Source organism: Natator depressus, chromosome 8 (assembly GCF_965152275.1).
Source record: "Natator depressus isolate rNatDep1 chromosome 8, rNatDep2.hap1, whole genome shotgun sequence".
NCBI lineage: Eukaryota > Metazoa > Chordata > Testudines > Cheloniidae > Natator > Natator depressus.
In genome coordinates, this window is record NC_134241.1 from 25,441,813 (window position 1) to 25,585,991 (window position 144,179).

At 43.0% G+C, this 144,179-nt stretch overlaps 1 protein-coding gene across 1 annotated transcript in view; it reads left to right on the forward strand.

The window, feature by feature from the left end:
* The window catches only part of MAT2B (methionine adenosyltransferase 2 non-catalytic beta subunit), a 14,831-nt gene extending 14,462 nt beyond the window's left edge, over positions 1-369 (forward strand). The window contains exon 7 of the mRNA XM_074960651.1: positions 1-369. This exon is cut by the window's left edge and continues 2,017 nt beyond it. The gene's annotated coding sequence lies outside the window, so the exon portion shown is untranslated.
* Positions 370-144,179: the final 143,810 nt, after the last annotated feature.

Below are 144,179 nucleotides of genomic sequence, written 5' to 3' on the forward strand. Positions count from 1 at the left end.
GGCTGAGAGAGGTGGAGGGAGTTCGTTCTCTCCTCCCCCCCCATAGCCCTGGAGCACCCTCCTGCATCCCAAACTGCTCATCCCTGGCCTCACCCCCTTCACCCTTGTGGTCTAGCAAGAGCACCCACTTTAAGTCCTAGTTCCTCAGTCATCACCTCTTGGGCTGAGACCCACACCTGCATCTACACTTTGTTTTCTCTTCAGAGGTTATAAATAGCATAATTGCCCACAGTGATAAGCTACCACATAGCTTTTTCTAAGCAAGCATATTTACTATTAAGGTGAAAGCCTTAAATAGAAAATATTTAAACAATAAAAGAACCTACAGAGATCACACCTCCAGCAAGGGCTTTGGGAGGTGATGAGTCCTTCAACCTGATAGAGGCATTTTTCTGTGGTTATGAGTTCATAACATTTTGTAGCATGTAGAATAAAATCACTTATCACAGTAAAGTAAAATATGAAACATGTATGTTGGCCTAAACTTTCCTTCTTTCACATGAAAGCAGCTAGTTTATTTTTTAAAATCCCTTTGAGAATGAAAGTCTGAAAGCTGCACCTCTAGATGTTGGGAGCATCATGAAAATAGCATGAAAACCCAAAGTAGGAGCAGGTGTGGCGAGTTACATGGGCCTGTGGTGCCCAGGCTCCAGCAATATTCAGGGCTGGGGGCCCAGGTCCACCAATGTTTGGAGACGGGTCTGCTGCCCCCCAACATACCTACCCCAGGCTCTGGTGCATTTTCCCCCCACCCCCGTGTCCCTGCCTGATTAAAAGTGGGTGCTGCCCTGCTGCTCCATGCTGCTGTCCTTTGCTTGCGCTGCTGCCTAAGGCTAGGCTACAGCACAAGAGCAGGCTGAGGCAGCTGGCAGCTGCTGCACCGGAGTAGGGGAGGAGGTGCGCACATGATTGGCAGCCCTCCCCTCCCCCAGCACCCACAGGGAGGAGACTCTGGAAGAGCCTCTGGACCTCACTCACCTGAGCAACTGCTGGGCCTTCCTTGAGTGTCTGATCCTGAGATCCAGCAGGCTGCAGCAGGGGAGGAAGCCACATGTGATGGCAGCCCCCTCCTCTCCAGCACTCACCACCACAGGGGAGGTGAGGGGGCTTCCTAGACCTGAGCAGCTGGGGCTTGGGTGAGTGTAGTGACACCCTGCACCCCATCCCCACAGTCACTGCTTCTACCCCATGCTGGGCAAAGGGCAGCCCCATCCCCCACCCCCAGTGAGGCTCTGGTAAGGGGCAGCAGCAGTGGGGGAGAGGGATGGGGGGAGTCCGCCCTGGCCCTGGCCCTGGCCCTGGCCCTGGCCCTGGCCATCTCCACCCCAAGCTTCTCATCTCTGCCCCACCCCAGAGCCTGTGCCCCCAGCCAGAGCCCTCACCCCCTGCACCTCAGCCCCAGCCCTGAGCCGCCTCCTACACTCCTGCCCCAGCCCAGACCCCTCACCCAAACTCCCTCCCAGAGCACATCCCTTACACCCACTCCTCCTGCCCCAGCCCAGACCCCACACCCCAGCTCCCTCCCAGAGCCTATACCCTGCACCCAAATGCCTTCCCAGAGCCCCCTCCCTGCCCCAGCCTAGAGCCCGCACCCAAACTTCCTCCCAGACCCTTAAGGAGGTGGGGGGCACAACTTAGACCCATTCTGGGCACCACCAAAAATTATACAAACCTGCTGCCCCTGAGTAGGAGCAGGAGATGGGGGGGACCAACAAGGGAGAGTGCTGGGGTGGAAGTGTAAAGTGACAAGAGCTGTAACAGGGTGATAGCCTCCCTTAGCTGCATGTGCTAGGAACCTAGTGGAAAATCCCTGACAAAATCAACTGTTCTGTCACAGATCTGATTGAGTTCTACCTGCTGGACACTGTCACATCAGTCTCCGTCAGGAGCTTTCTTCAGCTTGAGCTAGTGGAAAAGGCTGAAAACCATAGCAGAGCAGCTCCTTCCCTTTTATAACCTTCCAGTCTCCTATCTTGTGACCTGTAGCCTTACCAGGTGAGCATAGACCTATCAGATGACTTTGTTCCGAGACCACCTTTCCCCTAATAAATCAGTTCTCGTGGGTCGGAGCCAGCTTTTTGTCTAGGGTGAGGACCATGAACGTTTAACAACTCTCTATTATTAGTTCTGTGGCACTACCTCTTGGACTTCCAGTCCAACACCGAGGGACAACTGAAGACAAATAAGCCCCACATTCAAAATGTAATCAGCAGTCTGACACAGATGCATGTAAAAGGACCCAATATCAAACAGAATTTATAAACTGCTCAGAGACAGATTCCCCAAATCATCACCCATTTTCTGTAGAACTTCTTTCAAAGGTTCATAAAACAACTTTCTCAGGAACATTCAAAGACATTCTTCAAAAGAACTACTTCCCCAGCTGAACTTGAGCTTTAAATCTGGGTTCTTGGGTACTGAAAAACTCTAGCAAGATCATAAAAAATATTTTTTTATAACTGGAAAAATGAGTGAAAAAAACCCCCAACTATTAAGACAGAACAGGCTTTGCTCAACTATTTAGCAAAATAATAATTGCATTCAGGCAAGGCCTAACCATTCAAAATTGCAGCCTAAAAAGAAAATGAGAAATGACTGAAAACAAGTTAGATGGGGAGTGCTTATGCCAGAGTTACTTTTTTAATTTTGCATTACAATAGAGCATGAGACTGCAACCAAGACTGGGGCCTTGAACTGGCAGGTTTTTAATGCTTTAAAGGGGAAATCCATAACTTCTGTCTGTTTTTCTACACTAAATAAATCAGTAACATTCTTTACGTATTTATACAATATATAGGAACACCAGTCCCTCTTTTCTTTCTATGCCAAGTGTAGATCGAGTTCAGGAATCTGTGGTATCCACAAGTGGAGGAGAAAAACAGCTGAAATAGTGCAAGGAATGTGGAAAAATGGGTTGTCCCCTTCACTTCTGTGAATGGAGGGGATGTTGCTCAGGCAAATCATGTCAGAGGGGAGCTTCTACCTCTTCAGCATTTTCTACCGCACTCTTTGGAACCCTGTAATAACTCATCTGTGGGCTTGTTCTCCCCAAGGTTTTGGAGGGGAGCCATTCTCTATAGCATTCTTCCCCTCCTGAAGCCATTGATACCCAAGTGAATATCTGCATCTACAGTAATGCTGCTTGAAGCAGCACTAACTCACACTCCATGCCTGCACTATCCTTTCAGTGACAGACATTTTTGAATCCAGTCAGCTAGGGCAAAAAAGGCAGAGGTCAAAACTATTTTTCAGGCTGCAGATTCCAAGGAAGCACATTGCAGTGGGGCCTTACACCTTACCTCCTCTGTGGCCTCTAAACCCAAGGTGAAGATATGCAGGAATAGGAGAGTACCTCCTCACAGTTTCCTGGCTCCCGTGTGCCCTTTCCATGGGAGGGTAGGTTTAGGCTCATAGACATTTGGCTGTCAGCAAGAAAGATCTGATTCTCAAATAATTTCTTTTAAAATGCAAGTTCTTAATTCTGCCCATGTATTCTGGTAAGGAGGTGGAATCTAATTTATTGTTGTATACAACCCATTTTCACAACACATGCATATTCAGCTACTCACAGAATTCTACCCCTTGCCAAGCAGGCACTCCAGAATTTTCATGAAAAAGGCAGTTTTTTGATGTGCTGCTGAATCCTTATAACTTTCAGAAGTACTTTCAGCTCCTGGGCTTCAAGACCATTACCTTCATGCATTACTTTTGCTAGCAAAGAGGATCAAGGTGTGATGTTGAGAGCATAACAAGGCTTTGATTTGTCTCTCCAACCCCTTCCACATGCCCTTTGTGGTTCATTGCTGGTCAATGTAAACCTTCACAAAGTTGTTACCTCCTCACCTGAGTCCATTTTGCAATTAAAGTTTGTCATATATAACTTAAGAAATATGGATCAGTTCCAGTAATGACACAGTTCACTGCCTGTAGCTGATAAACTCAAAGACCATCAAGCAAAGGTACAGGCTCCTTATTAGACTAGCAGACTCCAAGCAATGAAGCAATATCTACTACCAATTTCCCAGAAAGTTGGGCACCTGTGAGTTCAATAAAAATATGACATTTTTCAGATGTGAGTCATTTGAGGAAATTTCTTGACCATTTTGGAAAGCACTGAAGCATTAAAAGCATTTTGCTTTCCAATAGAAGTTTTGTAGCATTTCACTGCCAGTGATGTCATCTCTATGGGCCTTTGTGCAGTGCTGAACTTCATGGCCAACAGATTTGTAAGAGAGGTAAAATGTTGCTAGTTTTCTAAATCTGAAACTTAAAGTTTGAAGAAGACTCCTAGCAGTGTCAGCCCCCAACTTCCATATCGACTGAGAGCTTTGCTGGCAAACTCCAAAAATAAAACTTACTTGGATGCAGTTCCCTGCCCTGTTCCAATTTAATAAATACTCCTCAGGATATTGAAAGTGAAATTAAATTGATTTCATGGCTCTAATCTCTCTACTCCACTGTAGAACAATGGGATTCATGGTTTATGGGAAGATGGGGTTTGAAATGAAACAGGAAAATCTGGCCCCAGGTTCAAAATTCATTTCAGTGCTTTATTAAGAACCACCTTTCAAAAACGTATTTGAAAGTTGCTAGACACCATACAGCTACAGATCAAAGCCAGCTCTTGGCTTATCTTGAGTCTCGTGTGTTATGGGGGAGATTTCTAAAAAAAATGGGATTCTCAAAAGGTGATGATGACACTTAGCTTCACACTGAAGAGACTTTAAGTCTGTGAAATGGCAGACTGGCAGATATGCCCTCTTCCACTTTCAGTTTGGTTCAGTCCTCTTGGAAAAGGATCTAAGAACAATGATCCATGCAGTCAACACCCCTAGGCAGATTGGTGAAGCTGACTGTATGTGAGGACAAGGGGGCTACCAGCTTGTGCACAATGCGGCAACCCCCTCCTCAACAGGCGGGGACACTGAGTACACCATTCCAAGGTATGGACTCCTCCACTGGCTCTTGATCTGCTCTCTGGCCCATTCAAAGCTTTGGTCCTGATTTTCAAAGTAATGAATGGTTAGGCTCCAGCTGTGGCAGGGACAACTCCAGCCATGACCACCACGGCAGCTGTGTTCATCTGAGACAATGTGGCTATAACAAAGCCCAGGATGAAACATGAGCGCGAGCGCTAAAGCATTCTTAGCTGATGGGGTTTAGCTATGTAATGAACTCGCAGAGAAGATTAGACTAAAACAATGTCAGACTGCTTTTAGAAAATGCTGCAAAGGTCTCCTTTTAGACAAAGATCTGCATCTGTAACTTGAAGGATTTAGTGATGTGTGTTTACATAGACAAAGCCTCAGACAGAAAGCTCCCTAGATTCTGGTAAGGGCAAGGAGCATAATCCTCCATAAAGTCCACAGTAGGCTTTGCTATGCAGCTTTTGATTACCTGTGTCATGCTTGGGTTCTCGGGAGATGGGCCCAAAGAGAAACTCCTGTCTTAGGGTTTTGTAAGCGATGGCTGTCATGTTAGAGTTGCCACCTTTCTGGTTGCAGAAAACCAAACACCTTTGTCCCACCCCTTCCCTGAGGTTATGCCCTTGCCCTGCCCCTTCTCTGAGGCCCTTCCCCCACTCACTTCATCCGCCCTCCCTCCATCGCTCGCTCTTCCCCACTTTTGCTCACTTGCTCATTTACACTGGGCTGGGGTATGGGAGGGGGTGAGGGCTCCGACTGCAGGTGCAGGCTCTGAGGTGGGGCTGGGAACCAAGGGATTCAGGGTGTGGGAGGGGGCTCCGGGCTAGGGCAGTGGGTTGGGGTGTGGGAGGGAGTGTGGGCTGTGGGAGGGAGTTTGGGTGTGGAAGGGGGCTCAGGGCTGAGACAGAGGATTGGGGTGTGGGAGGCAGTTCAGGGTGTGGTCTCTGGGTGGCGCTGACCTCAGGTGGCTCCCAGAAGCAGCTGGCATGTCCGTCCTGCTCCTAGGTGCAGGGGCGGCCAGGGGGCTCAGCATGCTGCCCGCGCCCACAGGCGCTGCCCCCACAGCTCCCATTGGCCGTGGTTCCTGGCCAATGGGAGCTGAGTAGCCAGCACTTGGGGCGGGGGCAGCGTGCGGAGCCCCCTTGGCCACCCCTGTGCCTAGGAGCCGGAAGGACATGCCAGTTGCTTCCAGGAGCCGCGCGGAGCCGGTCACTACGGCCAACTGGACTTTTAGCGGCCCAGTCAGCTACGCTGACCAGAGCCACCAGGTTCCCTTTTCAACCAGGCATTCCAGTCAAAAACCAGACACCTGGCAACCCTAGTCATGTATGCTGTATGCAGAGGTTTTTTTTTTTTTTTTTTACATAAATTCATACAAAATGTCATTAAAAATACTTCGCATTAACGATGAGATGTTCCTGGCCATACTTTCCAAAGGCATCATTACACTTCACAGAGGGTTGAATTCACTCAGCCAGCTGTGCATAACACCTCTCAGCTGTGCTGTGATCACCCCAAACATGCACTGCCTTTTTGTGTTTTACTGTGTAGGTCCAAGAACAGGTATTTAAATCTTTTGTACTTACTGAGTGAAAACAGAACACACGTCAGATAAGTATACGATGGCAGGTCTGTGCCTGACCGTCAGGTGTACTTAGTTTCAAGCTCCGTCACTCAGTTCTGGCCTAGATTTACATAAGGATGGCTTACATTAACTCTCTGTTATAAATGATCAAAATTCATGCATCTGAGATTGTGAAAAATGTTATATGCAGAAAAGCAATGAATCCAGCATTATTTCACTCCTCCTTCTATGTTTCCAATATTTTTATTATTTGGGGTGTGACAGAGAGTTCGGTATCTGTCTATATTTAATAGCAAAAGAAAATTAGTAAATGATTTATAATGAGAAAATACCTTCTTACCTCTTTGGTCTGGTGTACACACAGTTTTTATACCTAGTATAACTATTTTGCTTATGGTATATGATTTTTTTTTAACTGAAAGTTATACCAGTGCAAACCTGACTGTGAATGTAGTTATATCAGTAGAAGAGTGCCAGTGTAGCTGTACGGGAACAGCAATACCAGCATACGCACTTTTATACCAATACCACTGCAGACTGGTGGGGTGGGGAGTTGTTCTACTCTAACTATACCAGTGTTTTTAATACAATGTAGCGTGGTAGCAGTACAGGTAAAACAGTATAACTTCTCTGCATGTGGGCAAGGCCTGAGAACCATTTTGTGTATCGGCACCTCAGAGGGAAATCATGTGCTGTAACATCCATAGCCAAAGACAATGGACATGCAAATGAGAATTCCATCACTTTGACTTTTGAAAAACAAAGTGACTTTGGAAATGCTGGATTTGGAATCAGGAACCAGATACTATTTCATTTCCTGTGAAGAATGTGCCTGATCAGTACTTCGAGGAAATGCTTATGTGACCTCAGCCTGACATAAAACCTTTTGAGATAAACAGAATCACTGAATAGGGTCTTGAGAAACAGGGCCAGGCTCAGACACACAGAAAGAAAATGGTGTCTTCATGCTGTTTTAGCAAGCGAGTTGAAGGCAAGTGGATGATGCTTTTTAGCAATGTGATGTATTTTCCTTCCAATATTCAGTAAGAGAGTGCCTTATCTACTTTATTGTAGGAGGGGTTTCATCTAAATACCTCCTCCTGATTGTTTCTTGATTTAGTATAGTTCTCCTTCTGTTTTAAGAAGCGGATGGGAGTCTTAGGATCATTTTTTTTTTAAAGCATCTAAGTAATTTAGGGTATTCTGCACTAGAGCTGGAAGTGTAATTTCCAGCTGGTAGAGGTACCCAGGCTAGCTCTAACTTAGCTAATATGCTAAAAGTAGAAGAGTAACTGCCACCATGAGCAGAGGGAAGGACTAGACCCTCTAAGTGCGATCCAGCCTGGGACCTTAGGTACATACTCAGGTCGCTAGCCCCTCCCCCCACTCAAGAACTTCTTTTTATAGCTCTCTAGCATGGGCATGTCTACCTGAGTTGGGCATTATACCTCCAGCTCCAGTGCAGACATACTCTTAGGAGCTTAAATCCCATTTTCAAGTGACATAAGGACTTAGGAGCCTAAGTGTTACTCAAAGTCAATGGGATTTAGGCTTCTAAGTCACTCAGATGCTTTTAAAATCTTTACCCTTACACTGAATCTTCTAAGTCACTCAGATGCTTTTAAAATCTTTACCCTTACACTGGGAACTGTGATCGGCCGAACCTGTGGACGCGGCAGGTAAACAAACCAGCCCAGCCCGCCAGGGGGCTTACCTGGCAGGCTGCAGGCCAAATGTTGCCGATCCCTGGCCTAGAAGAAGCAAATAGGATTCTTGCTAACTTGCCCATTGTCAGCTAAAGATCAAGTTGGAGAAAATACCCACTATTCTGTTTTACAATTTGCTATAATTGTCTCAAGTCCAGATGTTTATATTATTATTTATTTGTATTATCATAGCTCCTAGGAGCCCTCAGTCACGGACCAGCTCCTGCTGTTAGGTGCTGTACAAACAGAATGAAATGGCTGTCCCTGCCCAAACAGCTTACAATCTAAGTATAAGACAAGAGACAGTAGATGGATACAGATAGACATATAGGAGAGTAGAAGGAAACAATGAGACAATATTAGTCAGTATGATCAGCTCTGTTATTAGCATACCAGCTGCCTAACAATTTTTGAGTTTTTGTAGGCATTACAGCAAAGGCTGTGATTTTTTTTTTACTGGGTGTATTTTTTATTTAGGTCCTGTCTTGGATGAACGTGTTCAGTTGACAATCAACCACTACAACATACACATGCATTTGAACCACTAGGAATTTGAATGTAACAGGAGTTGAGATCAGAGCCATAACAGGATGGCACTATGCAGCCTGGTACTATGTCTACTGTTTTTGATGAGATTTTGGAGTTGAAAGATAGAGGAAATGATAGGTTTAACACTCTTGAGGGACACTGAATTGTAGCCTTGGGCTGAGGAACTTGTGGCTTTTCAGCGTTGTGTTTACTTTGCAACTTACATTTGCCTAAATTTGCTTTTAATGAAAACCTTGGAGAAAAGAAATCTGCCTGAGTTGGCTTCTTTATAACCCAAGGAAGGGCTCTGGAGGAGTATTTGGTGGTCTTATGACAATAAATCCCAAAATAATTACTGCTGTATAAGGCTTCAGGTGATTTGTCAGAAATTGTACTCAGGAACTGTGAAAAGAGAAAGCATGTAGTTCCAGGACTTAGGTTTTATATTTCAATGATGTGTTATGCCCCAATCCTGCAAAGATTTATGCACGTGCTTAATCTTACATTGATTTCAGTGAGATTACTCACTGTGCATACAGTTAAACATGTGCATACATTTTTGTCTCATCAGAACATGAGAGTTTCTTGAGTGGAGCAAAACCATCAGTATTAGTCCTGATTCTCCTCTCAGATTGGTGTTAATAGGGCAGTTCTATGGGACTAAGTAGGGTTTATCCCGGTTTACATTGGTATAAAAGAGGAGGAGGAGTTTCCGTATCTTTGCACTGTAGTGTAAGGGAAGCTGATAGCAACCTCACCTGATATAACAAAGGTAAGTGAGTCTGTTAAGAGAATCTAGGCTGTGGGCTGATCAATTCTGCAATAGGAGCTCTAAGAGCAGCCTGTTGAGAAGGCTTGAGCTGCACTTCACATTACAGTTAATTTCTTTGTTAATGAAACCAGTCGTGGGAAGGGGTGAGTTCTTGACTGTACTTAGTGTGTGGGCTTTGTTATAGAGCAGCCTGGGAAAGGCCGGTGCTCACACAGGCTTTAAAAAAACCACTGGGGTGAGGAAGCAGGGGATACAGTGAGGGGGAAATGATCTACCAATCTCCAAAGCACAGACCTTTACCATTTCAGATAAGAAGTAACTCATTTAACCAGTTGGTGGTAATAGTAGACACTTATCCCTTCATGTGTGTCAGTCACTACAGGAGAACAAAGACACCCTGGGTCTTGGTGCTACACATTTCCTCTGTCTGGAGGAGCTCATCCTGATTCTCTGAGGTCTGCAGCAGTTTAAACCCCTGTACAGATCACCATTAGAAAGCCTCTCCCAACCCCCTCATTTAGCTCATCAAAGAGAATTTGAATTGCTGTGGACCTGATGTGTCACGCTGTCTGGAGTGACTCACAACTGTGAGTGCCTACCTCAGGGCAGACTGTCCAAACAAGGCAGACACCCCAAACTGCTGGTGTGTTCTATAGTTAGATGTTATGAAGCCAGTAACATTATGAACTCCTGCATCACTATATCAGTCTTACCATGGAGTTACAGACAGTCCCCATAGACTCTCCAGTCTATCTCACCACCCAGACAAACTGGACTTCATGACAAATGGTCACTTACACCAAGAATCACACCATATTCAGGTTACTGTCCCAAGAGACCAGTCACTCTCCCAGATCATTTGGTATCCTAGATCTTACACCAAAGACAATGCCAGTAGCTAGTCTTATAATAAACTATCTAAAGATTTATTAGCTGGGAAAAAGGAATAAGAGAATTATTTATAGGTTAAAACAAGTAAACATTTACAAACAAATCAGTTACCACCCAAAGCCTATGAGGGACAGGGTTGTAGTTATAGATAATCTTGATGGTCCCTCCTGAGTCTGAGTCAATTCGGAGTGTCTCTCAGTGTAACCCCTGGGAATCTCTGGATTCAGTTTGGTGTCTCTAGCCCTCTCAAGTTCAAACAGCTCAGAGATGGAAAACTTTCCTGTGACTTTGTTTGATTTCCTTAATTCAGCTTCCAAGTCTACAGGACGAGCTTCTTTGCACATAGCATTTCCCAGGTGCAATAGGGCCATTAACCAACCCTTTGTATTGCTATGTTCCTTGATGGCCCATCTGATTTTGATAGTCCTTCTGGATGGGTGAAGGGGGATGATTCCCATGTCTGGACTCATAAGTTCAGAACAAATGTTTCCAAATATTTCCAAAGTTATAAAGCAAAACTTACATATTTTCTTACAGCATGGAATACAGACATTACAAGTGAGATTAATGCATGCAGCAACTTACAAGCATTTCACAGAGTCTAAACTCTAAATACATTATAAGACTAATACCTATTTTGAGCAAAACTAACATACTGGTCTGGTCTCCAGCTTTGAGTCGGTCAGTTCTTAGCTGCTACCTGCAGCCTGGGTAAGAGCTGGCATCAGTGTCACACGCAGAAGCTGGCTAAGTAGGTTTTTCTTTCCTTCTTGTGGCTGATCCCTGTAAAAAGATAAGCTTCTACTACTGCTATCAGTACAGGGGATTTCTCTTTCAGCCAAACAAATGAGACCTGTACTTTGAAGCTGGAGGTCCCAAGTTCAGTTTCTGCTGTTGACTCAACCACGTGATTGTTTTGTACTCTGTTGTTGTTTTTGGAGCCAACTGATATATGGCCTCATTTTCAGAGGTGCTGAATATAATCTAACAGGGACTTTACTGGATGTTGAGAACGGTCAGCACCTCTGAAACCCAGGCCAGTAGTTTTCAAAAGTCCTGAATTAGGGAGTTCAGTCAGAAAAGGAAAAAAGCCTATTAGAAACCAAGGAAAAGCAGAAGCTAAAAAGGAGAGTTGGGTTCTGTTATCAGTGGTAGCCACTTAGTACTGCGGAGGTACGAGTGCCGCAAAAGTGGTGCAACTCACTCTCAAGGGAATGGAGGTTGACTCATTAGTATTGGGCTTGCATTGGTCAGCTCAGCAGCAAGACCCCAACACTTTCTCTTTAGCTGGGCAGATAATGACCATGACACTGGTCTACTGAGGTGGTGATGGGGAAAGGGGAAAATGGGATCTTTCTTAGAGATATGGACATGCTCAGTGGAGAGGGGAGAGTGAAAAGAGCCAAGGAAATCAAGAAAGAAGTGAGAGGTAATTTAAATCTATAAGCAGCAAACAGCCAGGGAGAAGTCATTGGGGAAAGATGAAGATGGATGATGCTGATGTTGCCAAAAGCCGGAATGAATGAATGTGTTTGGCCCATTATTCATGAGACAGGCTGAAGAAAGTCAAAGTCTGGGAACCAAATTGAGTGAGATGTTAAAAGGTTTTATGATTATGCTGGGGCAGACAGGCAATTAGAACTATTAAAAGCTGAAAAGGTACAAAGTTGAGATGAATGACAAATTTCACTGTTCTAATGGGAATAGAAAAGGAAATGTTCTGGGTAGCACATGCTCTGCGAAGCCAGAGGTAGGCAAGACAGAGATAGGGTTGGTGGAGCAAGGACAGAAAAAAAAAATTGAAAAGGGGTCCCAATATGGAGGCGTCTTTTATTTTGTCCATGCTCAATTTCATGGATAGAGAAGAAGTGGGGGATCTATCTACATAAGAGCAAAAAGAGCTCTCTTGCCTTTGATCAAAGTTAAGGAATGAAAGTCCTATCAATAATTCATATAAATAGTAAATTAACAGTCCTACAATTGCCACAAGCAAAGAATAGGCAATATTTGCACAGTCAAAGGTGGCAGTAGAAGCAAGAGCTGGAGCTTCCCTTAGGCAGCTAAATTCTCAAATTGTAGTCAACAGGTATTGTGCAGAGCTGCCTGTGCCACAGGGGTGGAACAGTGGCTTCAGGCAGTGATGCTTCCTGCTAATTGTAACCCAGTCCAACTCTTTCTGAGCTACAGGTTGGTTTTTATTTTTTGACCAACTAAACTAAAAAGCAAAAAGGAACCACTTCCCTGCATGGCTGGTCTGCGTCTTTCAACCACAATCAAATATTTGAACAACAATGACACATGAGTACAAGAGACTCAAAGGAGAAGAAAACCAAATGGACTAGATATACGCAACCCTGCCTCAGCACGGAGGATGGACTAGTTGACCTCTTTCAGGTCCCTTGTAGGCCTACATTTCAATGATTCTAAAGTGACCTGGTGAGATTAGAGGAAATATTTGGCACCAATAAACAAAGTCCTACCCCGTGGAAGAAGAAATAAACAGCATAGGCACAGAAGAGGCTGCACAAAACCAAGCACCCATCACATGAAGATGCATAATATTCATTTTATCTCCTTAATGTTATCCCAGTGTTGCTTTTCTTGCAACTAAGCACTACAAGATGGAGGAAAACTCTACCTTAAGGAGATCTTTGATAATACCAAGACATAAGGCAACATTCAATAAATTGTATATCTTCCTTTTAGAATGGAATTTCAAGGGCGTTGGGAGCCAGGCATTGAGCAGAAGAGGCATACACTTCCTATGTGCCTGTAACCACTAACTGTCTAGGTGGAACTTATTTAGAGGGGTCTGTGTACTTCATGAGGGGTGGGATTACCTGAGAGATGGCTTTCCAAGACATGAAGGAAAGTTTCAAAAGCATGAATCTTGAAGGAGATTTTCAAAGCTGCAAAGGAGAGTTATGCACCCAACACCCAGATGTCAATGGGAGCTGTAAGCCTAATACCTCTTTGTACCTTTGAAAATCTCCCCTCTTGTTAATGGCTTCATCTGTTCATTAGAAACAGGATAATCAATTAGTGGTGGGTTTTTACATGGTGCCCCCATTCTCTGGGGATTTGGGGGGCTGTCAGGGGACAAGGAGCAAGGGAGGTTGGATGGATCGGAGGTTCTGAGGGGGGCAGCTGGGGTGGGAAGTGGGGGGGGCGGATAGGGGGCGGGGATCAGGCTGTTTGGGGAGGCACAGCCTTCCCTACGCGGCCCTCCATACAGTTTCGGAACCTGTTGTGGCCCTCAGGCCAAAAAGTTTGCCCACCCCTGGACTACCGTACTCAAAAGTCCACCCTCCTTGCTGGTCCCCAAATGGACTCGGAGAGAAACTGGTAGGCCTGGTGCCCTGTGTGGATCCCTCTGAGTCCAGTGGGGGCAGTGAATTTGGAAGGTTTTACTGCCTGAGCCCTCTGCTGTAGTTGGGGCAGGCTGCTTTCAGTTTTTAGTAATTTATTTTTGATTTTTACTGACAATTTACTAAGGGACAAAGAAAAGCACCAGGCACTGGAGGGCATCTAATAGCAGAATGACTAAGGAAGATTGAGAACACTGCACACTCATAAATCTGATCTCAGCTGTGGAAAATACCTGGAGAGCAATTATGCACACACAACATTTAAATATATGTAATTGCTTAAGGGGGAGTCAGTGCGGAAAGGAAGATTAGGCCAGATAAATGTGCTTAGTTTCTTGAAGTAGACAGGACAGAGAGAGTAGATATAATTTATCTGGATTACCAGGGGAAGGGGGGAATATCTCTTAAAACAGGCCACCCAAAATATGACTAATTTTCAAAGTCCATAAATATGGGTTACAAAGAGATTAATGGAAGTAGAGACAAGAGAACACAATATAACAATAGCATTACCAACATGCCTGATATGAATTGTGGAAAATGTTTAAAGGGACCTGGACCAAACCCACCAACAAACAAAACCACGTTTGGGCCAAAGGAGTTATGCTGATTTACATCAGCTGAGCATCTGTTTCCATATGCCTTACTAACACCACCGTGAAGTCATGTTCTCCTTTTCACAGGATATAAGTAACTTCAGTATTGTCCTGGGATTACTCCAGTCTCTAGCCAAACCACACACACACACATACATACACACATGCATATGAGTAGTCCCATTTAAGTAAATGGCCTACACAAATGCATAAGGTTAAGCATATGCATAAGTGGTTCTGGGTCATACCCTACTTATCATTGTTATTAATTTTTATTATTATGCTATTTATTGGTAGCATGGTAGCATGTAGGACCCCAGTCGTGGACCACGACCCCATTGTGCTAGGAATTGTACAAACACAAAACACGGTCCCCACCTTAAAGAGTTTACTGATCTAAGCGCAAGCAATGCTGTCTCCATCATAAAGCAAACTAATTTGGCTTCAGTGGGAACTACTGTGGAGGGAGAGAATGATGACTAGACTGACATACTTCTGCAAACTTGATTTCCTTTTGCACTACATGGTTTGTTTCCTACCTGAATATCTCCCAGCTGAGATAGGGAAATTAAACTGGTTTGATTAACTTCTTGAATATAGACAGTCTCATTTTCTAGTTCTCACGCACTAACAGTGCTGTTTGATTTGGGCTTCCAGCATTGCAAGGGAATGTTTAAATAACACAAACACCACCTGCTTTTTTTATACGTAATTTCAATTTAATAAACTAAATTTCTATTTGAACTGGATTTTAGAGCTCTGTCCCCACATGTATCTGCCTTTCTTTTTTCTATAGATTAGTCCCTGCATTTGTGGCCTAATCTGCTAGACAATATCCCCTTAAATTCCTGTGACATTTCAATGCGGCAGATAGTACTTGAAGTGTAGTGGGTTAAGGTAATCAGAATGCTGCAAACTTACCATGTTTTTTCTTTATACCAATGACTTTTATTTCCCCATTATAAACACTATGCTCCCTTAGCCATCAGGGGGCACCAGCATCTTCCACAAGCAAAAAAAAAGCAAAACAACAAAGCACGAAACTAAAGATAGTAGGGTTGTCAGGCATCCAGCTTTCGACCAGAACACCCGGTCAAAAAGGGACCTGGGGGCTCTGGTTGGCACCGCTGACCGGGATGTTAAAAGTCCCATCGGTGGTGCAGCGGGGCCCGGGGCTCTCCCAGAAGCGGCCACCAGGTCCCTGCAGCCCCAGGGACTGGGAGACTCCGCACGCTGCCCCCGCCCCAAGTACTGGCTCTGTAGCTCTCATTGGCCGGAAACTGCAACCTATGGGAACTGCGGGGGTGGCACCTGCGGGCGTGAAGGCACCGCACAGAGCCACCTGGCCACCCATGTACCTAGAGGCCAGAGAGACCTGGCGGCCACTTTCTCAGAGCTGCAGTAAGCACCACTGGGACCCCACACACCCCCCTGCAGCCAAACCCTGGCCAAGCCCAGAGCTCCCTCCGGCACCCCAAAGACCTCATCTCCGGCCCCACCTCCAGCCAGAGCCCTCATACCCCCCGCACCCCAACACTATGCCCCAGCCCAGAGCCCTCTCATGCATCTCAAACCCCTCATCCTCAGCCCGACCCCAGAGCCCACACCCCCAGCTGGAACCCTCAACCCCCCCCCGACTGTTCCAGCCCAGTGAAAGTGAGAGAGGGTGTGGAAGAGTGAGCGACAGAGGGAGAGGGGTGGAACGAGTGGGGGTGCAGACTCAGAGTAGGGGCAGGGCATAGGCAGGGCATCGAGAAGGGGCGGGGCATGGGATGGGGCAAGGGTGTTTAGTTTTGTGGGATTAGAAAGTTGGTAACCCTAAAAGAGCAAAAAAACCTTGGATTTGCACCTTCTGTTCTGTTCTGATGGAAGGCAGCAGTGCAGCACTTCTGCCACCAGGTGGGGCTGTGTGTATTTCTAAATGAGCTGCACTCCTCACCCTCCCAGACTCAGTCACAGGATTCAAAATGGCAGCAGAGAGCAGTGGGGAGGTTCTGCCAGGTGTTCAGTGCCTCTTCACCCAGGAGGATACTGGAGTGTTAACTGAGCCTGCAGGAACCGGCTTTTCATTCCTTTGCACTGTGCATGGAGTAGTGCAGTGCTGCAGGAACCAGGAACTCAGCAACAGGTTTTTCCCCTTTACTTCTTTATGCAGCTGGGGTCACATACAGTTGCAGTCCCTTCCTGGGTTAACCTTTCCAAGGGTTTTCTCTCCCCTTCCCCACCCCTATGACTTCTCCTCCTCCATGGTAAATTGCTTTAGCATGGGGAAAGAGGGCTCCAAACATTGAAATGGAAGGTAGTTTAAAAACCCTATACTTACAACTAAAAGCCATGAGGGCTCTTATTAATCCTTTTCTTACCCATGACTATTCCTGATTTCCAGTGGCACCTCAGATTTAATGACCATTTGACTTTGGAGGAGTAAAGTTTAAAATCTAGACATACGCTCACTTTTGTCCTGGGTTCACTTCCATGACTCCCAGGCCACGGGAATTCCTGCCATGCTCTACTTATGTGTTTCTAAGTGCCTGTAATGCCCTCTTCATGATAAAAATGTGAATCTTTTAGTCAGTCTCAAACACTATGACCTTTTCTGTACCCGGTCAGCCACCACTCCAGGGATCCATGGGCCAGAGTCACTATTCCCCTAGCGTCTCTTTGCCATGGGGGCTGAGCTGGCACCGCAGGTGCAAAGGCATTTGGGAGTGGGCTGGGAGTAGCTTGGAGGAGTGTGGGTAGGAGGGGAATGTAGCTAGGGAGAACCTGAACCCTGTGGTTTGCTGTAGAGGTGCTAGTGTTACAGGCGCACAAGTCAGACCAGCCTCAACAGCCGCTCTAGTCTGCACTGGACTCCTGCAGTCTCTGAGTCTGGAGACACATCAACCTCCCATCTCTCTCTGTCTCTGCACTGGGATGAATCTGGGCTCAAGCATTACAGTACCCATACAATACACGTGCCATGCTCCAATTCACCCTTGTCGGATGTATAAATAGAAGGAAGGCATAAAGAATGAACAAACCGACAAGCTGTGTCTGTCCCAATTTCACTTTTACAGCAACTCACATGACATTTGCTTAAAGTTAAGTTTTCTTATAGTAAATAAGGCATTTGTTTGGTGTTTATACAGTGTCAGGTATGGTGGGGCTATGGTCTGTGATGGGGATCATAGGCACCATGAACATCCAAATAAATTATAATAATATTTATGGAAATGTCTCAGTTTTCAAAATCAAAATTTTGCTGCTTCCTATCAATTCTAGGGTGTTACTCTTTATTTGTGCCACCAGGGGCCAGTGTTGCCTCATGACAAGCTGTTCTGTTTTCTCAGCTACTCCAGAACAGATGGCACATTTGTTAGATTTCATTTAGTGTATTTTTTGTTTATGGAAGCGCAAGAGAATGTCATGTTTGCAGGTAGAACCAGACAGATAGTTAAAAATGTATATTGTATATTATTTCTTTGTGTATTTATATTGTTGGAAGTGGCAGAGTAGCCAATTTATCTTCATTTCCTGGCTTGATAGACACATGCTAACAATCTGAGTAGAACGTTCATCTCCCCTTTGATACGATGCTTATGGAATAGGTAGTAGTTAGTGGGAAATGTCACCAAGATAATATATATAAGCTTGATACCATTTAATAAGTCCTGTCATTCATATCTCAGGTTCTTGCAGCATTGAATCTGGATATGCATTATTTAGCTGTGAAGCAGAAATCCAGGAGACTTATAATAATCCATATGCCTTTTACAAAAACTATACTCTGGCCTTGGGAGCTAGCATGGCCCAGTAGGTGGGCACTGGACTGGGAGTCAGAAGACCTGGGTTCTATTCTTGGCACTGCCATATTCAGTGACCTTGGGCAAGTCACTTCATGTCTCTGTTTTGCCATCATTAAAAGGGGAAGAGTGATATTTAGCTTTCTTTGTAAAGTGCTTTGAGATCAGTGGCTGGAAAGTACTACATCAGAAATAGGGTTTATCATATATTTGAACTATTAAGACACATTACTAATCTGTCTCAATTTACTCAGCTGTAAATTGGATGTAAGCATCTACCTCATTTGGGAAGTGGCAATTTAACAGGTCACAGAATGAATCAATATACAAGCTAGGAAGAGAGCCCAGGAGTTCTACCATTCTGCCTCTTTTACATATTAGCAAAATGTTAGTGTTACATTTTAACTTGCTACTTCAGATTGCATGAAGCTTAAGAAGCAATGCACCTAATCATAAAATGCCCTTTTGACCCTGTGTCTTTGACCCTGACATATCTGCTTGCATCTGGAATCAAATCCCAGCAGTTTTGCTTGGTTCAGTAAAAGGAGAGTTTGCAGGGACCGACAGGAAATCCATTCCTTCTCGTCAGATTTATCACAAAAATGCCTAAAGCAAACAGCAAAGTAAGTTTGCTTTAGTGGAGGCAAACTCACACCTTTGCTCTTTCAAAGACCCTGTTTACAAGTAAAGCCATGGCTCACTTTGGCTTTTTTCTCAAGCTACCGATCTATAGGTGTTGCCCGAAGGCCCTTGCAAAGGAAAAGTCAGGAGATATCCTGCTGCTGTCTTGGTCTAACAGAAGCACTTGATGTTCTGAGTATAGAATTGTTGTGTTTAAACAATCTCAGAGCCTGGCAAGCTGAAACTGAAATGATGGCACATGTGCACTAGTGCTAACAAACTCTGATTTATGCACACAGGATAACGCCCAACTATAGTTATCAAGTGCAATACGAATCTTGCCAGTGTAAAATGCATCCCCAATAAGTCTATTATTGGGTTATATAGTAAAAAAGACTTCAGAAAGGTTGGTTGAACTGACTCTACCTTGCCTTATCTTATTCTAAGGCTCCATATACACTTGGAATAGAGTTGCATGTGAAAACTGTTAAGCAGGCGTTAAACTGAGCTCCCAAGTAGTTCTGCAGGCTAACAATTAGGGTTGCTAACTGTATAATTGCACAAATCCAAACACCCTTGCGTCGCCCCTTTTCCGAGGCCCTGCCCCCCGCTCACTCCATCACTCGCTCTCCCCCCCCCCCCCGCTCACTCACTTTCACCAGCCTGGGGCAGCATGTTGGGGTGCAAGAGGGAGTGCAGGCTCTGGGAGGGAGTTTGGGTGTGGCCTGCCTCAGGTGGCTCCTAAAAGCAACCAGCACATCCCTGTGGCAGCGGCTTCTAGGCTGGGGGTGGGGACCAGGGCGTCTCTGTGCACTGCCCCGGCTGCAGGCATGGCGTTTGCAGCTCCCATTGCCCACAGTTCCTGGCCAATGGAAGCTGCAGAGTTGGCGCTCAGGGCAGGGGCAGCGTGTGGAGACCTTCTGCTCCACCCCAGGGGCCGCAGGGACGTGCCGGTTGCTTCTGGGAGCGGTGCGGAGCCAGGGCAGGTAGGGAGCCTGCCTTAGCCCTGCTGAGCCACTGGACTTTTAGCACCTAAAATCTCCAGATTTGGCTTCATTAGCCACCAAAAGATAGAGCTAGAGAACCAGGAGATTCTGGGAGACTCCTGGCGGAACCAGAAGGGTTGGCAACCCTATCAATAACCATTTAGAAGCTGTTTAACTTCCCCTCCACCCATCAAAACAACCCTACAGAGCCAAGGTTGGCCCTTATTTTTTGAAGGTTTTCCTGACACAGTTTGGTGCTGTGCTTACCTGCTGAGTAACATGTATTACAGGTCATGGATAAATAGGAGCCATGCTTGGACTGCTTTTTAACACAGCACCATAGCCCTGTTCTTGATGTAGCTGAGGTGTAAGGATTTAAATTTCAAAGTGCCAGGGTCCATTGAAATGAGTATCTATTAGAAAGTATGTGAAATATCTAGAGAGCAGCAAACGGTGGACTTGCTGAGATGCAGCTAAGCTTTTCCAAAACCCAGTGATCTTGTACATTTAAAATAATCTTCCGTGCCTTTTTGTTTTTTTAAGAATAAATTTTTAGGTATGTTCTGAGACTACACATTATCTATACACACAACTTTTCCTGCATCATTTTCTGCAGCGCTGAGACACTTCTCTTATACTTTGCAAGATTATGTGCAATTTCTGAGACTGCTGCTGGGTCTCAGACGCACAACTCATTGGCAAGTGTTTGGCTGACGCCTCAAGGAGCAACTAATACAAACTCAGGTGAGCATAGCATCTATTGGTTAATTCTCTCATTCAACTTAAAGAAACTAATTCTCTCATTCAACTCATTCAAGTTCTTTCTACCTTTAAGTTAGATCTAACTCCACTCCTCACCCCCATCAACCCACATTCTAGGGTTGTTCTTGGATTATATATCTAAGGCCTGCTTCACCCATGCATTACTTCAATTGTAATTCAGTGTAATTTACACCTGTGTAATTCTGTTGAAATTAGTGAAGTTACACAGATGTAAAACTGGAGTGAAGTAGGGGTGAATGAAGCCCCTAATTTTTTTGAACATCCTAAAATGCCTACTTAAATTCTTGAAGAACTGTGCTATCGTATGAAAGCCCTTTACAAACAGAAGTAACAGACTCTTGCAAATCAGAGATTTTTTTTCAATAATGATGATACATGGAGCCCAGTTTTCACAGTTAAAAGTCGCTGTTAGATGACCAAATCTTGCAGTTGGGTGCTTTATTTGACACGTAAGTGTTAAATAATAGTTATTTGGTTGCCCAAATGGGCATTTAGGGCCAGTACACATATTTATTATCTAGATGCCTCAGCCAAGATCAGGGCCCTGTCATCCTAGGTCCTCTACAACCAAATAGTAAGGAACAGTCTAAATAGACAAAGGGCAGGAGGGGAAACAGTCTCAGATATATGAAGTGACTAGCTCAAGGTTACACAGCAGGTCAGTGGTACAGCTGGGAAGAAAACTTCGGTCTCTTGAATCCCAGTACAGTGCCCAGTCCGCTTCACTTGTTAGATTTGAACGTAGGCAATTGATTGAAAATTGGGACTAGCATACATTAGTTAAACAAATATATAATCTGACAGTTTTCACGGGGCACTGTTGATGGCATCACTCCTTTTATGAAAACACATTTTAAATATAACAGATTGTTTGTTTGTTTTAAATTCAGTCAATTTTCTTGATATTTGGGCAGATACATTCAAAATGCTCATCAAACTGTTCCCGTTCTCTAGCCACCTTCAGAAATTATTGTTACATGATTGTAAATTTAGACATGATGGCATAGCATGAACTACAGAAAAGAAAAATGGCTCTGAAATACATGTCACTGGGATCTGCTGATAGCTGCTTCTCTCTCTGTATAGAACATCTATGAGTGGTTGTGCATCCCCATGTTGGCATGCAGATGTTAAATTTTCAATTGTCATAGGATTTTTCCTTGGGCTGAAAAGAGCAACTAAAAATATAATGGAAGAGAAAAAAGTATCATTAGAGGGACACTGGTAAATCTAAAATTTGCTCAGTGAATCAATGCTCTGTTTTGAAAATCCACTTGATGGCAGTGGAGTCTTAGATATGTTCAGAAGTCCCATCTTTCGGGTACCAAATCCTATTATCTAGGTTAGCTCATCTGTATTCAAAAGATCAATGTTGCATTATTACAAAGATCCTTTCAAGTGTAAAAAGGATGGCACTTCATTACAGAAAGTAAAAGAAACTAATCAAACTTTCTTGGTGAAATCATTGACTTTTTTAAGTAAAGGGCAAATGTAAGAATTTGAAAGTCCGAGATGTGAGAGAGCCTCACTATTCAGGCTCTATCTTTTTCTGACTTAAATCTCATTTCTTGGGTTTTCATGTACTCTGAAGAAGAAGATGGCACGATGCAGCTCTTGATGGATTCCAATTACACAAAGTTGCCATTTGCCTCCTTGAATCTAAGGTACTGTATATCTGTGGAAAGTTGTCCACTTTGCAAGAAGTTCATTGAATAGAAAGAACAGAAGAGGTAAACTGTCCGAAACAAACACCATACATGCTGTGCATAATGAATGTAAAACCGTGTGACACTTGCCTTGAAACTAAAACCAGGTTGTCATCTAGGGCTATGTAAATTGTTCACAGCCAATAATTTATTTATCTTTCCTCCCTCTACTGCTGCTTGTGAATTGTCTGCAAACAATTATGAAATTCCCAGATTCATTAATAATACCTAGTTCTTAGATAGCACTTTTCTTCCCTAGATCTCAAAGTACTTTGCTAAGGAATTTTACCAAATGTTTTCCCCAAGTTGCAGATGGGGAAACCGAGGCCTAGAAAGATGATGTGAAGTGTCAAAGGTCACCCAGAAAGTCAGTGACAGAGTTGGGAACAGAACCCAGGTTTCTTCAGTCCCAGTCCAATACTCTAGCCACTAGGCCATACTCTTCAATGAATAAGTGCTTGCTTTGCAGATCATTTGTAAACACTTTCTTGTGTATATATCCACAGATTGTGTTGCATTGAGAGGTACATAAGTTACTGTTCTTTGTGTTTTCTTCCCTGATTAGGTGACTTATGTAGCTCACCAAGGCAGGCACAAACTGCAATTGAATATGCTACTCAAAATTCCCTTTTAGTAACTATTTGAGCTTCAGATTCATTTTCATGAATAAAACTCCAGCACCTGATTGTCCACAGAAAATGAACACAAATGAGTTTTGAACACAGCCAAATTGAAATTCACTTTTGAATTCAAATGAATATTCATGGATAGTTTTTCTGCCATAGTTTGCTCAGCTCTATCACTGACAAATTATTGGTGTGAATTTATCTCAGCCGCATGGTTTTGCACTGAAGTCGGGCAGCATACTCAGTTTAAAACCAGGTGAATCTTGGATCTTGGCAAGTTTTACAGAATTTTAGTTTGGGTTTGTGGGGAGTTGATTTGAACTCAAAACATCAAGAGGCTTGGGGAAGTGGGAGAAGGTGGCAACAATCCATCCATATACTTGAGTCAGAGAGGGAGTTTGCATGAATCTTGGCAAAGCAAAATCACAGAGTTTTGCACTTCCAAAAAATAGTTCTTGTCTTCCAAAAAGCATGTTGAAATTTTGCAGAAATTTGGATGTATGAACTGAACTCCTAACAAGGGTGGGCTGAATGAATTCATCCAATTGTAATCAGCTAACAGGTTTTGGGTGTCATCACATTCACAAAGATCCACTGCCAAATTTATATTGGGACATATGCATGTGCATCCTTCTGCGCTGCTCAGGTATTTCACGTGGTCTAATAGCTAGATGTTCTGCACACTCTTCTGACATTGGGACACTGGGGATGAATTTTGTGAATGCTTCAATAAAAAAAAAATAGTGATCTTCCAATAAGATCATACGGACTCATTGTTTTATGAAGGAGCATAGTCTTGTGTCGAGGCCATAAAACTGACTTTAAATTTCCTTATGTCCAGTCGTATTTCTCAGACTTAGCTTCTGTGAGGCAGGTAAGGTGGAATAGAATATCTACCTATCTGCTGTTACAGATGAAATTCAGCCCTGTGTAGAGGGCCAGCACAAGTAAAGCTGGTCAAAAAAGGGGAAATATTTTGTGACATTTTTTTCCAGATCTTTTTTTAATTGAAATTCAAATTTTTTTTGATCTGCTGTAGGTGCAAAGCCAACACTATGTTAGTTGCTCCCTCAGAATAGTCTTGAATGTGGCTTAGCAATGTGTGGGCCTTAAGCTGATCTTCATAGTGGTGAATTTCACCAGAAGTGAACTAGTGAGGTACACTGCTCTAACCACAATTTTACACTGTACAAAAATATGAGCTAATGGGCCTAAAGCAGCTGCCAGTGCAGTGCCTGGATCTAGTTAGTGCTGAATTGACTTGCTTTCGTGCTCATGTAATTCAGCTCTTCCAAAAAGAAAATTCAAGTTGTGACCCCCTGGAATTGACTGTGATGTTTGCAGTGTGCCAGTGGCATTTCTAGGAGTTAGCATCTGAAGTGGCGGGGATGTGGTGGGAGGTGGCAAAGCAGTTACATGGAGCACTGTCCCTAAATGTTCTCTGGTGTGCCGCTGACCTTGTTAGTTCAAAACAATAATGGCGATACAGTCTGGTCTTAATAGAGATGTATTTTATCAATCCCTCAATTAGTGTGTAAATATTGATAATTCATAACACTTTTGAAGAGCTGCTCTTCTTGCTATGTTTTACAGCTGGAGTGACAGACCTTTCCTATGGGATGGCAGATACTACTCAAGCAGACACATCCTTTCACTGCTCCCTTATATAGTATGAGCAAAAGAGCAACTCCATATGTCTATATTTAACATCCACATAGGCAGATTCTGAGTCTACTGCCTGCTTACATATAGGTCCAGATCCACTGCCCACTGAAGTAAATGGAAAATGTCCCGCAAAATTCACTAGATTCTGGATCAGGCCCGTACTTATGATGTCTTTAGGAAATATACAATGCAGAAAACACATTCACCCTCTAATGCAGAGAAAACATATATTAGAATATTGGGGGTAGTTTTTATTGAGCTTTTATTAAAAGAAAATATCAGTCCTAATTATTTAGTGTCACCTTTTTATTAACACAAATTGAAGTCCTGCACTGGCAGCTGGATGACATGGACAGCCCAATAGGTTTTCTCTCAGTTCTGTGTTCACTGAGTAAACTTAGATCTCCAGAGTAGGGTTATATGGATGGATGGATGTAAGGGAGTTTACAGTTTGGATTTAAGCCCCAGATCCATAGCCCCTTGAAGTCAATGGAAAGTTTCCCATCGACTCCAAGGAGTCTTGCATAAGGCCTAATAAATAACAAAATATAAAGTCTTCACATGTATCTATATAAAATATTTTTTAAAATACTTTGAGCCTTCTGTGTACTAATGAGCCAGGAGATGCCCCATCAGTATGTCACTTTATCATGTTCTGCTGTCACTATTTAGTTATCAGCTACTAATGCTTTTCCATATTTTTTAGTGCACTGGAGTTCCTTCTCTATTATTAAATCTTGTTCATAGGAACGAAAATGATTCAGAGTATTAAACACAGCTGTTATCTCACCCTGTCTAAAGTTCTTGTAATAGGAATATATTCCACTTCTCTAGCACTGAAGGATACTTACTTACTTTCTCTGGTATCAGAAACAGGCACTTTTGATCCACTTCACTCAATTTGTGTTCATTCAGAGGGATTTCGTCTACAGAATAATCTCTCTTCACTAGTTATTTAGTGACTATGTAAAACTAGTTATAAGTATCATGAGTGAGATGAATTAAACTTCTGTTGTCCTGAGGGCACACGGTCAAGTTGAAATTAATCAGCTGATTTCAAATCCTGGGAAAGAGGCGTTTTCCATTTGGCTTCATGATCTCTGCATGTAAATTGCTGTTTATAGGATCACCTGTAAAACTAATTCAGCCTTCACTGATTTGAAATACAAAGTAACATATCTTTTCTAATTGTGGAAATAGGGACTCTGTTTAACATTCCACACACTGGACCTAATATTTAAAACAGCAGAATATTGCCCAGACTTTCTAAAGTGCATGTTCAACAATATGTGTGCACCCAGGCCCCAGTCCTGCAAACACTTACACATAAGCAACTTTACTCACATGAGTAGTGCCATTTATTGGAGCCATGATTTTCACATTCATTTGTGGACACCTACAGTATCTTTCCCTATGGGCAGGTTATTCTATAACTACCCCACTGTCGGTTTTTTTGCATCTTCCTCTGAAATGTGTGGTACTAGCCACCATCAGAGATCGGATACTGGATTAGATGTACCACTGATCTGATCTCATGTGCCAATTCCTATAACGTTCATATGTTTCTCATAGTGTGTGTGATCAAACTTATTGTGCAACATACACAAATATTTCCAGTATTGTAAAACTGGATACCTTTTATATTACAAATAGGGCTCCGTGTCTGTCATGGAGGTTGCAGAAGTCACGGATTCCATGACTTTCCGTGACCTCTGTGACTTCTGCAGCAGCCAGTGTGACTGACCCCAGGGCTGCCCAAGCAGCAGGCTCAGGGCAGCTGGAGCGGCCCAGGGCCAGCTGCATGGGCTGCTGCTCAGGCAGCTCCAGGCATATGGTCCTCGGGACCGCCCAAGCAGTGACTGAAGCCACTGGCCCCAAGGACTGCCCAACCAGCAGTCCCTGGGGTGGCCAGAGCAGCTGCTGCTCCAGAGGCCACAGCGGCTAGTGCCGCTGGCCCCCCCACAGCAGTGGCCCCTACAGCTGTGGGGCATGACCCCCCCGCAACAGCAGCCGCCCCAAGATTTAGTCACAGGTATTTTTAGTATAAGTCATGGACAGGTCACAGGCCATGAATTTTTGTTTATTGCCTGTGGCCTGTCCATGACTTATACTAAAAATACCTGTGACTAAATTGTAGCCTTAATTATAAGCAATATCTGATTGAAAGAAGATATTTTGTAATAACTAAACTTGTATTTAGTATATGTAGAATAATCAGTGGGCAGATTTGAAACAATTGAAATACTATAAGACTTGGATTTGTACCTTTGACAGATGATATATCTACAGTATGTATAACACAGTATTTGGCAAATGTGTTGGATATGTGTGGGGTTTTTTTTTTGAGTATTTACGTTTTATTTAGTTTTCTCAGTTTATGTAACAATTCCATTACAAGTGTCCTTGGCATTTCTACCCTGGAACAAAATGTGCTCAGGAAAATAAATAGTAGTGTCCTGAATTTTGCGATGGTTTCTGTTTGCCATTTCTGTCACTGATATATTGCAGCGTAAGAGGATGCAGGACTGAAATCCTCTGCCATTTTATTGTGACTTATGGAGGCAAAAGTGGAGTGCACTAAGCTATTAAGTTAGATTGCAAGTTCCTTTATAGGGTTATTTCTGTACATGTTAAAATTTTATTTGCTCAAGCAGTGTTTGGACTGATTCATCCTTTTCAGGTGTTGATTTCAAGGGAACAACTATCTGGTGTAAGAGAAGGATACAAGCAAATATGGAGCTTTGCCAAAAGTTTGATTTTTATGTTCGTGTTCTCAATTTTTTTATATAAAAGAACAGAAAAAAGGAACTGAAGGAAAGCAAATCTCAGAGCATAAATACCTGGTGTTGTTGGTATCCTTCCTTGGCAATATACAAACAAATTTGTGTGTGTTGTGGTAAAATCTTCTTTCTATATGTGTAGCCCTTGCTTTTTATCTCTCTGACAGGCCTGTCTGAATTATATAAATAACAAGCTAGAAGATCCAGTTACAGCCTGATTAAAAATTGTGCAGATTGGACTTAACTGTGACCCAATAATAACTAAGCTATATCCTTTGTCTTTTTAGAGTTTTTACCTGGTTATAAGGATACAGACAAATCCCATTTTTGCTTCAACTTTTAACTGTGCTGTCACTGGATATGGGGACAATCCTTCTGTCACCTGGTTATACACACATATGTGTGTATATATATATATAGAGAGAGAGAGATGATCGTTCCCTGTGCCAATTGTGACTCCCTTATTCTATTGTCTGATGAGTGCCTGTCTGGTCCTGTCTGCCACATGACTTAGAGCAGCTCTAACTTACATTTCTGGTATATACTAGCTGAAGATTTCATTGGGCAACCTGACACACACAGTATCCCAGGATGCTTCTCTGTCAGTGGGGTACAAACCTTCAGGACCCTGTGCCCAACACCCATTTGTGCTGTCTCCTAAAAAGCAGCCTGAAACTTGAATTTACCCCCTCTGCATGCCAGCTTTTTTATGCATGGAGTCCTTATCCTTTTAACCAGGCCTTCATTTTGTATAGCCACGCTCACCTTTCCAGGAGGATGTTAGCTTTTGGTGCATCAGGCAAGTTTCAGAGAGCGTGCTGAGATAATGGCAAAAACAGCATGGCTGAGCTCCTTATTAACTGTACTTTGTGCTTGTGTGAATAAAAAGTCATCTGTTCACTGGTCATCTGTTCACCACTCATCAGAGAGGGAGTTTGGAAAATGGTGCTGAAATGTTTGGGGTCTGGCCAAAAATTAATCAAGAAGCTTTGTCTGATGAAGAGTTAATTTTTCTCATTGTGCTTTTGACTCTTGTGGCCTTGACTACCTCTGGGTTTTCTGTTTTGTAAGGATTAACATACAATGCAACCACATATGCTATTAAGCCTGTCTCCCTATCACTTTATCTCATTAACTGCTTGATCATTGTGAATAAAAATAATCTTCCATTAACTCAACTTCAAAAGAGTCAGATTTTAGATCAAACAGTTCTTCAACAGCTCTTTAAAATTCTCTTTAAATCCAAGAGGTTAACTTCAAAGAATATCTTATTGGTGTTTGGAGCCCAGTTGACAGGTAAACAGTAATTTGTGACCACAGATATGCAGCTAATAAAGTGCTTTTTAACCAAGGGGAGTCTTTCTCCTCCCCCCCCTTTATGGATTTAATGCTAGTGTAGGGGTTCTGGACTGACAGCAGTGGAAAAGGATATGCTAATTAGCCACAGAACAGTCAGCAGCAATCCAGACTCAACGACCACACAGACCTACCAATGTGCTTCAAACAACTTTTGGAAGAGGTGGAAGGGAGTAGTTTGTCTCCATTTTCATTCAATCTTTGGCTACTCTTCTGAGATCGACAATTGTGATGGAGACTCCTGTCCATTAGGAACTGGATTAAGGTGACAAAGCCTTTCACACTGAGCAAATAACCACCAAGTGGTAACCCCGTCCTCCCTAGTTTTGTAGAAGTGGCAAAAAGATATCTCTGTTCTGCTAATTCAGTGTAATTTCTAGTAATTGAAATATAGTGCCCAAAGGTTGGCATTTTGTGTGGGGTCCAATCTTCTAGGCAGCATCTGAGCACACCTACAGGATTGGGTCCCACAGGCAAACTAGATGAGGGGATGCCTCATTTGCGGATCTTGCTGGAGCTTAGGCGTGAGGTAGGTGCAGGACTGAGGCAGTTGTGCACATTCCTAGTGGCAGATTTTTAGGAGCCTAAGAGACTTTATTGGTGGAAATTTAGGCACCTAGGGAATTTAGATGCCTGCGGGGTTAGGCGGCAGCTGAGTGGGGGGTTTTAGGATCTAAATTTTGGATTTAGACACCTAAATCCCTTTGTGGATCTAGTCCCAAGTTTTCCCACCTCTTATCTATTAAATGACATTTCTGATAATACTGCCTCAGGGTGAGTGTATCTCCAAAAAGGACATTTCAGTGCTAGCAAATAACATAATAGAAACATCATATCTTGGATGTACTATAGCTCTTCATGTACAAGTGTTGCAAGACAAGTGGGAATAATATGTAGTGCAGCAAGCCTCTTTGGTAGTGCTATCAAAGAGTGGTGGTTGTTCCATGGGTAACAAAAAGGAGGCAGAGCATTATACCCTGCAGCCAGGCCATTTTGTGCTATGACCCCATCAGCTGTTACAAGGCAAACAGGATCAGGCTAAATTAGTATTATCATCATATATGGTAGTACCTAGTCTGACCAAAATTGGAACCCCATTGTGCTAGGCACTGTGAAATCGTACATAAGACTTGGTGCTTATCCCAAAATGCTCATCAGCTAACTAGATGAGACAGACAAAGGGTGGAGCGAAAATGGGTGTGGTGACTTGCCCACAATCACACAGGAGGTCATTGGTAGATCCAGGAATAGAATCCAGGCCTATTGATTCCTGTCCAGTAGATCCCACTGCTTCTTAGCACTTGTGTGAACAGTATCCAAGGAACATGGTGTTTATGGCTCGATGAGTTTTCTCTTCCATCTGAATTAAGCCAATACCTCAGCACAATGTTAGGGATTTTGAATGTTCTTTCAGTGAGGTGAAAAGCTGATATTATGAGTATGGAGGACTTTATTGCATAGTTTCATAAGAGGAAGAAAGTTAATGCAGGTGAAGCGGCCAAATTTGAACTTGGGCAATTATAGTCTGTTGTCTAAACCCTTAAAGGTTCCACAATATCTGGATCATCCTAGGGCTACCTTTTGATCACTTTGCTCCTGGGGTCATTCATAAAATGGAGACTCATAAGAAGTTTGATCATGCAGCATATTCTGGAATGGTGTAGAGCATCACAATAGATAGAAAACTATTTAGTAAGGGGGCAATAACAATGACCAGGAGCCTGGAAAGCGTGAGATATTGAAATATGAGCTTTGGGTAAATAATGATCAAGGACCAGTTTCTTTCAACGTTAACTGAAGTTGAGTAGTATCTTACTCTTTAAATGGTTCCATTCGTTCAAAAGGGACCACTCGACATTAGTAAGGGTAAGAGAATGGAACTAGCTACAGCTATCTGAAGGGCTAGATTATGATACATGCCTTAGCAGCAGAGTAAGAATCCTGCATACACACTTGAGTGGTGTACCGGGACATCAGGTCTGGTCTGGATGTGATTGTTTGGGTGTAGTTGTAAGTTTGTATCATGCTAATGCCTAGAAGCCCCAATCCAGGATCAGTACCCCACTGTGTACACATAACAAAAAGTTCCCAACATAAAGAGGTTACAGCCTAAGTAATTTGCTTGCTCACTAGTTCTCTGCCTCTCCTCCTATAGCAGATGGACAGAGAGGTTTGGGGTTCTCCACCCCCACAGTATGCCAGCCAGAAGAGCTGCACTGGCTTGAGGGTGACCTAATTTCCTACTGATATAGGCCAGCAGCAAATTATTACCACCCTCCCCTCTCAGAGAGGGGTCTCTGAGGAACAGTGCCTTCCATTGCCTACTCCTGGGATAGGGCCCCTTGCTCAGGGCTGTTCCTAAAGGCTCAATCTTAGCCCAAAGGATGTAAGTACCATCATGGAAGAGGAATTGTTTAGGTGCCACATGGGGGTATAATTAGGAATAATGGGATGACACTAGCAGTAGAAACTTACTTAAATTTGGGCAAGAACCATCTGTGTGTTCTGTGTTTGTACTGTGCCTAGCAGTGGGGTCATGGTCCAAGACTGGGGCTCCCAGACACTGCAGAAATACAAATAATAATAATAGACTGATTATCAAGAGGAAATTCCTGTCTCTTAGGAAGTTGCTAGGTTGTGGGATAGTCTCCCAAGGGAGGATATGAAAAACCCTTTGCTTAGGACATCTAAAATTATTCTGGGTCAAACACTTGAAAATGTCATGGTGGGAACAACCCTGACTTGACAAGGAGATAGAAGCAGAGGAGATGCATTAGGATATTTTTTTTGGACTCTGTGACTTTGTGATCCCAGTAGTAAATAGGTCACTTAGCCCTGGTCTACACAGGCCGGGGGCGGAGGGGGGGTAATCGAACTAAGTTATGCAACTTCAGCTACGTGAACAACGTAGCTGAAGTCGACGTACTTAGATCGACTTACTGTGGTGTCTTCACCGTGGTGAGTTGACTGCTGCTGCTCCCTTGTCGACTCTGCCTGTGCCTCTCGCGGCTCTGGAGTACAGGAGTCGACGGGAGAGTGCTCGGGGGTCGATTTATTGCGTCTAGACTAGACACAATAAATCGATCCCCGCTGGATCGATCGCCGCCCGCTGATCCAGCGGGTATTGAAGACATACCCTTACTTTCTTCTTGAAGATTTGGGGCGGGGGAGGACTAGGGGTGGAGTGGGTGTTATTTTTAATTAGCAGTAATTATTAACGGCATCCTTTTACTGCTGTGACCTGTGAAGTTTCTACAAATATTTCTCCTCATGCCTCAGTAGTTTCTGCAACTCGCTATGGGATTTTAATTCTTTGGGCTTTGATGTCTTTGCATAACAGCTCAATCTCATGTATCAGTGAAGGGGAGAAAAAATTCTTCCATGATCACTGCAAGTGCAAATGGGATTGTAAAGTGAGATATGGTGTAACATCAGCTTATCAGAATCGTAATGATGCCAGTGCTGGAACAGAGTGAACAGAGAAGAGATTTAATCAGAAAAAAGTTCTGTCCAAGAAAACCTTAAGCAGTTTTACCCACAAGAATACCCTTGAGCTAAGGATGATCGGAAAACATTTGGAAATCTTGTTAGTCCTTCAGCTTCTAACATTTTAGAGGATAGACTAAGTAAAAGTAACCCTTTCTATTCCAGAGAACATTCTCAATATTAATTATTTGTATTGCGGTAGGGCTTAATGGCCCCAATCAAGGATGAGGGACCCAGTGTGCCAGGCTCTGTACACAAATGGAACAAAAAGATGGTCCCTGCCTAAAAAATCTGACAATTTAATGCCTTATTTATACACAAGCTGACACCAGTTTTAAAAGGGTTTATGTAGCTCCTGTGTAGACACACTTGGGTTTAAGAGTGTTTAGATTAGGGTTGCCAACTTTGTAATATTTAAAAGCTGGACACTCCAGCAGGAGTGCTGGGACCTCCCCTTCTCCGCCCCTGTCCTACCCCTTCCCCCCAGGCCCTGCTCCTGCCCCTTCTCCCTGAGGCCCTGCCCTCCATTCGCTCCTCTTTCCCCCTCCCTCTGTCACTCACTGCTTTTCCCCTTCCCTTTCCTCCCCTCCCCGCATGGGTTGGGAGAGACTCGCCTGCTTTGCTGGGGCTGGGAGCTGCAGCTACCCAATGCAGGTATTAGGGGCCCTGGCTGTTGCGGGTGTTGGCTTGGTGCCTCCCACGCCTGCAGTAACTGGACTTTAGGTGTCCGGTCAGTAGAGCTGACTGGACACTGTCAGGTCCCCTTTTCGACCGGACACCTAGCCACCCTAGTTTAGGTGTAGATGAAACTGGTTAATAAATTTAATCAAAAGCTTTAAAACTGAACTAAGTGTGTCTGCATGGGTTTAAATTCACACCTTTAGTGAAACTGGTATAACTCTCTGTATAGGCAAGTCCTAAGTGTGAGACAACAAGGGGATGAACCTCCCCATTTTGGTCTCTTCATGAGTATCGTACAGATCAGTTGAGTACAGGCATTCTCCGTTTTCGCCAGAAGTGCTCTCCACTGTTAGACATTTCAGTCATCCACTCAAAGAGTGGTTGCAATTTCATATGACATTGGGGACCAGTTATATACCATGCATAACGAAGAGCAAATAGTCAAAGGCACAGTTGAAGTAACTCAAAGAATCCAAAGCCAGAAATGTGTTCCCACCAAGCGTTTGAATGTATGAGCATTTTTTTGTTGTTAGTATGGCTGTAAGAAAGTGGTGATTTTTGTGTGTGTGTGTGTGTGTGTGGGAGGTTCAAAAGTTATGGCCTCAGCTTGTTAAAGTTGCAGTTTTAGTGCAAGGCATGCAGCCTGCCTTCCAAAGCAGGGCAGCAGTAAAAAAAGAGACCCACTTGGCTCTTGAAGGCAAGCGTAACAGAGCGGCAGCTGGGCCAAATTGTAATGGCATTGCGACCTTGTGCACTAGGTTGCAACACCATTTTCTGACAGGATCACAACACTGCTGACTCAAATTTGGCCTGCAGCTCCTTTGGCGTGATGTAGGGGTGGTTGGGCCAGATTTGAGTGAGTGGCGTTATGACCTGGTGCATGGTTGCAATGCTACTCAAATGTGTGGCTACTATAAAAAGTTGTGGTGTGTATAAAAAGTGGTGGTTTCCACAATAAAATTGAGACCCATAATTTTCTTACATCCTTATCAGTAACTGTTGTGACAAAGTCAGGCAGGACTGTTGTGACAAAGTCAGGCTGCAGGAGGGTCTGGGAAAACAAGTATGTTAGCCCTAGAATGCTAAAGGCCCTTTTTCCTACAAGCTGGGAAGGGGTTACTTCAGGTCAATTAGGGACACCTGAGTCCAATTAAGGGCAGCTTGAAACCTGTTAAATCTCTCACTGTTGCAAGGTTGAAGGCAGCAGGGAGATAGGCTTCTCCAGTGTGAGAGACTGCGGCCCTCCCTATAGGGGAGACACCCCAAACCCAGTGCCTGTTTAGGGGAAGGACTGACACCCCGGGGTGAGCAACAGGACAACATCTGCCCCAGTGAGGGGGGCCAGAGAAAGGTATTCTCTTTTGTTTTGGTGTGTTATAGCAGGGATTGGCAACCTTTGGCATGCGGCCTGCCAGGGTAAGCCCCTGAGGGATGTGTTGGCCACTGCTTCCCGCGGCTCCCATTGGCCTGGAGCGGCAAACCGCGGCCAGTAGGAGCCCCGATCGGCCGAACCTGCAGACACGGCAGGTAAACGAACTGCCCCGGCCCACCAGGGGGCTTTCCCTGGTGGGCCGCGGGCCAAAGGTTGCCAATCCCTGCGTTATAGACTTGTTTCCCTTTGTTTGGCAGAGTAGCACTCCTCAGGCCAGCCCCGAGGCCTACTGGGAAGGCTCTGAGAAACAAACCCCGAAGAGGGAAGACAGACACTCCAGAGTGGGGGGGCTGATTTTCCCCAGGCTGATTTTCCTGCCAGAGGAGGAAGTGCTAAGTCCGGTGAGGCAGAAGGGGTGCCTTGCCACACTGCTCAAAGTCTGTGTGTGCAATATTTTCTAAATGATGAAGGGGCTAAAGGTAGGATTTTTGAAAGTGCTAAGTTACTGAGGAGCACAAGTCCCATTGAAAGTTAATGGAATTTGTGCTCCTAAATTACTTAGATATTTTGAAATTTCCCCCTAAATTCCTCTGATAAGTGATTTGCTATGAATGTCTCTAAATGTAACGATGCAGTAAAATATTCAGACAAAAAGGAAGCAAAGGGAATGATTAACATAAGGGAAGACATTTAAAATCAAATAATGGAAAATGGGTACAAACACATCATGAACTTATTAAAATGTAACATGACACTTCAAAAGGCAAAAGGAGCAAAATGTGAATTATGAAGTGTCGCTGATGACTTCAGCTCACAGCAAGAGCTTCTTCTCCAGCATCAGAAAACCTTAACATAAAATGAATTTCAGGAGCTGAATCAATTCACCTTGTTTTATGCTTTACAGGGGGGTTACTCGACTGATGATGCTGACAGAGTGGCCCATTGGCATGTGAAGAAGGAAGAACCAGGAAAGGGCATTGGAATAACGGCTTGATTCAGCTCAGGGTACAACTCAGACCTGAAAGGTGACATTTGATTATTTATGTAAATTAAAGAATGAAATCATATGTGGAGGAGAGATACAGGAGGCCAAATTCAGCCTGGATACTGAGAGTGCAACTCCATTGACCTGAATTTGGCCCAAGAAGTTTATGATGGTAAAACACTGCTCTGAGTCATGTTCACTGATTGGTAATTGATGAGTAGAGTCCTCTGGACCAGTGTACTGAGATGACAATTGACTATGGACCAGAATTAAGGAGCCTGCCCTTCACTTTCTGCTATAGTGTTTTGCCTGTGTTAGTCCATGCTCCTGGTGCCTTTGTCTTAAGCACAATATTCCACAGCTATTTTCCCTTTTCCTCCTTTTAATTTGTTCAGCTCCTCTCTGCCCATCTGTGTGTTCATCTTCTGTCTCTCCCTGAGAATGGGAGGTGCTTCTCTTTCCTCTCCTGGGAGAAATAGGCCTGTTAACTCTCAAAATGGTGAACCCAGTGTAGCAGAGGAGGAAGGAACCACTTCATAGCCAGTGTTGTGTTTCTCTCCCTCTGTGTGCTGAGGGGAAAGTCTTTCTGATGGGAGATCTTCAGAGATCCTGGCTGAAGATAGGTCTTCCCTAATTTGGTCAGCAGTGATTCATTGGACTGCACAGATGGCTGCTCAGGTGACCCTCCCCCTTGCCACTTTTCTCACGGCAATACACAAGAGGCTCTAGGGACAGAAGCCTGAGCTAAGTAGCCTATTCAGCAGCCTGTTCTCTTTCTCAGATTCACCCAATCCTCAAGGCTGCAGTAGTGGTAGCAGCAATGCAGTGTTCCGTTGCTAGAAAGACCCCAACAGCAATAACCTCTGGCTCCTGGCCATATGTCCCTCCTGAAGTGTTGAAGTAGGTGATTCAAGTGGGTTTTATTCTCCATTTCCTCCCCTTTCCCCCCAGCATAAACTGTAACAATTTCTGGGCCAGAGTCTCAAATCACTTACTTCAGTGCAAATTCAGAGGTTTCCCACTACATCCCAGGAAGGTCTAGGTTAGGGGGGAAAGCCTACCTACTTCTTTCAAAAAGGCTTTGGCCTGGAGTTGTGCCAGAGCACTTGGATACTTCTCATGGCAAATCAAAGGTGGAGAAGAAACTCCAAAAGGCTAGTGAACATAGCAAGAGCCCAGGTGCATTTATGTCTAAGGAGCCAACTCCTCCACCTGTGAAGAAGGGGAACTTTGAGCTTGTTGAGGTTGGATTCCAGTAGAGACTATTCCCACTGGAGTATATTGAAGGTATGAACAAGAGGGCTATTATGCTCCTAGACACTCAACGAGCAGAAGGAGAGAATGTACATGTAGCATTTAAGTGCTTCCCTACCAGTAAGGAAAAGGAACCCCGTGTACCACTGAGCTCAGCTGTTCTGGAAGTGATAAAATCAAGAGGCGAAAGCAGCTAAAATCAGATGCCTAAGTGGGCAAATGAGTTTTGGAGGAAAACAAAATTACTCACTTATGTCCCTAATTTCAGTGCAGTAGTTGCTGCAGACATAGGATTCAGTAACCACCATAGAAGCAGTGGTGCAACAATAGAAAAATTGTCTGTGTATTGTGGGCAGAGGGCTGCTGCGTTAGTTCTGAAGCCACACTGAGATGGACAACAGGGGACAATAAAAACTTGGGTGCAAGGAGTGGGGATACAGCCCTTAATATCTCCTTGATGGTTGCACCTAATCACAGATCAAGAAAAAGAGAGGTTACTAAGCACTCAGCATATAGCAGGGATCAGCAACCTTTGGCCTGCGGCCTGCCAAGGTAAGCCCCATGGTGGGCCGGGCCAGTTTGTTTACCTGCCGCGTCTGCTGGTTTGGCTGATCGCAGCTCCCACTGACCGTGGTTTGCCACTTGAGGCCAATGGGGGCTGCGGGAAGTGGCGCGGGCTGAGGGATATGCTGGCTGCCGCTTCCTGCAGCCCCCATTGGCCTGGAGCGACAAACCGCAGCCAGTGGGAGCTGCGATTGGCCGAACATGTGGACGTGGCAGTAAACAAACCAGCCCGGCCCACCAAGGGGCTTACCTGCCGTGCAGTGTGCCAAAGGTTGCCGATCCCTGGTATATAGTAACATTTGGTCACTGCTGGTGGGATCTGGATTCATAGTTCATAGACTCAGCAGTGTCTGCAGAGGTCCTAACTGGTGCCCTGAGCCATTCAGCTCTCCCAACTAGCTTTTAATTTTTCCAAGGTTCTTTGTTATATTTCTTTATAGTCATGTGTGTGTCTATTGTTGTATGGGAGCATATTAGAATCTACACTTTGCTATAAAAACATCCCAGTCACCCCCATGATCTCAAATTTAGAAGTGACTCTAAAGATAAGTACCTGTAATAAAAGACAGAAAATCAACATGGCTGCTGATAGAGCTTTGGGACTTGAAAACATTTTTGAAAATAAAATTGCTCTAATCCATGTTTGGGTATTAAAATATGCTGCAAGTGTGGCACCTGCATGAGGACCCAAACTTAATCAAGCTAACTGAATGGACAAAATGGTGTGAGACATAATTAGCAATTCACTTCAGTGCTTTCAGCTGAGCTGTCTCCTGGAAAAGAAAACAAACCCTTAAAATACCAACAATGCCTCATGCATATTCAGTATTTCATTTGCTATTGTTTTTATGAAATAGGTTGGACTTTGAGAAATTTGAAACCGCTGCAATAGGTCAAATCAGAGGCTATACTTACAAAAAACAAAATACTTCCCCTGTATTAGAGGAACCTTTTGTCAGTCTTTTTACTTGCTTACAATAATTAGTCAGATATTTCCACATATCCACTTGATTTCGGTGGTCCTGCCTCTTTGGGCACTTCTGTCTAGTTCTTGAATTCTTTTCCATCTAAAATTCACTGGCCCACACGAGGGTTTGAACTCAACCCTCAGATGATTCATTACCCCAGCCATTTACTGTTGTGTTTACCCTACCTTGTAAAGTGCTTACTACCGTGAGCAGTTCCAGTGTGGTCAGTGCTTAATTTGTGCCAGGGCTGAGCCCCGGCACCTGTAGGCTTGGCAGTTCATAGCCCTGGCATCTCTCTGGGCTCGCCACCGTCAGTTATGAAAGTAAAAAAAATTGCTTGACCCCTGGCACCTAATTGCTTGACCCCTTGTGCCTCTTTCATTACAAATTAAGCACTGGGGAGAATGTACCATGAGCAGTCCCACTGTGGTCTGGGGGACTGAATATCCATTTTGCTGCACACTGGCAACATAAAGGGTCAAAAAGGCCATGGGGGCAATGCCTCCAGAGTAAGGAGGCTCCTCTGACGGCACAGAGGTGCTGGAACAGCCCTACGCTGGCCTTGCTACCAGCCGTTACTGTAGCAGGGGGCCATGCCTGGGGCATGCTGCACTCTGTTTTTTCTCTTTTTCCCGTAAGGGACTGAGGGAAGTAGTATGTAAGTTAAGAGCAAACTGAATGGCCCCAGAATATGGGTAGCACAAAGGTTTCTTTAAGTCACTTTTTTGCTTCTCTTTGTACTGAGTACATGGATACACTAACTGAAAATCAGAGCCTGAGTCTTCCTGGCAATAAGCATTATGCCCAGTGGTAGTAAAGTGTTTGCAAAACAACAACCTAAGTGCTTAATAGTCAAGAGTGTGAATGTAAACAGTTGGATAGTATGGTATCCCAAAATGCATTAAAAATGCAGTTCCATTTGAGGTTTTCTCATGGTGCATACAGTAGTTTTGACTGGATAGAACCATCTTTCTTCTTGATCAAAACTTTTCAGTTTTGTTTCGAACAAATTACTCTGGCTCTTTGAGACTTTAATCCTAGCAGCAGCTTGCAACCTGCGAAAGCTTCACAAAATGCATTTATTTTCTGTCGATAATAGATATTGTAGAGAGCACAACCTCTAGCAAAAACAGTCTGCCTGACTCTGCCATAACAATGAATGTGAATGATACTAGATCAAAGTTGTGAGTGAACTTACTTGCACTATCACCTCTAATTTTTTTAGCTTCTCTCTTTCTAACTGAAAAGTGTCTATTGAGAAATCTTATTAAAAATCACAAACTGAACAGCAGATATTTTTTCTGAGTCCCAGAAACAAGTTTTAAATGACAAAAAACCCCTTTAATCTTTTTGTACCATCTTGACAGTTGTGCTACAAAACGTCTGCTTCCGTCTTCGCAATATAATTGCTTTTAGTTTGAAATAATTCATTTTCTCTCCATTTTTTTTCCTTCCTCTTCTGGAAATTGTCCTTTCAGTTTGATTTTTGCCTTAATTAATTTATTTTGTACTGTGTGAGTGCTATAATACATGTCATTGGTGGTGGTGTGTAAATGTGTAGATTCCATTCCACCCATATGTTTGCTGCTAACAAATTAGATTCACTCCTATGGTTTCAAAATATCTGCTAGCATCAAAAATACCTGACCTTTTAAAAATTGCCAGTGCATTTTTATCTGTTCCTGCCAGGTGGCCATTTCAATATCTGAAGTACTAGTATCACAGTGGAAAACCCTTTTATAAGATTTGTGTATTTTTAAAAAGGCAAAACTCCCCTTTGTTGTTGGTGTTTTATTTTTAAATGGTTGCTCTCCAGCCATGGAAAGAAATTAAAACTGTACTGACTGAAGTATAACAAAATCCAAGTGTCTGAACGTGCTATTCCCCTGCTCAAAAATCACTCTCAGAACTACGGTTGCAGCTGTTTCAGAGATGTATTATGTAAGGCCGGCTGCAGAGCAAAGCTGGGAAGCTTGGGAATGTTTTAGCTGATAACCACAAGAAGTTTGCTAAATATTGCTTAAAAAATAATCTCTCCTTTTGAAACACCAAACAACAAGGAACCAGATTAAAAACAAAAACAGAAAAACAATCAGAAAAACCCCTGCCAAAGACAGGAAACAAAAGAGTGAGATTGAGAATGGAGCACCAATCATCAGGAAGTAGGACTAATTAGTCTTTCTGCAACAAAATTCTTGCTATTCTTCAACTACTGAATACATTTTTAACTTGTTTGTTTGTGTGACGTGAAACACATCAGCTGAGAGTTTTAAAGAAGCCTAAAGGAATTAGCTGCATAGCTCCCATTGATTTCAGTAGGATTTGGCTGTCTAAATTAACTTGAAAATCTCAGCCATAACTATCCAGGTGGATGTGTGGATAAGTTTTTGTTTTTTGTTTTTTAAACGTGGATGTGATTTCCCCCCCCCCCCCCTTCTTTTCACTTGCAGAGCACATCGAGCCTTACAGTGACCATGTGAATGAGAAACAGTGTAGGGTTTAGTCCTCTGCTGCCTCAGCAATCCCATAGGGCATGTCTACATTGCAATAAAAAAATCCCATGGCACTGAGTCTCAGAGCCCAGGTCATCTGACTTGGGCTTGTGGGGCTCAGATTGCGGGGCTAAAAAATAGCAGTGTAGATTTGAGGACCTGGACTCTGAGACCCTCCCACATTGCAGGGTCTCACAGCCCGGGCTCCAGCCCACATCCAAATGCCTACACTGCCTCACAGCCCGAGCCCTGCAAGTCCAAGTTAGCTGACCCAGGCTGATCGTGGCCATGGCTGGGTCTTTTATTGCAATACATACATACCTATAGGGTTGCGTGCATTGTAGTTTCCCCTGTTTGACCTGTCAACCTCAGCCCCATTCATAGCATTACCAAAAGGAGCACGCCCTTGTTCTAGTGCTCCAGTCACTCCTCCCTGTCTCTCCTCCCCATGTGGATCAGCAGCACGAGCAAATGAATATCTGTCTGCACTCTTTGTTGGCACCTAGGGTTTCTCATGCTCTGGGCCACAGGCCCGCATGCTCCACAACCGTTTGCACTAAGTATAATATCTGAGCAGATGTTGGAGCAGATGCGTTTACAACAAACTCCCTTCTTCCTCCACAGCCCATCTAGCCCTTTCCTTCTTCAGACAGTTCTGTTAAAAAGACGCAGCCAACTCTGTGTGTCCATCTGAAGGTCTCACTTTGCTTGACAAAAATATTTTTGCACTGAGCCTCCCTAAAGCCCCTGTGAGGTTAGTACTTACCTGATTTTACCGATGAGGGAACAGAGAGAGAGAGGTTGTGACTTGCTCTCTTACAGGAAATCTGTGGCAGAGGCAGGCAGAAAACTCACATCTACTGACTCGCAAGCCTGTAGCTTAGCTACTAGACTATCCTTTTATCTGTTGGAATGTGGGGGCCACATCCGTGAGACTCCACTCTCTAGCCACACTTCAATAACTAGTAATGGATGCTACTTCTCCTAAAAATGTTGTCTGTAACCTAGAAAAGAGAGAAAATATTGCCTTTGTCAGAGCTCTACAGAGAGCTTCTGTTCTAGATTAATGACCACCCTTTATTTGTGTGTTATGCAAGTCCCTTACCAAGTGAAAGGGAGGCCGAGAGTGAGGAAACTATATTGACCCTTCAGGTCTCAAGCTTCTGACTCCGTGTGGGCCATTAAATGTCCGGGTGACTGTCGCTGGCAACATTATGCAATGTAAAAAAATGACTCTGCTAAGAGAGGGAGGTGTGGGAGACAGAGTATCTGATGTAATTAATGAGTACCAGTGACTATGCTAATTATATGTGATGTGAGACTCTGGCATGGAGTGCCCTGTCTGATGGAAACAAACATTTTCTCATCATTGAGTTATGCTGTGAGTCCCTTTTTTTCCTAACCCCCAAACCAAAGGTTCCCTCCTCTCCTAGGGGGAATCGTCACTCTCCTTCCCATCTACTGTGCAGAATGAGGAGTAGGGGTGAAGAAGGCAGCATTGTCCAGAGGCAGAACTGTTGTGTGTGCAGAAGGGAACATGGGGCCTTGAACTGGGAAGGTGATGGAGGTCACTTTCCCAGAGGTCAGGTGTAAATGTCATTAAAACCACAGACACAACTTGTACAGTGTGGGAATCATTCCAAATAAAATGGCCTCTCCTTCCCCTCTCCACCCACATAGCAAAGTGCTCTCAACTGAATCCCAACACTGGATGAGCACCAAATCGCACTGTTGCTAGCAGCCTCAACAGAGAGCCTAAAGGCTCCATGGGGACTTCACTAATTGCTCGTCCCCTGGAGTAGTTGCATTGAGGTGTGCTGCCAGAGGAGTATTTGGACGTTTACGCAGTCATTGCCTATATTGTTTGTCTCCTTTGGATTACTATAGAACTTCAGTCTCTATTGCTGTCAATCTGTCAAGTTTCTCCAGCACTTAAAATAAAAACCCTTTAAAAGTGCACTCAGAATGTTCTGAGGCTCACTAAGAGTGATCGATAACATTATAGAAATGATTGTTTAATGTGGACATATCAGTACTGTGCTGGTTCAGTGAAAGACTAGGCCATTTTGAGGGAGAGGAGGGAATTTTGCAAAAGCGTGGGAACATCAATAGAGGAAGTGGATGTTGGGGGTGAGCCAGGTTTGAGTTGATGGGAAAGAAGGGCAAAGGAGTCAAAGATGGTGGAATGATTGGGATGAATTAACAACTGCATCAATGGAATTTTGTTTTCAGAGGTACAGCTGACAGCAGAATATTTACAAATAATTGTTCATATTCTGCTTGGTGGAAGTTTTGCCTGAGTGAGAAGCTTGGATTGAGCCTATATTATTGCATTTCTATTAAAACTGAGATTTGCAATCTGAGAACTGGGCGTGAAAAATCCTTAGGCCTCTAAGTCTGTGTGCAATAGATGTAACCTACGTTACTTTAGTCTGGGCTTTGTTTCCCTCTAGTATCTGGACCACATAAAGAGTCTGCTGAATCTGTTCCTGCCTTCAAGCTAACATTCGTGGTCTCTTAGCTCATGCAGTAGAGGCTCATGCATCTGTATCCAGCGGTCCCAGAATTAGGCCTCGCAAATAACTCAGTCAGGGTGGTGTTACATAAAGGACAAGTCAATGAAGTTTGTTAATTACTGTGACGGTGTCTAATTAAAATATGACCATATAGATCATTGTTGCAACCACTGTTATATATTTGCAACAAATCTTGTAAAAAATGTGGCATGTAAGATGTCTATGAAAAAGTTATGATTTGCTGGTTATGATTATGCTACCTGTATGCATGTATCATTTTTGCATTTGAAGTTATGCATATTGGCTCTATACCTGGATTTCAAATATTTGCTCCTGGGGTAACGCCCACAAGGTATTTAGCCTGCACACCTTGGAGGGACTATTCAAATTAAGTGACTCATTAAGAAACATTTAATTGACAAGGGACCCTGGGAGACGCCCATCTACACTGAATGGACTGTCCTGCAAACCTACTGTCTGGAGTATAGGTAATGGCTTCCTGCAATGACTAAGTGAAATCGGGCATGCAGAGGTGACTTGCCCATGTGACTCCAAACTCCCACCTTGTCATCTGTAATTTTCTGCTAGCTGTGCTGAGGGTTTTGTTTGAAACAATAGGTTTCCCTCTACATGGCAGAAGATATAAAAGGCCCTGGAAACCCCTCTATTTTGCCTCTGTCCTGCCCAAACTTCTGGACTATGGACTATACTAATGGGAGCATTCTAACCAAGGGACTGAGGTCCTTCCAGTGATTTGGAAGCAACCAGAGATTTATCAAGCCAGCAGTTTTTCATCACTTCTACAAGTCTGAACCAAGAACTTTGCAAGTACTGTGTGTATTTGATTCCTTTAAACAATTTTAACTCTCACCTTTCTTTCTATGAATAAACCTTTAGATGTTAAATACTAAAGAATTGGCATCAGCGTGATTTTTGATCTGGGTGGGTGGCTGGTCCTTTGGGATCAGAAGAACCTTTTATTTGAAGAGATTGGTGTTAAAGAATCACGCATCTCTAAGTCTAGTGTTTTCAGTGGTAATGCAAGGACTGGAAAGCCTAAGGAAACTGCTTTTATGACTTCTTGTTAGCCAGGGTGGTGAAACAGAAGTTTACTTTTGTTGCTGGTTTGGTATATCCTATGGGGGATTAGCCACCAATCTTGGGGTTTATCTGCCCTATTTCTCAGCGGTTTGTCCTGAATTTGGCATTCTCAGTTGTGGCCCAGGAAGGCACAGTTACAAGACATATGCATAATACTCTTGTGGTATGGGGGAAATTGCTCATGGAGCACCCAACTACATTATCTCTATGAAGAACTGAGAGTCCTTTTACTCACTTTTTACTTACCCAATTCACTGAAATAAAAAATAAGTCTGAAATAAGTTAATGAGCAAACCTCAAAAGGCTCAAAGTTTGGGCTCGGTTGATATAAAAAAATCAACATCTGGGAGTTTATCCGAGGTTTATTCAAAGTATCTAAACTTCTTGAGCCTGTAAAAATTGGGGAATTGTTCCCACAGAATTTTAATATCAACATTCCCATCAGGAATATTAGAAGGACAGCCTCTCCCATGTCGCTGCTGCTTCTTGTTGGAATCAGTAAGTCCAATAGTGCATGGCAACAATTAATAATGTTGGTGAAAAATGTTAATCATATAATCATATAAACCTCTAAAAATGCCTGGTGTGGCTCCAGTCTCGGACGACATTTGGATTCTAGAAGGCACAGACTCTAAACTCAGCAAAGCTTGGTTTTATTCCTCTTTTTTTATTTCACCTTCATCTTCGTTTTCTTTCAGTTTACTGACCTTTTTATATTATTTCTAGTACAAGGAGCATAACTAAGGGACAACTGAAACAACTGTAGGATTTACACAGAACACTCTTAAGCACTAAAGGTTTTGAAAGGTTGATTTTTATATGTCCCCACTTTGATCTGAGTTTCTTGGCTCACTGTCTAATTAGCTTGATCTCTGGCACTAGCAACTGCAAAGAACAGATCAGAAAATAAGTTTTAAAACTTACTTTCCTCCACAGAGTCCTCCAATTAAACCTTAGGTGTTTCATTCATTTCAGAGTAAAGTGTAAAGCCAGTTCCTCAGCTGCATAAATTGGTGCAGCTCCATTTACTTCAGTGGAGATCTGCTGATTTTAAAAAGCCAAGGATTGGGCTCATGCCGAATGATAAAACGAGGGGATGAAGAGAGGTTGGGAGGGAAGTGGAGGGAAAAAAAATATTAACTCTTGATTTCCCCCTGCAAATTGCTACACCAGCAATCCTGGGATTCCCCCCTTGCTATGCCAGCACTTTGATGCTCAAATATTTAACTGAAAACTGTTTTTGTAAATAATTTTTTTTAAAGTGTTGTGTGGGATTGATAGCTACATAGTGTAATTTTTTTTTACTTACTGAACAAGAAGGTTATGTATACTAAACGAACGCTGGTGCTGTACAGTACATATTTTAAACATCAGATTATTAGCAAATATACAGTAAAAATTTCAAATTGTTATAACATTTGTTGTGGTGGTGCCTAGAGGCCATCAAGGTTGAAGCCCCATTTTGCTAGGTGCTGTACAAACATATAATAACTGACAGTTTCATGTCTAAAGAGCTTACAAGGGACAAATTTTTAAATGGTTGCATATGCCTGACATAGGTTTTTAAGTGTCAGAGGGGTAGCCGTGTTAGTCTGTATCCACAAAAACAATGAGGAGTCCGGTAAAGACTAACGGATTTATTTGGGCATAAGGTTTCGTGGGTAAAACCCCCCCCCTTCTTCAGATGTCCTGGCCAGGGACAACAGGCTCTTTAGAACTCAACCACTGCCTTTTCAGGTGGAAGCAGCTTGGGACAATGGATTAGCTGAAGCAAGGAGAACCAGTTTTCTCCCACCTGTCTGCAGTGGCTGATGTTGCAGTGTGCAAAAGTGCCAGCACCAGGACAAAGAAAAGGGCATTGATGCTCACCTTTGAAAACCACAACGGCTGGGTGAGTTGGGAAGACCAATCGTAGAGGAGGCTTTGAAGAGTGGGGAAGAACATGTGAGGCATGGTGTAACTCCATGGAGTTACAGGACCAACCATTGTCAAAGCAAGCTGACGGAGAAGGAAAGAGAGGTTTCAAGGTTCAGAAATCAAGCTGCAGCAGAAGGGTTCTGGCCACCTCCAGAGCACTCGGAATGCACCTCAAAGAAAACTCCAGAGTGGTGGGGAAAATGAGGCGGGAAAATGAGGCAGGAAAATGCATGTGGGGTTTATTATTTTTGTTTAGCTCTGCACTTCTACTATTAAAGAAAGAGCAATGGTGTTTCAGAATCCAGTGCAAAGTCCGTCTGGGGTATTTTATATGTTACATATACCTTGTGTCCTTGAAGAGTTAACCTGTGGACCCAGAACACTGGAGGTCTGGGGGACGGTGTGTTTAAGCTATGCGGGAGAATGGAGAATCACTACTGATTTCAGGGGCTGGGCAGTTGCATTGTGACGTCTCAGCTCTCGTGAGGGGATACTAGACAGAGAGGGAGCCTAGAGACCCTCAAGCCAGGGGTAATGCATGGACTCTGTTCAGACTCGGGAGTTGCAACAGATCCAGCAGCTGGATTTCTCTCAGCAGTCTGGTGGGTGCTCAAGAGAGACGCTGTGACAGGCTGTGCATAGAGAACCGTATTAGATATTGGAACCCCATTGTGCTAGGCCAGGGGTGGGCAAACTTTTTGGCCCGAGGGCCACATCTGGATATGGAAATTGTATGGTGAGCTATGAATGCTCACGAAATTGGGGGTTGGGGTCTCCAGCTAGGGGGATCAGGTTCTGGGGTGGGGCCAGAAATGAGGAGTTCAGGGTGAAGGAGGGGGCTGGGGCAGGGTTGTGGGGGGCTCCAGGTGGGGGTGCGGGCTCTGGGATGGGGTTGGGGGTGCAGGAGGGTGTTCTGGGCTGGGATTGAGGGGTTCGAAGGGTGGGAGGGGAGTCAGGGCTGGGTATTGGGGAGTGGGAGGGGGTCAGGGGTGCAGGCTCCAGGCAGCGTTTACCTCAAGCAGTTCCTAGAAGCAGTGGCATGTTCTCCCTCCAGCACCTACATGGAGGCACGGCCAGGCAGCTCTGCATGCTCCCACATCCACAGGCATCACCCCTGCAGCTCCCATTGGCTGCGGTTGCAGGCCAATGGGACCTGCAGGGGCAGCGCTTGTGGCGGGGCCAATGTGCGGAGCCCCCCTGGCTTCCCCTGTGCATAGGAGCCAGAGTGGGGACATGCTGCTGCCTCCGGGAGCTGTGCAGAGCCACGGCACACGTGGAGCAGGGCAAGCCCCGGTCCCCATCAGGACCTTGAGGGCCAATTAAAACGTCTGAAGGGCCGGATGTGGCCCCCGGGCCATAATTTGCCCACCCTGTGCTAGGCACTCTACAAACATGTAGTAAGAGAGAGTTCCTGCCCCAAAGAACAGACAGTCTGAGACGAGACAGACCAAGAATGGGAGAGTAAATGGAGGCACAGAGAGGTGAAATGACTTGTCCCAGGTCAGTGACGGTGGGTTTTCTGAGTAGTCAGAAGTGCTAGAGATATTTTTAACAAAACCCAAGATGGCAAGCACCAAGAAGATGCTGGTTTGTAAGTTGGTCCATTCCTTCCTTGCATTCACATCCCCTGGAGTACATATGTGCATGTCTGTCACTCTTTCTCCTTGTTTTTCTCTTTATGCTGCCCTTCTATTCCATACTCACATCTCTAGACTATTGAGAATCAGGAGGAGAGACAGGGATGCCATGAGGTACTGGTTTGTGTACTGCGTGCTTTGCCCCTTCGGACTGCAGGAATGGATCCTGCACTGTTGACCAATATGCTGCTTGCTCTCACTAACGTGTCATGAGTGGCAGTGGAATTATTCCTTAAACTACAAAGGCAAGAGCAGTTTGACATTGAATCATAGAATCATAGAATATCAGGGTTGGAAGGGACCCCAGAAGGTCATCTAGTCCAACCCCCTGCTCGAAGCAGGACCAATTCCCAGTTAAATCATCCCAGCCAGGGCTTTGTCAAGCCTGACCTTAAAAACCTCTAAGGAAGGAGATTCTACCACCTCCCTAGGTAACGCATTCCAGTGTTTCACCACCCTCTTAGTGAAAAAGTTTTTCCTAATATCCAATCTAAACCTCCCCCATTGCAACTTGAGACCATTACTCCTCGTTCTGTCATCTGCTACCATTGAGAACAGTCTAGAGCCATCCTCTTTGGAACCCCCTTTCAGGTAGTTGAAAGCAGCTATCAAATCCCCCCTCATTCTTCTCTTCTGCAGACTAAACAATTCCAGCTCCCTCAGCCTCTCTTCATAAGTCATGTGCTCTAGACCCCTAATCATTTTTGTTGCCCTTCGCTGGACTCTCTCCAATTTATCCACATCCTTCTTGTAGTGTGGGGCCCAAAACTGGACACAGTACTCCAGATGAGGCCTCACCAGTGTCGAATAGAGGGGAACGATCACGTCCCTCGATCTGCTCGCTATGCCCCTACTTATACATCCCAAAATGCCATTGGCCTTCTTGGCAACAAGGGCACACTGTTGACTCATATCCAGCTTCTCGTCCACCGTCACCCCTAGGTCCTTTTCCGCAGAACTGCTGCCTAGCCATTCGGTCCCTAGTCTGTAGCGGTACATTGGATTCTTCCATCCTAAGTGCAGGACCCTGCACTTATCCTTATTGAACCTCATCAGATTTCTTTTGGCCCAATCCTCCAATTTGTCTAGGTCCTTCTGTATCCTATCCCTCCCCTCCAGCGTATCTACCACTCCTCCCAGTTTAGTATCATCTGCAAATTTGCTGAGAGTGCAATCCACACCATCCTCCATTGATCTCGCCAAGCGTAGTAGCTATGACATGAGATTGCTTGTGGCATTCATGGAGGTGCTGACCACAGTGGAACGCCGCTTTTGGGCTTGGGAGATAAGCACTGAGTGGTGGGATCACATCGTCATGCACGTCAGGGATGACGAGCAGGGGCTGCAGAACTTTCAGATGAGGAAAGCCACATTCATTGCACTGTGTGATGAGCTCGCCCCAGCCCTGCGGCACAAGGACACAAGAATGAGAGCTGCCCTGTCGGTGGAAAAGTGCGTGGCAATTGCTCTGAGGAAGATGGCTACTCCAGTTTGCTACCGATTGGTCGCTAATCAGTTTGGAGTGGGAAAGTCGACTGTTGGGCTCGTGTTGACGGAAGTGTGCAGGGCAGTTAATCGCATCCTGCTCCAAAAGACTGTGACTCTGGGCGACGTGCATGACATTGTGGTTGGCTTTGCACAAATGGGCTTCCCTAACTTGGAAGGGTGATAGATGGCAGGCATATTCCACTTTTGGCACCAGACCACCTAGCCACAGAGTACATTAATCGGCAGAGGTATTTCTCAATGGTTCTCCAGGTGCTTGTGGATCACCGTGGGCATTTCATGGACATTAACACAGGCTGGTCTGGAAAGATGCATGATGCACACATCTTTCATTACACTGGCCTGTTCAGGAAGCTGCAAGCAGGGACTTTCTTCCCGGATTAAAAGATCACCGTAGGGGAAGTCGAAATGCTGATTGTGATCTTGGGAGACCCTACCTACCCCTTAATGCCATGGCTTATGAAGCCATACACAGGGCACCGTGACAGCAGCAGGGAGTGGTTCAACAACAGGCTGAGCAAGTGCAAAATGACCGTGGAGTGTGCTTTTGGCCGTTTAAAGGCCCGCTGGCACTGCCTATATGGAAGGCTGGACCTGGCTGATGACAATATTCCTATGCTTATAGCCATGTGCTGTACGCTCCATAATATTTTGTGAAGGAAAGGGTGAAAGCTTCACTCACTGCTGGACTGAGGCTCAGTGCTTGGAGGTTGAATTTGAACAGCCAGAGACCAGGGCTATTAGAGGGGCGCAGCGTGGGGCCATAAGGATCAGGGATGCTTTGAGGCAGCAATTTGAAGCTGAAAACCACGAATATTTGTTGCTATGCTCAGGAGTGCAGTGCTTGTAATGCTAGGAGGTGATTGTGATTGGTGCAGATGATGCACTATGAAGATTTAAGAAAATTGCCTGTTGCTTTGCAGGGCTCTGTTTTTGGTTTCAATTAATTGAATAAAGATTGCTTTCAAACCAAAACAGTTCTTTTATTAAAAAACAACTGGAGGAGAGAGACAAACAAAAAAACACATTAGCACTGAGGGGGATGGAAGAAGGGAAGGTCCCAAGAGGAGGTGGGGTCCCAGGATGACTAAAGATTTGTGTATGTCCAGGTATCATATCCAACCTTCTCCTTTGGAGTACAGTGCAGCGGGTACTGTACTTCAGCAGGGCTAAACTGCAGAGGGACAGGTGTTGAGTGTGGTGGGTACTGGGAGTCCGCAGTGTTGGACTGTGACGGGGGAGGAGTGGAATGCAGTGGGTACAGACTGGAGCCAGGAGGTCGATAAGAGTGTGTTGGTGGTGTCTGGGGGCCGCATGGGAAAGAGCTTTTGTGACAGCAGCTACAGAGGAGGGCGGGCACGGAGCTGCTTGGTTTGCAGCGCTAGTAGTGCCTGGAGCGTGTCTGCTTGGCGCTCCATAACCTTTAAGAGCCGCTCCGTGGCTTCATTCTGGCACACCGTGTTCTCCTTTCAGTTCCTCTTCTCACTGTCCCGCCACTCCTTCAATTCCTGTTTTTTGGCCGCGGAATGCATCAGGACATCACTCAAAAAGTCCTCTTTAGTTCTTTGTGGCTGCTTTCTAATTCAGCGCAGCCATTCAGCTGGTGATAAGAAAGAGAGAGGCTGGGCTCCCAAGGTCGTATCTGTGAAGCCAAAATGCAACATTTTACAGAAGCAGTATTGTTTGCAACACACAGACCACTGATTCAGTGATTTAAAAAACAGCTACTATTCACATACCTGTCACTAACTGGATGACCCCAACCAAGCACACATGAGCCCCAAAATAGTGAGTAACCACAGGGACAGTGTTCCAGGACCATACTGTACACTGGACATGTGACTCTTGGGGAGAGCCAGCACTGTAGGGTGGGGCCTTATAATCATTACTGTCCCCACATTTTTCACAAGCTGTGTTCATTATGGAAGCTATCTCACTGCTGAGGGTGAGCAGGGAATCAAGGAGGGTGTTCTTGAAGACTGCGGCTTCTGCCCTGGCCCTATGCAGCTTGCCTGTGTGTAGCAATGGTTCCCCCACTCCCCTGTGACAGCACAGTGGTGTGGGAAAGTTACCCTTAATGGGGCAAGAAACAAAGCAGCTCTGCCAAAGAACCTGTAGCAGCGGATTGCCCAGTATCTCCATGAGAGTTTCATGGAGATTTCTGAGGCAGGTTCCCGGTAAGTGAGGGAGTCAATCAACACCCTGTTGTGCTGCTCGGACTAGGCATGTGGTGGTACACACATCATACAGACACAAGCCTGCTTTCTGCAACCCTCCTGCCCCCAACAACTCACTTCAGCAATTCCCAAAATTAAAGATTCTCACCAGGGTCGTCCTCTCCTGTTTGCGCTTTGCCAAGCTCCGACAGCTGTGACTGGCTAGCCTCCTCCGGGGTAGAGAAGATCTGGCTGACCTTTGAGTCGTCCTCTGCCTCTGGTTCCCCCTCCCTCTCCATATCCTCGTCCAAGATCTCCTCCTCCTGGCTTGGTCCACTCTTGACTGGCATGCGAGCCACCAAAGTATCCACAGTGGCCTTTGCAGTGGAGGTGGGGTCACCACCGAGTATTGCGTCCAGCTCTTTGTAGAACCGGCAGCTCGTGGGTGCAGCGCCTTGTGGTAGGCGTTCCGCAGCTCCTTCACTTTGACCCTGCACTGCAGTGTGTCCCGGTGATGGCCCCTTTCTGACATGCATCGTGAAATCTGTCCTTAGGTATAATTCCTATGGCTAGAGCGCAGCTGGGACTACACAGCCTCCTCTCCCCAAATGCTGATGAGGTCCAGCAGCTCGGCATTGCTCCCTACTGGGGATCGCGTGGAGCAGGCATGGTCACCTGGAAGATGCGCTGAGACCCCTGCACATATCACCGAGCAAACAGGAGAGGGACTTCCAAAATTCTCAAGGCTCATGGTTGTTCACCTGAGGGCAGGGCAGTAGAGTTCAAACTGATGACCAGAGAGGCGAGAACAGGCATTTTGGGGAACCTCCTGGAGGTCAGTCGCAGTGCTGTAATCGACCAGGGTATCTACACTGGCACCGCTGCGCTGTAGCCCCTCTCGTTGGGGTGGTTTTTTTTACAGTGCTGCAACTGCGCAGTTTCTGCGCACTGAGTGGCTTGGCAGTGTGTACACCTCGGGAGTTACAGCGCAGAAAGCTGCTTTACTGCGCAGAAACTTGCCTGTGTAGACAAGGCCTTAGTATGTTTTCCTCACTGGGCTTCTAGTTCAAGCTCTGCTTAGAACATTTTCAATATTTTAAGTTTGCACCACATGTTTTAAATGGGGAGAATGAGGCCTTGCGTTAACGGAGCCCCTCCCCTCACAATAATATCAAACCGTGATCATGTAGGCAAAAAAAGTGTCGCTTTCTTGCTGATTGCTGCAGCACTCTATAATCAAGTTCACAGCTATTGTGAGCATACTTCAGTTTTTGTAATTGCCCTTTGTTTCAGTCAAGAGACTGGTAATTACTCCTGTGGGCCTTGCCTTTCGTTTTAGCAGCGTTTGATTGAAACCAATCATTTATTGTGGTAAAAATCTTAGGGCTTGCTGCAGTGTTTACAGATAAATCTTCTGTGCGACAGTCATTTAGTCTACCCAGCCATCCATATATTAAAGATATTACACACTTTCCCTTTCTCTGTTGAAGACAAATCAACTGCTGTTTTTTAGTTTGATTACATTTCAGTATGTAGAATTCATCTCATAATTCTCATCTCCTAACTTGTACTAGAAACAAGGTTGCATTTCTCTGGACCTAAGAAGGGTGTATTTTTGTTCTTTTAAAATAATCTCCATGCTGCAACTTCCAATTGCATATCTCTGCAGAGATTTCCTTTATTTCTTCCGGCTTCTCTGTTAGGACCATGTACAAGAATCAAGCACAGCCTATGGTGCCGCATAGCCTGTGCTGCTGCGTGAAGTGACTTGGAACTCGCTGTAGTTGCTCCAAGTTTGCCAGCTGGTGGCAAAATCCGATCTACTATCTGGATTTGCTGGTCAGCTGAAGAAGTTTTCTTTATTTTAAGTCTGAAGTGATTTTAGTATCTGTGAAAGGTGCCAGAGGAACTGGTAGAATAGAGCCCCTGGGACTGAATTCCTCTGACTGTAAAGTGCACCAAGTAGCAGGGCTAACCTCCCTTTCAGTGCTCTTTAACGGGCCACCCACTTCTAGGAGGGAGAGGTGGTTCAGTCGGCATTCTTGTTCAGTCCTTGGTGTTTGTGCTCAAGCAGCCAACTTGCATGGTAACGTGTGCAGAGTGTTTTTTTGTTTTGTTTTTTGTATCACTAGGTGCTAGATGGATTTGAAACAACAGACATATTTCTCACAGGCCATATGGAGAGCTGACAGAAAGTAGTAATTTTCAGTCATAGAGGACCCAGTAATGCAGGATCTAGAGGTGACTGGGTTTTGATCCAGTGACCAATGGGAATTTTTTCTATTGATTTCTATGGGCTTTGGATCGGACCCTTTCTCATTACAAATACCTTGACCCATCTAGTGCCCTTGCTCCTTTTAAAAAGAGAGCAATCAAATAAAATATGCTACTTTTTTTATACAACAGGGGCTTCCTTTTGTTTACACTTAATAATTTAAGAGAACACTTAGATCTTTTAAGGTCCTCAGATACCAGACTTATAATTCAGAGACTTGTAAATGATATATAGATTTACCATTTACGGGTCTTTCTTCTACACTAGCAACCAGCCCATGTATAGATATGAGTCTTCTGTCCCTAAGCTAATGGGCTAGTTCCTTTAGTTCAAGATGTATAGACGCATGCTTTTAGATAATTTGTAACAATAACTCCATGGTTTTTTGGCTGGGATTGAATCTGGGATCTTTGGATTTCAAAGTATGGCCCTGTACTGTTTGATTTCTGCTTGTCTAGAGGCTGTAAAAGACTCATAAAACTTCACTACATCCCCATTATAAATAAGAAGTAATCTTTTCACTGTAGATTTTACCTTGGGACAATAAGGTTTGGATTGACTGACTGACTAATCCCAATTAGCTCAGGTTGAGTTTCATCTTCAGATTTGGTTGATTCCTTGCTTCTGTTGGATTGTGTCACAACCTTAATGTTTTCTTACCTAGTTTTGCTTTTCCAAAGAAGTGAGATCTAGAAATAAAACTATAAACAGATCTATTAGTATGTATTGTGAGAGTCTGGACCAATCTGAGAACAAATGCAGAGTTAATTCTGTGGTTGAGCACCTGAATGACTTTGCTTGGTAAAGGGAGACAGTGTTTACAATTGTGTTTGCATTACTGTTGTCATAAAAATAAAGGGAAGGGTAACCACCTTTCTGTATACAGTGCTATAAAATCCCTCCTGGCCAGAGGCAAAACCCTTTCACCTGTAAAGGGTTAAGAAGCTAACTTCACTGGCACCTGACCAAAATGACCAATGAGGAGACTAGATACTTTCAAAGCTGGAGGGGGGAAAACAAAGGGTCTGTCTGTCTGTGTGATGCTTTTGCTGGGAACAGATCAGGAATGCAATCTCAGAACATGTTAGTAAGTAATCTAGCTAGAAATGCGTTAGATTTCCTTTTGTTTAATGGCTGGTCAAATAAGCTGTGCTGAATGGAATGTATATTCCTGTTTTTGTGTCTTTTTGTAACTTACGGTTTTGCCTAGAGGGGTTCTCTATGTTTTGAATCTGATTACCCTGTAAGGTATTTACCATCCTGATTTTACAGAAGTGACTCTTTTACCTTTTCTTTAATTAAAATTCTTCTTTTAAGAACCTGATTGATTTTTCATTGTTCTTAAGATCCAAGGGTTTGGGTCTGTGTTCACCTGTACAAATTGGTGAGGATTTTTATCAAGCCTTCCCCAGGAAAGGGGGTGTAGGGCTTGGGGGGATATTTTGGGGGGGGAAGACATCTCCAAGTGGACTCTTTCCCTGTTCTTTGTTTAACACGCTTGGTGGTGGCAGCACAGGGTTCAAAGACAAGGCAAAGTTTGTACCTTGGGGAAGTTTTTAACCTAACCTGGTAAGAATGAGCTTAGGGGGTCTTTCATGCAGGTCCCCACATCTGTACCCTAAAGTTCAGAGTCGGGAAGGAACCTTGACAACTGTTCCTTCCAAATGATGATCTAAACCAAAGAATAAATGCCAGACAACATGGTGACTGATTATTTCATTAAGTGGATGTGGTTAATACTAAAAATCTAGAGATCATCCTAAATGCTGATTTAGCAACAATTTTTCAAAGCAAGTTTAAATGTAAGATTGGATAAGTTTAGTCAAAGGTTAGTATTTAATTTGGAAGCCTGATTAAGAGTGTGTGTGTATGTGTGTGTGCGCGTGCATGAATGCCTGAAGCTATAGCAGTATTTCGTTTAGCTGAGCTGCCTCTGACACGGGACAAAACGGCATAAGCATGGATGTCGTGTCTAATAAGACTGTCCTTCAGAAATCAACCCTGCCAACGTGACTTCCTTCAAACTACAAGAATTGGAACAATTTAGTCTCATTTTTAAAAATATCATTACTGAAGGCCAAGTTTTTCAAAATTGGCAACCTAAAATTAGACTCCTAATTCCATGAGCTAGCTTTCAGAAGGTCTAGCATTGAGTATCTAGCACTTCCTTTTGGCTTCGGTGGGGTTTAGCCAGAGGGTACCTGGAGAACTAGGAATCTTGGGGGCTCAGGAGAACTTGAGCAGAAAATGGCACCCATTTGTGCCAGAGACCTGGTTCTTGATCTTTGCTGTAGCTGAAATTTTTTTAAAAGTAAGGATCTGATTTCCAGAGGCATTGAGCAGACATGGTTCCTATGGACTTCAGATGGTATTGTAGGTGCTCAGCACTTCTGAAAATTAGGAACTAAAATTCTTCCTGCTTTCTGACCCCTTTATTATTAGTAGTATTACTTATTATTATAAATGTTAATTTCCATTGATCTCTCTTTCTCACCCATCACCACATATCTGAGCGCCACTCAACACTGTGTAAACCTATGTGAGTTATCTACACAAAAGCCTGAGTTTCGTCTCTTCCCAGAAGCAGATTGGATTTTCTACTTTATAACTGCAGGATCAAATTTACTCTAGAATGAAGCTGAGCTGCCCAAGAGAAATCAGAATGAGATGATGGGATAACTTTGTCATATATTGGGTGGGCCAAATTAGTATTTTATGACTAATGTGAATGTCTACATTGGTGAGTGGGCCAATATAAATGTGTCTGACGAGATACATTTTACTTTAGATACATTTTAGTGCAGAAAATTTCTTATGCACTCTGCCTAGAATATTTCATTTGCAAAGTAGATTTCTCTAAAGCTGTCTAAGGTGGTGCACCCTGCTTAATTTGTGCTGGTTTGCCTGCTAGGAATGGAGAATTAATCTGCATGATGTCTTCTTTAACCCTTCTGACACTGTTCCTCTAATGCCGGTGCTCTGCTGCCATTGTCTATTGACTTCTCACTGAAATCAGTGATGTCTTAAGTTGGACCTAGTACTTTGAACAATGCAGTAGGTGAATTCTATCTGGATATATAGCAAAGGAAAGCTAAAAGTGGCCTTTTCATGCAGAATCCTGCAGGGCGGGTTGCAAGTCTTGCACAATACTCAGGAGAAAGCAAGTGGTTAACTTTGAATTTCTTTCCTTTTGTGGTTTAAAGTAAAACCTTTGAATGTGTTACAGTATATGAGAGTCACAAGTCAGAGTAACTGCAATGCTCCATAAACCAGTCAGGGTTGGCAGGTTTCCGTTAAGGTTGAGGAGAGAGCAACTAGTCCCTGGCTCATAGTGCCACTATTGCAAATTCCCACTTTAAATTACACTCTGGATACTTTATTAGCAAAACTTCTTTTGTGACTCCCAAAATAGACATGTCTGTGTCTTCCAAGTACTATACTGCATAGAAATAAAAGAACACAGATTATATCCAGCAGTTTGAGTTGTGTTGCCAGTCCCAAAGCAAAACTGGAGACAGAAACCATTAGGATGTATTACTTACAGAAGGCTATTTCAAACAGTCAGTCAGTCCTTTCTTGTAGCAAAAGAATAAGCCTTGGAATGCTTAATACAAAAGTAGAAGAGTATGATCAGCATAGCAAAGCTGCCATACTCTAACATACAACATGAGTAAATTAAATGAATATTCTAGTTCATGCTGCTTGAATAGGACATTCAAGGCATGAGTGGTGGCCTGTTTGCTCTAAATGAAACAATGCCTAGAAACAAACAAGAGGAAAATCGGAACTAAGATGGGGGAAGAGTGTTCAATAGACTTTTTTGGCAGAACATCTTGCTAAAAGGCTTCATCTAAAGTTGTTTACTCTCATGCTTTTCTCAAATTCTCTCACCATGACTCTTGCACTATTGCTGGCAATCGTGGGATGGGAGCACTAGTGTAGACCAGCTTTCTGCTTTTATCATTGAGTTATCTAACCCTGCTCAGGATAACTCTATTTAACACAGTTCTTAAGACCATTTTAACACATCTACATCAGGGCTCCCTGCATTGCTAACACTGGTGGAGCTCGACTGGGGCTATCAATGATGGGAAATTTGCAAAAAAAACCCAACAAACAAACAAACCAAAACCCAACAACAAAAAACCCCCAAACCCCTTGCTGATGTAGACAGGGACTGAAAGACAAACTGCAAAAATTTAAACACACACATGCACACGTACCCAAACGTACATATGTACATATATGTGTGTGTACGTATAAAAGTTAGATTCTGGAGCACAATTCTGAATCAAAGGGTGGATTTTGCAGCAGATTTTACAGCCAAAGAATTGTGGCTCTCACATGGCTTTAAACAATCCTTTACTGGCAGAGGGAAGACTAGCTGACCCAGTTAGTCTTTTCTTTCTCTAATTTTTTTTTTACTATAATTATTATTTAGGAGAGACCATACATGCATATGGTACTTTACAAACCAATGAAAGGTGCAAAGATCTTATCGCTGTACTGATAACAAGTCCACATTTTGTTTTGTTCACAAATGTATGTTTATATTTACAACATGTTTTTCTACCTAAATGTATTAGTTTAATTTGTATAATGACATTACAGGCTTGCCAGCAGTCCCATATAAACCAGAACAGATGGCTTATGAGTTTTGATGTTCTTGCTGGGAGACCAGAAAGGGACTATTTCCAGGATTCACTCACAAGAGGAACCCCCTCCCCTCCCATCATACCATTCTGGAGGCAATCATCCTGAATTTTCATGAGGGCATATGTGGTCTATATACACTTGGAGACAAAGAGAAACCCAACTCCATGTGCTGAAATTAAAGGGGGTTAGAATGAGCAACATCTGGTTCTTGAGAAAAGATGGAATAAAACGAATAGGGCAACATGATCCTTAAATTATTTAAGCTCCTCCAGTGGTAGTGCACTGTAATTGTTTTCTCTTCCTGTAAATGTTTAGCAGCTGTGAAGCTTACAAGTGAGGAGCTAAAGTAGTGACTGTTGTACAAAACTTAAGGCCAATCTCTACTTGTCTTGCTTGCTCCTTAAAATCTTTTTGGGCCTGATTCTCCACTGCCTTGCTCCTTCCTTAGTTAATTACATCCGTGCAAAGTGGTTATTAAATGCTATTTTATGAGCTGATAGATCTATACAACCACTTTTCACTGAGTTTGCAAAGATCTCAATGACAATACAAGCTGCAATGCAGTGCAGAATGAGCTGCATTGACCCTTCTCCCCAAGCAACTTTACATAAAATTTAACACCCATAAGAACTTGTCACTACGGATCTGCCTTGCTGGTTTAATTTCCAGCCTAAACCATCTGCCATGCTGTTACCCATTTGTGGAAAAGATATAAAATATGAGAGCTCATCAAGGATTGAGGAGTGAGATTAGAAGCTCAGGCAGTTAGCGAGTAATATTTCTGGAGTACTTAGTACTCAGCCCAGAGCTCTTTTACATGTCAAGATCATATTGGACTAACTTGTGGGTAACTGGGGAAATTACATTTTCCTCTTGGACTTCATTTTTGAATAGCTTCAAGGGAAGTGTGCAGAACCAGGGCAATTTTGGAGTGATCCATCTCTGTTTTCTACTCCTGGCCTTTGTCAGTCAGAGGTTTAGGGTTACCCTGAGCATGGGGTTGTGTCCCTGACCGTTTTGGCTAATACTCATTGATGGACCTTGTGACATTGCACCCCATAATGCTTTATAGAAATATGCTTATGAGTGTAAATATGACATAACTAGAATGTTTTATGCTAGATATGCCATGTAACATATCTTTGCAAAGGTTATGTTCTTCTCCATGTATTCATGCTATTCATATGCATGTATCATTTTTATATCTGAAGTTATGAGCATTGGCTCTATGCTTGTATTTAAAGTGTTTGCTGTTGAAAGCACTGAAGGCAGATTTGGTCAACATAGTGTGAAGGGGTTATTCAAGTAATTGGGAATACTTGACTAACAATGAACCTTGATAGACGCCAATCCACATCTGAACTTTCCTGGGAACATCCTGTAGAAAACGGAGTCCTGAATGGACATGTGACTTGTCCATGTGACTCCAAAACTCCATTTTGTAAGTGGATTCTACACAGGGGGAGAGAGGGGTTTCCACCCCCAAGAAAGAGACTATATATGCCCCTGGGAAAACCCCTCCATTTGGTCTTCAGCTGGCACAAAGGATAGCCTCTCCACCCCAAGGAGATTCCTGAAAGAAACTGGAACAAAGGACAGTAACTACAGGGGTGTGAGTGATTGCTGGACCCAGACTAGGAGGAAGTCTAGTCTGTAAAAGACACTTATTGGAACATCTCTGAGGGTGAGATTAACCTGCATTTAGTTTTTACTATATTAGGCTTAGACTTGCGTGTTTTATTTTATTTTGTTTGATAATTTACTGTGTTCTGTCTGTTATTACTTGGAACCACTTAAATCTTACTTTTTGGATTTAATAAAATAGCTTTTTACTTATTAATTAACCCAGAATATGTATTAATACCTGGAGGGGCAAACAGCTGTGTAGATTTCTCTATCAGTGTTATAGAGGGTGAAAAATTTATGAGTTTACCCTGTATAAGCTTTATACATGGTAAAACAGATTTATTTGGGGTTTGGACCCTATTGGGAGCTGGGTATCTGAGTGCTGGAGACAGGAGCACTTCTTAAGCTGTTTTCAGTTAAGCCTGCAGCTTGTTTGGGGGCGTGGTTCAGATTTGGATCTGTGTTTGCAAAAGGCAAGCATGTCTGGCTCAAACAAGGCAAGGTACTGAAGTCCCAGGCTGGCAGGGAAAACAGGCTCAGAGGTAGTCTAGGCACATCAGGTGGCAGTCCCAAAGGGGATTCTGTGATCCAACCTGTCACAGGCCTATCCTCCATAAATGTTACAGTTTTTTTCACACACTTCTATTTTTCGCCGTCACACCACACCATGGAGTTGAGTTCCACAGGTTAATTGTGGTTTGTGTGAAAAAGTACTTCCTCTTGATTGCATTAAACCCACTGCCTATTTGAGTGACCTCAGGTTTTTGTATTCTATTGTATTTGTGGTTTTCTAGACCTCTGTCATATCCCTCTTTAGTCGTCTCTTTTCTAAGCTGAACAGCTCTAATCTTTTTAGTCACTCCTCATATGAAAGCTGTTCCAGACCCTTGATCATCTTTGTTGCCCTTCTCGGAACCTTTTCCATTTCCACTATCCCCTCCTTAAGATGGAGCGACCAGAATTGGACACGGTATTCAAGGTGTGGCTATGGATTGATGTAGTGGCGTTAAGATATTTTCTGTCCCTTTCCTAATGGTTCCTAACACACTGTTAGCTTTTTAGACCATTGTTGCACATAGAGTGGAAATTTTCAGAGAACTATACATGGTGACTCCAAGATCTTTTTTGGGTGGTAATACCTAATTTAGAAATCTTCATTGTACATGTATATCTGGGATTATTTTTCCTGATGTGCATTACTTTGTATTCATCAGTGTTGCCCATGTAACTATCCATAATCCCTGTAGGTCCCACGTTGCTCTTTCTGTAAGTACCCAGTTCTCTAGTAGTGTAGGGTAACAGCTTCTTCTGAGCCATCTTCCTGCCGGTGGTCTGTCTGACATGGAGCTATATACAGTTCCCACAGGCAGAAAGGAATGTTTGCAGGTGGGCAAATCAGCTTTCAACTGTGAAAACTGCCAGAATATTGGGTGAATGCCCAAAATGTTCAACCAAAGAGAACTGGTAGGAAACCAATAATAAACTCTTTTATGTACATTGGACATGTTAGCATCACACAGTGCTAATCAGGAGAATTTCCACTGAATAACTTGCTCACTTAAGGTCAGATTTTGAAGGGTGTTCAGCCTTTCAGCTCCAGGAGTTGAGGGCACTCAGTACTTCTCATAAGCCCAATTAGATTGGACTGCAGCTTGTTTTCATTTGCCATTATTTTGTTTTTCTTCTTACTTCTTTCTTTGTATTACTGATTTGCCTGAAGCAGCATCAGAGGCGGATTTTCCAACTTCCATCCTCTTGGGTGGGAGTTACCCATTAACTTCAGTGAGAGTAGAATTAAGTCAGTGCTGAGTTATTTTGAAAAATCTCACTGATCTGGGTTGCCAGACTAGTTCAAGGTGGGAGGCAGAGGCGATCAATAGGGAGTATCACACTATGAATATCTTCTTGTGGATTTGGGTAAAGTGTCAGGTTGTTTCTTAAAGTCTACCTTCTTTCCCTCCCTTGTCCCATATTGGCCTTTGGAGCAATCCAAGGGAGCAAATCACATGCCTAGGACTATAACCTTAGACAGACACTCATTGGCCCAAACTTCTCTTTTCTGCTTCTGTTGGTGTTCAGCCCGGGGCGGGAGGGATGTGGTCCTGCTTCGCAAAGCCATCAGTGGAACCTACAGCCTTCTGTTGAATGGGAACCGAAAGAGACTTAGGAAAAAGAACTAACAGATATTTAATATACAGAGAGAGAAAATGCACAGTAAAAAGCAAGAAGGAAACAAAAGGCTAGAAAAGGTCGAGAGACAGGCACATTGACAGAAGAAAGAGAGAGATGACAGCAAGTGTATTGGGGCATGAAAGAGAGGGAATGCAGCATGGTGGGGTACACATTTATTGGGGGGGCCTCCAAGAACATAAGGTTGGGTATCACAGTTGTCAGGCTAATTGCACCTCTGACTCCTCCTGGTCCCTTTGAGTACACCCTCTGTAGGTTTCAGGCATCTTGGGTGGAACCATGTGATTCTCCCAGGCTTTGTCTACACTGCACTTTCATCTGTAAAACTTTTGTTGTTCAGGGGTATGAAAAAAACACTCCCCCCCCACCCCCCCGAATGACAAAAGTTTTACTGAACGAAAACCGCCAGTGTGGACAGCACTTGCCAACAAAGCTAATGCCTCTCACTGGCGGGGGGTGGTGGTGGATATATTTTGTTGCTGGGAGAGCTCGCTCCTGCCTACGAAGATGGCTACATGGCTCACCTTTTAGCTGCACGACTGTAGCGGCACAGCTGTGTCACTAAAAGATGCATAGTGTAGACATAGCCCCACTCTCAGACTGGGTCCTGGCTTGCATTCCTCTAGCACCAACTGTGATTAGTGGCTTCACTGAGGATCAGTACCTGCAGTTCGTTTCCCACTGAGAGCCATGACTATTTGTATCCAGTGACCGAACAACCTCCTTGAAACTAAGTATTAATCATTCAGAACCAAAGCATGTAAGAGAAAATAGATTTTAAAAACAATAATCTAAGACTATATGCTTGCTTGTCTTTCCCCTAAGGCTTATCATTCCCTGAATCTGGGGGGAAGGCCCATCTTCTTTAGACCCGCTCCACAGAGCCTCTTTCAGGGCTAGTCTACACTAGAAGTGTTATAGCTGCAGAGCTGCACCAATGCACCTGTGCTGCTGTAGTGCGTCTGATGAAGACGCTCTGTGCTGATGGGAGAGAGCTCTCCTGTCAGCATAATAAAACCATAAGAGGCGGTAGCTTTATCCGCAGGAGAAGCTCTCCTGCTGACACAGCACTGTCCACACCGGTGCTGAGGTCAGTGTAACTTATGTCACTCTGGAGCAAGGGGTGGCTTATTCACACCTCTGAGCGACATAAGTTATACCAGTATAAATGGTAGTGTTTACAAGCCCTCACTGTCGACCCGTCTCCCTAGGACACTCCTGACAATTGACTTTCTCCTGAGCTGGCTTTTTGACTTTCTAACCCTTTGATGTGTTAGTTCCCAGCCTTGGCAACACAGCTATGTCACCTTGGCCAACGGCCTGGAAGAGTGCCATTGTCTTGTAATTGCGCCACACCCCTGTGTTTAATGAGAGATGTACTTATCTATAGCTATTGCATTGCTTATCTGCTTGCTTTTTGCACAGCCCCTCATTAAGTTAGAGGAAAACATTTGTACAGGAAAATCTAATCATGCTCCATAGTTATACAGTAACTTTACCTCACTGAGCAGGTTGCATTCAGTGTTCATATAATTATTACATCTCAACATTCTTAGATTATTACATTGCATCTCCACATATGTCTCAGTGGGAACTATGACATTTTGTTTTTTGTTCTCCTTGTCCTTTCAGTATATCCTTTATGGTCTTTGCATATTTAGAGAGTGAGTAGTGGCTATTGCCTATGACGTCACTGTCGATAAAAGTCCATGCCTTTACATTTTTGAATACTTGCTTACTTGTATTGTTGCCATGTTAGACTTTCTGTAATTTATAGACATGACCCTCCCCATCTCAGCATGCTGTATTGAGAATTTAAAATCCAATTGAACCTTGTAAGTGGTTTAAAACAGTTCTTCCCATTTATTAGAAGCACAGTTCATGGGCACAGCAAAGAAAATGTAATTACTTAACATCTAGCATCCTTGCCCTACGGTAGACTAAGCTAAAAGCTTTACATAATCAAGTAAGCCCGGCTTTAATAAACTTGTTTATTTGAAGAGAGTTCATATTTTTAAAAGATCCATAGTCTACTTGTAAATTCTTTTCATATCTTTTTTTTGTTGAGTTTGATTAGCCAACTAATTGGTAGTTAATCAATAGGTATGGTTCTGATTAGTTCATTTTGAATCCATGGCACTGAAACCTGAAATGCACAGTGGTTTGCTGACACTCCAATCTGTCTTAAGTGAATGCAAGCTTGCTAATAAATATTTAATGGGTAGTTGTTTGCGGTTTAATAGAATTATCTAATTCTATTAGAATCCTGTTTGGAGATTTACATGTGCCATACATCACTGCTGAGGACATGGTTAATAATTTAGGCTAAGTGACTAGTAATTAGAGAGACAGTCAGATTAAGCAGAGACATCTTTGGTTCAGGTCATCTAGGAATTTAAATGGGTAAGCATTTGCTACATAAAAGAAACATGCAATTTTTAGTTTCTTTCTTGCACGAAAATACTAATGCAGGGAGACTGGGACAAGCCTTAAATGTGATGATAAAGCATGAGGCCCCCGGGGTTTATTTAATATCTCATCCTCTGAGTTAATGAGATGGAAAATAGTTTGCTGTTTATCTACAGTAGATTGAGCAGATGTCGCTAGTTCAATTTTATGGAAAGTAATCTCAGAGAGATTGTCTTCTGCCCGCTACTTTTTCCTGGGTTTAGTCTCTACTGCCCTCTTCTCAGCTTCAAGAGAATGGTTTCTCACTTTGACCAAGGTGTTGATGAAAGATCAATACAGTAGAACATGGCAAAAATAGTTAATAGACAGCTTTTCAGAGTTGTTTTGTAACTACCCCAAATTTGGTGACATAAATTGTCTGGGAAGAGGGATAAACTATTCAGAAAGCACTGAGGATACTTAAAATAGTAACACACAATACAAAGCAAATGTTTCACTATATAACCACTCTAACCAGGTTCAATTTTGGGTGTTAAACATTCTTTATTTGTAGCAATAGTGTTATAATGTGCAAAGTGAAATCTTGCCGGAATATTATTTTGAGGCTAGTACAAGTGGAGTCACAGATGTAGCACCTGAGATAGTATTGTTAGTCTAACTCTAGATTTTTCTTTACATTTACCCCAAATGTTTGTTCTGACAAAAAAAATTGTCATTTCTCCAAGGGTAATAAGAATGCTGGGATGATGTGAATCTGTACCCACGTATCATAGACTCATAGGGTACGTCTACACTGCAATAAAAAACTTGTGGCACAGAGTCTCAGAGCCCTGGTCAGCTGGCTCTGGCTGCAGAGCTATAAAATTCAGTGTAGATGTTATGGCTCGGGCTAGGGACTGGGCTCTGAGATCAACTCCCCTCAAGGGGTCTCAGCCCAGGCTCCAGTCCAAGCCTGAACATCTACACCGCAGCTCAAGCCCCGTGAACCTGAGTCAGTTGACCTGGGCCAGCCATGGCCATGCCATGGGTCTTTTATTTCAGTGCAGACGTTTGGGCTTGGACTATAAGGCCAGAAGGGACCATCATGACCTCCTGCAGATTGCAGGCCATAACACTTCACCCACCCTCTCCTGAAGTAGGCCCACAACCTCTAGATGAGTTACTGAATTCCCCAAATCTTGATTTAAAGACTTCAAATCACAGAGAATCTGCCATTTACTCTAGTTCAAATAAACAAATTACCTGTGCCCCACGCTGCAGAGAAAGATGAACTTCCCCTAGTGTGTCTGCCAATCTGACCAGGGAAAAAATTTCTTCCTGACCCCAAATATGGTGATCAGTTAGATCCTGAGCATGTGGGCAAGAACCACTACCCAGATACCTTGGCTAGAATCCTCTGTAGTAACTCAGCCTTCCCCACCTAGTGTTCCATCTCCAGCTGCTGGAGATATTTGCTAATAGCAGTTCCAGATGGGCCATATGGCATTGTAGTCAGTCTCATGCCATCCCCTCCATAAATTTATAGGCTCAGTTTTAAACCGAATTAGGTTTTTTGACCCCATTACACTCCCTGGAAGACTATTCCAGAACTTCTCTCCTCTCCTGGTTAAAAACCTTCATCTAATTTCAAGCCTAAGCTTATTGATGGCCAGTTTATATTAATTTATTCTTGTGTCAACATTAACCCTTGATTTAAATAACTCCTTTTCTTCCCTGGTGTTTGTCTTTCTGATATATTTATAGAGGACAATCATGTCTCCCCTCATCCTTTGTTTTGTTAGGCTAAAGAAGCCAAGCTCCTTAAGTCTTCTCCTCATAACATAGGGTCTCCATTCCTCTAGTCGTCCTAGTAGTCCTCCTTTGCACCTGTTCCAGTTTGAATTCATCCTTCTTAAACATGGGAGATCAGAATTGCACACACTATTCAAGATGAGATCTCATCAGCACCTTGTATAATGGTAATAACACTTCCCTATCTCTACTGGAAATACCTCGCCTGATACATCCAGGGATTTCATTCGCCTTTTCATGGCTGTATCACATTGGCAACTTTGTCATCCTCTGATGGTCCAATACATCCAGGTCTGTTGCTTTCAACTGATACATTCCCGGTTTATAGCAAAAATTCTTGTTAGTCCTTAAGTGGATGACCTTGTACTTTGCACTATTAAAGTTCATCCCATTTCTATTGCAACAGTTTTCAAGGTTGTCTACATCTTCTTGTATGATATTCCAGTCCTCCACTTTATTGGCAATATCTCCCAACTTTCTGTCATCCACAAATTTTATTAGCACATTCCCACATTTTGTGCCAAGGTCATTAATGAAAATATTAAATAAGATTAGTTCCAAGACCAATGCTTGAGGCCTCAGGTACTCCATTAGTAACCTCCCTCCAGCCTGATAGTTGACCTTTCAGCATGGCCCGTTGTAGTCTTCCTTTTTATAAGTTTCTTACGCACCATTTGAGTCTCGTACTAATCCCCATCTTCTCCAATTTAGCTAATAATTTCCCATGTGGAACTGTATCAAATACTTTATTGAAATCCAGATAGATTAGATCTAGAAAATCAGTTATCTTCTCAAAGAAAGAGATGTGGTTGGTCTGGCAAGTTCTACCTTTTGTAAAATCATGTTGTATTTTATCCCAGTTACCATTTACCTCTATGTCACAGGACTAAATCCAGGCACAAGATATCTACAAGCGAGCTTTGCAACACTGCTTGGCTCTCTGCCTGTGAGGAGTTACTCAGTTCCTGAGTGATGAGGCCATCAAGCTGATCCACACTTCCCCAGTCCCACCCCTAGATGTACTCCTCCCTGCTACTGCCATGTATGATAGATACAGTAAACTGATGATGCTAAATGAAGGCACTGCATACTTTAACACGGGGAAGCTGATAAGAGTGCACATCTTCAGACATGCATTGCACATGCAGTGTACATCTCAGAATATGCTTTAGAGTCAGAGGCAGCTCTCATACTGGGCCATTAGGTTGCCTCTGCACTTGCACTCGGTCAGTTTTTGCAGTGATTAAGATGCCGAGGTAACCATTTGATGGACCAGTGCCTTTTTAGCAGGACCATTACTGTGCTTGACCATGAAGCATAAGAGGCTAGTTGCTGCCTTATGGCCCAAGTGCATGGATGCATACTCCTTGGATAGGAGAGTTTAAGAGGCAGCAGTTGGACAAAGCCCACCCGGCGCAAGCTAATTTTCGCTCTTATGGCTTGTTACTCACTCTGTAAGCATGATGTGTCTATAGAGCCACTTTTTAGAATAGAATCACATTTTAAGGTTTTACAGTTAAGGATCATTGCACACATGAATTTTGATACAGTAATTACACAAACACAAATTTCATTAGATAAATGTGTCTCTAAAGTTGCAGAAAACACTCCAAGTTGGGTGTACAGTTAACATCACTGCATACACATATGGCTTGAAAAACATCGCGTGATCAGCTAATTAAATATCATTGTGGTGTAATATGCAAGAGGGCAGAGTCAAAGATGGGTGCTTACCCTTAATTCCCACTTGAATAATGATGCTTAAATGTGCAAATTCTAAAGTTGTATTACCATAGTTTTTTAGTATTTTTACCTTGTTCCCCTTCATCTCCCAAAAAGCAAAACGAATTCTAGTAATTACTTTCTCATACTGAGTTTAACTGGAGATCTGTGTGGCCAAAAGAGTTGATGTGTTGTCTCTGACATTGATGATTCAAGCTCTGCCAGGTAAGGCCTGTTGTTTTAATGTTTTTAAAGCCCTGAGCTGGATTTTCATCTCCTTGACAGCATTACAAATCCAGAATAACCTCTAAAGTCAGTGGAGTCACAGGCGCTGACTTTTGTTTTTGCTGGTGGGTGCTTTTGAAGAGGGGTGTGTGTTTAGGGGGGAGGAGCTCTCTGCCAGTTTTGATTGGAGGCTATTTTCAGCATATTTATACACTTCTTTCATATTCTAGTTATTGAATATATGTCTATCATTGGTATCTTAAGAGTTTAATCATTATTAAATGAACTACATACCGTATATACTCATTCATTAGCCCATTTGTTTATAAGCTGACCCCCCCTCCCCAAGATGGATAGGTAAAAATAGCAAAAACTGTATGACCCTTTCATGAGCCGACCCTATACTTCAGGTGTCGGCAAGCTTTGGCTCCGGGCCCGTTAGGGTAAGCCACTAGTGGGCCTGGATGTTTTGTTTACCTGGAGTGTTCACAGGCACGGAGCCCCTCAGTTCCTAGTGGCCGTGGTTTGCCGTTCCCAGCCAATGGGAGCTGCAGGCAGTGGCACCACTTCCCCCAGCTCCCATTGGCTGGGAACGGCAAACCGCAGCCACTGGGAGCTGAGGAGCTCTGTGCCTGCAGACGCTCCAAGTGAACAAAACATCCCGACCCGCCAGCGGCTTACCCTCATTGGGCCAGGAGCCGAAGTTTTCCAACCTCTGCTATATTTTAAAAGCTGGCGTCACAAGAAACACACTCAAAAGTTTTGCTAGAATTATTTTAATGTAATCTAATGAAAAACCTTTTGTTATAATAATAACTGAACAAATATGTATTCACCTTCAAAATTACAGTCAATATTTAAAATCAGTAAATGGATATTTAAAACAAGTGACTTAGAACAGTATGACAGGTTTCAGAGTAGCCGTTAGTCTGTATTCGCAAAAAGAAAAGGAGTACTTGTGGCACCTTAGAGACTAACATTTATTTGAGCATAAGCTTTCGTGATGAAGTAAGCTGTAGCTCACGAAAGCTTATGCTCAAATTTGTTAGTCTCTAAGGTGCCACAAGTACTCCTTTTCTGAGAACAGTATGAGACTTTAAAAAGTCTTAAAATCCTTCAAAGTCTGAATCAGTTTCTGATTCACCAAACAGTTCATTAAACTTGGCTTCAGTCACAGCTGCACCTGCATTGTCATCGTAGATGTCGGCAGTGTCATCTTCAGACTCAGATTCCTTCTCATCATCAGCCTCTGTTGTTTCATCATCAGATATGGCATCATCTTCTGACGCGTTGAGTGCATTGCTGATACAGCATTTCCTAAATGATTTTTCTGTCATTTCCAAGGGAATGGACACCCACGCGTCCTTGATCCACTGGGCTACCAGATTGATTTTGGGCTTCATAAGATTCCCCCCTTTTGTCAACTTCACCATGCCTGAGCACATCCTTTCAGACCACATTTTGCGTAGCCTGTCTTTAAAGAGTTTGTTCAGGCAGACATCAAGTGGTTGTAGAACTGAAGTTAAGCCTCCAGGTATTACAGCCAAAGTAGTTTTCATATTTTTGGCCACATTTTTCACCTCATCCATCTTGTGTGCCCTTAACATGTCCCAAACGAGCATAGCAGGTTTCTTGAAAAGTGCTCCTGGTCTCTTATTCCACACTTTTTCCAGCCATTCAGTAGTTTCACTTTCATCCATCCATTCCTTTTCGTGTGCACATATAATGGACACCAGCAGAACATTTCATGTTTTTAGGCAAGGTTTTTCTTTTAAAAATAACAGCAAGAGGGAGCTTTGATCCATTTGCCAAACATGATAAAACCACTGTAAAATGGATTTTTTTCGTGGCCAGTGGTTTTAATTAACTGCTTTTTCACCAACACCAGTTACCGTTGTGTTGCTCGGGAGATCAAATGTCATTGGTGTTTTGTCCATATTTCCTATTTGTGACAGTTCAAATGCATATTCCTTTCCATATTTTATAGTAAACCTTTGGAAAGATTCGATTTTTTTCTTCCAGATCTCTTGGCAGCTTTTGCGCTATCTTTGTTCGCTGACGAAGACAGAGACTATGACAGTTCATGAAGCGAGTACACCAACCCGCTGATGCGAGAAATATTGATGGCTTTATTGACCTGTATTTATTGTCTTTCGACATTTTCAGAGCATGCAGATGAATTCCAGTTCTAGTGACAATGTACCCATTTTGAAGACATTCAACAACCCAATTATTGAGATCTCTCTCCAGCTCAGGAAATGAAGCGCACCTCATTGGACATTTTTTCTTGCTTCTTGGCATGCCTTTTAGTGTTTTTTATTTTTTCGCCATTCTCTTACTTGCTTCTCATTGATACAGAATTCATGAGCAGCGACGCAATTATTGTTGTTTGCTTCTGCATATTCAATAACTTTAAGTTTGAACACTGAGTGATAAGCAGACTTTGTTCTTTTGATTTCACTGTTCATTTTAAATACTAGTATGAAAATAGATTATTATTATTGTAGTTATAGATTTTGTAGGACTTTATTCAGGAATGTCACCTGCTTTATCGCTGTACAATTATTTTTGTTCTTTGTTTATTTCAAAGCAGCCCTGTAGATTGGCATGTCTGTGGGGATAACCGGCTATTTCAATTTTATTAGAAATTCCATCGATTCTGCACGTTATATTTTCATATTGGCTCGAGACTTATGAGGTCCATTGGTAGAAATACATGAAGAGATCAAATTACACAGTAGCAGACTGACACGAATGCTATAGTACTATTGTTCATTGTATTTTTATGATTGGCTTGTAAGGCACAGCATTTTGTGAAATGCACGGGTCAAATGTCATGCAGATCTGCAGCACTGCTCTTTTAGTATTCTTTTCACGCCAATCTAGTCCACTAAACAAAGCCTTTGCAACTTTAAAAGGCTGCAGTATTGACGCCAATAAATGGGTCGGCAAACTTTGGCTCCCGGCCTGCCAGGGTAAGCCACTGGCAGGTCGGGACGTTTTGTTTATTTCATAGAATATCAGGGTTGGAAGGGACCTCAGGAGGTCATCTAGTCCAATCCTCTGCTCAAAGCAGGACCAATCCCCAATTTTTGCCCCCTGATCCCTAAATGGCCCCCTCAAGGATTGAACTCACAATCCTGGGTTTAGCAGGCCAGTGCTCAAACCACTGAGCTATCCCTCCCGCTAACCTGGAGCATCTGCAGACATGGAGCCCCTCAGTTCCCTGTGGCTGCGGTTCGCCATTCCCAGCCAATGGGAGCTGAGGGGCTCGATGCCTGCAGACGCTCCAGGTAAACAAAACAACAATGTATTAGATATTCAGTTCAGTGATTCCATAGAGTTTAAAATCATCAAATTTTGGTGTAGACCCGTTAATAAGCTGACCCCTGCTCTTTGGTGCGTCACTCTTTTAACAAAAATATTCGGCTTATGAATGAATATATACGGTAATTATATTATCTTGAATTACAATATATTAAAATCATTGCACTCACCTAAAAGCTGTCTTCACTAATGTCCCAGCTGAAAGACATTATGTCTCACTGTAGCTTTTTGGATGAAACTGCCAGCAACACTGTGGCTCATGGGTGTTTCTTCTTCCCGAGGCCTTGCCCTCTGCTCGCTCCTCTCTTCTCTCTCCCCTCTTGCTCCTCTCCACCCTCTTCTCCCACCTGTGCAAGTGACAGGCGGGGCCTTGTGGGGGTAAAGAGGCCGCGTGGGGGCAGGGCCTTTGGGCGGAGTGGCAGGTGGGGCCTCGGTAGGAACGAGAGGAGGCTGGGCCACAGTGACCGAGTGCCAAGGCCCACAAAAGATTAATCTGGCCCTGTAGGTAGTGAGCATCCCCTATTTTTTTTCAGTGGGTACTTGAACCGCGGAACACCCATGGAGTTGGTGCCTACGGGAGGCGTGACCTGTGATTTACTCCCCTGCAGCTGAGATCGGAATCTGGCCCTCATCTTAGAGTGTATAAAGCAAAAAGAAGCAAAGCTACTTGAGGTATATGTCGGAAATATACCCAGGCATTACTGTGTATGATTGTGCTTCTCAGGTAAATTAAGGTGCCGCTTGTGTCTGATTAGCAGTGGAACAACAAAATAATAAAAAGAACATGAGAAAAATTTACAGTTCCTTGGATCTGCTCCTTTTAGTTTCTTTTTTCATTCCCCTTGAACATCTTCTATTTTTGGCACTCCCACCCCCTCCTCTTGTCCCTTCCCACCCCAGTTCAGCAACTGTTCTGGAGGATAAAAGGACCAGTGGAAATCCGCTTTCTGGTGGTTTCCTTGTGCTTGTCATCTTTGTTCCAGTTTTCCAGGGGTAGTGATGTGCATTATATTCTTTGGAGAACAGTTCTATTGCTGTGAGCTGTTAGTTCCACTCAATAGTCACTCTTTGGGAACAATGGTTTGATGGGCTGGGACATGGATTGTCATATTAACCAAGAAAATAACTTGTACTGTTGCTGTAATTACTTTTCAAGCACACACAGTCTAGTAGAATTTCACCTATCAAATTCTCCTTCATTTCTTCATATATAATGGCACAGCACTTAGCATTTATGTACAACAGCTTTACACCTTCAAAGTGTTTTACTGTTATTAACTAATTAATCCTCACAACACCCCTGTAAGGTATATCTGTTCGTTGCTGCTTGGGTGGCTATGTAGATGACAATAGTGTGTGGCTTAAATGTTAATAATAACTAGGTAGATGCAGTATGTTGCACTAATTTTTTGATCAAATACACTATTGTCAAACTTCATTTCTGGTTTAGTACAATCTTAATTTTTTTAAAATCAGGGCCATGATATTTTAAAAACAAAATCTTTTCATGGATTAAAAATCTAAATTAAACATACCTCTGCAGAGTTTGCAGCCACTCATGGCCCCATCATTCTAGTGCATGGAAACCAAAGAATGAAACTGATGAGAAACAGATCTGTCTACTTCAGCAGATGCTATAAATGATAAGTAAATTAGATTTTTACAAGCCTGTCAATTTTAATAACCCAGAGTGGTGCTAGTATGTCGTAAAATGGGTAAGGAAAGGAGACCAACCTCATAGGAAACATTGTCTTATGAATAAAGCACTGGACTGTGATGCCGGGGACCTGATTTCAGTTCCTGACTCTTTCAGTCTTACTCTGTGACCTTGGGCAAGTCACTTAGGGACAGATTTTTCCAAGGTATTGAGGTGCCTAAAGATATGATGTGATGTTTTGGCATTCAGCCAGGCCAGTAAGGGGTTTGATCATCATTTTCCTTGTTACCCAAGGCATCTTTTGGACATACAGCTTAGGTCTGGGGCTCTGACCGCTTACAGCCTGCCAGCAGCCCACAAACCTCACCCTGGCTTTGCCCAACCTGGTTACTCCTTGCAGGCTGACCTTAGTATCATTCCAGCCCTAAATTTGCCACCAAAGTGTCCTTCTGAATGGACTGTGCCTCTCATTGGACCCTCACAGAGGAAGTGTTTGGTTTGCTGCCTTTACAGGCAGTAAAACACTCCAACCTGTCAGTTTTCCTGAAGCATACAGTTTACTGAATTTACCCAGCACTAATGCTTTATAATGAAAGCAAAACAAGTTTATTAACAAAAGAAGCATGGATTAAGTCATACCAAGTAAAAAGGATAAAGGTAGAAATGGTTACAAACAAATAAAAGTGAAAACACACATTTAAAGTTTAAAACTTAATCCAGCAGGATGCAGTCTTTGTTCAAGATGGTTTCTCTGACCCACAGTATCCTTACCAGCTTTTGCTGGCCAGATGCATCATGGAGATTAAATCCCCTAGTTCCTTTGTCTGCTAAAGTGAAGGATAAAAATGGAGTCTCTCTCTCATCCTTATATCCCCAAAGGGGATATATTTTATTTTAGAGGTCAGGAAGGATTCCTGGGAATCAGTCTCCTGCATGTCTCTGGTGTGCAGGAGCCAGGTTAATTCTCTCTCTTGATTTCAGGATCAGGATAACTCCATTCGGTTTAGCTTGATGTCTTAGTTTACTGATAATATGTAAATTGAGGTAATACCATATTCTTTTGTCTAGGACATACCTGTTTATCACCTTTGCCTGGGCTAAGCTGTCTTGTCTTAAACATGTTATGGTAACATCATACAGAGGGAATTCATAACTTCACATAAAACATTATCATATGCATTTTACAATGATATTAATAACCACCATGTTGTTAGCTTTCATATGATACCTCACAAGGAATATTTTGTACAAATATTATTGCTTAAAGTTGAGTACATATGGAAGACTTTTGGGGATCTCCGATTTAATCTTTTTGTGCCAGAGTTCCCCCTCCATAAAATGGGGATGTTTATAACCCTTCCTTTCGATCACCGATTGTCTGTTTTATCAGTTCAAACTTGTAAAATATTTGGGGCAGGGATTTATCTCTTAATATGCCTTTGTATAGTAACTAGCTCAATTGGCGCTTGACCTTTTATTAGAGCCTCTAGTTGCTAAGATAATTCAAATAATAAGAACATAAAAATGTCCATACTGGGTCAGACCAATGATCCATCTAGCCCAGTATCCTGTCTTTTGACAGTGGCCAGTGCCAGATGTTTGAAAGGGAATGAACAGAACAAGGCAATCATCAAGTGATCCATCCCCTGTTGTTCAGTCCGAGGATCTGTCAGTGAGAGGCTTAGGGACACCCAGAGTATGGGGTTGTGCCCCGATTATCCTGGCTAATAGCTATTGTTGAAGATATTCTCCATGAATTCATCTAATACTTTTTTGAATCCGGTTACAGTCTGGGTCTTCACAACATTCCCTGGCAATACAGTCCACTAGTTAATTGTTTGTTGTGTGAAGAAGTACTTCCTTTTGTTTGTTTTGCTGCCTTTTAATTTTAATGGGTGAGCCCCAATTCTTTATAGCCGTTGTGACAAGATGACTGATGCTAGTATGGTGGGTCCTGCGCTTTTCTTGGCGGGGGGCTAAGATGCTGTCCCTGCTCTTGGGGCACTGAGGGCACCACTGGTGGCCCAGGAAGGTGATAGAGGAAGGAAGCGGGGTAGGGGTCTGGGTTTGCTTCTCACTCTGAGCCCCAGCCCCTCTTCCCCACCTTGGGTGGGGGTACCTTCGATCCTTAGACACTGGGGAAGGGAGTCTCCCTGGTTTTTCTGGTTCTCTGGTTTTTCAAAACACACCTCCAAGCTCCAGTCCTCTCTCCTTCCTCCTCCCTGCTTGCCTGAAGCAGGGGGTTTTATTAGGTTCCTATTAGGGCCTTAATTGACTACAGGTGCTCCAATTAACCTGTAGCCCCCCCTCCCTAGTCTACAGGGAACCACGCCTTAATTAGCCTCAGGCTTATATATTTCCCCTCTACCACTCTCCCACTGCTCCCTGGCCTTCCTGTATCACACTGTTTAGGAATAAAAATAGCAATTATTTAAACAATGTGTATATTTATACAAGGTTATCTCCATTTGCCTTCCTGTAATAAGAAGGAGAAAAGTTTTAGAGGGGCATTTTTTTTGTACTCTGTTGGGTGCATTAGCCATGGAGAAAAGCAGAGAGCAAGCCAGATTTAACTTTTATGAGGTGACTTGGCTGCTAGGTTGATTATTGAAAAATAACTGTTTTGACAAATCAATTACAGCCAGAGTGATGGAGAACAATAGTAAAAATGGTGACAAGCTTCATTAGGCATACTCTCTCTCTCTCAAGTCTTTGGCTGGGTCATTGGACTAACTGTGAATTTGGGTCAAGGACCTGAGTGGGTAGGTTGGCCTCGTTTATCATCAGTGAAGGCTGAGACAACAGTCATCAGTCCATTTAACTCCAGCTGGGAAGTGAACAGCTTATATTGTTTTAGTGATGATTTGAGAGGCTCATCAATAAAATCACCAATACTCCTTTGAGTGTGGTAATCCATCTGTGTCTTAGTGATCTGTGTGATTGCTAGCTGCAAAGACAAGGAGGGAGTAAGGGGAAAGAAAGCAGCTTGAGTTTTTTCCCTTTCATTTCACTGATTTCAATGGCACACTTCAAAGTCTCCAGGCTGGTCTAATAAAAGTCACCTAGACTTGATTGTCTCATCCTGCAAATTAGTTTTATGTTGTTGAACTCGGACAGTAATAGAGAGCAGTGTGAAAAGGAATATTCATTCATCTGTGAGGTGCTGATTTCATTGGATGGCAATGTAGACGCTTTCTTCCTAAAATATTGGGACTGTTATGACCTTACTTACACCTGTTTTACATTGGTGTAACTCCAGTGACTCAATAGCAGTATTCCTGATTCACAGTGGTATACGGTAAGATCAGAAGGGGGCCCACAGAGCTTATTTAGTATAGGGAAACTACTTCATTAGATCCAAGAATGTTACAGGAGAAGAGATTCCCCTTTGCAGGTCAGTGCTCAGGACACACATTCACCAGCTTTCTTTAAAATGTAACTTTACCATTATTGAACCATAGGATGGGCAAGAGTGTGCACTAATTGAGCTAATTGGGAGTGAGCTAATCAAGCTGTACCAATTAGTTTAATTCGTGCAAACCCAATCTTGACTTCCTCTTTGCTTCAAGTAGCACCAGTACTAGTACACTGATTACTGCATCAAAGTTATCCTTGAGTGTAGACAAGGGCTCAGCAAAGTAAACAGCTAGCAGTCAGAATACACAAAGAGAAACTGAATGGTTGAGTGAGGAGCTATTTTTATTGGATCACTCTTCAGAGTTGGACTGGCTTTTAAGTTTTGTTGGTGAGAATTGACATAATGCATTGTCTCTTGGCTGTTACTGTCCCAGATGAAAAGTGTAGATAATGCTATGAGAATAGCTATGGTACATCATTTTCTTTGTATTTATTTTAATCTCATATTAGCTTCTTCATGATTATATTTTACTACTTGGCTCTGTTTGTTATGCTCCAAAAACATCAATTAAATTACTAATGTGAAGGGTTTTTGTAATGATAGTCTTTTGCCATCCTCAAATGGAAGGCAGTGTAGAAATTAAGTGCTTTACGAACATTAATGAGTTGAACTTCACAGCACCCCATGGGAGAGGTAAGTAATTTATTCCTATTTTACAGATGGAGAAACTGAAACAGAGAGGTAGGTTAAGTGTTTTGCTTGAAGTTATGCAGAAGATTAAGTTAGAGATGGGACCAAAACCCAGATAGAATTTGTAGTCCTGGAACCATGGGTTTCATCCACAATTCCATACTTCCCCAACAAGGCTTTCTTACTCCCCCTCCATCAGTCCAACCAAACAGACTTGCTAAATTTGTCCCAGCTTAATCTGTCTGACATAATTGTGGATGAGAGACCCAGAGAGCACCATTTATTTATTTTGGCAGCTTGTGAGACTGTTTTGTTTGCCTAGCACCTTGTTAAATTTGGAAGAGCAAAAATTCACCTGACCTTAAAAGTTGGAGTAATCTCTTCCAAGTGTCCTGCTGTTAATTGAACAAAGAGCTTCAACGACTACATGTCTGCATAAATGAACAGTAATGGTACCTTATCACAGATAAGTGCCAGGTTTTCCCAATGCATGGGCAAATGCATACACAGGACACAAACAAGGCACAAGTGGCTGCTTTGCCCCAAAGTACGTTTTATCTCTGTTCCTGAATGCAGGAGTTCTACTGAGATTTATAAGAATCTTGCTCCCTTTGTGGTTCTGATAGCAAAATCCTAACAGATTTCCATAAATGTCTGCATATAACTGGGAGGCAAAACAAGAAAAAAAACATTAAAAACAGATGGGGTTAGTCTCTGCAACCCTCTGTTCATGTTGGTGAACATGTACTTTCCCGAGTATTCCTATAAATCCAGGCATATTGACTTCAGTGGGACTTCTCCTGTGAGTAAATGCTTATGAACATGAGTAAGTCTAGCCCATAGGCTTCTACTCACATAGATCAAATTGTTGGGCTAGTACTAACAGCATCTACAGTATTTCTTTAAAGGGTGACCACTGACTTAAAAATCAAATTTCTGTCTGAAAACTTCTGTTTAGGCTGATCAAAAGTTTTCTATTGAAACTGTTTTTCGATGAATTTTTTTTTGACAAAACTAAAATATTCAGAAAAATCATCTGGTTCCTAAGGAAAACTTCAGTTTTTCATCTGGAAAACTTATGCCCCCAAATTGAAATGTTTCTGTCAAAAACCAAAATATTTTAATTTGGATATGCTGCCATGGTGTCTCCTAGGAGTTGTTGCTTGGTTTCCTCATTTTCCCATTCTGCACTATGGGCCAGAGTCCCCAGTCGGACTACATCTTCCTTGATGCACTGCCTCTACTCACCAAGAAGAGGTTCTCTCCAGCCTACGTGTCCAACAAATGGGCAATCATGGGCTAACTGCAGCAACTCTGGCTCACGATCATGAGTGCCAGCCTCAGGAAAGACTGTTAAGAAACGGCACAAACTCCAAACTGGTTGTATGTTCTTTACTTAGATGTCACCAACCAAGTATCGGGTGTGAATTCCTCAAGCACTACAACAGCTTTAACATGGAGCGACAGACAGTCCTCTTGGGTACTCTGGGGCATCTTGCCACCTAGACAGGTTTGCTTTTGTGATACAGTATGTGATACAACAATATTCAGGTTACTTCCAGACCCAAAGGACCAGTCCCTTACCCCAGCTCAGCTGTACCTCAAAGACACACTTGTAGCCAGTGTTGTTCTACTAACTAAATATTTATTAACTAGGAAAAAAGATATGAGTTATTTACAAGGTTAAATCAGGTAAACATACATACACTAATGAGCTACAGTGCTTGGTTCCAAAAGGTGATAGTAGCTGCTATCTATGCAAGCTCTCCATTAGGGCTAACTCAAACTAAGTAGCTTGGGGATCCCTTGCTTGTGCTTAGAAATATTGCCCTCTCTGAATTCCAGGCAGCATAGTGACACAGTTCCTTCTAATCAGGCATTTTTATTTCCTTCTCCCAGAGTTCAAAATGATGGAACAAGTATTGGTGACTGCCTCCTCTTCATGTGTGTGCATAGGAGCAAGCAACAAAGTCTTTGTCCTTTGTTTCATGCGGCTCATTTGGTTTCACTGGGCTTTTTTGTGTACAGGACCAAAACCTTACACTAATTAGTGCTTCTTTCTTGTTTGGTAAGTAACACAATTACAGAGGTGTACACTATAAACACTGAATATAACTTTAAGCCATGGGCTACAGTTGTTATATGTGAGATCAATACCTGCAGCATCCTACAAGCATTTCATCAAGTCTAAACACATTCTTATCAAATTAACATCTAATCTAACATTAATCTGAGCCAGACTGGTTTCCAGCTATGCATTTGTCAGTGTTCAGTGAGGCGTAGGGGCCTTGGCATGAGGTGGTACTGATCTGCCCACATCAGAGGGAGATTGTGGTGCACAATGGGAAATGTAGTCTGACAGGGAAACCTGCCTTTAGAGGAGAATGGGGTCATGAGGCACCTGAATTATAACTCCAATGAGGCATTTCAGTTTTTGGAAAAGCCCCAGTTTTCCAACCAGCTCTACTTCTACTGTTACAATAATCTTAGGTGTTACCTGTATCTGGAAAAGATTTAGGAAAACACGCTTTTGTTTTTCACTTTGTTTACTTTGTGCATCTGTCAACATTTTGTGCACAGTCAGTGTAGCTGTTTGCCAATCACTTCCCTGTATTGGGGCCTTTTTCAAAGGAACATGGGAGAAAAGAACATTTAGAGGAGTAGGAAAATGTGATTGTGAAAACCAGGGAGCATTGTCAGGTGGACTCAGGAGCAAGTGTAGTACATGGAATTACTTTTAACTCTTCTGTTTTTTTAAACTTGATTAGATTATGAGTTGACAAAATGCCCTTTTGAAACAAATGTAATCTCCCTCTGAAAGGCACAGATGGCATTGCTTTGCATTTGGAGTTTTGCTGGTAAGTACAGCTGTTTGTAAAAAGATGTATTCCCTTTGAATGAAACAGTGCTATTATGGGCAGGGTGGGCTATCCTGTATAAATGTGCATTGACATGATACAATGATGTTTCTTATTGCTTTGTTACCAGGGCTGTGAAGAACATTCATAAGAACCAAGAATTCACCCCAAATGAGGGTGGTTTTGGGTTCTGTTACATATATAGGAAAGGTTCCTGAACATGCCCAGCTGTTTAAAGGCCCCTCTTCTTCTTTAGCTTGGGGCTGCACCTGGCCCTTCCCCCTTCTACACACACTCTTTACCTTTTGATGCTTTTGTGGGTGGAGGCCTGGTAGCCAGCCCATTTTCTGCCTCAGGCCAAGCAACCCCCTGCATTGGATCCTCCTGTGTCCCAAATGTTTTGTGTATGTGAGACACCTGTTATAGATCATTGTCTCCCCAATCCATAAAGGGTCTTCTGGGGAGTGGAATTGGACAGGGTGGACTTCTTACTTTGACCTCATAGGCCAGCCAGTGCATGGGAAATGCTCTGGCTTCTGCTGTGGGACAGCCCTCTAATGGGATACAAGCAGAGATTTCTCATTTTAGCATGAATCCTGTGGCTTCCTCTGCAACCATGTGAAAGGGAAGAGATGCGCCAGGGTTCCTAGATGTGCGAGGAGCACTGATGGCTAGAGAACTTTGTTTCTCTCATTAACATGCTTATTGGCTTGTGTTTTCTGTCCATGCTGCACTATGAGCGGAGTGGTTACATCCAGCCATCCCCCAAATATTCTTTATACAAACTCTACTCCATCCTCCCCTTTAACTGAGCTCCTTCCCCTCACCCCCACATAGCAAAACCACAACAAATGACAAACAGGAAAAACATGGGAAAAACAGGTGGCATTTGCACTGTATGCTGGAGGTAACCTAATCCAGGCTCTGGCTAATCAGGGGAAGGGGTAATGAGTTCCAGAGCTGAGGGTCATTCCCTGAGAACACCCTACTGCCAGCCATCTCCTGTTTACCAGGAAGGGCTGAGGTTGTCCCTTGGGAAGTCAGGACCCACGCCGTTTAGGACTTTATGGTCAAAACCAATACCTTAAACTTCATGGAAAAGGTGAGGCTCTGGCCCAAGCTGGAAAAGCCCTTTGAGGGCCTTGTTGTATGGCACCTCCTACAAGCATCATGTCAATAATGCCTCAGAGGAAGCTTAGATACGTGGATGGAGTATTGGGGTGCATGTCAGGGTTCTGCTGGATTTCATTCATGGCCCTGCTGTTGACTTGCTCTGTACCTTTGTGCAAGTTACTTAAACTCTTTGTGCTTCTCCATCTGAAAAATGGGGATTTTAATGGCTACATACCCTTTTTTAAAGCACTTCGAGATCTACAAAGAAGTGCTATGCAAGTGTTAAATAGTATTATACTATACAAATTGACTAAGGGAGCCTAGTTCCCAAGCAAGTATTCAGCCACTTAGAGCTGTATGTGACCCTGGGACCTCTTGGTGACAACTGGCAGAGATCACTAGGGGTGCAAAGGGTTTTACAGGGATCTCTTGGGTCAGATATATGCATACTAATTCACTAAAGGGTGGCATATGAGATCTCTAGCAAACATTTATCTCCCAGTCTGGTAATTGTGTAGTGGGTGTTGTCTGTCTCACAATGCATGTCTATTTGCACATTGAACCTGAGACTAATCGGGACTGTGATATTGACAAGAGAGGAAAGCCATTTAAGCCGCAAGGAAAGCAGGGAAAAATAAACCAGTAATTGGGGGGGGCATGTTTATGAATAAGTAGAGTGAATTGCTCTGATATATCTGGTTTCAGAGTAACAGCCGTGTTAGTCTGTATTCGCAAAAAGAAAAGGAGTACTTGTGGCACCTTAGAGACTAACCAATTTATTTGCGCGTAAGCTTTCGTGAGCTACAGCTCACTTCATTGGATGAAGTGAGCTGTAGCTCACGAAAGCTCATGCTCAAATAAATTGGTTAGTCTCTAAGGTGCCACAAGTACTCCTTTTCTTTCTGATATATCTGCGGTGCAAACAAACACCCTGAATATTTCATCTAGGAGGCAAGCTGCCGTGACTTGTTTCTTGAATGGAAGATCCCAGCCAAGTCTGGCTATACTATGCTCTGTAAGACAGAAAAGGATCTAGTTAAATAAGTCTAGGTTCTAGAATGCATGTTTTTATTTTACATATAACCCTTTGTTTCCAATACTTCTAGTTCTATCACGTGAATCTCTCTACTTTGTTAAATAAACTTGTTTTCACTATAAACATATGTAAGTGCTGTGTGTTAAGTGACAGTCATAAGCTGGGCTGTACCACTTCTTTGGGAGCAGGGAATCTGTAAATACTGGGGGTGTCCTCTGGAACTGGGGCTGGGCACTCCAGGGAGATGCTCAGAGGCCTAAGGAGTTGAAGCATGCCTATCGCTAAGCTAGAGTCTGTGTAGACCTAGAGGGGAGTGCTTGTGTTGCTCATGGCCACTGGAGTTGGGGAGCTGACCCCTAGCAGGCATGAACAAGATTTCCTCATGCTAAGTGCAGGTGGTATCTTGGATACCCTAGTTATCCTTGAGAACCGTCACCCTTTTGTCCGGAGGCACCTGCCAAAAATATAAAATAAATGGCAAACTCATTCCCCTTTTTACTTCTCTGTTCTTTCTCTTCTTCTCTGCTTTCCTCCTTGCTCCTCTTCTATTTTGTGTTGGAGTGTGTGACATTAGGCTTTTTTTTCTAGTCTAAATGGCCCTTGACTATGTTTAAATATTGCTGGCTGTGATGAATTCAGTCTGAGAGAGGTAAATTTACATTTACCAAAGGAAGACTCAATACACCACCCAGCCTCAAAAAAGGGAACTCATGACATAGCCTTGATATTGAGCTGTCACTGAAAGGGAAGAGATGGAGACGGGGAATCAGTTATGAAGGGGGAGGGTAGATATTTACTTTGATTGTGTTTTAGGTTCAGCAGCCACTGCATGACCTGCCCTTTTATATGGGCTTTGTCAGCTTGTCCTTCCACAATAATGTCCTTGGTGCTACTGGAACTAGTGTGTTGTTTCAGATCAGAAGGCAGTCTTCCATATTTAGCCATGATTATGTGAAGAAAGTTCTGAGAGCACACCAAACAGGAGGGGTTTGCTGCAGTTGAAATTAGATGGACATTGGTTCTATCAACTGCTGCAAGTTATTTAATCCTTTATAGTTTGCTCTGCAAGGTCCTTGTCTTGGTCTTCTATCCGCTAGTTCATTTTGTCCCCCAGGGTGACTAATTGTGTACTGATACGGCCTCCGGGAGTCAAAGAAGTAGCATGCTTTACATGCTGAATTTCTGCAACTGATTGTGTACTTCAGTAGCATCCAGTGTACTACCTCCCTTCAACAGCAGTCTTTGACTGTAAGAAGTATGTCAGGCTGCAGACTACCTTGTTCTTACCTAGCTTGTCTACCTGCCTTTTTTTTTTTTTAAAGCTCTTCTCCGTTTCTATTTGTTATAGCCTACTCTGGCCTGTTTGATAATTAAACTCATTCTGCCCCTTCAGCACTGACAGACTTTCACTATACGTGCCTGAACTGATTTGCAACTCATGCCTCTCTACTGATTCTCTTATATGGCTAAGCAGATCTGCAAATCTTTCTCTGTTTTGGTCTGCACTGGATAAGAACAAGCACTAATTTATGTATTTATTTATGTGCATTTTTTCCAGATGGCCTATCTAAATTCTAATTGCACCCTATACATATAAAACCCCAACTTTTATGCAAAAATACAGTGATATTGAACTGAATTTCCCCAAGCAATGAAGCTTCAGGGAAGTGGAACAGATAGGGCTTTCCATATAAATTTGGACTTGTCACTACTTTCATAGTTTAGATGCTAAGGCCACAAGGGACCGCTGTGAACATCAAGTCTGAACTCCATAGGACTGCCCAGAATTAATTCCTGTTTGAACCAAAACATCTCTTTTAGAAAAAATTTAAAAATTTAAAATTTAAAAATTGCCAGTAATGGACAATCCATCACAACCCTGGATAAATTGTTCCAATGGTTAATTACAGTGTCACAACTCTGACTGCTCCCTCTTGGCTGTGAGGGGATCCAGTGGTCAATCCCTGGATGCTTCAAGCCCCCAGAATCTGAATGGAGTCTAGGCACTACTGCTGTTTTAGGGCCTGTGGGCACACTCTTGGGGTACAGATCTTCTATCTGGGACCCCCTCCTGAAAGCTGCAACTACACTGCCCAACTTCCTACCCTACCCCTTAAACCAGTACTGTACCCTGAGGCTCTCCCCATAGTTTAAACACATCCAGTCCCCAAACTCTACCTGAAGGTGTGAGCCTTCTGGTTTATCTCTTCAAGGGACACATGGTAGGCATAATTCATAAAATACACAGATACTTAAAATACACAGGATTCTAGCAGCATTGCTCTTTCATGAATAGCATGAGAAATGTATGCTCTATACAAAAATAATAAACTGTACACACATTTCCCTGCATCAGTTTCCGCATCAGTCCAGAGCTTTCTTTTGGACCTTGGTCAGAGTTGTCCGGGTCTTTAAGTGGTAGTGAATGACTTGTGCTCTGAAACATGGAACGGTCTCTTTCAGCTAATCTTCTTTCATCTTGGCCACTCTGTCCTGTTCCTCCCACCTGCCACCATGCTTCCTGTGTGTGTCTTCCCCTTTTGAATTCTTTTTAAAGCCTAGCATCCCCACTTTCCACTCTCCAAATCACCAGACCCTTGTTGAAGGAATTTGGGGAAAAAGTGGTTTCCCCACTCCGGCAACCTCTTTAGTGTACCTATGATCAAGACATTAAATTCTAACGACACATGACACAGCCCTGCAAGCCCATGGCAGATTCCAGATTTACATAGAGGCATTCAGTGATACATTAATTGTCATAGTAACAACTTCAAAATATTAACTAGAATTCAAAAGTTGTACAGATTTTGCAAAACCTCACATCCTTAAAAGTTTGCACATTATTTCCAGTGCAAATTGGCCTAGCTTCAATTTCCAGCCACTGGATTTTGTTATAGCTTTGTGTCATAATCATACAGCCAAGGGTAGCATAAAACCTGTAAGGGGTTAAGAAGATCAGATAACCTGGTTGGCACCTGACCAAAAGGACCAATAAGGGAAGAAGATCCTTTCAAATCTGTGGGGGGAGGTTTTGTTTGTGCTCTCTTTGTTGCTCTCTCTCGGACAGAGAGGGACCAGGACAGGAAAACCATCTGAAATAAGCATCCAAGATTACAAAAATTGTAAGTAATAGCAAGGAAATGTGTTAGCTTATCTTTTCTTTTAACTTGTGAATGTTCCCTGTGCTAAGAGGGAGGTTTACTCCTGTTTTTTGTAACTTTGAAGTTTTGCTTAGAGGGGAATCCTCAGTGTTTTAAATCTTATTACCTTGTAAAATTACCTTCCATCCTGATTTTACAGAGGTGCTTCTTTTACTTTTTTCTTTATAATAAAGTTCTGTTTTTAAGAACCAAATTGGTTTTTAGTGTTCTAAAAACCCAAGGGTCTGGTCTGTGGTCACCTTGTTTACCTATTTGCTTGGTATATTATTCTCAAGCCTCCCCAGGAAAGCGGGTGAAGAGGCTTGGGGGGATATTTTGGGGAAACAGGAACTCCAAGTGGTCCTTTTCCTGAATCTTTGTCTAACTCATTTGGTGGTGACAGCAGAACCATCCAAGGACAAGGAAGGATTTGTTTTGGGGAAGTTTTTAACCTAAGCTGGTAGAAATAAGCTTAGGGGGTCTTTCATGCAGGTCCCCACATCTGTACCCCAGAGTTCAGAGTGGGGAGGGAACCATAACACTTTGGCTTCTAATCTGAATTATCAAATTTTTGTTCCCCATGTAGGCACTCAAAGTAGGGCTCCGTGTCTGTCACAGAGGTCACGGAAGTCACAGATTCTGTGACTCTCCGCGACCTCCGTGACTTCTGCAGGGGCCAGCATGGCTGACTTCAGGGCCAGCAGCTCACGGTGGCCCCTGGGACCGCCACACCAGCCGCTGCTCTGGCAGCCCCAGCAGTGGTCCACGGGCAGCCGGCCAGAGCAGTAGCAGTCCATGGCCATGGGCAGCGGTCCGCCGTGGGGCAGCTAGCCGGAGCAGCTGTGGGCCGCGGCCCCGGGCAGTGGTCCGCGGCTGGGCTGGCTGGCTGGAGAAGCCACAGTCCTCTGGCTCCAGGCAGTGGTCCACGGTGGTCCAGCCAGAGCAGCTGTGGGCCATGGACCCCAGCAGCTGGTGCTGCTGGTCCCAGGCACTCCCCTGAACAACTCCCCTCTCAAACCTCGCCAGCACCCTGCCAGTGTACCCCCCGCCTCAAGATTTAATCACAGGTATTTTTAGTATAAGTCACATACAGATCAGGGGTTGTGAATTTTTGTTTAGTGTCCATGACCTGTCCATGACTTTACTAAAATACCCATGATCAAGTAACCCCTTAACCTGTTCTTGGATAAACTAAGCAAATTGAGCTTGTGGAATCCTTCCCTATAAAGCATGCTTTCCAATCCTTTTATCATTCTCGTGGCTCTTCTCTGATCCCTCTCCAGTTTATCAACATCCTTCTTGAATTATGAATACCAGAATTGGGCACAGTATTCCAGTAGCAGTCACACCAGTACCTAACACAGAGGTAATATGAACTTTCTACTCAATATTCCCCTATTTATACATTCAAAGATAGCATTAGCCCTTTTGGTCGCAGCATTAAACTGGGAGCTCATGTTCAGCTGATTATCCCCCAATTCTTTTTCAGCCACTGGTTCCCAGGATAGAGTTCCCCATCCTATAAGTCTGAGCTAGGTTCTCTGTTCCTAGATGTATGGCTTTACATTTGATCATATTACAATGCATATTGTTTGCTTACCATAACTATTATGCAACATAAACCTTATTTTATAAAATATAAGAATTAGAAGGAGAAGACAAAGAAAAATAGAACAGTTAATTCTAATGCTACATTATCTAGCTTAATATGGTTATGCTATCACAAAGCTTGGTTACAGAATAAAAAATATTTGAAAACTATTTGACTTAAGGTATCCTCTGGTACAACATGGTGTCCTAAGTCCCACCCCTCCTTCGGAAGGGGACTATCCAAACAACTAGTAAGTAATCACTTTCTATTATAACGAGTCTTTTTCAACTCTAGTCTGGTCATCAAGGTTGCTTGCTCTTACTTCCATTATTACAAATACAGTTTCCCTGAATCTTAAAGGTAATTACCTCATGCTATAGATTCCAGATGTCCAAAAGAAAAATCATTCAGCTGGCTCCTTGTCTGAGGAGGGATTCAGATATTGGCTTCCGAAGTTTCAATATCTCATAGGGTTCAAGGCTAGAGAGGACCACCAGATCATCTAGTCTGACCTCCTTTGTATCACAGGCGACCAACACTACCCACCGCCTGCACACTAAACCCAACAACCAAAATTAGACCAAAGTATTACAGTCCACAGGAAATGAAATTATGAGGTGCCACAGACAAAGAATATGAGGGCTGAGGTGCACCATGGCAGGGAATGGTTTAAGTACAATATACCTGGATGATACCAGTGAATGACCCATAGCCCATGATGCAGAGGAAGTAGAAAACCTTCCAAGGTCACTGCCAATCTGACCTGGGGAAAAATTTTTTCCTAACCCCACATATGGCAGTCAGTTAGACTCCAAGCAGGTGAGCAAGAACCAGTCAGCCAAGCACCTGAGAAAGAGAATGCTGGGTGCTATCTCAAAGCACTGGTCTACCCCACAGCTCTGGGCCCCCGAGGGTGGAGTGGAAGCTCTGAGCTACTGGCCCCCGCAGGCCCCTGGAGCTGTGGGTAGTGGGGGTACCTGAAGCTCCTGGCTGACACGGGAGCTGGGGGCACCCCACAGCCCCCAGCCCCCACGGGCAGCAGGGGACCCCCAGAGCAGCAGGGGTATCCCGCAGCCCCCAGATGCTGCAAGCAGTTCCTAGCCCCTGCGCAGCAGCCCTGCTTCAGGTGGTGTGGGGATCCGCAGATCCCCATTTTGTCCCAGATATTTTTATTAAAAGTCACGGACAGGTTACAGCTTCCGTCAGTTTTTCTTTTTTGCCCGTGACCTGTCTGTGACTTTTACTAAAAATATCTGGGACAAAATCTTAGCCTCCTGATCCCTGCAGGTGACTGGCTAATGCATGAGATTTTAGGAAGTTAAGATATAAACTGGAAGGGAACCCCTTTCTGCTGAGCCCTGTTCCCCATCATCACAAGCAACCCTATCATACAATCAAACTCAAAAATTTGCTCAGCTTTCTTTAAACTAATGAAGTTGTTTGCCTCCACAGCTCCTGTTGGGAGGCTGTTCCAGAACCTCACTCCTCTGTTGGTTAGAAACCTTTTTCTAGTTTCTAGCCTGAATTTGTTCATAGCCAGTGTGTATCCATTTGTTCTTGTGCTAGCTTTGTCCTTTAGCTTAAATAGCTTACACCCTCCCTGGTGTTTTACCCCATCCCTTCACTCCCTGATGTATTTACAGAGAGCAATCATATCCCCTCTCAGCTTTTGTTTTGCTAGACTAAACAGGCAAAGGTCTTCCAGACTCCATTCATAAGATAGGCCCTCCGTTCCTCTGATCATTAGAGTAGAGCTCTCTGTTCCAGTTCCAATTTGAATTTATCTCTCTTGCACATGAATGACCACAACTGCAGACTGTATTCCAACATGTAGCCACAATGTAGCTTTCTTTGCTGAGCAGTCCCTTTTCCCTTTCCCTATAGGCTCTCTGTTACTCCTCGTGACCTTTTTTGAGGTGGCTATTCATCCAGTTGGCTCTGGAGTCTTTTCCTACAAGTTTCCCCCCCCCCCCCACCTTGTTTGGGATGTAAATTGAAGATAGTTTTGTTATTTGATTGAAATAATTTTTAAGCCTTTTCCACATTTAAGTCCTTGATTCTTCAGTCTAGTTGATTTTAACTAGTTCCCTTAATTTCTCAAGGTCTGCCCTTTTGAAATAAAATAGCTCACAACCTGGTTTTGGTTATCCATCCATTTAATTCAAACTGAATCAGCTTGTGATCACTCAGTCCAAGGTTATTTCCTATGGCCAGTTCTTCTATGGTGTCCTCACTACTTACCAAACTAAGTCTAAAATTACATCACCTCTTGTTAGTTTAGTAGTGATTTAATGAAAAAAAAATTGTCTGTCATATCCAGGTGTAACTGACTCCTACCAGTGTTAGTAGTGTTTATTCTCCAATCCAGGAAGTTAATTTCCCTTTATAACCCAATTCTTGGTAGTATTCATCTCTCTAATGATATTAAAGAGATCTCTGTCCATATCCAAATCCGATTGTGGGATTCTATAGCAGACCCCTAACACATCTCAGTTATTCCTGGGCCGGGTTCCTTGCTTCCTTTTGTGCACTAGGACTGATACGTATTTTTTAATTTTTTTTTAAATGTTTTGTTGTTTATTATGGTGCTTGAATGCCTGTAGCTAAGCACCATAGAAATCACAGCATAAGACAGATAGAGATGGAAAAAACCCCTATTAGATCATCCAGCTCCTCTGCTAGCTATATGTTCCCTGTGGTGTGTTTTCTAGTGGTATACCTCATCTAGTTTTTGAAAGTCCCAAGTGATGAGGTTTCCATTAATTTCCTTGGGCAACTGAATGTGAGCAATACATAAACAATAACATGGGATCAATACATAAAATGGAATGGGTTCAGTACATAAACAGTAACATATTAAATACCAGTGTGGACTAAAAAAGGTATTTCCTTTCTCTGTGCATATATGGATATGTTATCAGGGTAAAACAAAGTGTCTTCCAGATATAGCTATCTATTGAAAAGTAATTCAAGCTTTGGGTAATTAGATAAAGTTAGCATTCAGATCTGAACTGCTTAAATATTGAGGAATTTGTGTCCTCTTTCCTAATCTTAATGGGCCAAGTTTTGTTTAGTGAGCCAAATTTGGTTTGAATTGTTGGCAAGCCTTTGCACAGTTAATTTAATGACAGTTGTGACAAAGTTCCTCCTCTACCTTGGTGCGTCTTGTGCTTATTGGTGGATTTGCTCACCTTGGAGCTTTATGGCAGCCCTTAGTTTGGCTGTTTTCATGAACCCACAGTCCAGGTCAACTCCTCCGGTGTCTGACCAGGAGTTGGGAGGTTTGGGGGGAACCCGGGCCCGCCCTCTACTCTGGGTTCCAGCCTAGGGCCCTGTGGAATGCAGCTGTCTAGAGTGCCTCCTGGAACAGCTGTGCGGCAGCTATAACTCCCTGGGCTACTTCCCCATGGCCTCCTCCCAACACCTTCTTTGTCCTCACCATAGGACCTTCCTCCTGGTGTCTGATAATGCTTGTACTCCTCAGTCCTCCAGCAGTATGCTTTCTCACTCCTCAGCTCCTAGCGCTTCTTGCTCCCAGCTCCTTACACGTGTCCCACAAACTGAAGTGAGCTCCTTTTTAAACCCAGGTGCCCTGATTAGCCTGCCTTAATTGATTCTAACAGGTTCTTGGTTGGCTACAGGTGTTCTAATCAGCCTGTCTTAATTGTCTCCAGAAAGTTCCTGATTGTTCTGGAACCTTCCCTGTTACCTTTCTCAGGGAAAAGGGGCCTATTTAACCAGGGGCTAATATATCTGCCTTCTATTACTCTCCTGCCAGGACCAACCTCTGGTGCACAGAAGTCTCAAGAGTCGGAGACCTCCTGGACTACGACTGGGGAGACTGGCTGGATCCCCTGATGCTCGCTCAGCGCATGGGGCTCTCCAGACCTCGTACTCCCCGGCGCATACTTCAGGAGGTGAAGGCCGCTTTGCTGCCTGGGTTTATCTCGACCGGGTCCTGCATGAGGGCACGCCCCGCCCACCCTCTACCCCAGGCCTGCCGGACCTTTTAATTGGGCCCCTGCCCCGTGGACCCAACCGACCCTCTCACTCCTTCACTGTGAGCTGGCTGCATGAGATATAGCCAGTCTGCTTCCAAACCACACCAAGGAAACATCTATACACGCTCGTGCTCCACCCCCTTCATGCCCTCACCCTGGTGTCCCCCCCCGATACAAAATGGCGGGACCTCCTGCCACCTTTGGAGGGTGAGGAGCCCCGGTGGGCCAGCTTCTATTCCACCTTGGTCCCGAGGCCCACCGGGGATATCAGTTGGCGGCTCCTTCAAGGAGCCGTGAGTACGCGTGTGTTCTTGGTGCCGTTCACCTCCATCCCAGACACCTGCCCCTTTTGCGGCGTGAGGGAAACCCTGGCACACATATATCTGGAGTGTGCCAGGCTGCAGCCCCTATTCCAGCTCCTCACAAATATTTTATTATGTTTTTGGTTGCACTTTTCCCCTCACCTTCTTATTTATGCACTCCCTATCCGTGGCCCCACAAAGTCACGGGCTCTCCTGATCAGCCTCCTCCTGGCCCTAGCTAAAATGGCCATCTATAAAACCAGAGTGAGGAGGTTGGCTGATGGAGTCTCCTGTGACTGTGGGGCCTATTTCCGATCCTCGGTCCATTCACGTATCCTGGCAGAGTTCCTCTGGGCAGCATCCACTGACTCCCTTGATGCCTTTGAGGAGCAGTGGGCGCTGTCCGGGGTTCTCTGCTTGGTGTCCCCATCAGGTTCCTGTTGTTTGACCCTTTGACCACACTCCTGTCCCTGTTATTTCATTAGTTGCCCCCCGGATTTATTTGGTATTCAGGTCCTGTGGATCCCCCTCTTAGGCTGGGTGGGGGGGGGTGGGATCCTTTAGCAGTGGACGGGCTTCGCCCGCTCACTTCCCGGATCCCAATAGGATTACTCTCCTGTAGCCATCTGGCCCGACCCTGTCACACTATCTTATGCCTAACACAAAAATATAGATCAACAATGGCTAATTAATATCTTAGTCCACTGTATTATTCTTGAAGCGATATCATTTTGAATGTTTATAATATGAAACCACATAGTTTTTTCTGCAGGTTACATTTCCCCTCTTCTTTTGCACCTCTTAAATGATACAACAAAAATGTATAAAAATGTCAACTCTTTGGACAGTGTTTATTTCTCTGTGGCTTTTTCTCAGAAAAATATAGCATGATCTGTCTGGTAAAGACTTTGCTTTACAGATCATTACACTCCCTTTCCCTCCCTCCCCATGATACCACTGTTGATTGTACACAGTTCATTCAATGTCTTTTACAGAGTCCAATGGGAGTAAAGGGAGTTTAATGGACTGTAAAAGGGCCAGCTTTACAGAAGTGATTGTCATTTTCACTCATTCACATTGCTGATTTTGGAAAATGCTGTTGATTAAGCCATTCACCCACAAGTGTTAGGACAGCCTTAAGTTTGGAGGCATCCAAACTTTCATCCATCTTTTTGCATCTTAGAATTGTTACTACAAATGTTGGGATCAGAAGTGCAAAAGGTTATGGGCTTGAGCTGCAGCGTTTGGAAATGAAGCCAAACTTTGAGTGTTGATATCACAGGTTTTGGTTCAAGCCCATCTTTAAGTGCAATATCTACATTGTTGCAAATTGCTGCAACAATACTGTAGAGTTCTAGAAAACTGAGCTGGTAATGGACTATTAAACCATTGATTATTATCTAGTCCTATGTCTAATCCTTTCTGGAACTTTGTCCAGAGATGGAGCTTTCCCCACTTCCTGGAAAGTATTTTTACAGTCCCAAAGAACTGACTGTTAAGACACTTCCCCCCAGTGTTTAGTAAAAAGAACAGGAGTACTTGTGGCACCTTAGAGACTAACAAATTTATTTGAGCATAAGCTTTCGTGAGCTACACTCACTTCATCAGATGCACTCAGTGGAAAATACAGTGGGGAGATTTATATACATAGAGAACATGAAACAATGGGTGTTACCATACACACTGTAACCAGAGTGATCACTTAAGGTGAGCTATTACCAGCGAGGGGGGAGGGGATACGGGACATTCAAAAACCAGTTGGAGAACACTTCAGTCTCTCTGGTCACTCGATTACAGACCTAAAAGTGGCAATTCTTCAACAAAAAATCTTCAAAACAGACTCCAACGAGAGACTGCTGAATTGGAATTAATTTGCAAACTGGATACAATTAACTTAGGCTTGAATAGAGACTGGGAGTGGATGGGTCATTACACAAAGTAAAACTATTTCCCCATGTTTATCCCCCCCACCCCCCACTGTTCCTCAGACGTTCTTGTCAACTGCTGGAAATGGCCCACCTTGATTATCACTGCAAAAGGTCCCTCCCCCCCTCCCAGCTCTCCTGCTGGTAATAGCTCATCTTAAGTAATCACTCTGGTTACAGTGTGTATGGTAACACCCATTGTTTCATGTTCTCTATGTATATAAATCTCCCCACTGTATTTTCCATGACATGCATCCGATGAAGTGAGCTGTAGCTCACGAAAGCTTATGCTCAAATGAATTGGTTAGTCTCTAAGGTGCCACAAGTACTCCTTTTCTTTTTGCGAATACAGACTAACACGGCTGCTACTCTGAAACCAATGTTTAATGTATATTTTCCTGAATGTACTATCGTTTACAATTTGCTGGTACAGAAAAAAAGAGAAGCAGATTATTTCTTATCTCTCAATATATTGATTTGCAACATGTTATTGTGAGATGACAGTAAAGTCTATAGTTTGTTGTGTGTGCATGTATGCACACTCGTATAAGTACCACATACACAAACAGTGCATGCACAATGACATCCATAGTCCAGCAGGCCTCACTGAAAAGGAGTTTCAGAACTCTTAAGCCATTATATAATGCTCTCTGCGTAAGAGAACATTGAATTTCTGGAAGGTATTATTCTTTCAGAAAACACTATATTGCCTTATTTTAATTTAAATACAGCTTTAATCCAGCTCTCAGTATTATACTGTGCATTGAATTATCATTTAGGTAAAAAAAGAAATAAGCATGATTATTAAGTATTTATAAGTTAAAAACAAAATAGAAAGTATTTTGTTTTAATGTGATCCTCTTATGCCTTCCTAGCTAATCTGCCAAGGAGGAGTAAATGTATTACAACAGGGACTCTATCTAACACAGCATGGAGCTTGCCTAATTTGACTGAAGCATGGTCTCACATATCACTGTACCCAGTCAATATTCTGTTATTGCAAGTTAAGTGGTTTGATACAGTATTCTTCGTACAGGGTATTAGAAGGCATCTTGCTTAATTTCCTAAGCAATAATGGTATAAACAGTATGCATTTTTTATTATAAAAAAGCTAACAATTGCCTCCACTGAGTTAATGGTTCTTTATATACAGTTGGTACCCAGGAGACTGAGTGATAAATCAGAATACAATTAAATGTAAAGTGTACTAAATTTTTGGAAAACTAAAATTTATTACAGAAACAAGTCTTCGGTTCTATCTGCTATCAAACTTTAGTTTTCTTAGGATTGTATTTATTTGGCTTAGAGAGTTTTTTATTGATTACAGTTGGCTCAAAATAATTACAACAGTAAGAATATTAAAGCAACAGAATAACAACAGGAAAATAAATCAATGGGTTATTTTTAGCAGACTACTTCTGCAGCCCTTTTCTTTTTTCTTGTGGTGCCCAATGTCAGTTTCATTTCTAGTTCTTTCCAAGTGTGCGTAGCAAAGTCTTTTTTTTTTTTCTGGGTGCATTGCATTTATTAGCCTGGCCCTGCATATTTTTTAAAATATTTTTTGCATCTGAGATGAAACATTCTGGTGCATTTTAGAGTTTCAGTGTATTGTTTTAGATATGAGATATCTCAGCTGGATGAGGTGACTCTGCCATACAACCAATGCCTCATATCATATGCACAAGAAGAGTCTTAAGCATGATATTTTAATATTTATGTATCAAAGAAGGTGCTTAGAATTGGTTACTAGGAGTCAAGATGAAAAATCCTGAGGCAAAGTATTAAAATCCTCTCTTCTAACTCACCTAATCAACAAGTCATTAATTTTACCAGCAGTTCACCTGAAACTATAGTATCCTTAGAATGGTACTGGATTCCCCACAAGTTCTGTGAGCCTTAGCAAAATTTGAGGTGACTGGGGCTGAGTGTCAGCTTTAGAATGAAAGCAGAAACTAGGTGGGTTTCACCCAGTTACAAGTTTTGTTGTAAAATATGTGCACAGCTCTGAAGAGAGACACTCCTCTAGTGCCAGAGGATAATTTTAGTTTGGATCTTCAAAAGAAAATATTTTCAAAATGGGTCTGATCTAAAGACCATTCGTCAATATAAGGACTTCCACTGACTTCAGAAGACCTTGCATCAGGTCCTATATCAATACACAGGCTAGTACTCAGGCATCCAGATACCAGCATGTTAGCTGATGTATCAAAACACTTTTTCTTTATTTAAAAAAAATCAGTTATTCCATAAATGACATTGCAAATAAGAGCGATGTTTGTTAAAATGATTGCTGATTTAGAATTTGGACATTAACAAAAGTTTTGAGAGCCACATTTTCCAAATCTGCCTCTAAAATAGGGTGCGTAGTTTTCACGTGTACAAATCCCACATTTCTATGTGCAAGAACAATTTTTGTGCCTGCAGATCAGGTAGACAGACACCTAGACCCTTTGGTGGGTGAAGCTATCTTTCCGGAGGTTAGGGCTGAAATTTTCAAATGTGCCGAGTTGGACAGGTTTGAATATCCAGTTCTCATTGCATGTGTAATTACCCAGTGGTGGTTGTGTCCAGAAATGCAGATTTTTTGCTTGTAGATAATTGTATGCACAAAACTGGCAGGTAAAGTAATAGAAACTGATTTTGAAATCCAGTTCTTAATACCAAATTATTCCTCTTGATCTATAGATAGCGCTTCTACTAAGTTAATGGAAGCCACACATTCACTTCTTAGGGCAATGATTTGGCTTGAGAGCAGGTGTGATTCTACCAGATAAGTGGCAATAAGCTGCTGAGGTTTAAGAGAGTTTGTTCTTCTGAGTTTACAAGCGGGATGAACAGTTCAATCCAACCTTATGCTTTAATAGTAAAAGCAAATAGAAACCAGACTATATATATGGGAATTAGGACTTTGGGGCACCTCAAAAAAAATGTCAGTAATGGCTGTAGAAATATCAGACAAGTCAAACCTACAAAACAAAGTTTAACCTAAGCTAAAGTCATCTAAGGTATTGTTCCTTTCCCGAAAAGGCATGGAGGCTAAAAGTAAAGGAAATCCTTTCATTATCCTTGCTTACATGGAAAAGAACTTAATACACATGCAAACCTGTTGAAACTTTTCAGTTTGTTCCTAGAGATTGGCACCAACATAACTGAGAATTTCCTGTCAGCTGGAAGTGTTATCTGGCTAATGGCATACACTGAAATACAATAAGGCAGTCGTCTGTGTATTGAAATCCCCAAACCCAGTAGGGTGACCAGATGTCCCAATTTTATAGAGACAGTCCTGATATTTGGGGCTTTGTCTTATATAGGCACCTATTACCCTCCAACCCCCAGTCCTGATTTTTCACACTTGCTGTGTGGTCACCCTGAAACCCAGCACTGTGTGAACAAAGCAGATTTGGTGTATTCTGTCAACAGTTTGTTTTTGTTATAAATTAGACTGGGAAGAGGAAATAATAAAGCACAATACAAATTCTATCTCTTGGACAGTAAGCTAGTGAGTTGGTTTCAAGATTAACACGCATGGTTAGGGCCCATAAGTGTTTGAAAGGAAGTTAACTAGCACTCCCAAAAGGGACTTTTTCCAACAATCATCAGCCAGAGGGGGGTTAAAGTTGCAAGTATGGGCTGGAAGTCCCCATTTGTGTGGATTTATCTTGAAAGGAATATTTGTGAGTAATAAGAAGCAAAGGTGAAACGTGCAATTGGGAACAGTCGTCTGGTACAATTACAGGCTAAGACTTCCAAGAAATCTGATCAGATAACAGTACTGTGCAGGGGAAGCTGAAGGAGAGATTTTACCAGAGTCCCAGAGGTGTATGACTGTCAAGCTGGGAGACTAGTGGGGTTAGTGGGAGAAAGAAGGACTTTTTGTAAGTGTAAAATATTTTGTTTAGATTCCTTGGCCCATATTCTCAAAGATATTTAGGCACCTTACTTCCCCTGAAATCAGTGGGACTTAGGAGCCTAAATACCGTTTGTGGATCTGGGTCTTAGGTTTGTCTTAGGTTTAGTCAATATCTTGATGCACGTTGTCAGACTACCCATGATAAGGCAGGCCATTTTTTCTGTTTAAATCTCATTTTCTCTCTCTGGTAATACATCTTATTTTTTATTAGACCGCTGGAGTCTTAGACTGTTTGGGAATTTTACAAAAGCTGTCTTGAATAGATGAAGAGGTAGTGAAGGGAGGCTGACTGGAGTCTGTTAAGATTTGCAGGTGGACTGGCACAGATGAAGTAGTCCTCTCCCATTGGGTGTGTCAGTTGGAGGGCTGCAGTTCTGCTACATTGACAGGAAATACCCAGTGACCACAGACACAAACCAAGCTAAGGGATGAAAGCTGACAGCCACATAAGTAGCTTTTAAAACTCCAGCAAGGCTTACCCAGGCCGTGGAGTGAGGGCCTGTTTCTCTTCACTAGCACTCCTTTACATCATGAGTGGGCAAACCTAAGCTGGGGGATGGGAATATCTGGTGATATTTGCCCTCAAGAAAAATATAGAAACCAGTTAATCAACATGTGAAAACAATTTAACTCTCAGACTATGAGAGCATATGAACATAGCAAGTGTGGTCTTTAAGGCAATATGGTTGAGAGAAGTACCATACTTTGAAGGTAGATAACCAGAAGGCTAGTTATATGCCTGTAAATACACTGCTCACTTGAGTGCGCAATATGTTAACTACATCTGGATTTAGCATAATCATCCCTGACTAATGCAAGTGGAGGGGAGGGGGTTTAAGTGCTGAATAAATAAATTACTTAATTACATATTATCAGAGAGGAACAGATGGTCAGTTTAGCACATTTTCTGACTGCTTATGCTTTCCGTGAATGGTAGATCTGCACAGATTCATGCAGAAAAGATTTTGCTATATCAGTAATTCATCCATAGACTGCACATCAAAGAACCAGCCATTGTGTTCTTGAGCTGTGTCTTATCCATATGTGTGCCAGGCTACTGAGAATTAAAATAGTATAGGTGCCATGAGGGGTTTTCTCTTGCTATTTTATTTTCTTCTTTCTTGATTTACTAGCCTGATGGCTTTATGCTAGTATTAGTACACCTTTAAAAGGTCAAAGTGAAACCCAAATCAACCAAAACAGAGCATGCCAACTAGTTATGCTGACGAGATTGGCCCTATCAGGTTTGGCTGAAATCTTATTCCCAGACTGATAGATTAGTGCTTGCAGCTCATATGTGCAGCAATGTCTGCTGCCAGGCTCCTTCAGTGGGAGTTTATTCTCAAAGGTTGGTCTGCTGCTGAAGCCATTTTGGGAGGGGTGGATGTATGGATTAATTATTAACCTAATTGAAGATTATCACAGCATGTAGCTTAGTGACACAAGAAGAAAAGGCACAATAGCTAATATTGAACCATAAGCACTGGCACCACACCTTCCTGATCTGACATTCGTGGCTGTTTTATGTGCGTTTGCTTGTTTGACTGTAACTTTGGAGGACTCCTACTAAAGTGTGTTGTGGTTTTTTTTTTTCTAGTTACTGCAAGACTAATGGATCTATTTGTACAGGGAATTTCTGAACTTAACTGAATAGGAAATATGATCTTTAGGAAACTGTGTTATACTTCGCTCTTCTGTTCTTTCAGAGACAGCCTTCAGTCTCCCCTCCTGTCATACCATTACAGCACCAAAACAAAAACAAACCACAACTTGAAGTCATATGATGATTTCAAATGGAGGACAAGGACTGTCCATTTTTTTTTTTTTGAAGGGAAGGTGCTGGAAGGAGCCATGCTGAATAGTTAACATCCCAGTGAATCCAGCAGGACTTAAAGTGACTCAGTGTGTCAGGGAACATGTCAAACTGCCATCAAAGCAATAGAATTTGTATCACTCCTTTTCTGCCTTTGTAAGGATGCCTCATAAAGTTAGAAATAGTAAGAATGGAAAAAAATTAAAATAATACACAGACTTCTAAAAATATAGTTATAAAGCCTTTAAAGCACTCTTTGGTCTCTTCCAGGACTCTTTGAAAGGCTTCTTTTTTAAAAAAAATTAGTTTTGCCTGAAAATCTATATCCAATTTGAATGAAATTGAATATGTTTCAGAGCTCAAGCAGCATGTCTTCCGTTTGAAACAAAATGGAGATGAATTTCAATTGGATATTCCCATTATAATCTGTCTCCACCTGTAGTTTTCATCAAAATTGCTAGGAAGTGTGATATAATGTATGATCAGGATTTGCCCACTGGCAGCAGTGTGCCCATTATCTTAGTAGAAAAGCACACAATAATTAGTCTGATGCATATAGATAGCAGCTTCTCACAGCGAATTACTTCAATTATGATGAGTAATTTATATTGAGTTTGATGCTTATGTGTTCTCTCCCTTCTACCCCCCCCCCCCCGAAAAAGAAGACACTAATTACTAATTCAGTTGACAAAGAAACAATGTTTCAAAAGATTTAATGTGAATTGAACGTAATAGTCAGTGGCCATTGTGAAATGTCCATTTTATGGTTTTATTTTTGCCTAAGATTAATTGATGGAAATTCTTTTGTGCGTATACCCATAAGCTTCATTCTAGTGCTTTAGCATTAACTTGTCAACATTTTGCAAATCATGGCTGGACCACCAGTCCATCAGCAGTTTCTGTCCTCCAGTACTTTGAAGCCCTTTTGTCTTCCCATAGCTGTCGTCATGCTGTGAGCTTGGAATTTTGTGAAATGGAGACTACCTATTGCCTCATGGCACGTTCCATTTCCACAGTTTTGTAGGTGCTGATATCTGTTCAGTAGAGATGATAATAAAATAATTTAAGTTTACACCCTCTCTTTTCACCCTGAAACCTACAGAAAGATGGCAAAGATTTGCCATAAACACAGTGCAGAAACATTTTATAAAAAGTATCAATTCATTTTGTACTTTAGATGTTAGAATTACTTGATTTTCTAGGTGTAATCCTGAAAATGTCCCAAAATGACAATTTGATAGTATCTATTAAAACTGTTCATATTAATTTATTTCGTGGTAGTACTATGATGTTATGCCAAGAATATTATCTGCCTGTCTTCCGAAAGCATGTTTACACAGTAGCACAGTGTACTTACTTAGTCAGACTAGTTAGTTTAGGGTCATGTAAAAATGATATCGTAGAACTGATTAGGAGATGTTGCATAATTGCACTTTAGGGAATTGGGTTTGTGACATTTCTCCCTTTCTTACTATTAATAGTGAGATACACTCTTGTCACTCACGGAAGAGCCAGCTGACTCCCACTGTACTCTAATACCGTCAAACAAGGCACACAGTGCTTAATTTTTGCCAGGGCTTGCCAGGGCTGAGCCCCAGCACCTCTAGGCTTGGCAGTTCATAGCCCCGGCACCCCAGGGCTTGCTGCATCAGTTATGAATGGAAAAATATTGCTTGAGCCCCAGAACCTAATTGCTTGAGCCTTGGCAATTCTTTCATTCTAAATTAAGCACTGAAGGCACAGTATATTCAGATTACCTGTAATGATAAGAAGGGAGTACAGAGCTGTACTTCAGAGCTTATAGAGAGAAGTGATTAAAATATAGTGTTGGTCTATAAAGTATGTGAAGAGAGAGAGGGATTTTCTTACTAGGTTAATTAGGAAAGCATGTGTGCAGCGATCATTCACATAGCTGTTTAGTTTTTTCTGTGGGCTCCTGTAATCTTTCTACTTGGAGAGATGGAAAGAGTTGTAGGTGGGTGATGGAAAGCATTATAGGTGGGTATGTAGGCTTGGAGACGCTGACAGTCTCCACGTGCAGCATAGTGTTTAAGTTGTGCTTTAATTGACTAACATGTATCTAGCTCTTTGTGCAGCTCGTTTAGGTGCCAGATCACTGAGAAAGGGAACAGATCCGTCTCCTGGTACTACGGAACAAGTTGGCACATCTTCAGCTAAAGCCTTCCTCCTGTTGGACATACACAGCAGGGATATATGGCGTATAGATATCAAAGGAACTGCACATACCCATGCTCACGATTTCAGGATGGATAGGGTTTCATTTGTGCTGGCCTGCTGCTCTTGGGGAAGCAATCCTTCCTTTCCCTCCCTGGTGACAATTGCAACTGTCCCACAGATTGGCCATTTCAGTGACAGTCAGCCTTATCTAGCTGAGGTTCATGCCGCAGGCTGGAGCAAACACTGTAGATTCTCATATCATAGCTTCACCAGCTGCTGACACATGCTGATAATAGACTTCCTGTTAGGCAGCTACTGCAATTTTAAAAAATACACTGAAACCTTAGATGAGCATGGCTGCTTTGTGCTGCAGTCAATAAAAATCCACGGAGAGGACGACGACGAATGGGGAGCAAAAGAAAGAATTTACATTGCTGTACTTGCTGAATGGACTTCTAAAAAAGATGGCAGAAGCCTCTACATCAGAATGCCGGAATGCAGTAGACAGAGAAGGCAGATGTTCCTTTGAACTCCACCATCTGGAATATGGATGTAAGCTTCCATGCTCTTGCCCAGCCTTAAGGAGGAAAATGCCAGTGATGTGTCTTCATTAGGGTAAACACTGCCAGGAAAAAAACAAAACAAAACACGCAAAGCCACAGAAGGGAAATCCTGTTTGAAATCAAAAGCCTCTGTAACTGTCCAGTAGTACATACAGATGGCTTTTAGCCTGACATATAAAGCGCATATTTCACAGAGAAGAGGATATACTCGCAATATTAGTTTGACTAAAGGGAAAACAGAATACATGGCTGAATGAATGCATGGTGGCACAATTTTATCAAGGCCAAAAGCTTAGCAGAATTCCAAAAGAGTTGGGAAAGAATGTCCAGTTGTTGTAATGAATATTTAAAGAGAGACTGAACAGGAGTTTTAGAAGGGATATAAATCCTCATGCTTCAAGGCACCTCTAAATGTTAGGGGTTAGGAAGAAACTTTCCCTGGGAGCATGTGATCCCATAACTGCCCACTGCAGGGCACCTTGTACCTTCCTCTGAGCAGCTGGTATTGGTCACTTTCAGAGAGTGGATATTGCATTGGGGACGGATCTCTGGTCTGCTCTGATATGGCAGTTCCTATGTAGAAGCTATTATACAATTGGATCCTGATTTTAAGCTTGCTGAGAAAAAGACATGGCATATTCTCCCTCTTCTCTACCAAATCAGGGCAACAATCGGCACATTTATTTTACTACAGCTCTTCCATTCCAACTCTGAAGACATACAAAACTCTGAAGTAGATGCTATTGAATTTGTAAAGGAGCTGAGGATTAGTGGCAGCAGCCAGAAGGAGAAAGTGGGACCATATTAGCAACAGAGAAGCAATCCAATTTTTGTAATGCCTCAGGCACGCTGGTGAGATAATCGGGGTGTGAGCGCAGACTTCTCAAGTCCTGGGCAAAAAGAAGGCAGGCTGTTGTTGGGTTATAGTAAATGACTTGCAGTCTGGCAGCATGAGTCTATGTGGAATGTGACCAGTTCCTCACTTTCCTGAAAAGGAACCTCTAAACCACTCTTGGCTATAAGTAGCCCCCATCTCCACCTCCATGGAAAAAATGTAACTGTCAAGTGCCGGGTGTGTGATGGTATCCGGTTCTGGCCAGATTTTAAAAATAGCTCAACTCCCATTTAGGCAAGAAAATAATGTTGCAATGTTTCCAAAGAGCTCAGCATACTGAGCCTTGCTTAAGAGTCTTCTGAAATTCTGACCCTAACTGTTCCTAATTGAGCACTTGAAAATCTGGTCCTTAGAGACTTTAACTTTTGTTTTGGTAAGACATCGTCATATCCAACTTCCTTTCTCCAAGGTAAACTGGCCTCAGGTCTTCGCATATTTTTGATCTTTCTGTAATTATCCTAAACATTCCCAATGAAAGGATCCCAATTAGTAATATTATACAAGTTGTTAGACAGGCCCCGTTTTTGGCAATTTCTTCCTCATTTTGTTTCCTGAAGTCCTAAGTGAAATCTGCATCCGATGAAGTGAACTGTAGCTCACGAAAGCTTATGCTCAAATAAATGTTAGTCTCTAAGATACCACAAGTACTCCTTTTCTTTTTGCGAATACAGACTAACACGGCTGCTACTCTGAAACCTTTCCTGCTAAAGTTCTTCATTTGCATTACGCAAGGCTTCCTTCAGGTTTGGTGGGTTATTTAGTTACAGAGGTATACACAATGTAAATGTTTGCTATTACATTATAACGTCCCAGTAGTTTTCATGAAGTTTAAACACCAACGAAATACATTCTTATACATTTAACAATCACTTTATAGTAAAACACAAGTGAATTGGCCTGGGGCTTTGACATGAACTGGCACGTGGTCTGCAAGTATCACAGGCTTCACTGTGGGAATGAATTCCCACTTCTGCAGATTTTAAAAGTTGCACTGGGCTCTACTCCTGTGGTGATCCTCATGTGGTTTGGAGGAAGGGAGAATGTCTTCTGCTGCACTGTCCCCCAGCTCCCTCAAGCCCCAGGATGAGACTTCTCCTGTGGTCCGTCCCCTGCTCTACTACTGGACTTCTACTGGTCCCTCCAAGCCCCCTTTTAACCCTACTACCATCCATCATTTAGTCCTCCTAAGGTATGAAATTAGGTAACATACTTGTCCAAGCCACTGACAAGTGCTCTTCCTTGCAAACTCCTTCCCTCAGAGCTTTCTGCCCTGTACGGCTAATCATGGGCAAGCCAAGGAGTTTATTGGTGCTCCTGGCTATTCTGTGTAGCTTATTCAAACACCTCAGTCTCATTCCAATTCTGAAGAGTGTATTTTAGTTCACGGCTGTTATGATGCAAAGAGTTTATTTAAACTGGTCAGCTCCAGCAGTCAATGCAGCATCTCTGGAGCTGCCAGTGAGCCTAAATTAGGTTGTCAGGGCCGATGTACTAGTCTGGTGAGCCTATTTAAAATCTTAATAACTTTTAAAATTGGATTCTAAGCAACAAAATCCCCGTGCACTAGATCTTGAGTAGATAAATCCATTAAACTATGTTTTATCTATTTCCTTCTCTTCTTTTTGCCAGTCTATAGTGTCCTCTCCCCCCCCCCCCCCCGGCAAAAGAGAGAGATTTTTTGAAATCTGATGTCCTCCTCTTAATTTTGGGTGTAATAAATCACGTACTGTCAGTCCATGAATTACAGGTGGCTTCGCTAAATGACTGTACTTGTGATATTAAAATTATCCTCTTTCCATTGAGATTTTCCTCTGCCCGGGAGAGAGTTGCAGGGAAAAACAAAACAAAACAAAAAATGAAGACGTAAGGTCTCAAATATTCATCTGGTGCCCATTTTAAACTTATGTCTGAGCTAGTGGTCTATTCTAACATTGCTAATGGAGAAATGGAATTATTAATAACTTTTAAAATGAGACTTTATCTAAACTTGGGTTCTGTGCACTAGAACTCAGCTAGTGTGTAGTAAAATAAGTTTTATAGCTTTCCTTCTTTCTGTATTTTTGCTGACAAAAAAGGTGATAAATAATTAACAGAAGGGGACATTTATAACATGGTACAGCTCTCACCATTTTTGTTCCCCATCCTTTGTTTGTGGATTAGAGAAGGGAAGGGGTGTCAAAATTGTGCTTGTAATGAGAATTTAGTTTCATCTTTAACTATGGAGAAACTAAGCCTCTCCATAATAGAAATCAACTAAATGTTGAAAGTTGGATTTTTGACTGCCAGAGAAACATCTGTTATCATTATATATGAGACCAAACCCATTTGTAAACAAGTAGTGAGTGATTAGACATAGCTAAGAGGAATTAAATGATTTTTATGAGAAACTCCTAGTAATTATCTCCTCTTTTTAGAATGGTAATTAGTGGCCTTTCAAATATTTCAGCCAGTTTTAATGCGCTCTGAACAGCAAATTAAATAAAAACAAGCGTGGACACAGAGTACAGCAATATCTACAATGGGACTCATTCTACAATCTTGCCTTCTTTTTATTCAATGTAAAATGCAGCCGTTCTGTTTTTACACAACAATAAAAGACTATAGATGAAAGGGAATGGGGAATCAGGTCCAATATGCATGTGTCCGTGTATGTATGTGTGTGTGTGTATGTATATATATCGTGATGGACTCAGACCAGAAGGATATAAGAGAGTAGTGGAAGGCAGGTATATCAGCCTCAGAATGAGCAGGTCCCTGTTCCCTGGATAGCCAAACAAAGGCTACTCCAGGCCAATCAAGACACCTGACACCAATTTAACCAGTTAAGTCATTAGGCTAATGCCGGCACCTGACCTCAGTTAACTGGCAAAGGGTCAGTTAAGGCCATTAGGCTAATGGAGACAGCTGGAACCAATTAAGGTCCCACTTATACTGCTTAAAAGCTCTCTCCAGTTCTCTTGAGAGAAGACCAGGTGAAAGGAGCTGGAGTAGAGGAAGCATTGCTGAATCCTGAGGTAAGGGTGAAACTTGGAAAAGGGGACCATGGGGAAGTGGCCCAGGGAATCAAAGCAGCGTCAGTGATGAAGGGAAAACTGCCAACAGCTGCTACCATTAGAGTCCCTGGGCTGGAACCTGGAATAAGGGCAGGCCTGGGTTCCCCCTTTTCCCCCATGCTTTATAGCGATCCTCTTGAGAGGGGAAGCAGACTTTGGTTCAGGCAGGAGGCCAAACTGCGCCTACTGAGCTCTTAAGGAGCAACAGAGACGGTGGGTATTCCACCTTCCCACCTCCCATTCTGGCCTGTGATGAAAGTAGCTCAATAAGCTGTGACCTTTGCTGCTATACTGGGAAAGGGAGTTCATACTGAGGGTCTTAACGAGCTTCTGAGGCCACTGAATCCGCCTGGAAGTGTGGGACCCACCAAAGCTCAGAGCTTTGTCACAATATATATATAATGTGTGTGTATAAACCAGGGATCGGCAACCTTTGGCCCAAAGTCCGCCAGGGTAAGCCCCCTGGTGGGCCGGGCCAGTTTGTTTACCTGCCGTGTCTGCAGGTTCAGCTGATCACAGCTCCCACTGGCCAGGGTTCACCGCTTCAGGCCAATGGGGGCTCTGGGAAGCGGTACGGGATGAGGGATGTACTGACCACCACTTCCCGCAGCCCCCATTGTCCTGGAGTGGAGAACTGCAGCCAGTGGGAGCTGCGATCGGCCGAACCTGTGGATGCAGCAGGTAAACAAACTGGCCTGGCCTGCCAGGGGGCTTACCCTGGCGGGCCCCGGGCCAAAGGTTGCCGATCCCTGGTATAAACTATACACGCAATGAAGTTTGAATTGTGTGTAAATTGAATTCAGATCTTCACAGCTATATTTTGTTATCTGAATATGTACTGCAGACTTTGAAAAGGCCTATAGAACACTTATGAACCTAAGAAAATGAACATTGCATGCAACCAAAATATGCCAAGAATAAATATATAACTGAGGTGAAGGAACATTATTGATTTTGCCTCAGAGACTTTCTCCAGGAAAACTGTGGTTTGTCTTTCCCCAAGTAAGGGTTGCCAGCTATGCTAAAAGGTTAAAGTGCATCTGCAGCTGGTTTCATTCAACGACTTTTACTAAACTCATCTCACTCGGAATATCAGGTTGGACTTCACTTGGGGACTCACAAGTGAACAGAAGTTTTACCTGCTAAGCCATCCAAATACCAACATTTTTGTATTTCTAAAGCCCAATTATCAGAAAATCTTGATCAGAGGCTATTAATGATACCGTATTTTGATATTTAGACTCAGCATTTTTTTAGAGGCTGTACTGAAAGAAGAAGCGATAAAGACAATTAGTTCTGTTAAATGTAAGCCTGTGGCAGCTTATCTATGGATTTTCTCCTTAGATGTTTAAATATTCCCTCTGCAGTTTAGGTTTCATCAAACAAAGGAGATCTGATTTAAGATAATTCTTCTTGTAAGAAGGCAATCGGTGCTTCAATCTGCCATTCATCCAGATCCATTGATTCAAGGATAAACATTCATTTATCAGAGAATTCAAAATAAGCACAACATGCACCTCCTCATTTACAATAAATTGATCAAATTCTGTTTTCTCAAGCATTTACCACCCAAGCTGGTCTTACCTTCTAGGAGGTGAGAATTACTGTAAAATACAGTATCGGCCCAAATTTATCCTTAAAGCACCACTGCGACATACATTTTAGGTATCCAAACCTCATTAACGCTTACCCAAAAAGTATCTTTATCATTGTTTCTGGTTACGAAGACTTGTGATCATAGACATTTTTTCATCTTTACAAACAGTGCTCTCCTGTTGTCTTATTTATTATTTGTATTATGGTAATGTCTAGAGGTCCCAGCCAGATATCAGCACCCCATTGTGCCAGGTGCTGTACAAACAAAGAACAAAAGCAGCACAGAGTCTGAGTCTAAGACAAGTGACAACAGGTGGATACAGGAGGACAGGGGAGTATAAAGAAACAGTGAGACAGAATTGGTCAACATGATAGGCAGTGGTTTCAACACACCAGCTGCCTAACTATTATGAAGTTTTTTTGTAGACATCATAGCAAAGTACAGTATTTATTCAGGGTGAGAGGGTGAAGTTAGTTTTGCATACAACTAGTCCCAGTGAAGTTTAGTTTTGTTGAAAATGCGACTAGAGTGAGGCATGAGAAATCACCCATAATTAAATGGTGAAACTTATAATGCACAGCGCTGTGAAACAAAGCTTTGTTAGCTTTGCACAGCTCTAAAACCAATAATAATTCATCAGAGGATCTCAAAGCAATCTGCAAATATCCATTAATTAAATCTTGCAACAAATTTATGAGGTTGGTAAGGGATAATACAGAGATCACTTCACCTACCTCTGAGCTGGAGAGTAGCAGCTCTTTAATTGTATGCAACAACAGTCTGCAACAATTTAAAATATGGTCCATTTGAAACTGCAATACAAAGTGTTATAGACAGAATATAATCACTTAAATTGGAATTTAACCAGGACACTATGTTTAAAGGACTGTAACTTTACAAAGTGCCACAGGATTAGGGCCTCTGTTTAATGTCTAATCTGAAAGACAATGCTTCCAGATCCCTAAAACCATGTTGGTACATGGAGGGCCCCAATCTTACTCCCTCTAAAATCAGAGAGACTTTCTATTGACTTTTAGTGAGATTTGGATAAGCCCATTGGTAGGAAAACTGATCTACTGAATCACTGTCCCTTATCACTTCCTGGAAAATCCTCCATCCACGGGCTAACAGCACTGCTTCATCACTAGTGAGATCTGATGGGATTATAATCACAGTGATACAGCTTCAGGTCACATAGTGCTGTTGATCCAACATAGTGCTCATTGGTATTACAGACTGAGTAGCAAGAATGTCTGATCTATGTGTCTGTCTTTCTCTTTATATCCTAAACTTCACTACTTCCAGCTCTTGAACTGCTAAATTACTCCTGTCTTCCATACTGAGCACCAAAACATCACTGATTGTGCTGGAATATGATAATTAATCTGTTGCTAACAGCCTAAACATCTGAAATTTCCACAAGGGTCCTTCTTGCTCCCAAAGAAGTCAGTGACAAACCTCCCAGGCCTGGTCTACATTATGAGTTTATGTCAAATTTAGCAGCTTTAAATCGAATTAACTCTGCACCCATCCACACAATGAAGCCATTTTTTTTGACATAAAGGGCTCTTAAAATCGATTTCTGTACTCCTCCCCGACGAGGGGATTAGCACTGAAATCAACATCGCCATTTTGAATTAGGGCTAGTGTGGAAGCAATTCAACGGTATTGGCCTCCGGGAGCTATCCCACAGTGCACCATTGTGACTGCTCTGGACAGCACTCTGAACTCAGATGCATTGGCCAGGTGTACAGGAAAAGCCCTGGAAACTTCTGAATCTCATCTCCTGTTTGGCCAGGCGAGCTCATCAGCACAGGTAACTATGCAGTCCCAGAATCAAAAAAAAGCTCCAGCATGGACCAAATGGGAGGTACTGGATCTGATCGCTGTATAGGGAGAGGAATCCGTGCTATCAGAACTACGTTCCAAAAGAAGAAATGCCAAAACATTTCAAAAAATCTCCGAGGCCATGATGGACAGAGACTACAGCAGGGACGCAACACAGTGCCGCGTGAAACTTAAGGAGCTCAGACAAGCATACCAGAAGACCAAAGAATCAAACGGACGCTCGGGGACAGAGCCCCAGACATGCTGCTTCTACGCTGAGCTGCGTGCAATTCTGGGGGGGGGGCACCAGCACTACTCCACCCTTGTCTGTGGACTCTGATGATGGGGTACTCTCTGCCATGCCTGAGGATTTTGCGGATGGGGAAGATGAGGAGGAGGAGGAGGACGAGCTTGAAGAGAGCACACAGCACACCGTTCTCCCCAACAGCCAGGATCTTTTTATCACCCTGACTGAAGTACCCTCCCAACCCAACCAAGATGGAGAAGGGACCTCTGGTGAGTGTACCTTGTTAAATAATACATGTTTTAAAAGCAAGCATTTTTTAATGATTAATGAACCATGAGGACTTGCGATGCATTCGTGACCAGTACAGCTACTGGAAAAGTCTGTTAATGTGTATCATAAATATAAAGGGAAGGGTAAACCCCTTTAAAATCCCTCCTGGCCAGAGGAAAAATCCTCTAACCTGTAAAGGGTTAAGAAGCTAAGGGTAACCTCGCTGGCACCTGACCAAAATGACCAATGAGGAGACAAGATACTTTCAAAAGCTGGGAGGAGGGAGAAAAACAAAGGGTTTTTGTCTGTCTGTGTGATGCTTTTGCCGGGGACAGAACAGGAATGGAGTCTTAGAATTTAGTAAGTAATCTAGCTAGATATGAGTTAGGTTATGATTTCTTTAAATGGCTGAGAAAATAGCTGTGCTGAATAGGATGAATATTCCTGTCTGTGTGTCTTTTTTGTAACTTAAGGTTTTGCCTAGAGGGATTCTCTATGTTTTGAATCTAATTACCCTGTAAGGTATTTACCATCCAGATTTTACAGAGATGATTCTTTTTTACTTCTATTAAAAGTCTTCTTGTAAGGAAACTGAATGCTTTTTCATTGTTCTAAGATCCAAGGGTTTGGGTCTGTGTTCACCTATGCAAATTGGTGAGGATTTTTACCAAACCTTCCCCAGGAAGTGGAGTGCAAGGGTTGGGAGGATTCTGGGGAGAAAGACGTTTCCAAACTACATTTTTTCAGGAACCCAGATAAAGTTTGGTGGTGGCAGTGGAAGTCCAAGGGCAAAGGGTAAAATAGTTTGTACCTTGGGGAAGTTTTAACCTAAGCTGGTAAAAGTAAGCTTAGGAGGTTTTCATGCAGGTCCCCACATCTGTACCCTAGAGTTCAGAGTGGGGAAGGAACTTTGACAACATGTCTGGGGATGGAGCGGAAATCCTCCAGGGACATCTCCATGAAGCTCTACTGGAGGTACTCTAAAAGCCTTTGGGCAGAAAGTTTATGGGGAGAGCAGCCTTATTCTGTCCTCCATGGTAGGACACTTTACCACGCCATGCTAGTAGCAAGTAATCTGGTATCATTGCATGACAAGTCTGGCAGCGTATGGTCCTGGTGTTCGCTGGCATTCAAGCAACATCCGTTCTTTGTCTCTCTTTGTTATCCTCAGGAGAGTGATATCGTTCATTGTAACCTGGTTGACATACGGGAATTTAATTAAGGGGACATTCAGAGGTGGCAGTTCCTGCTGGGCTGTTTGCCTGTGGCTGAAAAGAAATCCTCCTCCCCAGTTAGCCATGTGGTGGGAGGCATTGGCGCTGAGCTGTTCGCGTTTGGCTAGCAGGGATCTTCCCTGATACCAGCCACACGGTGGGGGAGAGGGTAAAGCGATCATCCTAGAGAATTGGATGGTGGGGGGGTTAATTTGGTTTCTGCTGTTGCACGTTAACACACATACCACAGCACTAAATGGCCAACTCAGCAGGCTTTGCTTGGTATGGGAAAGGAGGGTGCTGCTGTCATGAAGGTTGCAGAAGCCGAAAGACTATGGATTACCAGGGCCGCCTGCAAGCCAAATTCTGTTGCCCGGCACTGCATGTGTGATCTCTAACGCCAAAGCCGCAGGCACTCAATATAAGATGCAAAAATGTGACCTTGTACCAAAATCACATGTGCTATGTAATGTGAATAGTGTTGTTCACCGTGAAAGAGTATAGCCATTGTTGTGTAAAATGTATCTTTTAAAATACTTCACTCCCTTTTTTTCCTCCCGCAGCTGCAAATATTTCAAGCCTCTCTCCTCCGTCCCAAAGGCTATCTCAGATAAGGCGGCAAAAAAAACGCACGCACAATGAAATGCTCTCTGAGCTCATGCAGTCGTCCGGCATTGACAGAGCTCAGCAGCAGGTGTGGAGGGACACAGTAGCACAGTACAGGAAAGCAACTAATGAAAGTGAGGACAGGAGGGACATCGAAAGAGAGGTGGCGGCAGGAAGATCAGAGGAGGCAGGATGCAATGCTGGGGCTACTGAGGGATCAAACAGACATGCTCCGGCATCTGTTGGAGGCTCCAGGCACCCAAATAGTCCACCCCAATGGACAGCCCAAGCAACAGAAGGCTGTCATTCAACAAGTTTTGAAGTGGCCTTTTCCTTCCCTCCCTCAACACCCCACCTGGGCTACCTTGTGAGTTATCTCCCTATTTTCATAATCAATTAATAAAGAATACATAGTGACTTTATTTCCTTTGCAAGCAAGCTGTGATCGAAGAGGGGAGGGCAGGTGGCTGACAGGGAATTAGAGTCAACCAAGGGGGTGGGTTTTCATCAAGGAGAAACAATCAAAAGTGTCACACGGTACCCTGGCCAGTCATAAAACTGGTTTTCAAAGCTTCTCTGATGCACAGCGCTTCCTGCTGTGCTCTTCTAATCACCCTGGTGTCTGGCTGCACGTAGTCAGTGGCCAGGTGATTTGCCTCAACCTCCCACCCCACCATAAACATGTCCCCCTTACTCTCAGAGAGATTTTGGAGCACACAGCAAGCAGCAATAACAGTGGGAATATTGGTTTTGCTGAGGTCTGAGCGAGTCAGTAAACTGTCCCAGCGACCCTTTAAATATCCAAATGCACACTCTACCACCATTCTGCACTTGCTCAGCCTGTAGTTGAACAGCTCCTTACTACTGTCCAGGCTGCCTGTGTATGGCTTCATGAGCCAGGACATTAAGGGGTAGGCTGGGTCCCCAAGAATAACTATAGGCATTTCAACATCCTCAACAGTTATTTTCTGGTCTGGGAAGTAAATCCCTTCCTGCAGCTGGTTAAACAGACCAGAGTTCCTGAAGACGCGAGCGTTATGAACCTTTCCTGGCCATCCCATGTTGATGTTGGTGAAACATCCCTTGTGATCCACCAGTGCTTGCAGCACCATTGAAAAGTACCCCTTGCGGTTTATGAACTGGCTGCCCTGGTGGTCTGGTCCCAAGATAGGGACATGCGTTCCGTCTATCACCACAGTTAGGGAATCCCATTGCAGCAAAGCCATCTGCTATGACCTGCACATTTCCCAGAGTCACTACCTTTGATAGCAGCAGCTCAATGATTGCGTTGGCTACTTTCATCACAGCAGCCCCCACAGTAGATTTGCCCACTCCAAATTGATTACCGACCGACCGGTAGCTGTCTGGCGTTGCAAGCTTCCACAGTGCTATTGCTACTTGTTTCTCAATGCTGAGGACTGCGCTCATCTTGGTATTCTTGTGCTTCAGGGCAGGGGAAAGCAAGTCACAAAGTTCCATGAAAGTGCCCTTATGCATGCGAAAGTTTTGGAGCCACTGGGAATCACCCCAAACCCGCAACACTATGTGGTCCCACCAGTCTGTGCTTGTTTCCCGGGCCCAGAATCAGTGTTACATGGCAAGAACCTGCCCCATTAATACCATGATCTCCAAATTGATTGCGGTTTTAGAGAAATCTGTGTCCATGTCCTCATCACTCTCGTCACCACGCTGCCGTTGCCTTCTTGCTTGGTTTTTCAGGTTCTGGTTCTGCATAAACTGCACAATAATGTGCGAGGTGTTTACAATGGTCATAACTGCTGCGGTGAGCTGAATGGGCTCCATGCTTGCCGTGCTATGGCGTCTGCTCAGGCAATCCAGGGAAAAGGGCACGAAATGATTGTCTGCCGTTGCTTTCACAGAGGGAGGGTTGACTGACGACATTTACCCATAACCGCCTGTGACAAATTTTTGGCCCCATCAGGCATTGGGAGCTCAGCCCAGAATTCCAATAGGCAGTGGGGACTGCAGGAACTGTGGGATACCTACCCACAGTGCACCGCTCGGAATGTCGACGCTTGCCACGGTACTGTGGATGCACACCACCGAATTAATGTGCTTAGTGTGGATGCATGCACTCGACTTTATACAATCTGTTCCCAAAAATCAACTTCTGTAAAATCGGAGTAATTTCGTAGTATAGACATACCCCCCCAATGACTCTAATGTGGGAATGATCAGGCCCATAGGACCAAACCCTCACCTGCTTTTAAATTGATCTAGCTCCATTGACTTCAGTGGAGTTACTTCAGTTCACACCAGTTGAGGATCTGATCCATAGTCACTACAGTATTAGTGCATTATGTTTAAGTCTACAATACCTTATTGTGTTGCACAAAGTAGTAGAAGAGGACTTTATTTTATTGTTTCCATTTTTTCTAGTAAATTGATACTTCTGAACTCCTGTTTTTGCTAATCATTTAAATCAGTTGCAAGCCTGTGTAATTGGTGCAGTCTGTAGTTACCAAGAGTAGGTAGCACTGAAATTTTACACACACACACACGCACATTGATTATTTTTACTATTTTTCAGATTCAAAGGCATTTTCAGCTCATTGTGGCTGTAGTTCCTGTCAATACGTTTTTCCCCCCCATTCCCTCCATGTCTACCCTGTTGGGAATGACAAAATTGCCTTTTTCTACTTAGAAATCTGGAACAAAAGCAATCAACAAAATGTTTAACACCAGAAACTTTGTTACAGACAAGCAAGCTGTCTTCTCAGCTGTCCCTTCTCTCCATCTTAGCAATGCTCCCTTTTTGTGGTTATATAAGAGTGTAATGAAAACCTCCTCTTTTTTTTTTTTCAAATTCTTCTGAAATGATGCACTAATTCCATTAAAATAGCCTTAGATTTTTGATATTGGATGTTTCAAGAGAACAGTGTTTTGTTCACTCCCCCCCATTCTCCCTTATCTGATTACAAGTCTGCTGTATTGTGGGGAAAAACTGATGGGTATGGTTATTATATCTATCCACAGGGGGGAAAAAACATTTCTGACACTGATCTTTGAAGGGACATAGCTTTCTTACTGTTTTTGTTGCTAAGTACCTAGGTGATACAACAATGTGAGAGGCATTCCGAAAGTAGGAAGAAAATGGGGGAACGGGGAAGGCACACTACTTAGGAGCTAAAAGGGAAGCAGGTAAAAGATAAATACAAGGAATGCCCTCTTTAGAATGTGACAGCCAATGTCATGTTGCATAGACTGGGAGATTTGTTCAATAGTCTTAATCTTAATCTATTTAATCAACTGCAAATCTAATTTCTGTCCCATGACCTGGCTCGTTGGAATACAGCAATGGTGGCTCATTCTGAACCTTAAAATTAGAGTACTCTAGCTCTGTCTGCTGTAACAGACATTCACATAGTCTTTAGCTAATTCTGAGTTTTGTCCACTTAAGTGTACTCTATGGGAAGTCCTTTTCCTTTTTTACTATTGTATGTTTGAATTAAGTAGGATTGCTAGTAAAACCATCTGTGCTCCCCAGAAAAAGTGACCTGCTGGGCCATTTTGTTTTAACTAAAAATATGGCAAATGTGACCTGCAGTGAGATAAAGGAAGGAACAAAATATTCGACACCCTAATTCAGTTGCTGGCCACTTGGTGCCACTGTAGCTTTATGAACTGTACAGTATCACCTGAATATACATGAATACCTTTTTTCCACTAGGTTTGCTGTGTACTTTCAAAGACACAAAACTCTGAGTAACCTCCTTCAAATGTGTTGCTCTGATACACAGGGGATGGGAGGCTTTTTTCTCTTCTTTTTCTGGTATGGATGAGAGGGGAGAGGAGGTGATTGAATCCATGCTGTGGATTTTAAACTGACCGTGTGTGGAGAGTCAGGGCACTTCTGCATTTGTTTCATAGCACTATCAATTAAACCCTGAGACTGATCTAAACTATTTTAATGATAGTTCTGAGAACACTGCTTTTTCTGTGTCATTAGCCTCGAATGGAGGAGAGCCTACCATTAAGTGCATTTAAAATCATTTGCCCAAGATAATGTAGAAAACTGTAGGGTGTGTAATGGCTTTGATAAATTTGTTTGCATGCTTGTTACATAGCACATTTAGCTAATTTATTTTTGGGTCCCGTGATCGGACTGTCTTCATGATGAAAGGGTCATTTTCCCCCATGCACCCTCTCATCCACAAAGTTTTTATCCAAGATACATCTGTTTCTGTGTTGCTGAATATGGGTAAATTTTGTAAAAGAACCCAAGTTATTTAGGTGACTACGTCCTATTGACATAGGCACATTTGCAAATTTTAACTCAAAACTCCAAAGATTCTGTCCCCATTGAACATATTGTATCCCCTCAGAGCTAGTACTGTGACTGGACTATGCATGTGCCATCCCCCACAGAGAGATTGAGCCTGATGTGGAGAAGGGATTTGAACTTGGTTTCCCACATTTTAGGAGTGTGCCCTAGACACGGACTATTGTATATTCTGGGGGTAGTTCTCTGTCAGTCTCTCCTGATGAAGCTGTTCCACATTAATTAAATAGTTATTGGAGCAAAGATGTGAAACTGAATGATGATGAGTAATCATTGGGCCAGTGAAAGAGCATGAGAATTACTCTGTAGCGTACTGGGTATGGCACTAGCCTAGGATGTGGCAGACCCAAGTTTCAATATATCAGAGCCCAGTGGCTAGGGCATACTTTTGCAATATGGGAGACCCAAATTTGGTAGAAGGGATTGAACCCATGTCTCCGACATCCCACGTGAGTGTTCTAACCACTGGGATAAGGGTTATAAGAGAGGCTGCTGCCTGTCATCTAAGTCTGTAGTGAATGAGGTTGTTGTCCATGGAAACTGAAGATGCATTAGTGGGTGAGCACCACAGGAAAGCCCAAGAGGAGTAGGGTTTGAATAGAGTACAGCAAAGAAATCATAGGGCCACATGTTGAACAATATGGATAAAACAAAATATTGAATAGCTGCTCATTAATGGGGCACCATCCATCCTGTGCACTGAATGAGGCAGGGGTCCTGTGGAAAAAGAGTATGTGATCATATAATGAAAGACTGTAACATATGTATATGCACAAGGGGCTAAATTAAAGTTGCACAGGCAAACTTAATTCTGGCATTTCCAAACTTTTGAGTGCTTGGCTTTGCAAATTTAATAACGTTCTTTTCATGGAGTATTTTTGTGTGCAACAGATATACTTTACCAAATATAGATTATTCTACCATTCAGCCCCTAGGTGGAATACAGCAGGTGTTTGTATCAGCATCACTCCACTCCACTATATCCAGCTGAATCTGCAAAGAGAATCTATGTAGGCAGAATGTAATTATCCAGCTTGGAAACTGGGTCAACACATTTACACTTATAAAAGTGACAGGAGATCTTTAATGACTATAAATAGTCAGGGCTTCAGTTTTGTGTCTCATCTGAAAGACATACCAAGTTTTCAAAAGTGAAGAAAATATTTTCAAAAGTGCTATCTTAGAAATACCCCCCTTTTTAGTCTTCTCTCAGCCTCTTGGAGGCAATCATAGTAGTTTGTTGCTATGTTAATATCACACACAATTTCCATTCAGAATGAGGCTATTCTTGATGCAGCCGTTTTGCTTTGGTTATTACTTCTAATTTCCTGAAATTTCAGTTGGATGTGGTGTTCTGCATGTTTTCACTACTTGTCCTAAACTGCTGTGATGTTGCTCTGTGGTGGGATGTCTGCTGCATTCTACTCCAGAAGTGGCTGAATTTCAGTGGTGTGTATCGTGCTTCTGTATGAATAGCTTGTTGTTACTTTGTTTGGGAACCCTAGGGGTGAAAGGTGTTATATAAATGCAAAATTATACCATTTGAGCGCTCCTCTGTTCAAGTCTCACTTTCCCCCTACCAATTCTCAGAAATGGCTTTTCATGGAGTTACTAAGTCTCTCTCTCCCCATTCTTTTTAATTGTACATTCAACTTTTAGTGAAGAGAAACATCCCTTCAGCCATGAACCTATCTCTAAGCAAATGAGACACTTATTGATATGCGCTTTCAAGCAGAACGAACATATGGCTGAACCTCTGTAATAAAACCGTCATTTCACCTTAGTGTGTCGATAGTGTTTTATATTGTGCAGACTGTTTCTGAAGTGATGCTGCCCAGAGAGCTCCTTCTGAGTTTTCCAGTGCAACATCAACAATTACAATTTACAAACTTCAGCAAGAGTTTCTCTCTCTCTCTCTTTTTTTAAAAAGAAAATTCTGTGTTTTTGTTTAAAAAAAAACACACGGAGAAATTCTAAAGGGACTCAGATTAAGTCTGTTGTTTAGTTTGAAAGTCTGTGCAGATGTGTTGCATAAGATAGTAAACCTTACCTTTTGAAGCAAAGTTCATAACCATAAAAACACCCCTCAGAAAAATACCAAACCTTTAAGGAGCACATTGTGGTGTTTAGATGTTGCTTGTAATTATTAGAATTGGGAGCACTAGCTGTTGGGAGTCTGAAAGGACAGGAAACAGGAAGGTGGGGGGAGGAGTTGAGAGGCTGGGAGAGAGCTACAGAGGGTGCAGCAGCTGCTTCGTAAAGAGGTTTCCACTTTGAAAATAAAGTCCTGTTTAAGCTTGTTAGTACCTTGCCTGTTTGATACAACATTTTGGTGATGAGGATGGATCTTCTGCCTCTGAACCCACCTGCACCCTTTCTGCAAAGTCCAGGTGAGCCTCCAATTGCTTTTACTACCTGGATCCATATGTTTGAGACTTATCTGCTTGCAATCAGTGCTACAGAGATTTCTGAAGTAAGAAAGCGTGCATATATTTTACACTTTCACCCTTGCAGATGATAAATATGAGACTGCACTCACTGCATTAAAGAATTTTTTTGTGCCAAAAGTGAATGTAGTAGCTAATCGCTACAGATTTTGCCGTCCTGAACAGAAACCGGGGAAACTATAATGCAGTATATTGCTTCCCTGAGGAGTCTGATTGTAATTTGTGACTTTGGGAATATGGCAGATGAGATGATTAGAGACCAGCTCATTGAGAAAACAACCATGCTTCAAGTAAGAGAACGATTACTTCTAGAACCACAACTTACACTAGAAAAAGCAAGAACCATTGCTACTCAGATTGAGTCAGCTACAGCTGAAGCGAAAATAATGAGCATGGATACAGGAGGCACAGTCCAGGCTGTGACTCCTTTTCAGAAAAGTTTACTACAACTGCGGACACACAATTGCAAGAGGAAAATGAATGAAAAATCACCAGATCAGCAAATTCAAAATACAGTAAAAGCATGTTTTCGCTGTGGATCCCCACAACACCTTGCAAGCTACACAGGATGTCCAACAAAAGTAGCTCAGTGCATTGCAAAAAAGATTGGACATTTTGCTAAAGTATGTCGCAGTAGCCAGTTCAATCAACAGGTGCATGCAGTTACAATACCAGATGTTACTGTGCTGAGCGTGGACAAAATCACTACTGCACATATTCCAGAACAGATAAAGTAAACTGTAAACATTTCCCCCATACCCTCAGGCAAACCACAGTCTATTCAGCTAATGTGGGACACTGGCTCAGCAGTATCTATACTACCTGATTCCATCTATTTGCATTACTTTAAAGATGTGCCTCTTACTGATCCCAAACTTCACTTGGTGTGCTATTTGAAAAACAATATTCCAGTACATGGCTGCCTGCCAGTAATAGTTACTTTTGGTGATTGCTGTATAACTGCAGAGTTCTACATTGTCCACAAAGGCACTCCTATCCGTGGCAGAGATTTATTGGCTGCTTTAAGTCTCAAGGTAGTTAATGGACGAATTGATCTTCCTCAGCAAAGCACTCTTGCGGTACACACACCAGTTTCAGCTGGGACCCAACACCAGGTTGAGGAGAAACTCGGCTGTGCTTATGGGTTTCTGCATAAAGTTAAAATGCGGAATAATGTGATGCCTGTATGACAGAAGGTACGGCGCTTACCATTTTCAGTCAGGGAAGCTGTTTCAGAGGAACTTAGAAAACTTGTTCAAAAGGACATTATTGAAGAGATCGACTCCTTGGAATGGGTTTCACCTATAGTAGTGATGCAGAAGAAGGGTGGAGGCATTCGCCTTTGTGTGGAGTTAAGGGAGCCAAATAAAGCTATTGTGATTGACAGCCATCCTCTTCCTCACATAGAAGAAGTATTTGCAGAAGTTACCTACTATGGGACAGGCCCAACAAAGAAAATAACAGAACACCACTAGCCATCACCTTCAGCTCCCAACTAAAACCTCTCCAACACATCATCAAGGATCTACAACCTATCCTGAACAACGACCCATCACTCTCACAGATCTTGGGAGACAGGCCAGTCCTTGCTTACAGACAGCCCCCCAACCTGAAGCAAATACTCACCAGCAACCACACACCACACAACAGAAACACTAACCCAGGAACCTATCCTTGCAACAAAGCCTGTTGCCAACTGTGTCCACATATCTATTCAGGGGACACCATCATAGGGCCTAATCACATCAGCCACACTATCAGAGGCTCGTTCACCTGCACATCTACCAATGTGATATATGCCATCATGTGCCAGCATGCCCCTCTGCCATGTACATTGGCCAAACTGGACAGTCTCTATGTAAAAGAATAAATGGACACAAATCAGACGTCAAGAATTATAACATTCAAAAACCAGTCAGAGAACACTTCAATCTCTTTGGCCACTCGATTACAGACCTGAAAGTGGCAATTCTTCAACAACAAAATTTCAAAAACAGACTCCAACGAGAGACTGCTGAATCGGAATTAATTTGCAAACTGGATACAATTAACTTAGGCTTGAATAAAGACTGGGAGTGGATGTGTCATTACACAAAGTAAAATTTATTCCCTCCCCCCCACTGTTCCTCACACATTCTTGTCAACTGCTGGAAATGGCCCACCTTGATTATCACTACAAAAGGTTTTGTTTTTTTTCTCCCCCCCACCCCTCTCTCCTGCTTGTAATAGCTCACCTTACCTGATCACTCTCGTTACAGTGTGTATGGTAATACCCATTGTTTCATGTTCTCTGTGTATATAAAATCTCCCCACTGTATTTTCTACTGCTTGCATCCGATGAAGTGAGCTGTGTCTTCTCATCTTTCACAAAATACCTTTAGGTTTTTGGCAGGTCAAACAATTCAAAACAACACACCAACAAAAAAATAAAACCATAAATACCAAATGGACCACTCTTTGCTTGCTTACTAGTGGGGACTGGAGAGCCCTGGAGGCTGAAGTGGTTTATTCACCAATTAGGTATAACACACAGGTACAAAGCAGACTTCCCCACACTGTCCCAACAACTTGTCTCAACTCAGCCCGAAGGGACCAATTCTAGGAAAGGATCGCTTAATCTCCATGGCCTCTTTGTTGTGCCTGCCAACAAGTTTTTTAATTAGTGCCCAGTGGGCTGCAATTAGCAAACACCTTTCATGTAGGATGCTGAACAGGCACTGGATGGTGGTAGCTTGTGGTTATTCTGAACCTGAGCTGGATTTGAACAAGCAATCTTGCAGGGAAAGGTTTGTTATAATATTATTGACCACCTGAGCCAGGCAGTCCTTCAGTGCAGGTAATTCTGCTGAGACAGCTTTCATATTCAAATCTCACATGCTCTAGCACCTCCTTTAGGTAACAGTGGACAGTATATTCTGAGTGCAGTCTACAGCACTATGTTAGTTTATAACAAAATTAGTGCTTCTGGAGCATAAGCATGAGGGAATGAATAAGTCCAGGATGTGTGCATGTATTCTCCTGCAGTCTTTCTACCTTTATAATTGTCTTTCTTTCTAATGAGGCCCCATATCACGTCAGCTTCAGTGTAATGGCAAGGCCCTTGAACAAATAGTCATTGTTTGGGTTCCACTAATATTTGCCCAGCATCAGAAATATATTAGTTATCCGTTGACTTATTGATTAATGGGAAACATGTGAATTTGGATGTTGAAACATGGTGCTGCCACATTGACTTAAAGTATTGCACCACAAAGGTCAGAAAGGAATAATATTACAGAATTATAGACTGAATAATTTCTCTGGATTTAACTGTGTGTGTCCTAGAGGAAGAAAATTGATTTGACAAATGGCAACTAATCAGCAGATGTTCCATTTATACCAAGTGCGCTGCTTCGAGCAGCAGTGCCTATAGCTTTGTTAGTGTTCAGACTGATAAGTAACAGGAAGCTAACCACACATTTTTAACTGCTTATTGGGTTCATGCGTGTTTTTTGATGTGAAAATGGTTTCTTTAAACGTGTCAGTGATTTGTAGCCATCACCCTGCTAATGATACCATATAATAACAGTCTTTTGCACTCACCTAGCTCATTTAATACATCACTTGCAAAGCTGTTTCCAAATGTTAAATAGTTAAGCTTCACAACAGCCTGTGAGGTAGCGAGGCACGAAGTGTTTAGGTGAGTTGCCTAAAGATGTATGTAGGACTGTGGAAGAATGAGGCTGTGTTTTCAGTATTGGTGTGGAATTGTACAATATAGTCTTATTCATCACCGAGAAGCATGGTGACATTACTTTGATGCAGGCCCATCAAGAGACATTTGGGGCCCTAGTACATCATGTTGGCCTCTCCCATTTCACTTTATTTGCCTAGGTGTTTTGGGGGGGCCCTGAGCTCAGGGACCTGGTACAATTGTTCACCATTTCCCTCCCCTTCACCAGCCCTGAACTGTGTGTTTTGTCCAAAGAGAGAGTTAAATTGGAGGTGCAGTTGCAGAATGGGCCACTCAGCAGGAATGAGGGACTTTTTCCTGTTGTTAGGTGTAATGTTGGACAGTCAGAGAAGCTCCGTCCAAAGGGAAGGTCAGAGTCTGCAGAGGATGGAGAGCCCTGCCCAGGTATGTTAGAGATGCACAAGGAGAAGTTACTATCGTGATGTTTGAGTGTTATTCCAGTAAATTTATTCCCAACTTTGCAAGCAGGTTTCCCTTCCCTTATATTCCTCCTTTTCCTTCAGATCCAGCACAGGTAGCCAATGAGTCAGTTAAAGAGTTGGGAATAGAATCCAGGAGTTCTAGAGTGGAATACTTGAACTCATTGAAGTCAATGGGAGTTTTGTCATTGACTTCAGTAGGGCCAGGCTTCCATCGCTAACTCCTAATTCCCTTTTCTAACAAAGTGGATCCCATTTCCATTCCTTTTATAAACTGAGAAAGAAATCACTGTCTCCTCCTTTTTTTTTTTTTTTGATAAGATGAGCAGGGGATTGGAAATGAGCATCAAACCCAAGTCTACTACATGGCAATCCAGAGCACTACTTTTAGACCACTGGCCAGACCCCCCACAGTCTATATTTTATTTGGATTAGTATCCACTAAGACAATTCAGCAAGTTTGATCTGTTTACAAGGTGTGATTTCTTAAAATTCCTCTTCATTCACAAGAACACTGTTAATGCTAAGTTTAAACAAGCATAAAACCTTTATGTTGCTAAATATGTCAATTCCAAAGGTAATTTATAAGATTACTTTATTGGAAAGTGACAGCCAGCTACAGATTGGGGTATTAAATACTGCATATGAACATATAGTTGAATAATGTCATTTAATTTCCACTACAAATTGACCAAATATTGTTTTCAGACAAAACCCCAAGCACTTCTTTGGGTATGTCTACACTACGGAATTAGGTCGAATTTATAGAAGTCGGTTTTTTAGAAATCGGTTTTATATATTCGAGTGTGTGTGTCCCCACAGAAAATGCTCTAAGTGCATTAAGTGCATTAACTCGGCGGAGTGCTTCCACAGCACCGAGGCAAGCGTCGACTTCCGGAGTGTTGCACTGTGGGTAGCTATCCCACAGTTCCCGCAGTCTCCGCTGCCCATTGGAATTCTGGGTTGAGATCCCAATGCCTGATGGGGCTAAAACATTGTCACGGGTGGTTCTGGGTACATATCGTCAGGCCCCCGTTCCCTCCCTCCCTCCATGAAAGCAAGGGCAGACAATCGTTTTGCGCCTTTTTTCCTGAGTTACATGTGCAGACGCCGTACCACGGCAAGCATGGAGCCCGCTCAGGTAACCGTCACCCTATGTCTCCTGGGTGCTGGCAGACGTGGTACTGCATTGCTACACAGCAGCATCAACCCCTTGCCTTCTGGCAGCAGACAGTACAGTACGACTGGTAACCATCCTCGTCATGTCCGAGGTGCTCCTGGCCACGTCGGCTGGGAGCGCCTGGGCAGACATGGGCGCAGGGACTAAATTTGGAGTGACTCAAGCAGGTCATTTTCTTTAGTCCTGCAGTCAGTCCTATTGAACCGTCTTATGATGAGCAGGCAGGCGATACGGATTGCTAGCAGTCCTATTGCATCATCTTCTGCCGGGCAGCCATGAGATGTGGATGGCATGCAGTCCTTCTGCACCGTCTGCTGCCAGCCAAAGATGTAAAAGATAGATGGAGTGGATCAAAACAAGAAATAGACCAGATTTGTTTTGTACTCATTTGCTTCCCCCCCACCCATCTAGGGGACTCATTCCTCTAGGTCACACTGCAGTCACTCACAGAGAAGGTGCAGCGAGGTAAATCTAGCCATGTATCAATCAGAGGCCAGACTAACCTCTTTGTTCCAATAAGAACAATAACTTAGGTGCACCATTTCTTACTGGAACCCTCCGTGAAGTCCTGCCTGAAATACTCCTTGATGTAAAGCCACCCCCTTTGTTGATTTTAGCTCCCTGAAGCCAACCCTGTAAGCCATGTCGTCAGTCGCCCCTCCCTCCGTCAGAGCAACGGCAGACAATCGTTCCGCACCTTTTTTCTGTGCGGACGCCGTACCAAGGTAAGCATGGAGGCCGCTCAGCTCACTTTGGCAATTAGGAGCACATTAAACACCACACGCATTATCCAGCAGTATATGCAGCACCAGAACCTGGCAGAGCGATACCGGGCGAGGAGGCGATGTCAGCGCGGTCACGTGAGTGATCAGGACATGGACACAGATTTCTCTGAAAGCATGGGCCCTGCCAATGCATGCATCATGGTGCTAATGGGGCAGGTTCATGCTGTGGAACGCCGATTCTGGGCTCGGGAAACAAGCACAGACTGGTGGGACCACATAGTGTTGCAGGTCTGGGATGATTCCGAGTGGCTGCGAAACTTTCGCATGCGTAAGGGCACTTTCATGGAACTTTGTGACTTGCTTTCCCCTGCCCTGAAGCGCATGAATACCAAGATGAGAGCAGCCCTCACAGTTGAGAAGCGAGTGGCAATAGCCCTGTGGAAGCTTGCAACGCCAGACAGCTACCGGTCAGTTGGGAATCAATTTGGAGTGGGCAAATCTACTGTTGGGGCTGCTGTGATGCAGGTAGCCCACGCAATCAATGATCTGCTGATATCAAGGGTAGTGACCCTGGGAAATGTGCAGGTCACAGTGGATGGCTTTGCTGCAATGGGATTCCCTAACTGTGGTGTGGCCATAGACGGAACCCATATCCCTATCTTGGCACCGGAGCACCAAGCCGGCGAGTACATAAACCGCAAGGGGTACTTTTCAATAGTGCTGCAAGCTCTGGTGAATCACAAGGGATGTTTCACCAACATCAACGTGGGATGGTCGGGAAAGGTACATGACGCTCGCATCTTCAGGAACTCTGGTCTGTTTCAAAAGCTGCAGGAAGGGACTTTATTCCCAGACCAGAAAATAACTGTGGGGGGACGTTGAAATGCCTATATGTATCCTTGGGGATCCAGCCTACCCCTTAATGCCATGGCTCATGACGCCGTACACGGGCAGCCTGGACAGTAGTCAGGAGCTGTTCAACTACAGGCTGAGCAAGTGCAGAATGGTGGTAGAATGTGCATTTGGACGTTTAAAGGCGCGCTGGTGCAGTTTACTGACTCGCTTAGACCTCAGCGAAACCAATATTCCCATTGTTATTACTGCTTCCTTTGTGCTCCACAATATCTGTGAGAGTAAGGGGGAGACGTTTATGGTGGGGTGGGAGGTTGAGGCAAATCGCCTGGCTGCTGGTTATGCACAGCCAGACACCAGGGAGGTTAGAAGAGCACAGGAGGGCGCGGTACACATCAGAGAAGCTTTGAAAACCAGTTTCATGACTGCCCAGGCTACGGTGTGAAAGTTCTCTTTGTTTCTCCTTGATGAAACCCCCCGCCCTTTGGTTCACTCTACTTCCCTGCAAGCTAACCACCCTCCTCTCCTCCCTTTAATCATTGCTTGCAGAGGCAATAAAGTCATTGTTGCTTCACATTCATGCATTCTTTATTCATTCATCACACAAGTAGGGGGACGACTACCAAGGTAGCCCAGGAGGGGTGGTGGATGAGGGAAGGAAAATGCCACACAGCACTTTAAAAGTTTACAACTTTAAAATTTATTGAATGCCAGCCTTCTTTTTTTTGGGCAATCCTCTGTGGCGGAGTGGCTGGTTGGCCGGTGGCCCCCCCACGGCATTCTTGGGCATCTGGGTGTGGAGGCTATGGAACTTGGGGAGGAGGGCGGTTGGTTACACAGGGGCTGTAGCGGCAGTCTGTGCTCCAGCTGCCTTTGCTGCAGCTCAACCATACACTGGAGCATACTGGTTTGGTCCTCCAGCAGCCTCAGCATTGAATCCTGCCTCCTCTCATCATGCTGCCACCACATTTGAGCTTCAGCCCTGTCTTCAGCCCGCCACTTACTCTCTTCAGCCCGCCACCTCTCCTCCCAGTCATTTTGTGCTTTCCTGCACTCTGACATTATTTGCTTCCACGCATTCGTCTGTGCTCTGTCAGTGTGGGAGGACTGCATGAGCTCAGAGAACATTTCAGCACGAGTGCGTTTTTTTTCTTTCTAATCTTCACTAGCCTCTGGGAAGGAGAAGATCCTGTGATCATTGAAACACATGCAGCTGGTGGAGAAAAAAAAAGGGACAGCGGTATTTAAAAAGACACATTTTATAAAACAGTGGCTACAGTCTTTCAGGGTAAACCTTGCTGTTAACATTACATACATAGCACATGTGCTTTCGTTACAAGGTTGCATTTTGCCTCCCCGCGTGGCTACCCCCTCAACCCTCCCCCCTCCCCGTGGCTAACAGCAGGGAACATTTCTGTTCAGCTGCAGGTAAACAGCTCAGCAGGAACGGGCTCCTCTGAATGTCCCCTGAAGAAAAGCACCCTATTTCAACCAGGAGACCATGAATGATATCTCACTCTCCTGAGGATAACACAGAGAGATAAAGAACGGATGTTGTTTGAACACCAGCAAACATACACTGCAATGCTTTGTTGTACAATGATTCCCGAGTATGTGTTACTGGCCTGGAGTGGTAAAGTGTCCTACCATGAAGGACGCAATTAGGCTGCCCTTCCCAGAAACCTTTTGCAAAGGCTTTGGGAGTACATCCAGGAGAGCCGCAAATGCCAGGGCAAATTAATCCTTTCACATGCTTGCTTTTAAACCATGTATAGTATTTTAAAAGGTACTCTCACCAGAGGTCCCTTCTCCGCCTGCCGGGTCCAGGAGGCAGCCTTGGATGGGTTCAGGGGGTACTGGCTCCAGGTCCAGGGTGAGAAACAGTTCCTGGCTGTCGGGAAAACCGGTTTCTCCACTTGCTTGCTGTGAGCTATCTACAACCTCCTCCTCCTCCTCCTCCTCATCATCATCTTCTCCGTCCCCAAAACCTGCTTCCGTGTTGCCTCCATCTCCATTGAAGGAGTCAAACAACACGGCTGGGGTAGTGGTGGCTGAACCCCCTAAAATGGCATGCAGCTCATCACAGAAGCGGCATGTTTGGGGCTCTGACCCGGAGCAGCCGTTCGCCCCTCTGGTTTTCTGGTAGGCTTGCCTCAGCTCCTTAAGTTTCACGCGGCACTGCTTCGGATCCCTGTTATGGCCTCTGTCCTTCATGCCCTGGGAGATTTTGACAAAGGTTTTGGCATTTCGAAAACTGGAACAGAGTTCTGATAGCACGGATTCCTCTCCCCATACAGCGATCAGATCCCGTACCTCCCGTTCTGTCCATGCGGGAGCTCTTTTGCGATTCTGGGACTCCATCATTGTCACCTCTGCTGATGAGCTCTGCATGGTCACCTGCAGCTTGCCACGCTGGCCAAACAGGAAATGAGATTCAAAAGTTCGCAGTTCTTTTCTTGTCTACCTGGCCAGTGCATCTGAGTTGAGAGTGCTGTCCAGAGCGGTCACAATGGAGCGCTCTGGGATAGCTCCCGGAGGCCAGTACCGTCGAATTGTGTCCACAGTACCCCAAATTCGACCCGGCAAGGCCGATTTAAGCGCTAATCCACTTGTCAGGGGTGGAGTACGGAAATCGATTTTAAGAGCCCTTTAAGTCGAAATAAAGGGCTTCGTGTGGACGGGTGCAGGTTTACATCGATTTAACGCTGCTAAATTCGACCTAAAGTCCTAGTGTAGACCAGGGCTTTAACTGGCATTATAATCAGGCTTATAGGCAGCATTTAAATGCCAGCATTTTAATTGAGAAACACAAAGAGATTCTAAAAAGTAAACCCTTAATAAGATGGCTTAATGCACTGAGTTTTTACCTGTTGTTCAATTCTGCCTGATGTTTTTTTTTTTGTTTGTTTTAAAGAAAACAAGAGTGGAGTGCGTATCAGATGAGAAATGAGTTCCAAAGTTCAGCTACTTCAGTGCACTTGTGAGAGGATTGTAGGTGACAGAACCATCTCTTAGGTAACATATTTGCCCCTTTAAATATTTTGATATCTTCAAATGAAAAGTGCTAAATATACTTGCAAATTATTATATTAGTATTTGGAGGTTAAGAAATGTGCCCAAGATAACAGAGTAAGTCAGTGGCAGGGTCAGGACGTACAAACTAGGGTCCAGACTTACCCAACCCTCTTTACTAGATTGTGCTCATTCTGTCTCGTCCATATCAAACATTGCGGTGAGAAATATATACATGTGCCTATTCACCTTGTCAGTTGTGTAGCCTTTGGATTTAGATGTGTGTCTAGATCCTTGCATGCCACTTTGAAAATGTTGTCTTTAATTAAAAAGACTGCAAATGCTTTAGCAATGGAAATGGGTATCAGTGGAAATGTGTGTTGCTTTATTTGTGATTCTGCCACTAAATCCCTGCCTGGCCTTGCATAAGTCACCTAACAGCTTTGTGCCTTAGTGTTGTGGTCTGTGAAGTGGAGATAACTTTGAGCTGGTTGGATGGAAGGTGCTAAATACATTAATTTTTCAAATGGTTTTAAAGAAATTACTCTATAAGAAGTCTCTGTTATACATTTTCTTATATCAGAAAATAAATGTTATTCCTGATGGCACTTCTAAAGTAACTCTTTAAGGTTATATTGATTGTACAGGCTTCTGCTGGCTAGGATGATAACTGACTGTCTCAAGTCCTCAGCACTAACCCATTTTTCCTGGTTAAGGCACTTTTAATGTAATTAATTTGAATAGATGTGTTTATCTTTCGTAGTTTGGGGTTTACTCTTTGATGTAATGATGTCCTTAATGTAGATGCTTTAGAATTATTGTATCCATTAGAATCAACTAGAATCAACTAGATGTAATTGTTTAAACTAGGCACCTTACAGCTGACTTAGGCTTCAAGTTATATTCAAACCACAGCATCTTCAGCAAAAAAGGACCTTTAGTAATAATTAGTGATCAATCAGTAATGACAGTTTAATGGCTGAGTCGTCTGCTGGAGCATGTGCAGGACTGCAAACTAATGAAACAGGAAGCAAGAACATAGAAGCCAAATATTATATAACTCAATCAATGAAACCTTTTTATTTCCAGATTTTAGTGACAGTGGTTCAGTAAGAGGTAATTCTATATGATGACAGCTATGTATAATCCTTAGGCTCCATTAAATGATCATGCTGAAGTAGTTAGTGAGGATCAAAGTGGTGAATTTGGATACAAATTTGAGGGGAAATTGCATCTGTTTTTCCAGGTAGGGAGCATCATCTCTTGTAATGGATTCGTTTTTGTTATTATTTTTAGTCTGGCTTATTTTACGCTAGGGGTTGGGATATACCCAAACAAAATTGTACCACTGAAAGGAAATCTGGCCCAAACCTGCCAGGTATTGAGAGCCTTCTGGGAACTGTTGAGCATACTCAGGTCCCATTGTTGAAATCATTGTAAGTTGAGTGTGTTCAGCCTTTCCAGGAGGCACAGTGCACCTTGCAGGATTACAAGTTAGGGCCCAAGTATTTCCTGGATAGGAATACACAGAGCAGCATCTCTGAAGTCTACATACAAATGAAAATTGCATACGGTTGTGGGGAATATAGTAGGATTTGGGGAGAAAGGAATGAAGAGCTTAATAAAATCTTTGGCGATCATAACACTAGCTTCATTAGAATATCTGAGAGCTCTATCATCTTTGTTGGCTTGAGCTTTTGAAGGTCTGGGGAGGTAGATCAGCTTCATTTCTCTGACAAGACAGGCCCTCATGCTTTGGAGGGATACCTAATATTATCTAAACAAGGTAGCTACTTCCCTGTTTGTTTTAGTTGTAACTTATGCTTAAATGAAGCATCTGATTTCTTTCTCACAGAGGTCCCACGTTTGTTTGTATAGCTTGTTTAAGAGGATGAAGTAGGAGTGTACGTAACATGCTAAAATTTATCTACTGAGGCAGAGTGCACGGTCTATTTTTTTTGGCCACTATAAACAGCCTCTTCAAGGTGGAAAGTGAGTCATGGAGATCTAACAGAAACATTTCTCCAAGTAGACCATATACTAAACCTACTTTCACAAAGAGAGTGCCAGAACAAAACTAAACTGAGACCAACAAAACAGAGTGAAAAAGAAGTATTTGACCTAGAAACTCAATCATATATTCTGGAGTAGATGACCTTTCAAGGTCCGTTCCAGCCCCAAGTTTCTATGCTTATTTGAAACCAAAGCCTGTATCCATCATTTCTGAGACGTCTTCTGAAGATTCTGTTGCTAGAAGTCTCCCCTGCCGCATTGTCCATTCTAGTGTCTGGCAAGCCCATGTAAATTAAGAGGATGAAGAGGCCATGTATACAGGAAGGGTATTGATGCAGTAGCATCTGCCTCACTGTCTTAGACACTGGTGCTTTCCGTTCTCCCTTCTACACTGAAGGGAGCAGTGCAGAAAAGAGGGATGCCAAGAGAAGGATGAGGAGCTGTGGAATATGCCTCTCTGCGATCTGGACCTTCCTGAAAATGAGAGTGTGGGCCCAAGAGACTGGAAGGTCACTGCTGTTCCAAGCAGTATGTACGCTCCACTCTCTGAGACACCATAGGGTCACAGGTTTCAGAGTAACAGCCGTGTTAGTCTGTATTCGCAAAAAGAAAAGGAGTACTTGTGGCACCTTAGAGACTAACCAATTTATTTGAGCATAAGCTTTCATGAGCTACAGCTCACTTCATCGGATGCATCGGTTAGTCTCTAAGGTGCCACAAGTACTCCTTTTCATAGGGTCACAACCTCTAGGGGCAGCCAAATTTGCACTTGTGCCAGGCATGCTGCTTGTGTTTTGAGGTGTGTGGAGCCAGACTTCCTGAGCAGAGAGACTGCAGGGTTCCCTGTTATTGCCGTGGATTCTGAAACTCCCTGCACTTAGCAGCCTGTAGCCATCCCTGATTCACATAGATGCTGGCTCCACCTTCCAGAGGGGATGACATGGCAGAAAAGAAACTGTTTTCATGGATCTTTTTTGCACCAGCTTCCCCTTCTGCTTGTTTCCACATGGAAATAGGGGACATGATTTGTAGTCCTTGTCCAGAAGACATTTCTGTGTACTGCTGATTTGGGAAATAAAGGAATAGAGAGAGACCATTCAGGAAGCAGTGCATGGTACAAAAACTGATCAGGGAAGATCTGCATTGGTTAAGAATAATTTTTTTCTCTCAACAAATTAAAGCAGCAGACAAGTACAGTAGAAGCTTATTCATAGGGACACCTTTGTGTTCGCAAAGGAATCTCTGATCATGACTTCCCTATTACCAGGATAGTTTTATACTGATGCAGTGGGCAAATCTTCCCAAAATGTGCCCTCTCTCTGAGGATTATCTGTATCACCACAATTTCCTGTTGAAGTAGCTTCAGTTCAGCTGTGGATTTAGTACATCTCTAACTTGGTAATTTTTGAACCAATTATATCTGAAGATATAAATTGCTGTTCCAACTTTGGGCTCATCATTCACAGAAGTACATATTGTTTTAATTTATTTTCTACGAAGATCAGAGCCCCAGTGTTTTAGGTTCTGTGGAAAAGCATAGTAAGAGACAGACAGTCCCTGTCCCAATTAGTTTACAATCTAAATAGACCAGATAAGCGGTGGGAGGGAAAACGGAGGCACAGTGAGCTGAAGTGACTAGCTCTGCGTCACAGAGCAGGTCACTGGCAGAGCTGGCAATAGAATCCAGGTATCCTGATTTCCCCTCTACTGCCCTGTCCACTAGACCCCCTCGCCCCCAAGATTCTCATTCCTTCCCTGCTTTGTAGTCACTTCCAACACATAAAGCAGAGGGCTTACTCTTATCATCCGCTTTGGATGAAGAACCATAAAGCTGAAATAAGGATGCAGTTTAAAAAAAAAGGGGGTGGGGATCGGGATTGGGAAGCTGGAAATGCATTTTTTAAAATCTGAGACTCGGATGCACCGTTATCTTCTCAACTACAAAAAAAAATCATAAATTGTTTTCTAGTAGTAGGAATTACTGCTGCTCCTGACATTAATGGCTGCTGAGCAGGAGGTTGTTTGGTTTTTTTTTGTTTTTTTTTTAAATTCCAAGTCATGGCCACTTTGAATTTCCTTTTAGGATTTACGCCCGAAAAACATTTTTTAAAGCTGTTTAACAAAACTGTCCTCTCTATCTGTGGGATAATGGCAATATCAGTGACTGTGCAGAAGATTTTTAGTTCTACGTGTAGGCCCTATGTATTCATATTCAGACCTTACCTTATATGATACAGACATGGAATAGAAGGAGCCTTGCATATGACCATTGCTGTGTTTCACTTCCTAATACTAACGCTTCTGACACAAAGTGAGATAAATAGTAAATTTTTATTCAGGCAAAATTCTTACAGGCTGATAAAATTATGAATAAAGATTGGATTCCACCCAGTGAATGTTCTTCTCCCCATAGCAAAGGATTAAGGGCCTGATCTGAAGCCCCATGTCATAAATATAAAGGGAAGGGTAAACACCTTTAAAATCCCTCCTGGCCAGAGGAAAAACCCTTTCACCTGTAAAGGGTTAAGAAGCTAGGATAACCTCGCTGGCACCTGACCAAAATAACCGATGAGGAGACAAGATACTTTCAAAAGCTGGAGGGAGGGAGAAACAAAGTCTCTCTCTGTCTGTGTGTGTGATACAGTTGCCGGGAACAGAAAGGAATGGAGTCTTAGAACTTAGTAAGTAATCTAGCTAGATATGCGTTACATTCTGTTTGTTTAAATGTCTGAGAAAATAAGCTGTGCTGAATGGAATGGATATTCCTACTTTTGTGTCTTTTTGTAACTTAAGGTTTTGCCTAGAGGGATTCTCTATGTTTTGAATCTAATTACCCTGTAAGGTATTTACCATCCTGATTTTACAGAGGTGATTCTTTTACTTTTTCTTCTATTAAAATTCTTCTTTTAAGAACCTGATTGCTTTTTTTCATTGTTCTTAAGATCCAAGGGTTTGGGTCTGTGTTCACCTATGCAAATTGGTGAGGATTTTTATCAAGCCTTCCCCAGGAAAGGGGGTGTAGGGTTTGGGGAGGATTTTGGGGGGAAAGATGTTTCCAAGCAGTCTCTTTCCCTGTTATATATCTGTTAGATGCTTGGTGGTGGCAGCAATAAAGTCCAAGGGAAAGAGGAAAATAGTTTGTACCTTGGGAAAGTTTTAACCTAAGCTGGTAAAAATAAGCTTAGGAGGTTTTCATGTAGGTCCCCACATCTGTACCCTAGAGTTCAGAGTGGGGAAGGAAGCTTGACACCCCATAAACACAATTATGGTCTTTCTGTTAACATTAAGGGGGCTTTGGATCAAGTTCTAATGGACAATACAGGTAGGTCCTATAGATCTGTGTAATTTTTTATTTCTAGCAGAAACAAACTTAGCAAAACTCCTGCTGACTGGGTCCTAGCTCATCAGGTAAAGCTCCTTCTGTGTCCCTGTTGATTGTAACAATATACAGGATGCTCATGTGGTAGGATGAATCCTGCAGTCCTTGCTCAGAAAAAAGTCCCATTCCAAAGGGAGTTTTGGTCGTGTGAAAACTCCAGGATTGGGTCCAGCATATCTAGTTGCCTAATGGGAGGCCCATCAAATTGGTTATGTCTAGCATTAAGCTGAATAAAGTCGCACCTAAGTTCTGACCTGCAACATACAAGTCTCATAATATTCCACTCCAGGGCTTATGAGCAGTCACTGCTTGTACTGTTCCTGGGTACAACTGTGTCCTAGGTATAGGTTGGATTTGGTGCCTGCTATCTCATATTCCTGCAGAGAATGCCATCAGGCAGTTGACACAAAGGACTAAAAGACACTGGGATATATAGCTGGAGGCAGGGATTGTACTACTGGATACCAAAATGAAAAATTTTATCCAGAGGAGACACTATTCTGACATTCCAGGTGGCTGCCTATATCACTTAGGCCTTAAAACACCTCTGGAGATTGACATCTATGTGTCAAGGTCTCCTTTGTGCATCCTATCACTACACTGCAGTTAAAAACCCACGACTGGCTGGTTGCAGCTGACTTGGGCTTGCAGGACTCAGGGTGCGGTGCTTATAGATGTTCGAACTCGGGCTGCAGTGCAAGCTCTGGGACCCTCCCACATCTCAGGGTCCTAGAGCCTGGGCTCTAGCCTGAGCCTGAACATCTACACCATAATTATACAGCCCCTTAGCCTGAGTCTCTGGCATTGGTCAGCTGTGGGTTTTTAGTTGCAATGTAGGCATACCCGCAGTGTAGACATACCCACAGTGTTGGATCTATCCAAAATCCACTGAAGTCAAAGAAAAGACTCCCACTGACTTAATTGGTCTTTGGATCAGGTCCGTGACACCAGTTCTTCTTGTTTCCGTCTTCTAATGCACATTAATGACTACTAAAACCACATTAAATATTTTCCTATTACTACTTTTCCCAGTAAGCATAGTTATTTGTCTAGCCACATGCCACAGAACAAACTGCTCTGTAATAATACATATAAAAAGGGGGAAGAATCTTGTAGACATTGCAGTCGCTAAAAAAAAATCCTTGCTCCAGACTTTTTTGGTTTGAATCTATTAAAAACAGCCTGATAACAAAAGGATTTTAAATGCTGTTCCCAGAAGCTTCTGTTCAGGATTTGCCGACGTAAGGCTTATTTCAACAAGTTGTATTGTAGATCTATCTTAATCGGGCCAGAGCCTTATCAAGCTGAACTGTCAAGCCTGAAAAATTTCAAAAGAAGATTCAATTTGCCAAACCTTTTTTTGAAGAATTCAAATTTTATAACAGCATTCCTATATCTCTCTTCTCCATTCACAATAGTTGCAAGAAAATCAACTTCCTTTGGCTTCCAACAAAAGAAGGAAATAAAATGAAGGTGTCAACAGTAAAATCCACTTATTTTATATATATCCTTATGATTGCAGGACCTGTAGTAACTACTAGAGTCAAATTAGCATAACTTCCTGAAACTTTCATCTTTTGGCTGAGTTTTTCCATGCTTGGTCTCTGTTTGAAGGTGAATTTTCTTAGGAGAATTGGAGAGATAATGGCTCTGTTGTTTTTGAACATCTTTGTTAAGCACTCTTCTTTGTTCCAGTGGTGACTGGTTTTGATTTGACCAACTTATGAGTCTAAAAATTAGGTACTGAGCAAACACATTATTTTTTTTCCTAAACTCATAAAGTTCACACCAAAGGAAAAAAAATGTAAAATATATTCCTGTGAAGCAATAGAGAAGGTGGTTCCCAAACTTATTCCGCCGCCGCTGGTGCAGGGAAAGCCCCGGCCGTGCCGTGCCAGTTTGTTTACCTGCCGCATCCGCAGTTGCGGCCGATTGTGGCTCCCAGTGGCTGCGGTTTGCTGCTCCAGGCCAATGGGAGCTGCTGGAAGTGGCGGCCAGTACAGCCCGCGCCACTTCCAGCTGCTCCCATGTGGAACAGCGAACCATGGCCACTGGGAACCGCGATCGGCCGAACCTGCGGACGCAGCAGGTAAACAAACTGGCCCGGCCCGGCAGGGGCTTTCCCTGCACAAGTTGCAGAACAAGTTTTGGAACCATTGCAGTAGAGGTTCTTAGGGTTAGGGAAAGGCTCCTGTGGACTTTGTAATGGGTGAAGGGGTTGAGAGACAGATTCTGCACACTTGAGACAGCTGCAGAGCTGCTAAGATATGCTCCCTGTTGTGCACCTTAGGAGATCTGCAAGAATTATGTGCCTTGATTCAGAAAACAGCTATGTATATTCTTTAAGCATATGCTCAAATCCGTTCCAATTCAGCAAAACACTTAAGCAGGGGCTTACCTTTAAGCATGTACTTAAGGTTTTTTTGTTGAATTAGTGCCATAATGTGAAAGGAGATCGGGGATATTTTTTCAAGATAAGTGTCACAGTTCAGTCTAATTGCACCTGTATTTTCCCCATTGTGGTCCTTCGAGGGTACTCACTCTAGGTTCCCTGCTCTTCAGCTATTAACTCTCTTGGGCAGAGACCCACATCTGACTCCCTTCTGACCGGGGTTTTTCCTGGCCTACATTGTGATATTTCCAACAAGTTAGACTGCCTAGGCAGGTGTGTGTCTACATTTTGTTTTCTCTCCAGAGGCTATGAACAGCATAATTTCCCATAGTAACAAGTTACCACACAGCTCTTTCTAAGCACATTTATTCTTAAGGTGATAGCTTTACAAAGAAAACATTAAAAACAATAAAAGAACCTGCACACATGCTAAAAACCCTGCCAGAGGTCACCCCCAACTCCAGCCTTGGCCTCTGGTAGGTATCAGTCCTTCATAATCCATAAATGGGTTTTCCCCATGGTTACAAGTACAGTTTGGGCCTTTGTTCTTGTTTCGAGGAACAGGTAATGAACAGCCAGTGACCCACATCTCAGGGTGTAGCTTCCAAAGGTTGGGGCTCTCCATAACCAGAGGTGGGGAATTTGCATTAATCACTCCCCAGGTATTCCCAGGAAATCCACTTCACGTGTATTGTCTCAAAAATCCATTCTTGTCTGGCACATATTTAATATAGTACTTTGAACTCCCAGGACTCACATCGCATCTTTCCCTAAGAAAGGTTACTTACAATCCGAGCCCACAATAATACATAAATTTTATATTTAATACAATGGACCCCAAAGATACTTAAATTTAATTCAATAAGGTTTTTCAAGAATATTACAGGAAATTGCCATATGGGTCACAAACTGTGTGTCAATGTCTTGGAGAGTGAAGTTGGCCCAGTAGAGCTTCCTTGTCTCGGGACTTTGTCGAAAGCTCATTTGAAGTACGTGGAAAAACTCCCACTGATTTCAGTGAATTTTGGATTAGGACATTAGGCTTTTTATAAATAAGCTCTCTCTCACTAAGGTATGTGTTTTAATCAGCACGCACATAGTGTACCATGCAAATACTGCTAGTTGAAAAGAATGAATTTTCTTGGGTGCAGTTCTGGGGATGAGTGAGTTAACTGCAAAGCTACATTAGATGCAATTACAGGTGGCTTAAGTACAGTATCAAATTTACACTCTCACTGTGTTGTATATTTAAAGCCCAATTCTGCAGCACATGTTCAGATTGACTAGTACATGCTTATATACAAGTAGTTCATTAAAGTCAGTGGACTACTCACATGAATAAGTACTACTCAGTGTGATTAATGATTGCGTAAATAGATGTTTAGGCTATGATTCCAGGCTTGTTGTAGTCAGTGGAAAAACTCCCATTGACTTCAGTAGGCTTTGGATCAGGCCTTTAATTTGTGGTATGTTTTGTAAGGACATATTACTATGTACTTTTCATTGAAATTATTTTCAAAAGCTCTGTTTTGTCTCGCATACAAATAGTGTTACACACTATTACAAGATATGACATGTAAAGTTGCAGAAAAATTGTATACTATAATGTATGATCCAAGAAATAGTTGTTGGTCACATAATTAAAGACTGTGTTGTGAAGTATATGCACAATGGGGCACTGTTAAGGTGGTGCATACAAACTTAATGTTGGCACATCCTAGTTTGAGTTTTTGGCTGTAGAGTTATCTGTGGAATAGCTATAGCATCAGTATTTGTCTGTTTGTCAAAACACGTTTCCCATGGAACTGGACATGATATATCCTGAAAGCTTGTGGTCTGCAGGTCTCAAAAGTGACTTCGACTTCTCAAATTGGTCAACTGGTGATAAACAAATTGTGCAGAACTTTTGAATATTCTCACAATTCATTCAAGTTTGAGTTTCCTTAGCAAGTTGTGTTTAGCAAAGGAAGTTTCCTATGGATTCCATCATTCTGTTCCTTTCCTGTTGGACTGCTTTTCATGAAGTTGCTATGAATCAGGAATAACACATTTAACTCAGGGCTGAGGAGACAGAAAGATACAGCAAGAACAGAGAAGAATTCTGTAGCAGTCCAGACTCTGCAATTTAGAAATCTGACTTTACAAGCAAAATAACCCCAATTGGCACTTGATTTTTGGATTACTACCCATCATATGGAAGGCTCTCAGGTAGTAGACCTAAAAACCCTGATGCCCGTGAGTGGCAACAGTTCTGCTATCCGTGCTAAATATTTTATTACTTTCCATTTTCTATCAGGCCTTTTGGCATATATTTAAAGAAAATAGAGATAATTCATTTCCTATGTGTTTTTTTTTCTTTACTCAACACAAGTAAGAAATATTTTTCTTTTTTAAATTAAGCATTCTCTATTCAAATTAAACTTGGCTAAATACACGATAAAAGTACTTATTTAATTTTAATGGACTTCATATTGGATATAGGGTAAGATCCACACCTGGTGTAAATTGACCTAACTCCACTGAAGTCCACCCAGGATCTGGCCCATGAAGTGGACTTCTCAGTCAAATATGATAATATCTTAAATTTATATAGTGCCTTTCATTCCAAATGATCCCAAAGCATAAGTCACATTTTCAATCCCAAGAGCAATAAGTACATCTTGAAAAATGTGTGCAAGCCCCTTGATGTGTTCAGCCACCTACTTTGTACAATTTCTGTAGATTAGAGTACCTTCAGGATGCTTTAGTTTATTTGGAGATCAGCCTAGTGCCTTGATGGCACCAGAATCAGAGGGGAGGAAGGATTGCTTAAAGTTAACTTTGCCCCCTCTGGAGATACACCAAGTATATATGGCGAGACAGGAGAATCAATAACAATAATCTCCAGTGATGTGACAGAAATGATGTTTCTTTGTGCCATTTAACAGTGGTCCTTTCAAACCTTGTGCATTTTTTTACAGTAGTAGGTCTTCTCACAGATTCATCATGGGATTATTTTCCCACTTGTTCTTAAAGTTTAGGTCAAACTAATTAGGATCAAATAACATTTCTTGTTATTTAAGTCCTCAGTTTAACTATCTCATCTTTTGACAAATTGGTATAATTAGAGCTCTTGCATAATTTATTATCTCTCCTACTAAACTGTATATGGATTAGTGAGGCACCAGGCATACTGGCAGAAAAGGCTTCCCAATTAGAAGATGATAGATTAGTTTGTTGGATCTGATAAACTGTCTTTGTCATATTTTCAAATGAAACTGTGAGAAACCATTTTTTTAGTTAAATGTTCTCACATCACTAGACTGATCAATATCGGACACTTTCCTTTTGTGTACATTCTTTGCCACCCCTCCAATTTGCAGAATTAACATTTAAATGATCACACTTGGCATTTACACAGAGGTTTTTATCCCGAGATCTCCAGAACCATTAGAAACATTAATCTCTTGACTCCCACAGTCAGATTTCCCTCATGTAATATCCATTGCTGGATCTTTACACTCTAAAACCACCAACATCAAAGACTTGAAGAATCCTCTTAACACTACTCAGGAGAAGGTAAGCATGATTATGAAATAATCTCTTTAATAACTAATGTCTAGAATTCTTAGCAATGAATATCAGTGCTGAGATACATACACATTTTTCCAAGCCCACGGTCTCCACCCAAGATCATTTCCATTTTGACTTTGCTGTATGAGTGTTTCTCAAATCTGTGAATTCCTCCTATGTTGATCACAAGTGGGCCAAATATTGCTCTCAGCTACAGCAGTATACCTCTGAATTAACTCATTTGAAAACTCATATTTGATTTACATAAATGTGGATCGCAGCAGAACACGGCCCAATGACTCTATTTCTTCTATGCTTGTGGTAGACTACCAATTCTGGTCCATATTTTGACATATTTCCTCATGTGCAAGTGAGATCTTAATCTGGTTTGTCAGTTTGAAATGAGAAACCTTTTACTCACTGTTGAAACCGTCCTAATCTATTAATATTTGGAGCAGTTATCATGTCATCTAATTGCCAGAGGTAACATTTTTTTCTGTAATGTCCTTTTAGAAGAAAAAGGCAGAGTTGGTGGGTCCGACTGTTCATCCTCTCTTTGCTTTATTAAAACCTTCCAAGATTTCCAATCTTTTTGTCCTGCCTTTAAACAGTACCAACTTCCAGTGACTTATTGCATGGGAGTGAATCTGGCTTCCTGAGATAATATATCTTTCTGCTTTTTCTCTTGATTCAGTAACTGTGCCATTTCCCTTCGAGGGTTTTATTTACTTTGGAAGTGTATATACAGTAGGCAACTTTCTTTGCTTTCATTCGTATCCATCAGATCAGTTTTCATTGAGCCCACAAGAATGGCTTTTCCTCTGACCTTAAGGATGAAGGGTTACTATTTCAGCCAGTAGTTCTGGTATTGCCGCTTCCCCTTAGAATTTCTCTAAAGCAGCGGTTCCCAAACTTGTTCTGCCGCTTGTGCAGAGAAAGCCCCTGCCGGGCCATGCCAGTTTGTTTACCTGCCATGTCCGTAGGTTCGGCTGATTGCAGCTCCCAGTGGCCACGGTTCGCTGCTCCAGGCCAATGGGAGCTGCTGGAAGTGGTGGCCAGTACGTCCCTCAGCCCGCATTGCTTCCAGCAGCTCCCATTGGCCTGGAGCAGCGAACCGCAGCCACTGGGAGCCGCGATCGGCCGAACCTGTGGACGTGGCAGGTAAACAAGCCAGCATGGCCCGGCAGGGGCTTTCCCTGCACAAGCGGCAGAACAAGTTTGGGAACCACTTCTCTAAAGTAATGAGCTTACAGTATTACTGCTAACAATAAATACCCATCTCAGAAGGCATGCTTGAAAGTAAAGGGCCCTCTGGTGTGCTTGCTTTTCCCTCTTCAGGGCAGGTCTTCACTACCTGCCGGTACGGTACGGGTAGTGATTGATCTATCGGGGATTGATTTATTGCGTCTCGTCTAGATGCGAGAAATCGATCCGAGAAGGCGCTCCCCGTCAACTCCGGAACTTGGGCTCACGAAAGGCGGAAGCGGAGTCGACGGGGGAGTGGCTGCAGTCGATTCGCCGCCGTCCTCATGGCCAGGTAAGTCGAACTAAGATACACTGACTTCAGCTATGCTATTTGTGTAGCTGAAGTTGCGTATCTTAGGTTGACCCACCCCTTCTCCCCCAGTGTAGACCAGGGCAAAGGAGATAATCAGAGTTCTGCACATTTTACCTGCAGAATGTTAAGATGGGACATGATCAGGACTGTGGGTACTGAGTGATTAACAAGGCACTGGAAATGACTTCAGGTGATTTAGAATGCTAAGATGTGAGGGATGGCTTCTCCCTTCCTTTTGTCTCTGCTACCTCTCTATAGCAGATACGAGTGCTTCTTTCAGAGGACCCATAGTCCCTGCAGATATGAGTGCTTCTTTCAGAGGACCCCTAGTCCCTGCCTGCTTGGAAAGTAGATGGGATGGGAAATCAGCCCTTGATGTTCTATGTGGCACTACCATTAAGTTTAGCCCCTTTTCACATAGAGTGAAAGGGAGATGCAATAGGCTTCCTTGTTAGTCGCATTACTGACTGGTTGGTGGTCACACACTGCGAGTGCTGCAACATGTCTGCGGAGGAGGGGTCATACATCTTCTGTAGTGTAATCTAACACATCATCCCCGTTCAGCTCTCAGATATTATACCCTCCCTGGGGAGATGATTCTATCAAATCAGCTTCAGCAGTCACCCTCTGAATGAATTCTGTAGTAATGGATAAAACAAAGCCCTGTCTGTCTGAGCATTTATACTATGCTATTACTAGGATACCTGAACACAATCTTTTTTTGTATTTTAGATGAACACCTGAAGATAATAGGTCCCTATTTAAGTCTCCATATTACACGGAATCGTATGTTCTGTCCACCATCCTTCTGCCTAAGATATTTGGGATAGGGCTCCTTTTTAAGCCCACTGTAGCCAGAGCCCTTATTTTGTCTTTTTGACTTGTCTCTGTGATCTCCCCAGGGCCTTTTCCAGCCTATATCTTCTTGCTCTGTAGTTACCAGGGTAACAAGCACCTACTTGTTTATTCTGTTGTTACTCTCTCTCTCTCTTTTTTTTTTAACACAGTGCCCATCAACATGGTGTCTGAGCACCTTTAGAGTCTAATCATTCTAGTCCTAGATTCCCTCTTGCAGTATATAGAGGGGTAGCACCTTGTCTTGTTTATTGCCCAGGAACTGGTTGGCCTAGGAGAGTTCTCCTCCTGAACTTGAAGTGTCAATTCCCCATCACACTCATCAGTTATGCTTATTAACTGTCTCACAATAGTGATCTCTTTGGACATATTTTATAAGAAAAATTCTTTCCTCCCCCCAAAATCCTCTATCGTATTGTTGATTTTCACAATTTGATTTATTAAAATCAGAAGGACCCCAATACATTTTTGAGTGTGTAACTCTTTTCTGCATTGACACAAAGGTAGGGACTGACACTGTTTTGAAAAATGTTCTTTTTGTTAAGTTTGAGACCACCTTCCAAAAGTAGCTACTTAAACTGTATGCGCTAAGTCTCACCTTTGCCGGTAACTGTGCACTGAAGTGCTCATTTCTATATGTAAAGGCAGGATGATGTAGCAGTTAAGGCACTATCTTAGGACTTGGGAGATCCAGGATCAAATTGCTACTCTTCTACAGACTTCCTGTGTGACCTTGGACAAATTACTTATTCCCCTGTGTTCAGTTCCCCATCTGTAAAATGGGGATAATAGCACTGCCATACCTCCCAGGTGTGCTGTGAGGATAACTATGTTAAAGATTGTGCGGTGCTTAGATACCGTGGTAATGGGGAGAGCAGATAAGTACTACTGATGGAGAGAGAAATTATGCACTTAAGGAGTTTATAACACAAGGTCTCCTATGACTTGAATCACATAAGTAAATGCATCTTTTTGACAAAGCAAATAGACCCAGAACTCCTGTCATGGATGTAAAACAGACCAGAACTAATTACTTAAAGTGGCCAAAAATTTTATAGAGTCCAACGAGCATAAACTCAGCCAGCTCTAGAGAGTATTCATTTTTGATTATATTAACACAGTCTATTAATGATCATGGTAACTAACTCCATCCACCTAATTAAATCATTAGATGCAGTCTGTGATGGGGAACATAATTTAACTGGAACTGGGCTGACAAACTAGATGGAAGCTGCACTCCTAAATATTTAATTACTGCTCATGGCTGCCTTAAAGGAACTGTTGAAGGAACTACTTAACTGAGACATATTCCATAGGTAATCGTGCAGATGTTTTTTTAGGGTTTGAAAATAAATATAGAATACTGTTTGAGGTCTCACGTCTTTAACAGAAAATATAAGTGAAGAAATTATAAATTGCAAATAAATAATCTGAAAACACAGTTGTTTAAAATCACCTTGATGATTTACTTGTCTACCAAGAAATGGAGTTTTAGTCTCTGGGGTTTCCCCTGCTGGTGATGTTTCAAATTCCTAGAGCATCTAAGGTTGTTATTTTCCTTACACTGTTTCATGAAATCATGTTACCGTTTATTATTATAGTAGTTCGTAAAGGCCCTATCTTGCTCCCTTTGTGCTAGATGTGCGTACAGAGTCCCTGCCCTAAAAAGCTTCAAATCTTAATAGGCAAGCTAGACAAAAGATGGGAGTAGGGATGTATTCTTATCTCCATTTTACAGATGGGGAACTGAGGCACAGAGAGATTGTCTTGCTCAAGGTCTCAAAGGACGTTTATAACAAATCCAGACATTGAACCCAGGTCTCCATCCAATGCCCAAACCACAAAACTATCCTTTCTCTCCCTTTGAAATGGTTTCAGAAGATGTACAGAATCCTGAACTTGCACATGCTGCTCTGAAGTTGACAGGTTGAATATGTCTACACTTGGAGCTGAGGTTGTGAGCACCTTGAGGAGACATACTTGCACTCATTCTAAAATTACTAGTGTAGCTGCGGTAGCTTGGGCAGGTCCCAGGGTAGCTGCTCAATTATCCACCCAAGGGGCCTGGGTGGGTTTGCATTTGGGGTGGCGAGCTCCTTTCACTCTTCATTGCTGCCCATGCTGCTGCGACTACGCTACTGTTTTTAGCGTACTTGCTCAATCAGAGCTAGTGCGAGTTGTCTCCTTGAGCTGGGAATCACACTGCTAGCTCCAAGTGTAGACATACCCTATGACTCCAGCTGAGGGTCCTCTCCCAATTTCAGTGCATCTCAATAGTATTTTTTCTAGATGTTCCCCAGCTACACCTCATCAAGGTGCAACTAATTTGCATCTTTAAATATATTCCCACCACTCCTATATCTCTCACGTATGCCTCTTA